Raw genomic sequence first — 128079 nt, 5'->3', positions numbered from 1 at the left:
ACATTATGTTTCATAATGCTACATTTCAATGAGTTTGCAACACTGATAATATTCTACCTATAATAAGGTGTGGCAGGGAGTTGCATTTTACACAGTTTGCATAATTTCATAAAAAAAAAAAAAATTATATATATATAGTTAAATATTATATATATAGGTCTAAATGCAGGTCTAGCTCTAAAATAATGTTACATTGCATACAAAAAACGGACACCACTAGACTGTCATGATTCTGAGTCATAAAACCATCAAAGGCCAAAATTCAAAAACAAGAACAAAACAAGCATCAAAAATGGACAAATGAGGCCATGAGTGCATGTTTGCCAGAATGACTTACTCTGAATCGGACATTTCCTTCTGGAGCTGGAAAAGAAATAAATTGAAAGAAGATGAACAAATACACTCTTTTGTTTAGAAAGCTCTTTTTGATGACCAAGTCTGGCTCCAAGAGTCCAAAATCAAATCCAAAACATCTTCCACCATAATCACATCTATAGCTATACGAGTCTTCTGAGTCTAAATTGAAACATTGCAATATGGCGTCATCAAAAAATCCAATGCATTTAAATTTGAATACCATATTTTCTACCATGATTGTACTGCTTTTGTTCAGGAAAGAATTGATAATTATCTCTGCAGCATCAGTGTAATTCTTCATGATTTCAAACACTGTTTTTATTCTTTGTGACGGAGACGGATCTGTTTTACTCTTGAGCTTCTCAGTGAAAGTCAGGATAGTTGGTTCGTCCGTACGATGGCCGTGTTTGGTTTGGACACTGCTGAATAGAATTGCATGATGCGTAGGAAATTAAAAATGCAGGGCTGTAATTTGCAGGAGAGTGAGATGGATTCAAAGGCTCGTTTTGCTGCTCCACTTCCAAACGTCCACATACTGTGTGTCACAGCTGATTGAGAACTGGGCTTTTTCTGGCCCTCTGTGCCAGCGCCGTGACCCGCAGAAACACTGTTTCTCATCCAAGTGTCTCAGAAGCCCTGCATCTGATTCTGCACGTGTACTCTTCAGTTACAGTGTGATGTGAGGGGCCGGGTCTCCAGATGGGAAAGACTCATCTGGAGCTGCTCAATTATTTCATTGCATCCTTCATGTTCAATATCCATACGACAAGATGATATGAAGTTAAATTATGGTAAAAAAACAAAAAAAACAATTATGAGATATTTTGAGATACAAATGTGTAATTATGAGATAAAAAGTCATAATTATTAGAAAAAGTCAAAAAAATAACAAAAATAAAAAACAAAAACTCTTAAAATATTTTATAACAAAATAACCTTTTTGTGTCATGTTTTAATTTTTATGTCAATTTACTGTCAATTTACTTCATAATTATGACTTTGCTGTCTCACAATTTCTACTTTATATGTCATAATTATGATTTTTCTTGGAGGAAATGTGATTTCATAAACTAACAAACAAATAATAACAATAACAATATGTATTATATTATGAATATTCTTTTGTATTATTATTTAATTTGATATTTAATAACAACTTTTATACAATTGTTTTTTAAAGAAAAAAATCATGTTTTGGTGAATTATAATTATGACATAAGTCAAATGTATGTAAAAAAAAATTACAAATTCTTGAAATGTTTTAAGGAGTAAAATATGAGATAGAAAAGTCAAAATTATGACAACAATTATGACAAAAAGTCAAGATCATGACAAAAAAATTATGAGATAATATGACATACTAACTAAAAGCAAAATGAGTACTACTACAAATAATAATACTAATAAATATGACATAAAAAGGAATAATTATGACAAAAGCATCATAATACTAATGACAAAAATTAAACCAAGTATGTGACAATTTTGACTTTATAATAAATACATAAAAAATTAAAAAACATAAAAAAAAACCAATAATCATCATGATTATTATTAAAATACAAAATCAATAGTATTGTTTATATGTTGTTTGTTATATTATTATCATATTACATAAAACAGTCATAATTATGTAAAGAGGTGAAATTATGACCAAAACAATTATGAGATACAAAGATGTAATTATGAGATTATCAGATAAACAGTCACAATGATTACAGAATGTCAGAATTATGAGATATAATGGGCAAAAAGTAATAATTATAACAAATTCAACTTTTTATGTAAATTTTGACTATATGTCATGATATGATTATAAAATGATTACATTTCATAATTATGACTTAGAAAATAGGCTTCCATAAAATAAACAAATTCATAATCTAAATGATAGAATAATATAATAATAATATACATGTATTGTCTCCTGCATATATTTAATTTTATTTCCAGATAAGAACTAGGGGATAACACTCATCATTTATGTCAAATATCTGGATTGTCAGCAGCAGGCCGTGTGTGTGTGTGTGTGTGTGTGTGTGTGTGTGTGTGTGTGTGTGTTTGGGTGCGTGTGTGTGCGTGTGTGTGCGTGTGTGTGTGTGTGTGTGTGGTGTGTGTGTCCTGAACACAGCCGCCGCACGAAGTCATCTAATCAACACTAGTCTGTGAAATGAACCTGACCTGTCTTTGGCCTGCTGGGACAGAGAGCTGGAGAGGGTCAGCGTCTCATGTGTGGTCTCTGTGGTCTGTTATCATCAGGAGAGACTCAAACCCATAATGAGTCAAAAGAGATTTTATTAAAACTAGATTTTTTTTTTTTTTTTTTTGCATTTTGCATTTTGCATAAGTAACATTTTTCTAAGTTTCAATACTTGGAAAAGTAATATTACACCTCCTAATGCTGGAGGAGTCATGCACAAACAGGAAAGCATAACAAACAAAAATGTATATATGTAATACCCCCAATTACTGCTGCTTTCCTCAGGACTCCAAAAGCAGCATAGAGTTTGCGCTCAGCAGAGTTGAGGAGTAGGTGGCGCTTCTTGTCCTTGTCACGGGCTTCTTGACGCTGTCCTTCAAGTGCATGTGGTAACTGGGTTCAGCCAAGCTCTTAACTTTATCTGTGTGTAAAATATCTCATGAAAATATTATTTCTCAGTGTCAGCGATGTATTATGTGAATTCTGAACAAAAGCAAACCGATGGGCAGCGCTTCAACAGGCTTGCAGCGTTTTACGAGTATTAATTAAACAACAAACAGACAGACAAAATCTGAATGTTTTCCAAGTCAACTGTAGGCCTACCACTGGGTTGATTTTGATCTCATAAACACAAATGAAAGTGTCTGCTCTACTAGACGGTTATCACTCAAGAGACCGCCGTCTTTCAGGTGACTTAAATGTCATTTAATAGCTTGAGCATAATTTATTGCTATAATTTAATGTTTAAAGTATATTTTGGAACCAAATACCATATTCCTTGAACAAGACTTTCATGATAAACGGGGATTCCTGTAAATTGTTTTATTTTACTTAAACAGGTAAAAATAAATCAATGAATGAGTAAATAAATAAATAATGTTCCTGATGTACATTAAAACAATACTTAAAATACTTAAACTTGTAATATTTTACACTTAAATCACTTTGGAGATGATACGAACATACATTAACTGAAATTTAGAAATTATATTTCATTTATGTGTATTATTATTATGTGTAATATTTATATACTATAAATTGACCAATTATTAATATAATTAATGATTAGATATAGAGAGATATTATTGTAATTTATAAATTTTCTTTATATTTTTTTTTTTAATTAATTGAATCATTTTATATAAATAATTATAAAATAAAAAAAAATATTAGATGCATACAAAATATAATTAATTTAATATTAATATTAATTTAATCGATACAATCAATTTTTTTATTATGTTTTTTTTTTTATTTGCATGTATGCATTTTTTTTTTCCTGTAATTTTTTCAAACTTTAATTAATACAAACAATGTTTAATTAAATTCAATTTTTTTATATGTTTTTTAGTCAATTTATTATTATTATTATTATTTTTATTTTATTATTTTTTTTTTTTTTTTCGGTCATTTATAAGACATATTCACTCCTGTGAAGCCAAATACAATTTTCAACATTGTGGACAACAGTTCCTAAATAAACACAACTAGGCACTACATGAATTTTGAAGGAATGCAAAGTCTTAAAGATCAGCACATGCAGAAACGCTGGACTGGTTAACTGACCCGGAGGACCACAAGAGCATACAAACAAGCAGTAATCAGCATTCTGATATAAGCAGCCGCAAGCCAGAACCGGCAGTGAAAGCACAGTCAAAGCCTCAACACAGCTGTAAAATAGACTCAGAAACTACTAATGGAAGTGTTAGCCTCAAAATGACATTCCATCATTTTGGGGAATAACATACTTGTGCTGTGGAAGGCCGTTGATCTGTGTGGTCTTAGCTTCCTGCACCCTTACAGGGCAAACATTTGGTTTAGTCGAGAGGGTCCGTGGCGAATGCTGGTGGTCACACACACACACACCACACACACCACACACCACCACACACATCACACACACCACACACACAAACACACCAGTGTTTTCCTTGAGCTGTGCTTCCCAGGAGCGGAAAGCGTCTGCATAGCGACGCATAGATTTGATGTCTGTCTGTACTGTGTCCTCCTCTGGCCAGCACTGGGCAGATTTACCAGGTTTAATGGTGTAAATCACCTCCATCACACTCCCCTGATTTGAATATCTGAAAAATAATGTCTGCGTTGTAATGGATCTTCAATATGTTCACACGATTTTATGGCCGCGTTTGGGAAGGCCCGTGCGTGTTTTCTGCGAGAAGTCTCTATATATAATATATATCAAAAAAATAAATACAACTCACTCAACGGACGTGTACACTCAGATATAAAAAAAACGACGCCTTCTAATGTAAACATGTGAAAACATATATTTGTTCTGATATGAAATAATATGCTGAGGTCTACATGGCTTGAACTCTCATTGTGGGTATTTAAAGAAAACAAAACAGCATCTGAAAATACTCTCTCTGTGTTTCATGCTGAAGTCATCAGCGCTGGGGAAAGCGACGAGTGTTTCTCTTGCCATTTATAATTACCAAGATGTAGATCTAATACAATTTATCTGCAATCACTGTAGAGGGCATTAAACAGGAAAAAATTGTCAAAAGTTAAAACGTGTCCCTGTTACTGAAAACCAGCTGGGCTTTTCACACTTGATATTATCAAACCAGGGTCATCGTTAAAGGCCTAATTAAATCAAAACCATTCCCGTCTATTAGCTTGAAGCTCTATATTCTAGCATAATCATAACAATTGACAAATTTCACTTTTTGGACTTAAAATTAGAAATTTATATTCTTTCTGATCCGAGAATACTGATTTAAGAATATATAAATACCAACAATATTAATTAGGTAATATTGATCTTGCAAGTCCCTTCAAACGTCCTGTTTCAATAGGAAATATATCAACACAGGAAAGAAAATGTTAAGTAATAATTAATATTTTATATAAATGTAACAGTTATTAATATCAACATTATTCGTGTAGATATAAATGTATTATTGTATTTATAATTTATTATAATTATTATATTTTATGTTGAATAAATAATTATTATATATTATTAAATATTAAAATAATAATTCATAATATTAGTGTATACATTTAAATATATTTGATAAAATAATAAATATATCAAATATATGTAATTGTATAATTTAATATTATAATTATTAATTTAATCTAATATATATATATATATATATGTATTTATAATGCTTAATAGTTTTATTATTATAATAAAAATATTGAATTTATTATTAATATATTTTGAATTTATTATTAATATATTTTATATATACTATTTTATATTTAAATTTATAATTAATAAAATATATAAAAAAAAATTTATATAAAAAAATAATTAAAAAATAAAAAAAAATTAATAAAATAATTTAACAGAAATAAAAAATTTATTTTTATTTTTATATATGCAAGATATAGTGTGTGTGTGTGTGTATAAATGTAAATTTTTTATTGATTTGTGTTTTTATATCAGTTAATATATTAATTTATATCCTATGTATTAACATATGCTCTCTCTCTCTCTCTCTCTCTCTCTCTCCCTCTCTCTATCATATGTTAATACATAGGATATAAATGAATATATTAATTGATATAAAAGCACAAATCAATAAGAATTGTGCAAACTGAATGAATATTAAATTTGCATTGCTTAATTAAATAATGGATAAAATGGATAAAATGGATAAAAACATTTAAAATGATTACAAATTGCTCTCGCTCTTATTCTTCTACATGAAATCATTCCTGAAGTGCATAAGCTCCAAACATGAGGTTTCCATCCGTCATATCACACAAACAAGAGTTCAAAACCAGCTATGGTACTAGCACAAAAACATGGACACACATCACTCTTTCATCCTCAGATAATCTCCTTAACTAATGCTGCAGAAGATGCTTTCCACATTTTATTGTTCCATCATGAGTAACAGTGTTGAATCATACCGTGTCATAAACAAGAGCTGTTCATCACATCCAGTGTTCAGAGGAGGTCAGTAAACCAGGAGAAAACTCCCGAATGATTCACGTCACTTACTCTGATTCATCTTACTGTTAACTTTATGTGCAGTTCACTTTACACATCTACAGCTGAGTAATTCCATTTTAATACCAATGTTTAATGAGGAACATTTCAGCATTATAATTAATGCAGTCTGTCGTTTGTTCCTTTGATGTTCAGAATAGAGGAACTCTCACACATGCTTCAGAAGAATCATATTAATGGACGCTCTTCTGTGAAAAAAAAAAAGAAAAAAAACCCTGAAGAATATGTTGTTTGGAGAGAAAAAAAACTTATTATCAATTTCAGATGTGGTAGGAATAAAATACAAATAAACATCCTCATAAACTGCCAAACATGTAACTACATAAACTGTTAAATTAACAAATTATGAAATATTAAATCACAATACACAAAATTGTAAAGTTGGAACATGTTAGTTCATCCACGACCTGATCTGTTTGTAGATAACAACAACAAAAACAAAAATAATAACTAAATATATATATAGCATATATAATATATGATATATATATTATATATATTATATATATATCTATATATATATATAATATTTTTTTTAAAACACTTATTTTAAAAAAAATAAACAAAAATAAAAATCATTTTTAGATACTTTATTTCATGTAACAATTAAATTATTTTAATTCTTTAATTTAATTTAAATATTTTATTTAAAACAAATCTACAATTTTTAATATATATTTTATTTAATTATTTAATATATTTATTTTAATTGTTTTAATTAAATTTATATATTTTATTTAATTATTATTTCATATATTTTACTTAATATTTATACTTTTTATATTATAATATTTAATATGTATACAGAAAATGTTCAAATAATAAATAAAAATAAAAATGATAATTTTATTTATATTAATATTTATTTTTATGATATTTTATATATTTTTAAATTTTACATACTCTATTTAATATCTATCTATCTATCTATCTATCTATCTATCTATCTATCTATCTATCTATCTATCTATACATATATATAAGAATAAATAAAAAAGTAAACATATTATATACATTAGATACATATAAAGCAAACACATGTAACAGCATTAGGTGTTTGCAAACAGCAAACCTGAGCACATTTACGCTCCTGGCAGACTAGTTAATCTACTGAGGCATTCCCCAACACCACCCCAAACAACCACCGGCCCCGGGATCACCTGTTTAAAGAAACAGAGGGTTGCTGAGGGTTTTTTTTAGGCTGTGGTCTGTTTCTTGTCAAGCATCGAGACACCCAGGTGCTCAGTGCTGTATTTGTGCTCTGGGCTCTTGGACGCGGATACGGTTCAGTTTGGCAAACGACCTCGCGGAGGTGTCAAATATCGAGAAGCAGTTTCAAATGCCAAGCTAAGCAAAAATCCTCCTTCTTTCTGAAGAAAAGGTATGCTGTTCCATCTTGGCTGTTATTTTCGTATAATTAGTCAGGCGTAGAGGCTACCTCAAAAAAACATACACTATCCCCAAAACGACACGCTATTATGATACGCGTCACTTCTTTGTTCATTTCGCAATTAGCCGTGTCCACATGTTCGCATATTTTTACAAACCACTGATCCCTCGAATGAACGTTCGTCCCACCATGGTTCGCATATTTTTACAAACCACTGATCCCTCGAATGAAATCAGTATTAAAGCCATTTCTTTGTTAGTTTCCAAAAGCGTCAGAAAGTACAGTTAAACACCAGGATAAGCTTCCTAGTTCTCCACTTTTAATACTATAATAAACACTTTCAAGCTACTTCAGAGTCACACAAAGCTGCAAAGATGCTAGCTTAACCTCTTAACCTTACGAAAATCAACCATGGTTTTATTGTAGTAAAAGTACAGTAACCATGTTTTTTGGCGTATTGGTTACCAATTTGTATAATCACAGTTTTACTACAAATACCACGGTTAAACTATGGTCAGTGTAGCAAAACCATGGTTCATTTGTATTTTCGAGCACTAGTTGATCTCTTACTACACAAAAAACAACAAAAAAAAAAAAAACACACACATTAAATAAAAATAAATTCCAACTTCGTGATAGTACATGTTATTGAAACATTATATATCAATGTGAAGACCTCCCGAGAATTCAATTATGTGGTAATGATAAGTTAGCCTAGATCAAATCGTACAGTAAGTTATATTTGGATACCAATGTGGACTCTGATTATACAACCAGAAATGTTACAATATCAAACGTCCCCTCATGGAAATCCAAAACAAAGCTCATCACAAAAACATCAGTCCTAGAGGTTTGCATTACAAAAATGGCCAATTAATAGGCTAGAAATATATTGGTCATACGAGATATTTGACGCCCATATGGACAAGCATACCCCAAGCAATGCAACGGGGCTCTACGCTCTGGTTCAGGAATGTATAGCAAGTGTGGTATTAGTCCGGACACAACAGTCCTGTCTGCTTCTGAGATAAGTATCAATCAGACGCTCAGTGCAAGACGGCTTATTCAATAACTTCTGTGTAAATCGCTGCACCTCAGAGGCACAAGATCAACTCCAAAACCCCACGAGAGGAGAAGGATATTGTGGGTGTTTTTATGTGTATGTTGTAGGAGTAGCAAACGTATTCATCTGTGAACCCCATTGAGGAGCGCTGGGACATGTTTATTAGACAGGTCACGTGAACCTCTGTCAAGCTGCGCTTGGCTCTTAAGTTGAAGAATCCTAAGAAAGGGTAGATTAGGGAATCTCTACGGGGAAGCTTAGACACGAAGAATGACATAATATTCAACGTTATGCAAGGACGGGAGAACGCTTTGCCGTAGATGGAAACGAGTGCACAGGGTGACACCCCCCCCCCCCGATGCAAACGGTGCTCGCCACAGCGGGAGCAGGAAGTGTTGGGTCAAGAGTACTACTTATTAATGCCCAACATACACAGGTGTAAATAAAGAACAACGTGCAGACTAAAGAAAAGCATTGCACAAATCAATCGTGTGTGTATGTAAAGCAGAGAACAGGTGTTTGCTTCACATCAGATGATGTTACAGTATGCATTTAATTTTAAGGATGTACCTCTACATTTTTTAAAAAGTTCTTCCAAGCTTAAAATTCTTAAATCAAGACAGATTTACTTAACAATCCTAAATCAATAAATACTTAAAAAAAGAAAAATAAATAAAAAAAAACCTCAAAAAGCTACAGACTGCTTCTAATTGCTTCAAAAAATGTGAAAATGTATAAAAATAAGCTTCAAAACTAGAAAAATACGGATCTGGCTCAGTGGTGTCAGAAAAATTAAAACTAATGGTCAAAAGGAAAACAAGATGTATTTTTCGACACCACTGGAAGATATTTGTATTGCTTAAGCTTAAGATTATATAATATATATGTACAATATACTCATACTATTATATGATATATATATATATAGATATATATATAGTATATACTATATATATATCATATTTATATTATTAGAAAAATGAGGGTAAATAAATATCTGAAGTCATTTTGCTTTTAAAGTTAATATAATCTTCATTTGAAGAATGTTTTAGATATTTACAAGAGTGGAAACAACAATAAAAAAAAATAAAAACAAAATAAAAATGAGAAGAGAAGGAAAATCACTTTGTGCCAGTTTTATTTTGACACCTAAAATGTAAAACAAAAACAGTGGGTTAAATGATGCTACAAAAGTCATGATAGACAGAACATTGTTATAAATGCTAAATTATGACACTAGATATTTTATTTGAGATATGCCCATTTTCATTTTATGGGAGCGATTGTGCCTTAACTGAATGTACTCATAAACAATAAATAACGAACCAAACAAATAAAAAAACAGGAAATCTCCAAATACAAATAAAAATTCAACGATACTGAACTAACCTAATAAACTAAGAAAAATACTGAAGCTCGGATTGTGAGAGGGCGCGCGTTACTGAAATGTACCTCTAGGTCATATTTTTTGCATTTTCACATTAATGCATTATGACCAGACACTTTTTGATCCAAAGAGGGGGTCCATAAGAAGAACATTGTGATCAGTTCTGCTTTCAATGGAAAATTCCTGGGAATCTCAATAGCGGCCGTCCTGCATGGGGGTACTGCGTTACTGATTCCCTGCTTACGATAACTCACCACCAACAATTCAAAACCCTCCCTACCAAAATCATCTAAAATCCCGCCCCTAAGAGTTCACCCGTCCTCCTCTGCCAAACGCTGCTGCGGTACGGGATCTGTAGAAAGCTGCTCGCGCAGTGAAGGAACAGGAGTACCGGTCAAACAAACTCTTCAAGTTCTTCTCTGGCACAATGCACCTCAATCATCCGGTTATTCTTTAGGAACAGACAAACACGACACTTACACAAGAGCTTTCCTGCGATGAATCCCGCAGATTGGGAACTCTGTTGGGACACGACACGCCGGACCTGTGAAACGATGAATCCCGCAGATTGGGAACTCTGTTGGGACACGACACGCCGGACCTGTGAACCGAGACCTGTGGAGAAAATCCACCCACCAACAAGACACACTGACGTCAGGAAGCCTCTCCTTCTGCCCCAGTCACACAAGCAAGTTGATTATAGCCAACCTGAGGGTAGCTTTTGGGGTTGGTGAAGCTCCAGTCGTCAGCTGCAGAATGCGACCCTGCCACGTTCCCTGTTACGGTAGAGCTCATACTTATGGAGAAACTTGCACCCACATGTTGGGGAAAAAAATGTCACCTCGCTGTCGATAGGCAGAATGAGAAAGGGAAAAGCCGCCCCTTTTCAAGAAGTTACACATTTTACGAGCCCATAATTAAAACCTTTGCAGCCTAGGGAAAAGCCGCCCCTTTTCAAGAAGTTACACATTTTACGAGCCCATAATTAAAACCTTTGCAGCCTTTCCCAAGCGGCTTTCTGCCCCCCTTCGAGACTCCACATTAGTCAATACCTTTCCTGATGATTTATGAGGCTGTTGCAACAATCTGCTTTGTGTTTCAGACATTTAAAGACACTAGTCATAATCATGACCTCAACAGCATCAACTGGGAATGTTCGAGAAATTACATTGCTCACTTCGCTTTGAGAAAGAGCACTAACGCTGGATCTAGACGGGCAGATAATTGCAATGAGCTTCATGGCATCAGCGTGACACTCCCGATTTTTTTTCAAGGGGCCAGACGCAACCGGAGCCGGCGCCGTCGTTATCATCATTTCTTCCCGCCGTGTGCAGTCGCGACACACAGTCTCCCTAGAAGTGCGTAGGATGAATTTAAGCAACCAGCAACAATTCGTAATCAGAAGCACATGGAGAAATACTGACCCTGACGCAAACCGGAAGCCTAGGCCTTATGCGGTTATTATCTGGCAGTAGCACTGCTGCAGGCGCATTCATGTAAGGTGTGGCCCAACGGGAAAATCACCAGCAGGGCGAAACGGAAGCGGGGCCACCGAGTCTGCTGAGCATGGAAACGGTTGAAGCTCATGGTGAGACTTGGTGCACTTGAGCGCAAGACCTAATAAAAAGTCTGGTGCAGGAAGTGCTGGTGTCACTCCTCAAAGCCTTTACTGGCTTGGCCCTGATGGAAGCGCATCATCCAGATCTGGGATTGGATTTCAGCTCGTTTCTCTGCAGGGAACCAACCTGAAAAAAAGGAGAAAAAAAAGGAGCTAAACGGACAACCCTGAAAAAGAACAGAAAAAATGAAACACACATCCATTAGGAGCTATTTTTTGGCGGAGATGTCTTTCTAAACCAAACACCATCACAGTACATGGCCCAAGTTAATTTCCCTTGGTTTTTGAAAAACAAAAACCTTCCCTAAAGTTTTCAAAATTTTCTCAATAAACAAAACTTCTTTACCTCAAACTATGACTCCATTTGAGGACTTCATTTGATGCCCGACAGAAAAATGTGTGTGTATATAATACAGTAGTCAAGATATGAAGTGGATCAAAACCTTTCATCAAAGTTGGTCTAAAACCAAAACAATACCTGTTCTTGTCTTAGGACAACTTCAGTTAACTTTTTTGATCCACTTCAAATGTGGACTACTGGAATATTTTTTTAAATTAAAGGGGTCATATGATGCTTTTTTAAAGATCATTATTTTGAGTATTTGGTGTAACAGAATATGTTGACATGCTTTAATGTACAAAACAACACATTATTTTTCAAATACTTTATATTATTGTAGGTCCTCTATGCCCCGCCTCTCTCAACCACATCCCTCCTTCTGACAAGCGCAGTCTGCTCTGATTGGCCAACTGATCCAGTGCATTGTGATTGGCTTGACACTCGCAAGCCCACTCATCGGAAATGTAACAACCCTCCTTTCCATAATCACGAGCTTCAGCTATTTCAAAATAAATGTAAAGACAGTTCTGATAATGTCCTTAGTTTTACATCAGTTCAAGCTGAAGGGGAACAGAGTCAGGTGACAGACACAGTGATGAAGCTCCTCATATGTGTTCCAGTACACAAATGCCACGGACGTAACGGTTAAGACAGCTGATCGTCCACGTGTGACCCTGGCTCTCTCTCTCTCTCTGTCTCTCTCTCTCTTCTCACACAACACACACACCACACAACACACACGACGCTCAAAACTCCGCATTTGAGACACAGTCAATAGGCAAATTATCTTAAATAACCAAAACATCACTTACAGTTAGCTGATTCAGAAGCGCCACGATTGTCGATAAGCAAAGTCAGAATTACCTCCTCCATCATTGGTTCATGAAACGGTCGTCCATAAAATACGTTGCATGTTCGTGTTGTAAGTAATCTTGAAGCTTCCAAATGCATCTACTTTTGGAAGAAGACCAAATAAACGTAGCTACCTTTGCTTATTCGTCTAGAAAAGAAAGAAACACAAACGCCATCTCCCTGACATGACTACGCTTCAACACTAACTGTGGTTACTGATGAAACCACACCTTCTTTCTTTGCATGTAGTGAACATTTGGGGACGGCAAATTACTCAAATATTTCCACACGAGTGTGTTGATGTAGAGATGTGGGGGCGTGTTTGAATGAGCCATTTTAGGGGGGCGTGGCAGAGTCTTAACTTTGATAAAGGATATCTCTTTGGATTTTTTTGGATTTGGATTTTGAACTTTAGAGATCTTCTTCATGCACCAAGAGCTTGTAACACTCCAAAGATAAAGGAAAAATTGAAATAGCATCATATGATGAATATATGTTTAAGACTTTTATATTTCAAATAAAAATGCTGTTCTTTTGAACTTGTGATAAATGATTTCTATTTCAAATAAAAATGCTGTTCTTTTGAACTTTGAAAACTTTCTATTTCTATTCTAATGGATTATATGAACGCCTTTATTGTCATTGGTATATTTCTTCTGCCTAACAATGAAAATTGGGGGGAACAACATGTTATGACTATTCGCGACAAAAAATAAACCGCAGCAAAACTGTTTTCAACATGATAAATAATCAGAAATGTTTGATCTCGAGCAGCAAATCAGCATATTAGAAATAGATTTACTGAAAGATCATGTGTACACTGAAGACTGCAGTATAGTGATGCTGAAAAAATTACAGCTGCGCAACACAGAAAGGAAAAAGAGAAAGACTGCGCATCACAGATAAAAAGAAAGAAAAATATTACATTCTAAAATATATTCAAACACAAACCAGTTATTTTAAATTGTAATAATATTTCACAAATTTTAGTGTTTTTACTGTATTTTTGATCAAATAAATGCAGCCTCGATGAGCAAAAAGCCAAAAAAATTGGGAGGGACATATGGAAAAAAATCTTACATCTATAGAAAATTCAAATAATCCTTCATTCTTAGTAATTGCAAACATCTGAAAACCATTACTTGGGTGGATTTTCCAGTTTTGGGAGGGACATATGGATGAAAATGTTACTAAAAATTAATAAAAGATGTAGCGAGCAGAAGAGAAATGCTTTCTGCATTCTTCCTCGTTTCAAAACAACAATTACACTGTCTCTAAAGTAGTCTTGTTCTTCCTCCACCACAACAATTATTATTATAAAAAAAACAGTCTGTTTGCTGCAGGACGCAGGAAACATTCTTCAAACTTATTCTTCATTTCACATAGAGTGTCCAATAAACCAAACGCCCAATCGCTTGCGATCCACGGACCTCTTCCTGGCTCAGGAATGCCATACACTGCGCTTTTGATGAGCGTCAGTCCTCCCAAAAAATTACTGTCTCCATTTTTATAGCCACTGCCGTCTGTATGACAACACGGTCCCCTGATCAGAGACACTGAACGCTTATGACAGACCCCCATTTGAATAGAGCAGATATTCATGGAACGAGGGGGGGAAAGGAAAAAGTCTATTAAAAATAGGCCCCGAATGTAATTAGGATACAGCAGCCAATCAGCTGTGTGTAATGTCTTGTATTCTGGCGACGACAGAATGCAAAGATCCTTCCAGATGAAATGAATCTGATCAGTAACTCAAGACTGCATTCAATTATCACAACATCATCCAGACCCAGGAATAAAACTCTGACGGGACCTTTAATACCGTGCAGAGGAAACTGCACATTATCTGATGCACTGTTGGGATGCTTTCAGACATGTGCTGGCATGTTGTGTGATCACTGTTTGTATTCAGTTACTGATAAACTAAGTAGAAAGATGGTCATTGGAAACATGCATTAGATAAAATCCATCATGCATTTTGATGATCTGAGATTAGATCTTCAATCTATACAAACAAATAAACACAGTTCGTTAAAGAAGATCAGTATATATGACAAGTGAAGGTAATTGAAAGCATTAGAGGAACAGTTTCAACCACAAATTCTGTCACATTTCTCACCAATCATGTCGTTTCTTAGTTTGTTTTCTACTCGTAGCGGCTTTCTATTTCTCTCTGTGAGAGCGATTTTAATTATTGATTTTTAAACTTAATAATTAAGACTCTACAGCACAATATAGTAAAACTCATTTCCAATAACACAAATAATTACCAGACTCATAACATAACATTTTAACCTGAATCACAAAATCAAACATTTCTATAATTATTGATTTTTAAACTTAATTTTTGATTAGTAATATGCATTGCTAAGAACTTCATTTGGACATCTTTAAAGGTGATTTTTGGATATTTTGATTTTTTTTGCACCCTTAGATTCCAGATTTTGTCTGATCCTAACAAACCATACATCAATGGAAAGATTATTTATTCAGCTTTCAGATGAGTTATAAATCTCAATTTCATAAAACTGACACTTAAGACTGGTTTTATGGTCCAGGGTCACATATGCTTTAAAATGCATGCAAATAAATGTGCAGTTTTTTGCACAATGTATAAAAATGAATGCATATTGAATGCAAAAACATATGCTTTTATGGATGCATATTAAAATGGGTTTACTGAGGAAAGGAGATTAATTTTGAGCAGTTTTTAATCTGTGAGGAACAAGAATACATTCTTTAAAGGAGGGGACTGTTCTAAATATAAAGACCTCAGTGTAATTGCAAATGACTAAAGTATAGTAATTTAAGGGGTGTTCGATGCGTTTTTTACTTTAACGCACATTAAGCATCTGGACACATTTTGAGTGTTGGAGAATATTTCAACACATTTAAAACATGCTTGCACAGCAAAAAATACAATACTCATTCTGCATTTTTGTCTTGTTTTCTACTACAAATATGTAAACATTCTTAAATCAAGACACATTTACTTGAGAAGCAGAATGACTTAAAATATTGAGTCTTGTTTTCTAAAAAAAAAAAAAAAAATGTTTAAAACAAGAAAATGAGGTCAGAAAAATAAGCTGTATTTTGATATTATTTAGTTTCATTCAGAAAATAAGACTTAATTTCTCAAGTCATTTTCTTTCTCAAGTTAATATGTAGTTGTTAGATATTTGTAATTTGTACTGAAAAACAAGACAAAAATTTTATATATACATATGTATGTGTGTGTGTGTGTGTGTGTGCAAAATTATCCATTTATTGCAAAAAGCTCCACATTTAGTCATTCATATCAAACAGATCCCCAGGTTTCAGTCTTTGGTCAGGAACATAATGGGATTAAAGGTGATTAAATGTACCTGAGTCAGGAAGCAGGCGCTCAGAGCTTGGGTTTCTCATGTGCAGCTGTTTATTTTCACAGCTCTGCTGTGACATTTTCTCTCTGTCACGTCTGTCAGCTCTCATTAGAGCGCGGCCGCTGCCACTGTGCTGGCGTCTGCGAGCGGCCCACTGTAAAGCGATCACGCTCACGGTCTGAAACGAACAAAGATCCAGTGATGCATGTCTTTTATCACTCTGGGCTGCTCAATGCTTCACTTATGTGAGCACATGCATGCAGCGAGACTCCGAGCACTCAGATTGCACAGTTTACACAACACTCATGTTCCCCTTCATACGGCACACAGCTCACACGGGACAAACTGCACAGCGTTAATCGATGATAACATACGTTCAGGTTAACACTTTCTAAGTGACCTGCAACTTTTCGTAAATAATTATATGCACACTCACAATACTCATGGGCTCCAACAAGAAATTAAAATACAAAACTCCTGTGCAGGAAAAACTTAAGAAACAACTTTTTGTGAATGCTTGAAGACGCCAAAGGAATAGTTCATCCAAAAATGAAAATTCACTCATCCTCAGGCCATTCAAGATGTAGATGAGTTTGTTTCTTCATCAGATTTGAAGAAATAGTGTTAAATAACTTGCTTGCCAATGTATCCTCTGCAGTGAATGGGCGCCGTTGCTTCTGGCCAAAAATGTGTCCATAATCCATAACAATGCTCCCTCCAGTAAAAAAGTCCATCCCCTGTTGTTCTCTCACATCAAAAATAGACAGGAGTGCTGTGGATTACTTGTGAATTACTGTGATGTTTTTATCAGCTGTCTGGACTCTCATTCTGACGGCACCCATTCACTGCAGAGCATCCATTGGTGAGCAAGTAATGCAAATGCTACATTTCTCCAAATCTGGTGAAGAAAAGCTCATCTGCATCTTGGATGGCCTGAGGATGAGTAAATTTTCAGGAAATGTTTAATTATTTATTTATTGGTAAACTATTCCTTTAAAAATCATAATGCATTGCGACAAGCTGTGTGTTAAGCATGTGTTTTAATGCATTATAATTATTTAAGGTATAACTATAACAAGACCCATGCATCATGATTTATTATAAATTAAGATTCATGTTCCAATTAAACGTGGCTGCTGTAATTTCATGTTTATTCTCACTTGGCAGTAAAAGCTCAAACTGTCGCTGAACTGTGGACACTAGAAAACAAGTCTGAATGTATGTTAATACAATACAGCTGATAGAAATGTATGAATAATGAACAGTTGTTCAAACACAATGTAGCAGAGCAGTGCTTTATTGAGCTTAAATAAGAGGTTTTGCTTTGTTTTACTTCTGGTTGATAACCATAAACGCTTCAGGTTTGGGATATTAAGGATCTGCTTTGCTTTTTGGTGCTCAAATGGTTGAAAGGTTTACAGAAGAAATGTAATTTGGGAACGGGGAACATGATGTAAAGCAGGTGCTTATGATTTCATATTCATAAACAAGCAGTATTTCTTCAGTCTAAATTCTCCAGTGGAGCTTCCTGAAAAGATTGCATTACTACACTAAACACAGATTTTTGCATTTTCTGAAAAAGTGTTGCTTGCACATACAAAACTCATGACCTACTGTAGTTCCTGGAGGGCCACAGCTCTGCAGACACCTGCTTGGAGTTTCTAGTGATCCTGAAGAGCTTGATCAGGTGTGTTTGATTAGGGCTGGAGCTGTGGCCCTCCAGGACCTAAGGTGTTTCATATTCCATTAATATTGCTGAATATATATTTCTCGTATTTATAAAGCCAATTCAAATACGCCTGAACTGCAAACCAAACATGCACACCAACATTATACTGAATATGTGCAAAGATCTCGAGCTCAACCGCGATCTGGAATGAGGATCAGACAGAGACGCATTGCTTTCACAGATACGCAGATTCTGGTGAGCGAGCTATAACTCAAAGCAGTGATGACCTGACAAGCCCCGTATCCTGCCTGTGAAAGCACACAGGCTGTGACAGGCTGCACCTGTGGGACCCCGCTCCCGGAAGAGGCTCGTAAAGGCCGGGTCGTGTGTGGTAGTGACGCCGGTGAACACACGCGCGAGTCTGTTTGGCTCGTCTGAACTGATGGAGACAGCCAAGAGTCCGGGGTCACCGCGAGCGCACAGACTGCTGGGAACAGGTTCTTTCATGCTTCAAACCGAGGACTGAACCAAAGGGAGATTTCACTGCCACTAGTCAAAAAGAAAATAACGCTTACAGCAGCTTTAATAAAGCATTCAGTTACGAGAAGCGTGTGATTTTACCAGGAGTAAAGAGGGAGTGCAACTAAACCAAAGTAACAGACTTCCTGTAATTATACAATGTGCTAAAAGACACAAATGTTCTATAAATATACCTTTTTAATATTAGGTGTATAATAATCAACAAGTCACAAGTAATTATTAGATTTATTATTATTATTACAATCTATTAAACGTTGGTGTCTTGCGGCACATTATTATTAATTATATATTATTTAATGTACCTATTGAATAACTATGTATTATTATTAATAACTGGAACATTGGTGTCTTTCAGTAGGCTATATTGTGGTTGTTGCTGCTGTATAAAATCAATAAGTCTTGGGTATTATTATTGTTGTTAATCATATAATAATAATAATAATAACACTATTATTATATTATTATATATTTATCTAACATTGGTGTCCTGCAGACTGTTGCGGTTGTTGTCAGCAATAAGTCTTGAATATTTTTTTTTCATTATTACTAACTTGAATTAATAATAATAATTATTATTATTAACTATTCAACATAACTGAAATATTATTATTATAAACTGCTGAAGTGCATTCACCCTATAGGCACAGCTGGAGTGTGTCAAATGTGTTCATCACTAGGCCTCAGCTCTAACTTATAGATAAATTTATATATATATATATATATGTATAGATTTAATAGTCAAAAACATTGACAGGCACACATTGTGTGAATAAAATCATGTTAAATATGCTGTAAAAGGAAAAGTGTGCTATCTTAAATCTTCAGTGCAGATCGGACAGCTCAGTCAGCAGACGTGAGCCTGTGTGTGAAGAAGAAAACCAAATAAAAAGCAGCCTGTCAGATCGCTTCAGCTCCATAAATCTCTGTCCATCTCCTGCGAGAAAAGCTCTGGGATTTCACGTGGGTGAATTTACGAGGATCTACACAGCAATACGTCGAGCTTACGCCGAACACCATGAAATATCATAGAGGACGTTACTGTGGGCCGTTTATAAGGTGATGACAGAAAAATGTGAACACATTAAAGGCATTCGGGACAGACATCAGTATTATCTGTTTAAATGCAACAGGTCAAGACATCTGAAGACATCAGACTGGATTAAACTCAAGCAGAGCCGATGAGCTGACGAGAGACGACTGAACAGACCCGAATGGAAAGAAAAGTTCTTCAAATAATGAGTCAGGACACAATCTGAGGATCGCAATGCCAGCATACTGCCTACTTAAAGATAATAATCATTGAAATTAAAATGAGATAAAATATAAATAAAAAATATATAGATAAATAAATGGATTCATAGTGAATAGATCCACTAACTCATTTCAGTTATTCAATTCATCACATCAAATCTACTAAAAAAAAAATAAATATAATAATAAAATATTTAAACATGCAAAATGCAAATAATGTAAGAAATATGGTAAGATAGCATTTTAAACTGAGTTTTGATTAATTACTTAAAAGTTTTGATTAATTACTTAAAAGTTACATACATAGTGTTATAGATATAGTGCATAGCACCCTTCCACAAAAAATAATATATATATATATATATGTGTGTGTGTGTGTGTGTGTGTGTGTGTGTGTATATATATATATATAAATATATATATATTAAGGGCTGTCAAATGATTAATCATGATTAATCACATCCAAAATAAAAGTTTTGTGTTACATAATATATGTGTGTATACTGTGTATATTTATTATGTATATATAAATACCACACACCATGCATGTATATATTTAAGAAGAATATGTTATGTGTATATATTAAATATATTTATATATAATATAAAATATAAGAATATAAATATATAAATGTATATACATGTAAATATTTTCTAAATATATAATTTATGTGTGTATTTATATATACATAATAAATATACCCTGTACACATACATATATTATGTAAACAAAACTTTTATTTTGGATGTGATTAATCGTGATTAATCATTTGACAGCCCTAATATATATATATATATATATTTATACCATACACACAAGCTATAATTGACACACAATAATTAAAAAGCCAAATATTAGATAATATACTTGCATTGCTAGGATTTTAGTAAAAAGACTTTAGGAAAGGAAAAAAATAATTTGATAATTTAAATATTAAAATATTTAAAAATGTGTTAACACAAACATACAAATGACTAATTATTGGCTTTAAATGCAACAATTCACACACAAAAATACTGTATATTTCTTAGCATTTTAAACCAATGACACACACACACACACAATAATTAGTCATAAATGTAAAAAATTATATAGTTGCATTGCTAGAACTTTAAACCAATACATCAAGTTATATCCATGATATGCAGTATGCCACAATAAATATCGGATATTAAACAGTACTATGATACACTGTTGTCACATCACATTGCATGTTTAAGGAAGCGAGAGACGTTCTCATCTTGGTTTGCACTAATTCTGGGTCATCTGTCTCATTGGAAATGGAAGGTCAAGTAGAGCATTGCATGACACGCAGCGCTGTGTGTTATTATTCAGCAAACCCCAGATGTTTTATTGATAATGCAGAATTTAGTGTATACTAGTTTCTTTTAAAAAACACTATGCATGCAATTGTGCACATAAAATCAGTCTGTGCACTGCAGCAGCATGAATCAAGGTTAAGAGAAGCTGACACTCTTCAGATAGGCGGAGCGTTTCCAATTAGGCGTGTGATTGGAGCGGTTTTCTCACATGTGAGTGGAACAGCTGTGATCCCCCAGAGGGCATTACCATCAAACACAACACAACACCCGCGCTGACCCTCAGGTCCCCTTAAACACCCGACAGTCAGCTGCAGTCCGCTCATTCATAACTGTCAGAGTGAACATGAGCTCACGTGTGTTTCATGTTTATGTGATACCTGTGCTTAGTAAAGCTCACAGTCAGTGCTGGAGAATGAGCTCATGTGCTTTATTTATGTAGAGGTCTTCAGAGAATCTAGAGCTCTGATCTGTTCGAGTCGATGATGCCCAACTGAAACTGTCATCTTTTTCACTAACAAAAAACTAAACTAAACTAAAAGTACTCTCATTTTACCATTTTTTGGACGAGTATAATGACAATACCATGCAGGGCTCCACACTGTATGATCTAATCATTTTCATTACCTTTCTGTGACTTTTACACACACACACACACACACACACACATATATATATACAGTAGCGTACCATGGGGTTTCAGTCAGGGCCTTCATTAAGCAACTGTAAACTACATACCCTTACACATCTATCTTACACATCTCTGTAACAGCTAACGCAGCCATATGCATATAATTCACATATTATGCCGCACACAGCCCCTCAACGACAATGACAGCTGATCAACAATTTCAACAGTAGACTAGATTGGGGTGGGTTAAATTCAGAGTAAATTTCCCTACATGGATCAGTAAAAGTAATCCACCAATACACGGGTCACTATGAACATTCACGATACTCTAAAATGATGACGCGCCCACAGCAGCAGAACTGTACAAATGCTGGACATCCACACACCACACCACGCCACAGTATTATCAACACACCACATACACCTCCATAACAATGTGCAAGAATCAATACTCGTCAAATAATAAAGCACTCACCTCTCACTTGTAAATAAAGTCCGTGTGTCTGTCATTCCATGTCCCTTTACTCGTATAAAAAAAAAAATAAACATGCTGGCCGCAGACTTTTTTTTTATGTAGAATATTCCAGTTCAACCTCAACTAAACTAATCATAGGCCATTTTGTGGACATTACACAAATGAAAATGATACCTAAATAATAAAAATATTTTTTACACAATTTTATTTTTTATAGGGCAAGCAGAGAAGGCCCTGCTGACTCTGACGGCCCACCACTGTGTGTGTGTATAATGTTAATTTTTTTGAAATATTAATACAACTATTATAAAATTTTTAAATGTTATATATATATTCACTCCAAGCTTATCAATATACAACCATAAGCTTATGGATAAAAAAAATTACAGAAAATAGTTAAGGGGTTTTACTTTCTTGTTCATTAAAAAAAAAAAAAAAAAAAAAAAAAAAAAAAAAAAAAAAATCACATTCAAAAGTAAATAAGTCGTGGTTTCACGTGTGTGTTTTTTAAATCATGGTAATACCATGATTTTTTTTTTATATTAAAAATCTTTAAAAAAACAATAATACATTTTTGAACACAGAACACATTTTTATTTCAAGATTTTTAATAAAAAAAAAGACAAGTAAATACTCTAAATCCAAACAAAAATGGTACAAAATTACAAAAGCAAGGTATTACAACAGAAAAGATAAAATATTACAGCATCAAAAAGAAGATTGGTTTTCATTATCCAACTTTCCAGATAAAGACAAGATAAAAAAAAAAATAGTAACACACATCATCATCAAAAAAGCTGAAATTGTTATGGAATATTGGTTGTTACCGACTAAAAATACAAAATTAAACCTGTTTAGAAAAGAGGAAACTCATATTACTAGAGTTTATATGAACACCAACTAAACAAAATGTGTCCAATCCAGATTTGTGGCAGCCCACAGCACTTCCTGTCCAAAGGAACCTGCAAAAACACAGAAAGACACACACAGACAGAGACGACTCCTCTCGTTCACCTCAGCAGGCCAGGAAAGTCATCCCGTTCCTGCGGTAGGCACTCTGTCGGGGAACACAAGAGAAAAGCAAATCATTAATTAATTATCCATCCACACACACACAGAAAGAAAGCCCTCTCTTTCCTTCCTCGTATCGTAGACGACACTGTCTGGAATGTGCTGTTTTTTTCTCTTTTAATGTTTAATCGAAGTATTTCTGGTTCTGCGGGTTACAAAAACCATCCTCATCTATTAGAAACACAGATACAAAACAAATGTGGTTAACAAGTGGTTTATGAATCTATTTGTGGAAAGGCATTCTGATTTGAAGGCTCGACTTTAAAAATGTCACAGGGGTGTAATTGTGAGGGTCCACACGACTGCAAAGTAGTTGTTATATGGTTCACATATTTTATTTCTGAACCGTATAACAACTAGGTTGCAAATATGTTTTATGATTCAAATATTTTTGCATGACTAATGTTTAAAAGACATAGAAAATACATATAATCATGCAGAAATCATAAACACTGCCATTCAGAAGTTTGGGATTTTTTAAAATCTCTTCTGCTCACTAAAGCTGTATTTTTTTAATCAGAAATACAGTACAGTGAATATATTTTAAATATAATTTATTTCTGTGATGCACAGCTGTATTTTCAGCATCATTACTCCAGTCTTCAGAGTCACATGATCCTTAAGAAATCATACTAAAAAAAAATAAAAAAAACAGCATTTATTTGAAATAGAAATCTTTTTTTTTTTATACATTATAAATGTCCTTACTGTCATTTTCAATTAGTTTAATGTGTCCTTGCTGAATAAAAGTATTTTTTTTTATTATTTTTTTTAATCTAACTGACATTTTTTTTCTGAAAATTGTTTGACAAAATCATATTCAAGTACTGTATGGTCAATGACATGCATGGCTTTCATTTCTTTTGTGTTTATTTATTCCATTATAACTATAAAATTATTCATTACATTAAATGTAATAAATGTTTACACAATAACTGTTTCAATTTTTGTATTAAAATTACATCACAGAAATGACACCTGATGCTCATTATTGCTTTTAATATTAGCTAATTTGAACTTTTTTGAAATAAAAAAAATAATATTTTTTTATATATTTTATATATATATTTCCTTTGAAAATAATGACTGAGATGTGCACACATACAATTGTCATTCAGAAATTGCTAGTAGATTTTAAAAATAATTAAAATAAAATGGCAGGTAACACACTGAACGTGAAAATTTGAGGCAGATAAAAAAATTTTGTAAAAAAAAATCAATAATTTTTTGCAGTATATTCAATGCGTGAATGAAGCATAAATTATACTTGGTTAACCATTCAATCAAAAATTCTGTTAAAAAACTGTATAAACCATTCATCAAAAATGCATGAAACCAACATGAATCCTCTTCATGATCACCGTTTGTCATCGACACACTCTGAATGTGATGTTCTCAGTCTGTTGCGTATCCTTCATACTTCATACTGTACTGTACGTTTAACATCATGTCATCTGAGCTCCCATAAGCACTTGGTTGGACAGTAATAAGTGGTCACACACAAACATCATTGTAATTACTTAAGGACACGACTCTGGATCATGCGTTTCTGCCAACAGAGATCTGTATTTCATGAAGGAAAACCATCAGGTCACCACAATCCCGGAGTGGAAGGCGGATCCAGTCACGGGCAACATATAAAAAATAACAAGTGTCTTTATGAACAGAACCCTGCAAACTCCACCGACAGCACCATTAATTATCATTATTCAACCACAGGGAGGAAAACAAGAGAAAGCACTGCAGCGACTGCAGCAAGACAATACGTACAGCTGCATTGTGGGTAAAAGAAAGGAGCCGACGAAATCCAAAGCCACTCAGGGTGGTAGATTGATATATATATCATTTGATTTCCTTTTTATAAAAGAAATGGAGAATTGAAAGCAGATGTGTGCCGCTTGGCCGCGTCCTCCATGCGATACAATTTGTTTTTTGATGCGTGTTTTTTCTTGCATTCGTATTATGGCGAACTCATTTCATTTGTCTGGCATTTAAACGGGACACAAAAGCGAAATGGAGACAGGTCCCAGACGGGACGGAGCTGGATTCAGGAAAACAGACGACTCAAACTAGATACAGGCCCAGAAACATGAACTGACTGGAAAAAAAACCCCACAGAATAAGGCAAGAAAGAAAGGATATTGTGAAAGCTCTGCCAAGCTGGAACTTATAAAGGCCAGATTCAAACCCGCGTATCAAAGCTCAAGGGTCGAGGCTTGATTTGCTGGCGACTTCTGTTTCTTTGGGTCATTATCTCCAAGTCCAATTTTAGGATCAGCACACTGGAGAGCAGATTTCTAATCAGGACCAACGAGGAACAGGAGAACATTTGATCCAGAAGCAGCTGTTTGCACCTGTATCTGTTACACTGGATGTGGAAAAACTAAACTTCTATTCATCATCTCTCACTGAATGCATGCAAATTTAGCTTAATTCATGCACAATTTAAATCCTCTAGATAACACATAGCAGTAACTCATAGCATCCTATCAACTAGAGGTCGAGCCGACCGATTTATAGGCACCAACAGTTGATTTCTGGAACAACCGATTATCGGTAAAAATTCATACTGATAGTTTTTCTGGGTTGCGTCCACAGATTCACTGATGCCTCCAGGGTTGCCAAGTCTATGGTTTTCCCCCGCTGAATTGGGCTACCAAAGGTTTTCAGTTATAAATAGTGGTCACCTGATATTGGTTTTTTGACAGCCGATGCCGATATCTTGGACAGCAGGGGGGCCAATAGTCGATATAAAGCCGATATAATTTTTTTTTTTTTTTTTTTTTTAATATTTAAGAAACATTTGACAATGGATTAAAAAAGTAAATGTGTAAAATAAGCATACTTATACTTTAGATGACAAAGTATTTTTCACAAATAAAAAAATATTTAATAAAAATATAATTAAATAGGAAGCAAATACTGTAACCAACAGGGCACTCAGTAATCTGGGAAGTTTGTGTGCATTGGGAATCATATTTTTCAAATAAAGCCAGAGTAACATTACTACAGTGTGTTAATAACTTTGTTCTATCGGATTATTAGACAGACTTCTATCCATATTAGACAGAACTGTTAGCAAAGACAGTAAACAAGTGGGAGAGTGTCAGCACTGTGTGCCAAGCAGAAAAACTTATCGGCAGATGCAGATATGTGAAAAATGGCAAATATCGGCTGATATATCGGCCTTGGCGATATATGGATCGACCACTAGTTATAAAGCTCTAAAAATTTTAATGACTGGTGTTAGCGCATTTCCTGCTAATATAGAAAAAATAAAAGGGTCTCAAGTAAATATGTGCATTGTCACATGGTTAGTGCAAATGACCAGAGCAGTTTACTTCCTGTTTGCACCACGAGAAGATGATGGCTGCATCAAAGCTCCAAAACAAAGTATGTTCACATGAAGACATGACAAAAAAATTGGTACACATTATCTTTAAGGTGTCTAGTATTAATATACATATTTACAAATATTAAATGGTCATAGAATGAGTAAACATGTTGATGGCAACAATAGTGAGCACTGGGATAAAAACTTTTCTGTCTTTTATCTAGTGCTGTCAAATGATTAATCACGATTAATCACATCCAAAATAAAAGTTTTGTTTACATAATATATGTATGTGTACAGGGTATATTTATTATGTATATATAAATACACACACATAAATTATATATTTAGAAAATATTTACATGTATATACATTTATATATTTATATTCTTTATTTATTTTATATATATATATATATATATATATATATATATATATATATTATATATATATATATATATATATATATATATTTTAATATATAAACTATAACATATTCTTCTTAAATATATACATGCATGTGTGTGTATTTATATATACATAATAAATATACACAGTATACACACATATATTATGTAAACAAAACTTTTATTTTGGATGTGATTAATCATGATTAATCATTTGACAGCCCTACTTTTATCTCATTATACCTATCAGTGTTGTATAAGGGTTTTTATGTATAATAGTAAAGCGTTTAAAATAGTGTTCTGATGACTGTAGAAATATTTTAATTCAGTATACACATTATCCCACCCGACAAAAAAATAACATACAATAAAATACTATACACACATTTACATAAAAATGTCCAAAAAAACATTTTCATAAAAATGTCAAAAAAACAAATTTTTACTAAATCAAACATCAACTAATGAGACATCATTTGGATATTATCATGTCTGGGAAAAATCTGGGATTAAATGGGTTGCCACAGGTTGATTTTTTCATAAATAATATTTAACTGAAATACTTGCACTAAAATATGTTAGATTCTACCAGTGATAAAACTGTGGTAGATGTTAAGTTTTGTGAAGGAGGGCCACTGGTAGGGTTTATGATCATATTGATATAGTGGTTTTCAATTTGCATAACAGTGACTGTAAAATATGTACTTTAGTTATGGAAATTGCATATTTTGAGTTTTGATGTTTGGGATATGGTCATTGGACTCCGTTTGGGCTATTTTTGATTGGCCATTGGGCTAGTTATGTTATGCAGACCTAGCAACCCTGGACACCTCGTGCTGTTTGTTTTGACACGTGATGAGAGTATACTACAGTACATGTTTTCATATCATTATAAAGTAATTCAATTGTTGACTTGATTCTGCATTAGTAAAGAAAAAACTACATTATTTTTGACATCATTGCTGAGAGGAATAATATTTTTTTTATTTTAAAGTAATTTCTGATAACATTAGTTAATGCACTATGATCAAAGGGTAATGAATATATTAATATTTACATATTTAATTTAAGAAGTACAGTACATTTCAGTAACATTTTTTCCCCTAATAAAGTTCAGTACTATTGTACGTAGTGTTATGTTTCTTTTTATTCAGGATACATTTTAAAAACTATCGGTTAGTTATCAGTATCGGTAAAATCCACTATTGGTTGACTTCTACTAGCAACAATGTAAATCTGCCTAGATAACATAGCAACCACTCAGAATACTCTAACTACTGTGAGAAAAAAAAAAAAAAAAAACATTCTATGCATCACATAACAACCATACAGAATACCCTAGCAACTGCATGACACAGCCTAAATAACACACAGCAACTACCCAGAATACCCTCGCAATGTGCTGAAAACCTTTAAAGATGTTTAAGCTTTCCGAAATGAATTACTAAAAAAGTTTGTTTAAAAAGAATGCAATATAAAAGCTTTGATTTGAAACATGCAAGGCTTTACTGAACTGATTGATTGTGTGAAGTCTGCTCTGATTGGGTTTCACTAAGTTTGACAGATTGAGCATGAATGGTGTTTTATTACATGGTGGATTTTTCCAGCACAGCAGATTCTCAGTTTCATTTGGCCTCACACAACATCACAGGCTTATTTTCCAACATATGAATACACATCCTGGAGGAAGCTGACCAAGAGGGATCCCTAAAGATCCTGAAAAATAAATCCAGCCTGATCTATGTATATAATGTGCATGTTCAACGGGAAGCAATGGAGATATATCTCAGGGAAGAGTTCCTTCCTGTATGGAATATATTTTCAATCATGAGAGCTGTCGCAGTGTCTCAAGCCTCGTCCTCCCCTCTGCTAATTATTTATACTTCGCAAATGGAAAAGAAGGGAAAACAGCACAGATTCTACTTCCCATACAGTCAGAAACCACATCAGAATTTTTTTTTTTTTTTTTTTTACCAAGCAATATTACAAAGTATTTTTTACATTATACGTCACATAATTTTTTTTTTATATTTTAACAAACAATTAAAAAATAAATTATATAATTATAATTGATAATAATGATATAAAATATAATAATTATGTAATTTCATTATATTTAATTATTCAAAGTATGGCTGTTAGAAGAAAAAGAAAGTTCTTATCAAAATATTAAATTATCTGCACATCTCTAAAAAAAATAGTATTATATTAAAAATAATAATTAAAAATGTATATAAATAAAATATATAAAATACAAAATCAAGTAAATTTCAAAAGGCATAATTATCAAAATTTGCCAGTTCCCATGTTTGATTAAATAGCTATATACCTTCTAAAATCACAGCAGCTTTTGATGTAATCAGCTTTAATAAAAAAAAAAAAAAAAAATTACATTTAACATTTCATGTCACATTCATTTGTCAAATATTTAAACTGAATTAAAACAAATAAAATGATCAAATTAATAATTATAATTGATAACTGATATTAACAATTATAATAGTTATATAAATTAATTATATTTTATTATTCAATTTAAAGTCTAAAGTCACAGTAGATTGAGTAATTTTTTTTTATAACAACATTTTATTTTCAGAGCTGATTTTAGGTTAAATTCTCAGAATTATATTAGGATTACTTAAAAACACAAACTGAAATGGCAAATACAAATATCAGACAGCTAATGGTCACTTTTGGTGACTTGGTGTGAAGATACATGACACTGTTTACCCTCTTAAAATGTCTCAAATCGAGGAGTGAATTCACTAAACAAGTTAATTTCAACACAAACACCTGCAACTTACTCAAGGGAATTATGCAAAGAGCAAGTTTAATGATTCTGAAAGTCTGAAATAAATAAAAACCACAGTCAAACGTAAAAGGACAGTGATGAAGAACACCTCTCTGATTCTAACAGCACCGTCAGAGAATATAAATTCAGGGAAAACTCGAATGCGGGTGAAGCATTCTGCCTTCTTGCTTTTGCAAACTGGGCTTTGCGACGCCTCCGCTCGTCCATTCATAAATCTCCATTTTTGCAGTTCAATAGTGCTAAGTAAGACCTCCACTCCCCCCTTATGGAAACACTCTGCGGAGGTCTCCAGGTTCAGATGCGGCTCATCCAGGCCGGCCTCTAGCCTTGGCCGTGGGTGGCGGGACGCACTTCTGCCGGGGCAAAACCCAGCCGACGGGGTCCAAGAAAAACTCCAGGAAAAAAATATCTGCAACATGGGCAGAGGAACCATCTGTGCAGAGAGAGAGAGAGAGAGAGAGGCTTTCTGATGAAATATCGCCTGCTGACAGTACAAGAAGGAAGAGGCCGTGTGGTTTCAGAGGCCGCGTACAGAAGCGCTGCTGTACAAACGCATTCCAGTAGCGCAGCAACTGACCCTCGCTGATTTTATTGCCCATATATATTACGGGCTGTGCTGAAATCCACAGCGTATGCATCAGAAATCTGGGATCGGTGGATACGGAAGGCTGCCAGGGGTCTGGAAGGCTTTATTGGACGAGCGCTCCTGTCCGTCACTCCTGTGAATGGTCACCATATGTTGGCGGTTATTTGTGCAAGCTGTTGAATTTGCATTGGTTGCATGATGTGAATTAATGATTTTCTCCAACTGAAAAAAAAAAAAAAAAAAAAACTTTGGATTTTATATTCATGTGGTAGATGATTTACTCTTGGACTGCAGTTTTTTACACAAAGGTCAAAAAGGTCACATGAACATTACACATTAATTGCTTGATTTATTTGCAGCGGATCATGGTCAGCTCAGTGTTGTGTGTCCAAAATAATGTTCACCCCACTAATTATAAATTATGTCATGATTTACTCGCTGCCATTAGTAAATCATACAGGTTTATCCATGACAAAATCTAATATCTAGACAGCAGGGTGATCATTTGTCATTCTGCTACTTTCTATTGTGGGGTCCCACAGGGATCTATTCTTGGTCCAACTTTGTTTTCTTTATATATGCTGCCCCTGGGGTAAATTGTTAGGAAGTAAAATATTAACTATCATCTGAATGCTGTTGATTTGCAAATTTATTTTCCTTTAGAGCTTGACAGTTGTTTTTCTTTAACAAACTTTTGCAAGTGCTTGGCAGATGTTAAGGCTTGATTTGCAAATAATTTTCTTCAGTTAAATGAAGATAAGACTGAGCTTATTATATTTGGTAACAAGCAGTTTCAGAATGATATGGTCGGAAGCCAGGGACTATTGTCCAATGATCTACGTGGTTATGTGAGGAACTTGGGAGTAATTATTGATTTCGAAATCCATCTTCACCGACAAGTAAACAGTGTTGTGAAAACATCATTTTTTTTCAGTTAAGGAAATTGTCCAAACTGAAAACAATTCTGTTATACATACTTTTATTTCAAAGAGGTTGGACTATTGTAATGCTTTATACTTAGGCATAAGTGAATCTCTGGTTAAGCGTCTTCAGTATGTTCAGAATGCTGCAGCAAGACTTTTAACTAACACTAGAAAACGGGATTATATAATACCTGTGTTGGTATCTTTGCATTGGCTTCCTGTAAAATATTGAATACAATACAAGTTGTTGATGTTTGTGTATAAAGCTCTGATTGGTCAGGCTCCTGAGTACATAAGGGATATGCTGGTCCTTTACCAATCGCATTGACTATTGCACTCCTCTCAGAGCTTTCTTTTGACTGTCCCACGGTCTTGTCTCAGGCGGAGTGGAGATCGCACTTTTTCTGTTGCGGCTCCAACACTTTGGAATGCTCTGCCATTATCTGTAAAATCCTCATCAAGCATGGACATTTTTAAAAAGGACTTAAAGACTTGTTTTATCAGGCTTTCAGCATTGGTCAGGACAATTGTGAATGACTTGTTTTTATTTTATGTTTTGTTCCTATGTTTTAAAGTTTTGTTTTTTATCTTTATTATATACTGGTTGTATACAGCACTTTGGTCAATTTTTATGGTTTTGAAAGTGCTTTATAAATAAAGGTTGAGTTGAGTTGAGAATAATAATAATAAAAAAACATCATATAGTTTAAGAATAAATAAATATACCAAAGTACTAAAAATATATATATATATAAAAAAAATATATAAATATTTATTTATGTTGAGTAATAGGTTAAAAAATGGTTTATGTCTGTGATATTTTGACATCTGTTCTTAATTATTTATTTATGTTGAGTAATAGGTTAAAAAATGGTTTATGTCTGTGATATTTTGACATCTGTTCTTAATGGTTCTGAAATTTAATATATCAAAGAATCCTGAAAAAAGTATCACAGTGCCCCCACCCCCCAATAAAAAAAAGCAGCACAACTGTTTCCAACACTGATAATAAATCAGCACATAAGATTGATTTCTGAAGGATCATGTGACACTGAAGACTGGAGTAATGATGCTGAAAATTCAGCTTTGCATCACAGGAATAAATTACATATTACAATATATTCACATACAAATCTGTTCTTTTAAATTATAATAATATTTCACAAAATATCAAATACAACCATACTTTTTAACAAAAACATGCATCCTTAAAAAAAAAAATTAAAAATCTGATCCATATTTGAAAGATAGTGTAATATATATCTCTCTCTCTCTCTCTCTCTCTATATATATATATATATATATATATATATATATATAGATATATAGATATATATAGATATAGATATAACCAAAAATATAATATAGAATTTCAGAATGAATTGCCTAGTATATATAAAAAACTATTAGGCAAACTAAGCAATTCATTCTGAAATTCTATATTATATTTTTGGTAATGAGAGATGAATTGCTCTAATATTAAACTCAGCATGATCTGAACATCATTACAAGGAGAGAGCAGCTCGACTCTCTAGTGCTCCGGATGCTTTGGCAGGCAAAAACCGAGCCAAACTGAAAGAAAAGCTTCTTTGGTCGTCTTGTTTGCGTGAGGAAGGAAACTGTTTGCACTTCTCTTTTCTAGCCTGTTAAGCTGCATCACTGCCAGGATCGCGAGGAAAAAAGATGGCCAACCCCTGGCGAGAGGAGGTTTATCTTTGATCAGCGCCGCTGTGTCCTCTCGCTGGCCGGCCGCGTAAATGTGAGAGACAAACTGTCTCCTCTCCGCCGAGAGATGACACTCCAATTATCAGTCCCGCACTGAGGGGAACACGCAGATGTAACTCATTAGCTACAATATCATTCTGTCTTCCTTTTATTTTTATGCCCAATAAGAAAATGGTGGCCATCAGGCATTGTTTAGAGCGTGTCATAAACAATATGCCATGGGTCTCATGCGTGACCATTCCCAGCAGTCATTGTTTTATGCTGCCCGGCTGGTTTGATGAACAGAAACATAGTTAGTTTCAATAAACAAAAGCGAGTTCTTCGCACGCTCCATAAAACTGAGTAGTGTGCTTATTTCAGCCCGAACACCTCCGAAAGTTCGCTCTTGTCATTTTAACACAAAGTCCGCAGGCCAAGATACACATTAGACAAAAGGGTCAGGAATACATTTAAACACTTCGGTACAAAAAGAACATAAATACCAGCGAAGAAAAACAAAGATCTGTCATTGACCGAGCCTGAGCAGGAACTTCACCCCAAAGACTGGATGAGAAAAAGAAAGAATGGATAGTTCACCCAAAAAATGATAGCTCTGTTTTCATTTACTCACACTCATGTCGTTCCAAACCATATGAGTTTCTTTCTTCTTTCACAAAAGGAGATGTTTAGCAGAATGTCCTGGACGCTCTTTACCATGCAATAAAAGTTGAGCTTCAAAAAGTCCAAAAGTATGATTAAAGTATACCGTAAAAATGATTACTGGAGTACATTTGACAAAAAATACCATTTCTGTCTTTCTAATTCAAAATGTCATGTTTAATTCAATGCGTTAACTGCCATTTCTTTGTAATTATTTGTGAAATTATTAATACATTTTATAATATATAACTATATATATATAACTAATATATATATATATATATATATATATATAATATATATATATATATAATTACATTTATAGATGAAGCTATAACTGAAAAAAAATTGAAATAAAAAACAAACTTATTTTATTTCAACATTTCTCATTTTCATTCAGTTTATGTACTAAAAAACTAATTAAAAGTAAAATTAATAAATTAAAAAAAAATTGTCATTAATAAAAACTATATCACATATAAAAAAAAAAACAAATAAAAAAAAAACAATGATATATACTAAAAATAATTTATAATTTACCAAAAATTTTATTGTGTCTATATATATAATGAGTGTTTCTGTAGCTCAAGTGGTAGAGCATTGCGTTAACAAGCACAAGGTTGGGGGTTCGATCCCCGGAAACACATGATAGGTAAAAATTGATAGCCTGAATGCACTGTAAGTCGCTTTGGATAAAAGCGTCTGCTAAATGCATAAATTGAATTGAATTGAAAATTGAAACCAAAACTAATTTAAAATATTAATATAACTTTCATTGTGTAAAAATGATACTAAAATAATACTGCCATACAACTTGCATGCTATATTTCACATCTTCTGAAGCTAGGAATGAGGAAAAGGCTAAATTTTCAGCCATTATTCGTTGAAAATCTTCCTCCACCTTAGCTCTTAAACCTCATTCACACTTCTGTCTTTTTTAAACTTGAGTGCAGATCAGATTTGAGAGCTGTGGCAAAAGGCATGATTTTCAGCAAATAATGACTTTTTAAATAAAGCTATTCTTGGCTCTGTCGTAACTTCAGATGTATAGCACACCTTGGAACAACATGAGGGCGAGTAAATGATGATAAATGATTTTTTGGGTGGACTAACCTTTAACACGTGAATGAAAGGTCTCGAGACAAGATAGCAGAAAGCTGCATGAGTGTGCATTTTGCTGACCGTAATGAGACGTTGCCATAAGTGTAACTCCTGCTCGTGCATATTCATGAGCAGCACAAGGCAGATGTGGGAATGTGTGTGCGCTGGCGCCCGGCGGGACGGGGATAGCGGAGAGATCCTGTCTGTGTGGAGCCGGCTGAATTGGATCAAGGCTGCGGCACATACGAGATGCCGTATGACCGGGACTTCCCCGCCGTCAGGCTGCCAGCGCTCGAGTCTGCCTGCGAGTTCAACTGTATCGATGTACAGTCGTCCCGGGTCAGAACCTCCTTCAAACGCCTTCGATCTGAAATCCAGAGGGCTTAGGAAAATAGACAAGGCTAAGTGTGGGTTTTAATGCAATAACGAATTTCAGACCGTCTTCTCGTTCTCTCTCGGGCGTATCTGTGTCTGTAAAATCATCGAGTGAGAGTTTCATGCAGAGGAAACGGATCACTAATACAGCTCTAAATAATCACTCATGTTAATATGTCTTATTGTTGTTCAGAACTTTTATATAATGTATGTATAATATACTGTATGTAAAGGTTTAAACTCACACACACACATATACATTTTATATATATATATATATATATATATATATATATATATATATATATATATATATATAAAATTTAGACAGATAGATAGACAGACAGATAGATAGAATTGAAACCTATATATATATATATATATATATATATATATATATATATATATATATATATATATATATATATATATAGTATATATATATATATACAGTACAGACCAAAAGTTTGGAAACATTACTATTTTTTAATGTTTTTGAAAGAAGTTTCTTCTGCTCATCAAGCCTGCATTTATTTGATCAAAAATACAGAAAAAAATTTAATATTATTATTACAATTTAAAATAATTGTTTTTAAATTTATTATACTTTAAATTATCATTTATTTCTGTGATGCAAAGCTGAATTTTTAGGATCATTATCACATGATCCTTTAGAAATCATTCTAATATGACATTATCAAAGTTGGAAACAGCTCTGCTGCTTAGTATTTTTTCAGAACATGTGATACTTTTTTAGGATACTTTGATGTATAAAAAGTAAAAAAATAAATAAATAAATAAATAAATAAAAAAAGCTATGTTTTTAAAATATAAAATATTTTGTAATAACAATATACACTACTGGTCAGTAATTTGGGGTCAGTCATTTTTTTTCTTTCTTTTTTTTTAAATAAAATCAATACTTTTATTCAGCAAGGATGTGTTAAATTGATAAAAAGTGATAGTAAATAAAATATATTATTAGAATATATATTATTAGAATTTTTATTTTTATTTTGAATAAATCCAGTTCTTTTTAAACTTTTATTCATCAAATATATTAGACAACAGAACTGTTTCCAAACACTCATAATAAATCAGAATATTAGAATGATTTCTAAATGATCATGTGATAGACTGGATGTTACATGTGACACTGAAGGCTGGAGTAATGATGCTGAAAATTCAGTTGCATCACAGGAATAAATTATTTTTTTAAAGTATATTCAAACAGAAAACTATTATTTTAAATTGTAATAATATTTCACAATATTACTGTTTTTTCTGTATTTTTGATCAAATAAATGCAGGCTTGATGAGCAGAAGAGACTTCTTTCAAAAACATTAAAAATAGTAATGTTTCCAAACTTTTGGTCTGTACTGTATATATATATACATACACACATATATATTATATATATGCATTGGATATTTAACAAACAAATATACACACATACATAAAAAGAAAATAATATTTATATTTAAATTGTAGGATTGCAAATAAACAAAAACCTTAAAAATAAAAATAAAGATAAAATAATTTACAATAATTTTTAAATGATTTGATAGATAGATAAATAAATAAAAAGATAATAAATAAATACATATACACACACACACACACACACATATATATATATATATATATATATAGAGAGAGAGAGAGAGAAAGAGAAAGAGAGAGATTAATATATGCAAAATTGTAGGATTTCAAATAGCTGAGACAGAATCAAGTTTAGATGAAAATCAAGGTCAATAATTAAGAATAATTAATAAACAAATTAATTAATACACACACATAAAGAAAGAAACAAATAAATAAACATACACACAAACAAACTCACAAACACCATACATATAAATATGCGCTATGAGACTGAACCTAGTTCACAAACACTTTTCATTTAAAGTCAAGGTCTCTCTTGGTTAAGCTTAGTTTGGGAATCCCTGATCCAAGTCATGCCACAGTCAGTAAACGAGAGGCAAGGCTTCATAAACCCAACTGATCTTGATATTGTTTATTTTCTCTGGAAATGCCCAATGAGGGGTTTGCTGTAAACAGCACTATTATAATCAGAATCTGAGCTCTGTCCTCAAGCCTGAACTGAAGAAAATGCTAAAAGCGGCGTGATTTAGAGTAAAGCAGCACCTTCGAGAGTTCTGGCTAAAGGATTAGATTTGTTATTGTGCTGCAGAGCCCCGTTATTTGGGGAGTCGAAACACAGCCAGATCCAGCGCACTCCAGCGGGGAAGTGCATCCCCAGAACTTCGACTTAATGGGCCGTACTGTACACCACCTCGCTGTGAAGTGGGATTTGGGGGTCAGCATGTGGAAAAACCCACCGTAAATCAATAGCATCTGAAACAGCCAGGAGGGATCGCAGGCAGCGCTCGGCGCTCTCGAAGCCTGAAGATGAGACTTTATTCAAAAATAATAGCCAGTCTGTTTACTGCGCCACGAGATGGATTACATGGCACTGAAATAAATACTTCCAGATGCGGCTCGACAGAAATTATACTGAAGAAGAGGGGGGAGAAAAAAACGACTCCATAAATCTAGAGAGAGAAACGGCTAAGCGTTTTCTGGCACCGAACGCTCGTGCTTCTAATGGCATAGTATTTTCATATCAATGCTTCAACAAACAAGAAAAGATAGGCTGCCATTGCCAACACTTTGGCGTAAAATAAAAACAAACCCAGCTCTTTGTGCTCAAAATCCAGGAAGTTGCTGTTCTTTCTCCGATAAACTTATTTCAAAGACAAATATTACGCTTTACTTCAAATGGCGCCAGTACTCGGCCTGTATTTCTGCACTGGGAGGTTTCAATATCATTTTGATAAAATATTGCCTCTTTGGAAGACTACCGTATGTCGTTTTCCCGTTCCAGCTGACCCACTTCTGTACGGCGCTGCCAGTCCGACCGTTCGCTTGACATCCAAGAAGCAATTTCATGGAGTAATAACAAGCTATTTAAACCACGGGGAAGAATGTCTCTACTTGTAAATGTGTAATTGTTAAGGAAGGTTTCGCAGGAACTGCCGTCCGATGCCAACACGAGGGATGCGACTGGAATTCAGGGATATAAAACCTGCTGCAATGGGCTGTTTATAGTGCGGTGTTTATGAGGCATTGAAAAGGACACAGAAACAGAGAGTCCTGTGGATGTCAGCAGCCTGGGACAAGACGTCCTTCCTTAGATACGGAGACGATGGAGCAATAAACGAGAGAGAGGAGACACATCACTCCCTCATTTGTTGTCTTTAGCCCAAAGTCTTACGTAAAGTGAGAGCGGGGGAAACCGCAAGTAAGGTACAAAATATTGCTGTCACAGCAACTTCTAAACATGCGTAAGGGCCAGTGAAATTTAAACAGGTCTAGTAAAGATGAAAGTATCTCTAGATCTTTAAGACACACTTTTGTGCTTATCTGAGGTGTTAGTGTAGGCAAGATTGACTATTTATATCGCTAACAGCTTAGTATAGCAACATATTAAACCACTTAGTAACCATCTACCAATCGAAATACCTTAGCAATGTCATAGCAACAGCCTTACAACCAGTCAGTACTCCCTAGAAATCACATAGCAATGCACTAAAAACTAGGGGTGCGATGATAAATCGATTTGTGGATGCATTCTAAGTTATTAACAATGCTAAAGAGTTTGATTCTCATGCTAAACATGGCCAAAGTAAAAAAAAAAAAAAAAAAAAAGAGTTGGACGTATGACGGAGTATTTCTGCGCCAAAGACACTCCTTCAGGGTTTGTATTTTTTTGAGTATGGCTCTGTATGACATCATAATGGGCGGAATTCCTTTTAAGGGCACCCCTCTCGGAAGAGTGTGCACACATCAACACGAGCGAGAGCAAGAGCAGTCCATCAACGTGCTGCTTCATTTGTGTTACAGACGTCGTCGGGATCTGATTCTGGATCGAATATATAAGTCTGGATCTCAGCCATAGTTCATTTAAGTCAATTAAGTTTTGTCCTGGTTTTATTTATGTCGATGTCACAGCTTGCAGACGATCGCTACACAAAAGCTTCACATGCTCTTGACTCTTTAGCTCCACCCACAGCATGCCTCCAGGAGCTCAACTGTTTTCGGAGCGCAACCAGTACAGCTGTATCTGCCTTTTATAAATCTGATAAAATGAAAGACTCTTCGAAGATATGAAGGATTCAATACTACTCTACAGGTACTCAAGATTAACATGAGATTGGCATAAACTGTGTTGTGTCCCCTTTAAATCACCATAGCAATGGCATAGCAACTCTAGCATCATGGCATGAGTTTCACATGGTTTCTCACAGTGCTTACCATCTTACCATCACACTGTATACGTTTCATTTCAAAATCTCAACATCTGTAGTCAGGTGAATTTTAGATGTGCACCAAAAATAAATCAGGATATTACATTTAAACTCAGTGCTGGGAAGGTTACTTTGGAAAATGTAATAGTTTACAGATTACAAGTTACCCTATTTAAAATGTAATAAGTAATGTATCTATTTCAATTACTTTATTAAAGTAATGCAGCCGATTACATATGACTACGTTTCTAAATTCTAACAAATGTTAATAATTATTATTTTCATTTCAACCTGACAGTAGTACTCAACACTGATTACTCTCAGACTTTCCAAATCCTTCATCACTTGAAAATTAAGATTCTAATAATTTAATTTTAAAGCACAGCACTGAAACATTCTTTTAAAGCACTGAGAACCAATCAAAAGCATCAAAACAGCATCTCTTTACTAAACCGCCTTTAAATGGTAGGAAGCACCATGCACATCAAAAACAGGCAAGGCAACAAATTTATATTATTCAACATATCCTAGCTTTTTTTTTTTTTTTAAATCTAAAAATCTGTAACAGATTACAATTACATTTATTTTGTAATTAAATTACGTAATTCCGTTACATGTAACCAACACTGTTTAGACTGCAAGTATTCACAACACTAGAAAGCACCAGAAAGTTCTCCTCACATTAGCAGGTCAAATTAAGCACCAGAGAAGGATGTTTTCGCCAGGCATCTACAAAACTGGCAGAAACAAACACAAAAAGAAAAACAATTCCATCTGATGAGCCGCTTTTCCACAACAGCAGACTCTGGAATCAAATAAAAGTATACTTCTTCTTGGCCCGGTGACTTGCTGTCCTTGCGGCGGGGGAGGTAATTGCGTTGCCCTGTGCGTGAGTGTAATCTAATGGTCTCCGAATGATTTGTAGGTCTTGCGTTACCCTCTTAATTCAATTTCAAAGTTAATAATCTCACAATGACTTGATTTTGGTAATTTGAGGCCGATAAAGCCTCCAACAACAGTCACTGGGGCAGACATTTAAATTACATAATGCTATACATCCACAACGGTGAAACTTGAGTGAAAGCGAACCGTTTCCAGATTGGCTATTTCTCTTCGTTTCAATCTGGGGGCGTGTTGAGAATCTCACATGCATTTGAAGTTAATATGTCGACTTAACTGCTGGCTCAAATGTACAACGTGACCACGTCATTGAACACAGCAACAGATAACTGTCCACGTTCATGAGAAAATGCCTCGCGTCTGTCAGCGACTCCACATACGCTAGACCTTCCAAACAATGGCTTAATTCTACCTTTAGGGTTTTTTTTAAAGACCAGAATGAAAAGTGCTTATTGGTGCAATTAATCATGGGTTTAAACTGGCTCCAGTCGCAATAAAACCCAGCCAATTACATGATAACTCGGTTCTGACGGCACTCACTCAGTCACTCGCATCCCCCCCCATCTAATTATTCTTGTGCCATTCCCAGTAAGGAGCCGAGATTTACTCATCAAAGGCGAACACAAGTGGCACTAGAGAACATCTGGAAGTCTTCACTCAGCATCATACCCTGGAAAACCATGTAACACCTGTTTTATATATTAAACAATACACCACGTCCCTGCGCAACTCCCAGTTTCCTACATGCTGGGCTCATGTTTATGCCATGGAAAACCAGTCACATTTGTCCTGGGTTGCTTGGCGACAATGAAATTGTAGGACTTTTAAGTTCATTTAGAGATGTAATAAGAACGTTTTCCATCATGCTTTGGTTTGCAAAGACAAAGCAGTTCGTACTGAATATCTGGAACCAACAACATGCAAAAGATGGGACTGAAATATCTCAGGATGCCGTGCATTTCCAGGGAGATCCTTTTGTAAAAGAAGATAAATCTGGTGTAAAATGAATTCAAACTGTGATTTAGTGCTTTGCTAGCTGATAATTGAATGATGTCACAGTGAAAAGTAAAATATCAGTTTTTAAAACAAAAACAGCCATGCAAAACAATTATTTAACAACCAGTTAGAACACCCTAGCATAGCAACATAATAAAAAACACCAATAGCACCTAAGCAACCACCTAGCGACCACCCAGAACCCCTTAGGAACTGAATAGCAATGCCTTAGAAACTACATAGAACCTCTATAGGCGGTTGCACCCCGGACGAGAAGTGCAGCGAAGAAGCAACTGCATAAAAAACATGCAAAACACCTTAGCAACCGCACAGCAACACCCTAGCAGCGACACAGTAACGTGCCAAAAACTACTCAAAACACCTTAGCAACAGCATAGCAACACCTCTGCATCATGGCAATGAGTTTCACACTGATTTCTCAATTTCTTAAGAAAATGCTTATGCTTACCATGTTTTATATTTCACCAGACTATATAAGAAGTATTTCTGTGAGTCTAGAAGTGATCTAGTGCCTTGTTAGTTGATAACTGAATTACATCACAATGAAAAGTAACACATATCAGTATTTAAAACAAAAACAGCCATGCAAAACCAACATTGCCAGATTTTCTGGCAGCCGTTGGCTTGGGAGCCATCAAGTAGGCCATCATTGGTAAATTGCTCATTACCTGTGAATTGCAGATTGACCACAATAGCAAAAGCCTCAAAACTGGCTGTGAGAAAGCCTCCAAAAGCCATTTCTCAAACGCAGGCTAGCACTTAAGACACCCACACTTCTGCGCCTGATGGAAAATTATAACTTGCAGTCGGCGAGCTGCAAAGTCGCATACGTAAGCGTGCGAAATAAGCAGCTGTAAACAGAACTTACGGAAAACAAAACAAAATTAAATCTCCTTTGTATTTCCAAAAAGGATCGAAATTCCGCTTATTTAATTCTCCAGTAGAGTTATGTGACTTTTATGAGGAAAATTACACTAACCACAAATTGCGCTAAACAATTCCAATACTTCAGGGCTTGACCACTTTAAAATGGGGCTGCGCTGCGATTATAAATATAACTCTTTTACGGCTCTGTTATTACGTACTGAGAAGGGGGAGAGCGGGCCGATCTTGTGGCTGTAGCGCCTGATGGCTTCTCCTGATGTGGGCTGGTTGGATGGCACTGCTCTGAGCCTCCGCGCCACAGGCCGCCGCGCTCTGCAACAGAGAAGACAGAGAAAATACAGCTCACATTATTGGTAATGCAAAAACACGGTGGGAGTCCTGCAGTGTAGCGCACAAACACAGCCCGGCGAGGACACGGTGCACACAAACACACACTTTTGGGAATCAAAATCGGCCGGCGCATCACCTCAGGAGAGATATAAATGCTATGTGTCATCTGATGCTTTATGAACTCGCAGCGCAGGCTGATTCTGATATACAGAGGCCTGACAGTAAACGTTAGTGCTGCGTGTGATTGGCTGTAATTGCAGTGTCTCTGAAGTCATTGGAGGGAAGGGAACAATTTCAACTCTGTATCTCTTAGCAGACAAGGGAAAAACAACTTCCCTATTTGGATGTTTGCAATAAAGATCAGAGACACTGGAGTCGAGTGGGAAAATACTGAGTCTTATTTCTTGCTAATGTTTCCACTGCATATGAAGAAGCTGGAATCTATGATAAAACCTAAGTAAAATAAACAGAATTAGGTTGTTTATTTGGTTTCCTGAGTGGCCCATTGGTGTGAGTTTAGGGCGGGATTATCTGTCTGTTTGACCAATGGCAGACGGGAGATATTTGGAGTAATAGATTGAACCGCCTTCAAATATAACATAAGAGTTAAGAATCTAGTGTAGAAATTGTCACCACTAGTCATTTGTTCACACTGAACTTGGACTTGTACAATAAAATGTATGATTTTCTTAAAGGTTTTGTAAATTATGTAAAATTATATATTTTAAAAGTATATTTTAGCTGAGAATTATATATAATAATAATAATAATAATAATAATAATAATAATAATGATATTATTATTATTATCAAAAAATAATTTCATTATTTGTTAAAACTTATTATTAATAGTACATTGTTTGAGAATGTTATCATCATATACAGTGCATACATTCATGCTTACATCCTATAATAATAATTTTTATTATTATTAATCAACATTTATGCATTCAGCAGATGCTTTTATCCAAAGTGACAAAAGCTATTTGTCAGAGCCAACAATATTTGTAATATACAATGCCATAATATTTATAATATAAATAATTTATTTTAGAAATAATAACATGTATTATTATGATTATTTCTACTAATATTATTATTGTCTTATGATGATTAAATTCTCAAGCAATGTATTATTAATAATACATTTCAATAAAATTAATTAAAAATGACTATTTATTTATTAAAATTATGATTTAATATAATAATAATGAATAATAATACTACTAATAAAATTATTATTCTATATAATATATATTCTCAGCTAAAAAAAAAAACATTAAAAATATATCACTTTATATAATTTACAAAGCCTTTAAGGAAATCATAAAATGTGAACAAATGATTAGTAGTGCCAAAACGACACACTTCACCTTATGATATATAACATAAATATTCCTGGTTCACCATTACTTAAAGGTAAAGCATGTTATTTCCTGGAGAAACAGGTAGCTCCGCCCACAACTCACCCCATTGGTTAAGCCTGTTGTTATGTCAGGCCCAGTCGGGTTTCTCAAATAAACAGACTGCAATTCCATTAAACAAACACTACTGGTGCAGTGATCACACTCATCTTTAATGTACTGGAAGCTAGCTCTCAACATAGTATTGATGATCAGTCAATATTTGTGTACCTTCTTCCTCTTCCTCTGTTTGATCTTACTGCTGCCATCTTGGTTGGGCCCACCGTTGCCCTGGGCCATGGAGTGCATCTTTCCCTGGTGTCCCGTCAGAGGGCCGCTGGGAGTGGACGGCGGTGTGTTTTCCGGAGAGTCCGTCTCCTTTTTGGTGCTTACAGCCTAACGATACGACAGAAAAATCACACGCGCGAGCACAAATTCATTATTATTTTTCCAAGATTGACGAATGCTACACATACAAAATCACAATGTACCTGCCCTTCTCATACACAACACTCGCTTTAAGGCAACTCATGACGTAAAAAGGTCACAGCTACACAACACGACCCTAAAAAAACACCAGCTGCAGTCTTACGACACGTCTCGGTCCTATCACTCAAACCACAGGGTCATTCTGTCACTCTCGCCACATGGGAACGCGACCGACCCCCAAGGTTTAGGAGAAAAACAATACTGGAATTCAGGCTAAAAAATACCATGTGCTCTTCCAGACCCGGAGTGGCCTTGGCCGAGTCCGAAAAAGGGGAGAGAGAGAGAGACAGAAGAGGTTTTTGTGGTTTCAGTGACACAGAAGTCCATCCATGGAACGGATCCTGCAGCTCAAAACCACCTTGGACAAACTTGGCGGTCTTACTTGGCGAGGGGTCAAACCCGCGGAGCAGGACGCTCTTGTTTGGTTTTCTTGCTCGGAGAAGGCTGCTGACATGACCGTTATCACCAGTAAAGTCATTTGAACTATTCTATAGCATCACCAAACAGCAACTAACATGATAAATCATATTTTAATAGTGGATTAGAACATAAGAACGCATAATGTAGATGCTTCTCTGTGAAGAATGTGATGGACCTTAACGCAGCTTAAACCAAACAAACAACACATTAGTGGCCAAATAACTTCTTTCTTCTTAGAATTAGAAGACAAGGATTGACTTATAAATAATTCATCTAAAAAAAAAAACAATTCACAATTCATATTCATTATATTCTGCTTCTGAGGGAACTATGCATCTGACAAGTTTATATTTTCCAAATAAAAAGTAAACAGTGCTTAGTTAATGAAAATGATTTCTCATAGTTTTTTAATAGTCATTTAGTTAACAACAACAACACTGATTAGCAACAAGTAAACTAAAAAGTGTTTTGTTTACCTCAGCCGAGGAGTTGCAGTACTGGATGAAAGTTGCTGATATGGCGTGTTGAAACGGATCGCCTGTTTTGGGAGTCATATCTTGTTTAACCAATAGGGCAAGGTCAACCACCTAAAATATAAAACCATATCAGCTTATGAGTAATGGCACTTGATATGAAGAACAAGATGACAATATTTTTCCCAGGAAACATCATATTGAACGCTCAAAGCACTGGAACGCTTCAGGGGTCTGATTTCAGGGTTTATTGCACTGAGAAAGGGACTGAGCGAAAGTAAAGTGGCACTTTAGCAAAAGTCAGAGTGATTTCCTGAAATGAGACAGTGTGTCGTTTTAGTTCATCTGAAGCACACTGTGATTTCATGCTCCTCGTTTGGCTGGGTCTGACAGCAGCTCACCTGGGCCACCGTCTCGTAGGCCAGATAGGACAGGATCTCCATGGACATGGCATTGGGTTTCACATCCAGACTGCTGCAGTCCAGCCACTCACGGAATTTTGAGGCCTTCTTAGCTAAACAGAGCAGACAGTTTGAGTGAGAACATGATGTGCTGATGCACACTATAAAAATGATTGTAATTTTCACGATAAAAGACTCTAAAGGTGTTAAAGGATTCGTTCACTTCCTGATAATTTACTCTCCCCCGTGTCATCCAAGATGTTTGTCTTTCTTTCTTCAGTCGAAAATAAATTAAGGTTTTTGAAGAAAACATTTCAGGATTTTTCTCCATATAATGGACTTCAATGGGGATCAACGGACTTAAGGTCCAAAATGCAGTTTCAGTGCAGCTTTAAAGGGCTCTACACGATCCCAGCTAAGGAATAAGGCTCTTATCTAGTGAAACAATGTCATTTTCTAAAAAAGAAATAAAAATGCATTTACTTTTAACCACTAATGCTCGTCTTGCATTGACTCTGCGATGCACATCTAAGACTTCACGCATGACATAATCATGTTGGAAAGATCACACGCGGTCAGCTCTTCGTCTGTGTAATCCGGTTCAGAAAGGTAGGGTAGGGTGAAAAACTCCATCTCATTTTCTCCTCCAACTTCAAAATCGTCCGACATTTACCTTTTATTGTAAAGGGCTTTTGACTTTCTTTGCATGTTCTCTTTGTAAACGCTGGGTCGGTGCTTCCTCCTACGTCATGCATGACCTTTTAAACGTGACTACGTAATGCTTGAAGTCCAGCTAGTCCAAGACAAGCATTTGTGGTTAAAAAGTATTTATTTATTTATTTTTTTTTTAAGAAAATGATGATGGTTTCTCTAGATAAGACCCTTATTTCTCGGGTGGGATCGTGCAGAGCCCTTTGAAGCTGCACTGAAACTGTAATTTGGACCTTCAGTCCATTGGTTCCCATTGAAGTCCATTATATGGAGAAAAATACTGGAATGCTTTCCTCAAAAACCTTAATTTCTTTGCAACTGAAGAAAGAAAGACATGAACATCTTGGATGACACGGGGGAGAGTAAATTATCAGGAAATACAGGTCTTCCAAGATGTAGATGTGTTTGTTCCATCATCATAGCAGATTTGGAGAAATGTAGCATTACATCAGCTGCTCAACAAAGGATCCTCTACAGTGAATGGGTGCCGTCAGAATGAGAGTCCAAACAGCTGATAAAACATCACAATAATCCAAACCACTCCAGTCCATCAATTAATGTATTGTGCAGTGAAAAGCTGCATGTTTGTAAGAAACAAATCCATCATTAAAGTGTTTTTAACTACAAACCGTCACATCTGGTCAAAATATGAGTCCATAATCCATAATAACGCTTCTTTCAGTGAAAAAGTCCATCCCCTATTTACCTCTCACATCAAAATCCACCCACATATTTGTTTAGAACCAGTTTTAGACTTTTTTTTTTTTTTTTTTACTCAGATGAGTATGAGACGACTTTTTCATAGGAGAAAGCAATATTAGAGGATTTAAAGTTTACAATGATTTAAAATTTAAAAACATCTTGATGGATTTGTTTCTTACAAACATGCAGCTTTTGGCTTCTCAAGACATTAACTTTGATGGACTGGAGTGGTGTGGATTACTTGTGGATTATTGTGATGTTTTTATCAGCTGTTTGGACTCTCATTCTGACGGCACCCATTCACTACAGAGGATCCACTGGTGAGTAAGTGATGCAATGCATTTCTCCAAATCTGTTCTGATAAAGAAACAAATGCATCTTCAGCACTTCATACCTTTTCTGCATACTATTAAAAAATATCAGGCAAAACACAATGCACACTGTACAATTTACATAAGTACAATAAGTTATTTAATGTCAGAAATACCCTATTTAACCACAAATGGTTTGTTTCCGCCCCGTGACGTGTTTTCGGTCAGATTTTGTGTTTACTCAGCATTAGTGTTGTGTAACAGGGTTATTGAGGCACATTTACTGTGCTGTTGTCCCGACCTGCAGCTCAATGCCAGTAAGACATCACAGTTACTGGAGTGGCACTAAGCCAGTGAACATGTTATTAGTGCTGAAATGTGGCCTTCAAAAGCCAGCAGTGGTGTGTTCACAATCCCTCAGATGCGTTCTTACAAGCCCTCGGGTGCAGAACTGCCAACCGAACAACTCATCAGAGACGATATCTGATGCACTGCAACTGACACGAGGAGAGCTGCGCTCTACACTGATACTACAAACCATACCGGACATGTTCATGTAGCAACAAAACAGTCGCATTTATCAATGCATATGCACTGAATCCTAGAAAAAAGCATTCCTGAACGCTGGCAACACCAAGGGTTTGATTCCCAAGGAATGTATAAAGTGATAAAATGCACACCTTTAATGCAATGTAAGTCACTTTGAATAAAAATGGATACATGAAACAAAATGATTCATGCATGAGTGCAAATACTCACAGAAACTCAGCTGTCGACTTTCACAGAAATCACTGTACTGACTAGAATCCATGTTTCTGGTCATCTTCTCAATTCTCTGTATAAAAAATGAAAAGCTGAATATTATTATCCTCAATATCATGTGTCAACATCATAAAACACATCTCAAGAAAATATGAGCAATGCAGGTCCACTATTGTTTTTGAAAGGTCTCTTCCGCTCAGCAAGACTGCATTTATATATCAAAAAATCAAAAAAACTGTAATATTGTGAAATATTATTACAATTTAAAATAATTGTTTTCTATTTAAATATATTTTAAAAAGTCATTTATTTTTGTGATGTAAAGCTGAATTTCCAGCATCATTACTCCAGTCTTCAGTGTCACATGATCCTTCAGAAGTCATTCTAATATGCTGATTTGCTAATCATGAAACAATTCTGATTATTATCAATGTTGAAAACAGTTGTGCTGCTTCATATTTTTATGGTAACCGTGATAATATACCTTACTAAATTTGGTAATAGTCATGTCATTTTTTGGACCCCATAATACTCTCTTCAATAAATATATTGCTGCATCTTCGGAGCTCCTGTGTGACAAAATGGTTTAAACCACAGTTTTATCAGCTACTCTAAGGATTCATGAAGACAGTCATCATTATTTCCTTGTTTTACGCCATGTGATAAAATGGCATAACATAACATAAGAGAAGGACTGTCTGTGTAAACTTTAAGAGAGCCGTGCGCAGTAATGAACCCTCTTAATAGCAACCCAACAGGTCCGACTCGGATTTACAGCCGAGCGTGTTAAGTTGCAGGTCAGAACCTATAATTAGACATTTCCTCATCCTGGACCAATTTCATACCTTCACATAACAGCCAATTTGAGCTCTCCACCAGGCTGTGTGTCATAAAACATAAAGGTTCAAGGTTTACGACTTCTTTTTTTTCCTCCTCGTGCCGCACAGGGTCTACAGAGAGCCGAGTCTCCGAGTAGCGCCGGGTTCGAGGCTGAGCACAGTCTGACATGACACTTGGGGCTCCGGGCCCGACGCGAGGCAGCCTGGATCGCTTTCAGGCCACCCAAAACAACCGGAGTCTTTTTATTTAGTTAGCTGGCAGTCATTGGAAATTCCATCTTTGAAAATACATATTAATGATGCCGAGCGCCTGCTCGTTACCAGCGCTGGAACTGCGATTTCTATTAGCGTCGTTAAGAGCTGAACGGAGGTCTCGTTTTGCACTTGGAGGGGGAATTCACAGCAGTCTCGGTGTCTGGGTCCCGCTCCAAATTGGGCCGCGAGCGATACGAGACTGGAGCCGCTGCACTTTTAAATAACTCTTGTCAAGCGGCTGGCCTGAGACAGGAGAAATGTTTTGACTGTGGCTTATTGACTGAAAAGAGCAGCGGGGGGATTCGATGTTTCAATACTATGTTTAGCCGCTGATTAAATCAAAACGTTGACCCACCTGCTAATAGCCAAATTATACCCACAACTGACGCGGCCGCTGTATAGGAGGACGTTGGCAAATATTTGATTTGGCCGCTGGTGACTTTCATTTCGTGCCAGTGTGGTCTGGATAAAGGGAATCTCAATTTGTACCACTGCTAGCGATGAGATTTCCATAGGCTGAGGCCCAAGATATATTTTGGATATCTAGTGTAGTACTGTATATTTCACTGAGCATCACTCTGTGATTAACAGCCCGAGGCAGGCTAGAATTAAATTTGTGGGGGATTTCATTCAGACGCACGGCTAAGTGTAGACGATCAAACGCGGATGAATTTAAAGCGCCTCTGTTTTTTTTGCGTGAAAGAGAGTCAGTGTTGTAGATACGAGGCCTTGGAAGAGATGTAAATGAGCCGTAACATCCCTCTCATGTTGAAGAGACTCAATGAGACAGCTGATGACACTCACACCTTGAACTTCAGTTATTATTGAAAGAGCTAACGAGAAAACAAATCCACCTCCTGAACCTATTAAAGGTCAAAATCACTATGATAAAACGTGTAGTTCATGTCCTGCAATGAGTTCTTCGAATGCAAAACACAAACTTTAGTGGAGTTCATTTTGTAATTCATGGCATACTTTTGGCTTAAATGTGAATGCTCTGAACTTGAAGGATTTCAGCTCAGGCATTGTGAACGCAAAATGCTTCACTTTCATTTCAAATGCATGTAATTCCCAAATTTTTTTACCATTACATGCAACCATGCATAAATGATGATGGTAACATGCAACGATACAGAGTTATTTCTATGGGGGGAAAAACATCATGTATACACAAAGAAACTCAATGTTTTTTAACCAGACCAAAGTGGAAATATTACAAATGAAATAGGTTAGGAATTATATTACCATTACAATAGTATAGTATAGTATTACAACAGCATTGTATATGGTTAAAATAATATTGTAAAAGAGGTCTTGGATAATAAAATAAATAAGAAAGAAAGAGATCCACTTTCAAATGCAAGAACATTAATAATAAAAAAAAAAAAAATAAAAAAATAAAACTCAAATAAAAATGACTTATTATTTATTATAAAGCATTAACTCAAATAAAAATGAAAAATAAAATAATAAAAATAATAATAATAAAAATAATTTGTCATTCAGACTCAAAAAACTTCCAGTATATTAAGTTCACATGACTGTTCTTTCAAAGAAAAATATGAAAGTGAAAAAAAAACAAAAAAAAACAAGAACTACCCAAAGTCATGTGAAAACCCAAGCAAGTGCAAGAGTTTACATGGCCGTTTTCAGCATTTACGATTTCCTTGGGAATTTGCAAAGTACAGATCACCAGTGTCCCAGAATAGCATCCCGCTGTCATCATGGCATTAAGGCAAAACAATGTGGATCCCACACATCATGACAAAAACACTTTTAAACATTGCCATCTGAACGCGGCCGGGAAAATAACAGATTGTCAAAAGATCTTAAAGGGTCCTTGGGAAGATGGATGATCTGCCGGAGGAAATACAATCCACACACCGCTGACACAAGAGAGGCCATCGCTGGCTGATCAAGTGTAGCAGTGCGCGGGTGAATTATACCCTCATCCGAGGCGATCGCAGCTGCCCTGGACTGGACATCTGACAGATGCTTGACCCGCGAGCTGCGGCTTTGGAAATCCTATGAAATAATGGCCTGAGTATTTACACAAGTGCTGTAGTTTATTCAGAGCAGTGAGAAAATCTGGAGAGTAAATGGGCGATGCAAATGAGGGCTTTGAAAAGGTCTCGGTAATAAAAGTGCTAAGATTAGTAATACACTCATGTACTGACTAAACCAATGAATCAGAACATATTTGGCTTTTTTTTGGCAAATGGACTTCTGTAAACATCTCATGGTTTTCAAACACAATTTGATTAGTGACCAAAAAAATGCAGAATCTTAAAAATGTCTTCATCATTTGTAAAATATGTAAATATAAAATAATAAACAATTTAATAATACATAATTTATATAATACATATAATTATATGAAGACATACATGTAGAAAATCATTTATATATTACAGAAAATTATATAAATTATGTATTTAAATGTTTATTTTGTGTTTTATATATATATATATTTGTGTTTTATATATATATATATATATATATATATATATATATATATATAAATATATATTATATTATATTCTAGTTTTTGTTAATATTTGGAATTAGATTTTATTTATTTGGTTTTCATTTTAATTTTAGTTAAAGTTTTAGTATTTGTGTTGTGTTTTTGTCATTTGTATTATTTTATGTCTACTGTACATAAATTAATTATACAAATAAATAAATTCAAATAAAAAACAATACAAATTATATAGAGAGGGAGAGAGAGAGGAAATTATATATATATTCCAAATGTTTATTATTTTGTAATTTTTATTTTATACACACGTAACAAAATAATTACAAAATAAAACATTTAAATACAATTTAATATTTAAAAATTAATTTTACACATATGCAAGATCATAAAGAATATATTATATAATTAAATGATAAATAAATGTTAAATAATATTTTATTTAATAAAACTATATAAATGATTATTAAATTATATGTGTGTTTATATATAATATATACACAATACATTTACATAATAATACAAATATAATTTTAGATAATATATAATTTATATAATTATATATAAATCTGAAAATTTTAAACTGAATAATTATAAACATTTAAAAATGAAAAAATGATAACCAAAACCAAGAACAAGAAAAAAGAACAGATGCTTCTGCACTGGCTATTGAAAAACCCCATATTAGTCAGCCAATAAATATATAAATATATATATAAATATATATATATATATATATATAACTAACTATATATATATATATATATATATATATATATATATATTTAGGTTTACTTATTCTGAAATCTGACAACTACATGATCATCACACATAACGTGTAAGCAGCAGTAAGGTGAGCAGATGAAAGAGCGCAGGAAAACCAGACATGTGCTGCTAGTCACCAGAAGAGCTGGTTAAGGAAGACAAGGGGGCAGCGGGTGAACGGGGCTCTAGATAAAGCAGCACAGTGCCGTGTGGTTAAACCATAAAGCTCCTCTCTCCAGGACTTCAGGAGTGTGGCAATGTGGGAGGCCCAGAAGGATATGGTTCCTTATTCTCAAAAGGTTGTCCTGATAGCTAAAACATACCCATTAAAACCCTCAGTAGGAACAAAGTTTTGGGGGAAACCGCAGATCCAGAACTGACTGGGGCTCAGTTTTAATTGAGACGGGACGTATAAAGTCTCATGGTAATACCCCCTTGTCCACGGTTCTTGCTTCAGACCTTTAATTACATCTTTCAGATGTGACCATTTATTTCACTTGGCACAGCGAGAACAAAAGGATAGAGTTCATGTTCATATCGCAGGGATTCAGTGCGTTTAATCATGTATCAGTGTCCAATTTGGACAGATAAAGTATCGCATCACCACAACTTTCCTAGATTGGACCGAAAACGCTCCTGTTGGCGTTTCACTCATTTGCATGTCTGTCTGTTGTGCACAGAGGAAAATATCACAATGGAAACTCAGATGAGATGTTAAGACTATTAGTGGAGGACGATGAAACCCTACTGACAGCAGTCGGAGCCTTGCTTTCTTGTCTTTTATGGAGCACGAGTATCAAAACCACATGTTTCAGTGTCGTCTCAATATCAGGTGCTTCTGTGGTTCGTGACTGTGTGTTTAAACACCTTGTTTGGGGCAAATTTCTTTTCCACAATGCTTACAGGAATAAAGTGCACTTGTTCACGGTGTCATTTAAGGGCACACGCTGTCTGAGCTTGTTTGAGCACTTGATTCACTAAAGAAATTATATTGGAAATCACTGATGATTAGTATTTGCACAGATAACTGCAATCTAGACAGAATAATTTGGCAAACAATGTTAAAAAAAAAAAAAAAAATCAACAAAATGTTTTACTAGCCTTCAGTCACTGCTGCCACAAGCACAAAAATTAATAAATACATAATAAGGTGAAGAAGCTGAATTACATAATTAGTACAAAAAAAAAAAATACACATAATATGGTAAAAGTATTATAGCATGGTACATGTATAAAAAAAAAAATTATAAAAAAAAAAAAAATATATATATATATATATATATATATATATATATATATATATATATATATATATATATATATATATATATATATATATATATATTATTTTTTTTTTTTTTTATAATATGTTAAAAGTGCCCCATTGGTTTAAATAAATAATATATATATATAAAAAATAAAATAAAAAAATGGCAGTGTGAATGGAAACTGGATAAAATGAACTAAAATGGACTAAAAAGAGACAAGTCTACTTCTAATTCAAATCCAGGGGCATTGTGAATTAATGTAAAACAAACAAACATAAAAATCATTTTAAATTACATTTCACTCAATTACAAAAAAAATATATATTTTTTCAATACCTTTTATAATTAAATACCTATTATAATTAAATATGTTATGGTATATTGTAAAACTAAAATGTTATGAAATATAATTTGGAAAAATTGCCTTGGTTAGATAAATAAAAAATAATTCAAAAATTAAGTTAAATTTCACATTGTGATTTCTCACATTTCCAGTTTATGGACTGCATGTAAAATTAAATATGGATTTGTATAATAAACTGATTTTTGATAGATAATGTATTTTTATGCCTGTAAAAACACTTCAAATCTTAATTTAAATGTGCATGACATAGTGGTTCATGAATAAGACGCAGGGTTTTAGTGAATTTGGCCAATCTTTATCTCCTTCTCTTTTCTGTGACCGCAGGACAATCCCCTCAGATTTCTCCCACAATCCTAGTCTCTGCAGTCCACCCTCGCTGCATGGCATACCGGCTGAAGCACGCACATTTCTGCTCTCGCCTCCTACTCACCTCCAGCCGCTCCTGCTTGACTTCATCCACCTCCTCTTCCTCCACCAGCGTCAGGAATTCCCCCGTCTGGTCGATGGAGCTCATGAAGTCCTGCAGCAGACGCTGTCTCTTGTTGACGCTGCTGCTGCTGCTGCTGCTGCTGTATTTCTCTGTGAGAGGACAGAAACCGTCAGAGCACATCTGCAGGCCAGCTGAGATCCAGCGGCCACTCGACTCCGTCACCTGAGTCATGAAGACCCAGAGCTCAGACAACACACACTTATATCTGTCATAAAACCATGCCACAGAACAAAAGTATTCACATAATAAAAGAGGGACCTATGGGATGCTGTTTAGTCTCTGAAGGTGAAATCAATGGATCTGAATAATCTATAAAGTGTTTTATGAGAGATGGAAAATGTTCTTCAAGAGAACTTCAATGGTTTAATCTTTGCCATAATCACAGTGACAAATGAGCTAAATCTTAAAACTAGTAACAATATTATTCAATACTGACTGATAAATAACCACTATCAAAATATGATGTATATTGTGCATCCTCAGTTAAATGCCTGAAATTAGTTTTGTATACAAATATAAATTATGCATTTATATAAAAGTATTTTTTTTCAAAACTATTTTATGATGCTTTTCCTTCACTACAAAAATATTAATAATAATAATAATAATAATAATAATAATAATAATAATATATAACAGTATATACATGTATTAATTTTTAATGTGTTAAAAATATATAAATATTAATAATGTTCACTTAACAAAATTACTAGACTAAAATTACTAATATTTACCAATAATATTACATGATAACATTACTGGAGTGGAAAAGCCTCATCAAATAATCATTATTATTAACATATTTAATATACTATATAATATATGATATAATTCATTTATTATTTTAATGCATGTTTAAAATAGAAAAAGGTAATAATGTGTGTGTGTGTGTATGTGTGTGTGTGTGTGTGTGTGTATATATATATATATATATATATATATATATATATATATATAATATATATATATATATATATATATATATATATATATATATGAATTAAAAAATATATAATTGCAATATATTTTTAATGTACATGAGATAACCTTACATTAACATCATAAATTAATAATCAATAAATAAATACAATCTTATTGTTAAAGAATAATAATATATAAATCAAAAAGTAAAAACAAAAAATATCCATCAAACACTATCCTTCTTAAAAACATGGTTAATGAATGTCCAGAGTGAGCAGAGCTGGAATCCAGACTAATAAGAAGCTCAATTATGAGAGATTTTATATCTGTGTCAAGTTTTGTTCACTATGTACATAATTCCCACAGCAGGATAAAACCACGCTCTACCACAGCAACTGATTTTCAATTTTTCCAGCATGTTCATGCATTTGAGCGTCAGCGGGCATTACGGGTCTAAAGCTCCAGGGTGGGAAAATGAAAAAAATAAGAAAAATGTTAATTAAATGAAAGGAAATACACTGATTAAACACACTTCTGTGAAGTAATGTCTATGTGTATGACAGAAATAGCCCCAGAAAATGTTTAATCAAGGTTACTGAATTTATGACACCTAAATAACACCTCAATTTATGGGCTTCAGGTTCGTTGGGACTGGCACAGCACAGCCTTGAACAGACTGTAATTGTGGACTTCCTCTGTAAACGGTGCAATTCAATCAAACGGTAAAAACGTCAGTTTGCATAAACTCACTTTTAAATGATACAAATACGTTGATGTACATAATTAGTAGTGTATTTCTGGCTTTAAAGAATCCTTAATTTGACATCTGATACAATATTTGGATGAATAAAAGGCCTTGGAAAATCCTGGTTTGGATGAAGAGTTAATAATAACGATGAAATGGTGCTTTAAAATATAACTATATAAATGCTAGTAAAAGATCTTTGATCTGATGAATTCATTCTTTAAAATCAAGAAGTACAAGTAAAACATAGCATTTTAAATGTGCCTGTAACAGAAGTGCTTTGAACACAGCACATTAAAACACATTTATATCACACATATTTTTTTCTAGACTTACTGTACCTGTCTTAATTTAACTGAGCGTATGTTTACAGAACAATATGTCTAAATGTATAAACACGAACAACCAAGAGTGCTTGCAACCCAATTTATGTCCGTTACTACTTGTATTTCCAAGAGAAACATGTGAGATCTGATTTTATACATTTAGAATTGAACACATGGTGAAAAGTGTACATGTGAAAACTGGACGAATACTTAATCTAATAAAGAAATGTTACATTAAAACCTAACTAAATAAACACTAGTAAAAACATCTTTGACCTAGTGAATTCATGCTTCAGAATTAAGAACTACAAGTAAAAAAAAAAAAAAAAAAAAAAAAAAAAATCTAATTTTAAATGTGTCTAAGCTACATGTAACAGGATGTTTAGAAGTGCTTTGAACAGCAAATAAAAACATAAAACTGCATAAAAAATAAACTAAAAACCAATGAACTCATCCAACAACTACAAAAAAAAAATTAAAAAATCTCCAATTACACGCTTTAAAAATTTTAACCTAACAATATTAAACACAGCAGATCAAAACAGAATGTGCATAAAAATACGTAAATGTTTATATATCATGCATTTTTTCCCTAGACTTACCTACCATAATTTAACAGAGCGTATGTTTACCTAACAATATCAATCGTTCAACACAATTTACTTCTGTAACTACTTGTATTTCCACATGAAACCGGATATTCAACATGAAAAAAAAAAAAAAAAAAAAAAAAAAACTGGGGAAATCCAAAATGAAAATAAATTGTCTTTATGCCATATAGTCGCATATAATCGAACTGGCATGAAGATATTAAGATACTATTAACATTATGATTTCATGTAAATTTGACATGACTAAACGGGATTGATGATGTCACACTAAAAGGAACATTCTTTCAGAAGCGAAGTGAGTTTGATGAATCACTCAGAATACGAGCATGTAGGAACACATAGTTAGAAAATAAACAGCACTTAACAATTACAATCTCCTGCTCTACTACATCTGACACCAAATCTGCTGAGCAACCTAAAAAAAAGGCAATGGCGGTTGAACAGAAGTTCCTCATTTGCAGTTTAGTTTTGTTTTAGGGGTCACTGCACGAACACTGCATGGAAAGAAATCAGAACCCATGTTCTCGCTCTATGTTACCCTCTTTTGCAACCTTTCCGAATGCACCACACCAGAGAAAAACCACCTCCTAACATGGGCCGGCTCCCACCACAAGCCTCCGAGGACAGAAAGAGGCTGCTCTGTCCTCACACTGAAACAATTCCGTCTTAGATTTTATATAACAATAATCTCCCGGTTTCAAGCGCTTCTTTGGGGTCAGGAAACTTTCAGAAGAGCAACACATTACAGACAGCAAGCCATGGAAAAGCTTCTGCGTTCAGACATGGAGACTCCGCATTTCAATGTTCTTCCATCTCTCAAGTTACACTCTAGATGAGGAGCAAGAGTCCTAATGACACTCCGAATGACATTCCGCTGCTTCTGCGGATGGTTTTCCTCGCTCACGCTCATTTCTCGGTGATATTGATGAGGGAGGGCTGCTCAAAGCAGATTCGTGCCAAAGCTTCTGTCTGCATTTTGGAGAATGGCTCTCGCTGATTGACTGTGGCGTACAAAATTACCCCTCGACTCCGCTCATTATGCGCCGCTTCGTCATTTAAGAAAACAGCTAAATGGTAAAATGCTGTTGATGGGGGAAAATGTTTTGAATATCTTATGAACAAAATCATTCATGTGGAAAACATGCCAAGCGGCAAATATTTGAAAGTACAATACATTAACTAGGGTTGGGAATCAAGAGCAGGCTCTCTTTCAGAGGTTCCATTTTTTAAATCATTTTCATGATGTTCCGATCCATTAACGGTTCTAAAAGATTCAAATTTTTGAATTTGAATTCTAAAAAAAATATAGTTTGTTGTCATGGCGATCAACATGCATCTTATTTTCTGTCAGCAATGCATGTATTCAACAATAAACGAGCACTTGATTCATGTATTCTCGACTCTGAATCAGTGGCAGACCATAAAACGGATGAATTTGTGGGAATATACTACACATATCGTACCTGAATCCAGCACATCTTCATCTTCGATGGTTTTGAGGACTCTGGATTTGTAGTCTCTGAACTGCATGTACCTGATGAGTCGCCGTAATTTTTTCTGACAGGACAAAATAACAAGTTTAGCATTCAAACTAAAACAATCTCCATCCATCTATCCATCCCACAAAATTATCTTTTAGTTTCAGACAGTTTAGTTCTTTCTAGAGCTGGCGGTGTGTTCATAATACTGAACTAACATTGTAAATAATGAAATATTGCACAAATCAATATTGTCCCTAACTAAACAGGCTCGGTCTCCGTCCATCTTTGCATCTCACAAAATTATCTTTTATTTTGAGTCTCTCCACAACATTAAACAAAATGATATCCTTTCTAAAGCTGGCTGATGCATTCAGAATAATTTTGCTGCGACACTGAATTAAGCAGCATTATGAATATTGCAAAAAATGAATACTGTCTCTTTTTTAAACGTTAGGAGAAAAAAAATAGACCTTAAAAGGGATAATTCACCCAGAAATGAAACTCATCCTCAAGCCATCGTAGGTGTGTATGACGTCTTCTTTCAGACAAATACAATCAGAGTTACATTAAAAAACGTCCTGGCTCTTCCAAGCTTTATAATGGCAGTGAATGGGGGTCAAGATTTTGAAACCCAAAAAAGTGCATTCATCCATCATAAAAAGTGCTCCACATAACACATACATTTAAATAAATACCCACATAGGCTAAGCCATGCGTCATCTGCCTATGTCCTATGGCAGATGACTTAGGACATAGGCATTGCAAAAATAATTTCAGTGAACCGATTCAAAACTCTTGACCAGTCTGTTTGCATCATCACTCAACGTGTCATCTCCAAGAACTAAAATGTTTTTGTAAACAATATTTAGAGAAGATGTGTGGAAGACCTTTATTTTATTCATTAACTATATTTCCAAAGGTTTATTGTGTTTTAGTCCTTGCGTTAATCTACTTACCCATCTTAAAGTAATCACATAAATATCTCATTTAACATCTCCATCCATCTTTGTATCCTACAAAATGATCTTTTATTTCTTCAATCTACAAAAAAAAAAAAAAAAATGACACTGAAGATAAAGAATCAATAAGAATAATGAAAAATTCAAAAATATAAAAAACTATAAAAAAAATAGAGAGAATATATAAGAGAGAGAGAGAGAGAGAGAGAGAGAGAGAGAGAGAGAGAGAGGGAGAGAGAGAGAGAGAATGTGTTAAAGGTAGTAAGTTTGATTAACTGATTCAAAAAAATTCTAGAAAATGTGTGGAAAACTTTTTTATTGAATGATTATTTTTATAGACGTTTATTGTGTTTCAGTTCTTGCATTAAACATATTTCATCTACTTTACCCTCTTCAGTGAAATCACATAAGTATCATTAAAAAAAAATCATCAAAAAGAACTAAATAATGTTTTATTGTATCACCCAGCCCTGATTCTTGCTTGTAACCAGTGAGCGAAAAGCAACAGACTACGAAAGCAATAAAACTACTCAATAACCAAAGCGGTAGTCCATAAATACGAAGGCTAATGATTTATGTTGCGGTAATGTCTCATATTGGTGTGCTTTTACCTTGTCTTTCCTCATTAGAAAGATGATATCCTCTGGTGAAATGGCCCTGGCCCCTCTCAGGAGGGCCACCTCAGCGGCCTGATGGAGCTGCAGGAGCAAAGGAAGAAAGGCAATTCAATCAGCACAGAAAGCAGGAGTATGTAACAATCAGCGCTTGGTAACATCAACCCAAAGATGTTTTTAAAATCAGCACTTTGTGAGTAACTGACGCACTGCATCTACAGCATGAAGACCTTGAGGAAACCGATAAGGGTTTTATTCTGAGAGCAGGACTTGAGTCACTTTTGGCGGGACGTGAGTTTCAAGTCTTGTGCAAGAACGTCTGACTTTTCTATTTCTGCTCAAACAGGTCAGAAAATGTCCTTGAGTGCACGGCAAACAGAGAGAAATGCATCAAAACAACAGATAAAGATGAACCAGGCACAGCAAAATACCACGTGGTGCTTGTCTGGATATGAAAACAAGATAAGCAGTCTAGAAATAGGATTAAATGTGTTTTATGTGTCCTGGTTTAATGTAAAGACATAATTGACCTTTCTATCAGCCAGTGCATGAGAGGTTTACACAGGAATGTCTAAATCATATGCAACTAAATCTTTAAGCTCGAGAAGGACAAAAAACCTGCAATGAAATATGTCTGGTGAAGTGCTATAATTTCACTTTGTTGCCAAAAGAGGAAAAACAGCTCATCCATCATGGTGGAAATGATAGCTGTTCTTATGTAAATCAACATATCCCATGAACGCTCTAGAATTATGGCAAATCTCATGGAAGGACTGTAGTGTTAACTTACTGATATTTTTAAACCAGTCCTTACAAAAGGATAAAAAAGGAGGATCGAGTTCAACAAAACTATTCTTTGTAAAACTGCTTTGGACGCAAATGTGAAAGGTGCTATATAAATACACTGAACTGAACTGAAGCAAACCACAACTAATGATCTGTGACGTATATAATAACAAACACACAAAAAGAGCAAGATCTGATTACTTGTGGAGCTGGTATTTCTTAGTTAAAAAGATGATTTCATGTTGAGGATGCACTTGTATATGAGAACCAAATACAATCTGAAAAATTAAACAAAATTAAAAAAAACAAAATAAAAGACGACATTAGGAATATAAAAATGTCTGAAAAACAGAAGCGTATTTAAAAGATCATTAAGAGTTTTTGCATTTAAAAAGATCAAATAATTGTTGATCATTTATATGATTTTATAAGCTTTATAATTTATATGATTCACTTTTAACTAGTATATAATAAAATTTATATTAATGTAAATCACAAATATATATATAAAACATTAAAATAAAAATGTAAAATGTAAGTAATTTTAACAATAATAACTCATTTAAAAATTCTTAATAAAGTCCTAAAAAAACTTTAATTTGAAAAATATTTAATTGTTTTAGGTGCTAAGTTTGATAATAACCTGGTAAAAAGTCTTAATCAGTTCAGAAAAAGCACAGATAAAATTTATTTTGTTTCAAGTAATGACTTTTTTAAATGGTTTTAGTTTTAGTTAACAATAATAACCCTGGTAAATAGCCAATAATTTTTTTTTTTAAATAAATAAACAAAAATAAGCAGTCATAAAAAAGGCACAAGTTAACAATAAAAAAGCCCTGGTTTTAGCCAATAAAAAGGCACATTTTAATTTACTCAAAATATAGTTTATTTCTTTTTTTCTTGGGATCTTGGGGTTTTTTTTTTTTTGTATTTAAATGAATCGATTCAAAACTCTGATTGAATCATAATTTAAGCAGGTTCAACGTGTGCCATTTTTCAAGTACTAAATGTTTTTGTAAAAAATATTTAGGAAATGTGTGTAAAACCTATCTGTCTTACTTCATAAGAAAAATGAGGAAAAACACCTAAAAAAAAAAAAAAATATATATATATAAAGGCATTGGGGTATTGATAATTGTGCTTAATTGTCATTACAATATATTAAGAATGAAAAAAAATTAATTGTCCTAAAAATAAGGTGGAAATTTTGTGATTGACTCGTATGGACCTAACTTTTTAATTTTTTTTTTAATGTTTGCATTTTCATTTTGCACTGGAAAAAAATAGAAACCTTTCAGCATGCGATCCTCGATAAAGAGCTCTTGTTGGTAAAACCACTGAAGGGCCCTTGAAATATCCTCGACTCTGGAGTGCAACTCGTCCAAAAAAGAAAAGATGATATTCTTCATGAAGAGGCACAAACTTAATCCACCTTGAGTCCTGGAATACACACAAGCAGTTCTCAGCGTCTGTAAACATTTGCTGATCATAAATATATTTGCTCAGGAACGTACATGTGAGTGTGCGAGCCGGACGGACCCCACACATGCACACACAGGGGGAGCATTTACCACCGCGCCACAAGACTTTAATATAGATCTCTCTGGCCTGGCATCACACCAAGGTCGACATACCGACTGCCATGTCTGTCCCACCGTTTCACAGAGGAATGGTTTTTAATAGACAAAAATGGCTGTAAGTATGCAGAATCTCATCCCTCACTCTCCACACGCACCCCAGCCAAAATTCCCATCATCCTCGGAAACCAGAACCACTTTCCTGAGGAATTATATTTATAAAGGATAGTATTCTGATGTACAATGATACATTAAGAATGTTATGACCCATTCAACTAGATCTGAACTAGAAAACTAAGAGTAATAATATAATTAATAATCATTTATTCTCTTAACCCTTGCTTATAAATCTGTCGTTATGCCATATCATCACCAAATCTTGGATTCTATCTTTTTGTTAATTTGTTTTATTTTAATTAGCACAGGTTTTGTATTTATTTTTGGGACTGATTGGAATAAAATAAAACAATAAAATAAAAAAATAAAATAAAATAATAAAATAAAATAAAATAAAATAAAATAAAATAAAATAAAATAAAATAAATAAAATAAAATAAAGTGAAATAAAATAAAATAATACAAAAGTAAAATAAAATAAAATAAAGTAAAATAAAATAAAATAAATAAAATAAAAAGTTAAACTGAAAACAGAAAACAGAAAAATAAAAATAAAAACTAAAATAAAACCAAGGATAGTATATTAGTAATATACTATGAAATGTATATAAACAAAATATATATCAAAAAATATGTGTGGATAATTTTGGCAATGTCCATTTAAAAACTGATAGGACCAATATAATGTAACGTAATGTAATACAATACTACAACATAATGTAATATAATAGGAAATAATATATTATATAATGTAATTAAAGTGAAAACAGAAAATCTAAAAATAAAATCTAAAATAAAACCTAGGATAGTATATCAATTATCAATGAAATATATCAAAAAAGCATGATTTGTGAATAATTTTGGCAATGCTCAGATCAATGAGGCCTATATATAACATTATGTAATGTAATATAATTAATATAATATCTTTTTGAACTATATTATATTATATTATATAAAATTAAATAAATTTTTAACAAATTAAAAAAAAAAAATGAAAAAGAGAAAAACAAAACTACTAAAACTTACTTTTTTAATTAAACTATATCTTTTTTTTCTCCAAGTTGCAACAGCCTGTGTGAGGTAAGTCAGTAAGTTTTAGTGCAATGCGATAACAGTAACTAGCATTTTCGGGAAAAAGAAAATCCTCTCACAACATCAGGGTTAAATGCATATAAACCCATTTAAAGGAAAACATTTGATTGAATTTGGCCCAAAAGGGGGGAAAAAACATGACCCTTTAAAGTCTCACAGTACGGCTCTTTTCAGGCTTAAGGAAGGTTTTTCCGTACCATTTGCAATCCCTGGCTCGCAAAACTGTCTTCTGCAAAATATCAGATTAATTTTAGTAATTGCTCTAATTTTACAGGTTGATCAAAGCTAAATGAAGTCGGGCCGTTATTCCATTCACTCATGAACACTGGGATCTCTGTGGTCTTTTTCCAGCGAGGCTGTTGACAGTTTATTCGAGAGGCGAAGGACTGTTTTACCATTTCTGAGATGCCTGAGTTATCATACTACAGTGGTATTCATAAGATTGAGGGTGTTTTTACCCATCTACATATTATCGTTTTTGGTTTGACTGAAGAAAAAAAAAAAAAAAAAAAAAAAAGAAAGAAAAAAAAAAGAAAGAAAACAGGAGACTAAATCCGAAACGTAAACACAGACGTGGAGGGAGGGGCTGATGATAGTTTGATTGACAGCTGGCCTCAGGAAAAACTGGCCTCCTTGTTTTCTTTTAAAGAAACACTGAAAAAGACTAAGAAAAATCAAATCCTTGTGAGCAAAATCGTATGTTCTGGCATTATTACCTCACCCTCATGTCTGTACGACCGGAAGCAAAATATAAGTTGTTATTGTATTACAGTAATCAAAATAACAAATGAGAATCAAAAGTTGCAAAAAAAAAAAAAAAACAAACAAAAAAAAAAAAGCATCCAGAATGGATTGCAGTAATGAGAATCTGAGGGGAAACGTGCTTAAAAGTCAAGAAAATGTCACAATGCAGATATAAATATAATATAATATTTTAATAAAGTTATAATAAAGTTAGTATTACATAATTATCAAATCAGTACATAGCAGTGTTATTTTAGTATCATCATTTTGATATAATATTCTAGTTTTTGTTAATATTTGGAATTAGATTTTATTTTTATATTTTACATTTTAATTTTAGTTAAAGTTTTAGCAACTGTATTGTTTTTGTCATTTGTATTAGTTTATGTCTACATAAATTAATTATAAAAATAAATAAATAAAAAACACCTATACAAAAAAACATATATATTTTATTTAAAATGTTTATATATATATATATATATATATATATACCATAATATAATAATTATTATGTATAATATATTATTAAACTAATAAATAGTCTAAAAAACAGATGTATTTTATTTAAAATGTTTATTTCTTTTAATTTGGGGTGAAATGTGATCTGGATATGTTTTTTTGTGATTTATCCAATTATCAAAACAACCCTTTAATGTTGGTCTACAAAAAATAAAATAACTTAATTTTTATTTATGAGTTTTAGTTTATTTAAACTATTATTTCAACTAAAGTTAAACTACATGAAAATTAGAAATTTAGCCTCACCAACTCGCTAACTTTTATAAAAATGTTAACATTTATTTTGTTTCAAGTAATGAAAATATATATTTTTATGGTTTAGCTTTAGTTAACAATAGTTGAACAAACAACTCCAAGTAAATGTTCTCACTGGACATCTTGAGATCTTAAATTTTATCATGAGCACAATAGACGTTCAGATGTTCTGCTAAACATCTTTTGCATTTGGAACGGCATGAAGGTGAGCAAATGAAGACCAGTCCAGAAATATGATGCATCACGACGATGCTGTACAAAAACATGTTTGCATATGAGAGACTGAAAGAGGTCAACACGACTTCAGAGACAGATTCCTGGCCTGAGGAAAGCACACAGGTCTTGTTCCTTAATTAGACAAATCAATTTTAATTACAACACATTTTCAAGCGACACTGGCCTCTGCTTCATGTCACGTTACAGTGCTGGAGCTTTCATGCAACAGAACGGCAGAAGTCAAATAAACAAGCCTGCTGAAGATCATTTCCTCTCCTCTGCTACTGCAGCGCTCTGAAACCAAATCCATTATTTGATTACACTAGAAAAGGTAACAGGAAGAGCCGGGAGAATTCCACTCACAGCGTCCTTGTAAAGATCAATTACACCATTTCCTCTGAAAGACGACAAAATAAAACAAGCGGCGATATTTTCAGAACTCACCAGAACTAGCAGACAGACAGATTTCACGTTACTTAAGCGAGATCACATCACCTGAAAATCTAATGTGAAGGCTGAAAAACTTCATTAGACTTTCAACACAAGCCTGAGGGCCACTGGTTACGGCGCAGAGCTTGGAAGGAGTTTGGCAATGTTTGAAAAAGTAAGGGACGTGGATAAATCGCACAAAACACCCATCAAAAAACTCAATTAAACAAAAAATAAAATGTGATATTTAATTCTATATTAAATAAGTATTTAAATAATATGAAACATGTCATGACGAAAAAGATAAGACAAATGAGCACATTTCACCTAAATTCATTAAAAAATGTAATTCAAGACAAAATAAAATGTGAAAGAAAATAATTATTTAATTTTGATTTAAATAATATGAAACATGTCGATAGATAGATAGATAGATAGATAGATAGATAGATAGATAGATAGATAGATAGATAGATAGATAGATAGATAGATAGATATTTAATGCTATATAGATTATTATTTAATGCTGATTTAAATTATGAAAAAAGAATGTGTATTTATACGTGTGTGTATCACATTTGTCAATGTCAATGCAAACAAATACTGCATTATATATTAGTAAACAGCAATGTTATATTAGTATCATAGATGTTTTTGTTACTTTAAATTATATATCACTTTAATATTTTCTGTTTTCATATTACTTTTAAGTTTTAGTAATTTTATTGTGTTAAGGGATTTTTATTAGTTTTTCATGTTTTACATAGATTTATTAATTTTTATCTATTAGTTTTAGCTTATTTAGTTTTAATTATTTTAGTAATTGTAGTTAAACTAAACAAAAATGCCTTGTCAAGCAGAAATAAAATGAGTTTTTATATTTTATTTTATTTCAGTTTATTAAAAAATGTGTTTTGTTTCAAGTAATGAAGATATTTTTTAATGGCTTTAGTTTTAGCTTTAGTTATCACCCTGTTAAATGGCCCGCAAAATAATCCTTAAAAGTCGTAATTTATTTACTCAAAATATAATGTGACCTGGACATGTTTTTGTGTGATTTATCCAATCATGAGAACAACCCTATAACACTGGTCTCCAAGACGCCGTCTGACCTGCTTCAGAACAACGAGAAATCTGAGGGAAAACATTAGTCAAAAACAATTAGTGAAAAACACTAACTCGCCAGAGCACAAACTCGTACGGCTCGACATGACAGAATGTTTTGCTTGTGTTCTGCGGTTTAATGGTGATGTTTGGCAGGGAACTTTATCAATGTTTGCCGAAACTCCGAGTCCCTGTGAGACGGGCAGTTCGATAAGTGTTTCCCATTTACATCAAAAACAGTTTCTGGTCTTTAGATACGGCTCGGGTCCTTCAGTGTAGGTCTGTGGGATTTTACTGAACACAAAAGAAGATATTTTGAAGAATGTTAGTAGCCAAACAGTTGCCGGTAGCCATTGACTTCCATACTATGGAAAAGAATACTATGGAAGTCAATGGCTACCGTCAACTGTTGGGATCCCAGCATTCTTTGAAATATCTTCTTTTGTGTCCAGCATACAGGTTTGGAACAACTTTAATGTGAGTAAAGGATGACAAAAGTTTCATTTAAAGGTGAACTACCCCCTTTAAGAATCAGGGTTTGCGCTCTGGTCCCGAATGACATTAAGCAAGCTTCATCATGCAGAACGTGAACTTACTGTATACAAACCACATCACGACGGACTGAAACTCAATAAATATACCACATTACACAATCCTGCCGCAGCCGGGAGGTCTCAGCTTTTGCTTGGTTTTGCGATGGTGTGAATAAGTAAACGTGTTGTCAACGGACGATGCTGCAACGACTTATTTCTAAGAACGATGAGACCACACATTCCTACAAGCCTCGCTCCCCCTGGAAAAACTGCACCAAGGCCATTTGTTTAAACAAAACACTTTGCCAATTTGTCCTCCTGCTCTACACCAGAGAAGCTAATTGATTCGGACACCGAACGCTTCTGACATATGTCAGCGTGAGCACCTGGACTGGAGATGGCAGCCGTACTTCCACATCCCAACCCATTTCAACCCCAAACATCCGGCCGGCGTTCCCTCACCGAGCTGCAGGCGTCTGGGCTTCGCGACGGGGTTGAGTCTGGCTCTGGCAGACGTCTTTTAACCAGTCTGTGTGCCGATGAATGGACGTCTCTTACATTAAAACCAGCCCGAGCGTTGGAACTGATTCTTGAATGGCTAAATATAAATATATCTGACTCATTATTAACATAGACCACCTATCACAGAGGCAGACGGCACAGTCCGCAAAGCAAACAGTGTCAACAAAATGCAATAAAAATGGTAACTAGGCAAACAGAAGTAGGAAAATAAAAACAGCTCTGGGTAGTTTAGCTCACTCAGGGTTTTCTGGCAGAACACACTGATCTAGTAAGATCCGCTTCTGGACCTCCCATGTCCGCTTCTTACCTGAAAACAAACACAGTTTCACTGAAGTAGATGCTGATGGACTGTAGACAGCAGTGCCTCTTGATGAAAGAAAATTCATTTTACTTTTAAGAGAGCAAACGGACTGGTAGGCTTTCAGTCTTTATTTAAAGCCCTCCTGAACAGACGGGAGAATCTCACCTGCCATATTTCACCCAAAAATCACAAGAAAGACATAATTATATTTTGTCTAATATGCAGACAACTAAGTACCCCCCCCCAATTCATGCTACAATTATCTCATTAATATTTGACTACAATTAATATAAAAAACAACTGTAGTATACTCAATATTTAGATATAATTCATATAAAAGATTATTTTTGTTATTATTAAATGAAAAAAATTTGTGAATTTAAAAAATATATATATTATATATATTATTAACCATATTATTATTATTTAATAATATAGATTATTGTTATTAAATAAAAATAATTTGTTAATTTAATTAATTTTAATTTTAATTAAAATGTATAATTAATAAAATTAAAACTAATTAAATAATTAATTAAAAACTATTTTATAATAAACAGAATCCAATCAGAATCAGTCTTGAAAGTATTCAGAAATTACATATATGTAAAAAGTAATTCATATTATAATTGACAAAAAAAAAAAAAAAAAAGCACATGCATAAAACACAGATACGATTTCTCCATGCAAAATAATATATTTTTGGGGTGAAATATGACCTGGACGTGGAGTCACACAGATACGTTGAAAAGGTATGAAATGAGGTGTTACCCACATGAATGTCAAAACGCCTTCTAAAGTACCTACAGGAACATCAGGAGAAAAATATTTCCCTCGTCTGAGAGACCTGAATAAATCTCTGAACTTGACTTCACCAGCTGGCTACCGGTCATTAAACTGATTTGTACACTGGACTCATAAATATATTCATTAGAAGCACAGACTTGGGCAATTTTCAAATTTACAACGGTGGTCCGCACTGAAAGGGTCGTACGGCAAAACTGCTGTCGTTGCGAAAAAACTACCCTGGAGACTGATAGAAAGACTGGAATCAGAGAAACTCCTGGGGAATAAAGGCCTACGAAAGCAGAGCCTGCCAACATCTGCACCTGGTGCTACAGGACAACGCCGAGTGAACTCTGGTTCACATGTCAGGAGAAACGTCAAGGCTTTTCACAGGCATGCTCGCTTATTCTGCAACTAGTTATTCCAGTTAGAGGAAGCTTAACGATTAACGATTTCTCATGCAGATTACAGAACCTTAACTAATAAAACCACATCAGCAGTCTTTACCAAAGAGTCTTTCAATGAGAGTCAATTCAACGGAACTAAACACAAGAAAAGTTTAAAGCACCCTAATCATCTTTTTATCACTTTAAATAATCATATTATAGTTAATAAAGCGTGTGAGTTTAACCAGAACACATTTATTAAAGTCTCTTCTTAGAAATGTGTCTATATAAAGGGATAGTTCACCCAAAAATGAACATTTTGTCATTATTACTCACCCTCAAGCTGTTTCAAATAAGTTTTTTTTTTTTTTGAAGAAGAATTTTGGTAGCCAAACAGGTGCCGGTAGCCATTGACTTCTATATTATGGAGAAAACACCATGTAAGTCAATGGCTGCCAGCAACTGTTCGGCAACTATCGCTTTAAATTACGACACAGTCAATTCATATTTTAAAAACAACTGCAGAACATGAATGATGCAGCTGTTCTAGAGGTAAAACAACAGTATCTTACAGCATGATGGCGAGCACTAGAGGTCACTGTAAGGATCTCATAAACTTCTGCTTGTATGGCACACAATGGAGAGATGCTCGTCATCATTCCTGTCCGTCTGTCAGTGTACAATCACTCAAAGTCCTGAACGATCTGCTTTCACTTAACTACTGCATCTCAGTCTGAATGCAGATCATTTCTGGCTTTCTCTTCACACATGGAGAGACTGTGACTCAACAACAAGCCAATGGATTCTGCTGAGTCACAGACACTCAGACCACGTCCTGCGGCAACTCAAGCTGCTGGAGATCTTGGTTTTGATCAGCATCTGGTTTTGCTCCAACACACAGGTTTTAGATTAGACCAAAACTGTTAAGAAATACCTAAACTGTTTTTATGCAAAACTGCATTTTGATGGTTTTAAGTTCTCAACAGCCAATATTGATTGCAAAAAGCAAACTGTGTTTGAGAGTTTGATCACACAGCCTTTAACATCATCAGAAGATACAAGAAGAGTTTCCTCTTTGCTTATAAACGTAGATTACATTAAGCATGCATTTGATTCTTTTCATTTAGCATTGCTTTTTCATACTACCAGGATCTTCTGCAAAACACAAAAGAACATTGGGTTCCCAAACAACACTGGGCCCCCCTGAATTTAAGTGAACAGAGAAAAGAAAGTCACAAGTTTGAAATTAGAGTTTTCTTCTCTTTTCTAAAAGCATATATATATATATAAAGCTATATTGTTAGTTGAACTGAACTATTTTAATTTAGCATTGCTTTTTCATACCACCAGGACAAACCTACAGCAAACCAGTTGAAAACCACAGATTTAGAGGATAATGCATTGCACATAAGGTGATGATTTATGTGTGATTTCATGCAAAATTATTGTACTTAATAAAAAATTAATAAAAAAAATTCTGTCATCATTTCCTCACCCTCATGTCATTCCAAACCTGTATGATATTCTTTCTTCTGCAGAATGCATGAGAAGTAATTTGGAAGAATGTTGGGTTCCCAAACAACATTGGATCCCTTTTTTCATTATACACACAAAAAACAAAGGCATTTTTCAAAAGATCTTTCAGAAGTTTGTCAGAAGAAAGAATTCATACAGGTTTGGAAGCAAATGAGGTAAATGATGACCTAATAATAACTTTTAACTATCCTTTTGAGTTGTTGTCAGGCAATAATTCATTGAGTTTGAATCGGACAGATGACCTTCGACATCATCAGCAAAAGATAAGAGAAGGGTTTTATCCTCCCGTCTAAAAGCAGACATTTATATAATTATATACAGTAATTAAATGTCTATATAAATGACATTTACACATGATTACAGTTAATTGCATTTGATTGTTTTCAATTAGCATTGCTTTTTGATGCTACCAGAACAAACCAACAGCAAACCAGTTAAGAACCACAGATTCAGAATATAATTTTTCTTTTTCCCGCTAGAATGCAATGCACAGATAATGATTTATGCATGATTTAATGCATAAATACTTTAATGCAAAATCACTTTAATTATATTTACATAATTACTAATTTGTCAGATACTTTTATCCATAGCAATATGCATGCATTCCAAGTATACACACACACACACACACACACATATATATACACACAAAAAAATGCATGCACATTCACCTCTAAACAATACAGTTTCTAACCGTTTTCAGGCGGCAAACTGAACATAGACACCATAAGTCATGAGGCACTAAGTGACAGACACCCAAGAGAGTATGTGAGGTGTAAAAATGTAACTTCATCCATGTCTTCTGTCACACACACCACACACACACACACTGAAAGCGCAGTGTGAAATGTTTTGCAGGCCATCTGGGAAGGATTTATTGTGCAATTTGGTTTATTACCGCTGTGGTCTTCGGCTAAGTAGCTCGCTCACAATTACAGTCCGAGCAGCGCTACACCTGGCCTCTCGAACAATAACAAATCCACGAGGGAGGAAACCCAAAATTAATGAAAGGTTATCGCCATCAAGCCCTGTTTAGTGCTCACTGCTGAGACGAGCATAAGAGTTATTTATAGCCCTGCGAAAATAAACACGAAAATATCACCGTAATGCCAGACAGACGGTGTCATTCTGGAATCACCAAATGAAGAAAAACACAAGGAGATCGGCCACTTCGAGGAATTTACAAGGTGCTGAAAGACAGGTATGCATGGAGACGTCCTTCAAAGCTCAACAGCTGGCCATCTGAAATCTCATGCAATGCTTTTTTGAGTTCATTACACTGAAAATGTGCTGTATATTACATGTTGTTATATATCCATATCAGTTATTTTACAGAGTTTTATAGATCTGATTGGAAACACGCTTCTATAAATCTACCTGGAGCCGGTGTCAGAAAATAAAGACGTGCTTTAGAAATCAATATTTACCTTCTTTTCAGAAGTACTAGAGACACCAGTCGAACCCTCACCTGGCAATATTTGGAGTGTTGTGATATGATTTCAGTTTAAATAGCAGTGCTAAAAAGTTTAATAGCATTTGCCAGCCTTATAGTAAGCAGAATTGTACTAATCAAATGAAAAAATTTAATAAAAAAACAAAAATATTATATTAAACACCACTTAAATTGAATAACACACGTCCTAAAAAACCATAAGAAAATAGTAAATAACGTCTTAATAAACTTTTGTTTTTACCATCTGATAATACTCATTATATACTATATGCATTACTATTATTATTTAAATTATATAAAAATAGAAAGGTGAGCCAATTGTATATAATGAACCATATTTTTCTCCATATTTTGCATTATTATTTTTGTATTATTTATTCATGTATAATATAATAATTGTGAAAGATTTATTATTTTATATCTATATACATAGACAGACAGACAAATAAACATGAGCTAAATATATAGAATGGACCATCTTTTAATACAAAAATATATCATTATAAATTAATATTATAATATAATAATAATAAGTATAATATTTTTAATTCATACAGATATATGATCCAAATGTATATAATGTACTCTCTTTTTATTAATATTTTACACTTAAACAATTTTTTATTTTTTATTATTTATATAAATAATTATAATTTTTCAATAAATATAATATTTAAAAAAAAGAAAAAAAAAAATAAAATCAATATCAATATATCTATACACATACGTATGTATATTATTTTTTATTGTATAACATATATATGTATGTATATATTATATGTACTATATATATATATATATATATAGGATAATATATATATATAATATATATATATATATATATATATATATATATATATACTATATATATAACAACATATATACAGGTCCCTTCTCCAAAAATTAGACATATTGTGATAAAAGTTCATTATTTTCCATAATGTAAATGAAAAAAATTAAACTTTCATATATTTTAGATTCATTGCACACCAAACTGAAATATTTCAGGTCTTTTATTGTTTTAATACTGATGATTTGGCATACAGCTCATGAAAAAAACCCAAAATTCCTATCTCAAAAAAATTAGCATATTTCATCCGACCAATAAAAGAAAAAGTGTTTTTTAATACAAAAAAAAAGTCAACCTTCAAATAATTATGTTCAGTTATGCACTCAATACTTGGTCGGGAATCCTTTTGCAGAAAATGACTGCTTCAATGCGGCGTGGCATGGAGGCAATCAGCCTGTGGCACTGCTGAGGTGTTATGGAGGCCCAGGATGCTTCGATAGCGGCCTTAAGCTCATCCAGAGTTGTTGGGTCTTGCGTCTCTCAACTTTCTCTTCACAATATCCCAACAGATTCTCTATGGGGTTCAGGTCAGGAGAGTTGGCAGGCCAATTGAGCACAGTACTACCATGGTCAGTAAACCCTTTACCAGTGGTTTTGGCACTGTGAGCAGGTGCCAGGTCGTGCTGAAAAACGAAATCTTCATCTCCATAAAGCTTTTCAGCAGATGGAAGCATGAAGTGCTCCAAAATCTCCTGATAGCTAGCTGCATTGACCCTGCCCTTGAATAAAACACCAGTGGACCAACACCAGCAGCTGACATGGCACCCCAGACCATCACTGACTGTGGGTACTTGACACTGGACTTCAGGCATTTTGGCATTTCCTTCTCCCCAGTCTTTCCTCCAGACTCTGGCACCTTGATTTTCCCGAATGACATGCAAAATTTGCTTTCACTCCGAAAAAAGTACTTTGGACCACTGAGCAACAGTCCAGTGCTGCTTCTCTGTAGCCCAGGTCAGGCGCTTCTGCCGCTGTTTCTGGTTCAAAAGCACACACGCCTGTGCACGGTGGCTCTGGATGTTTCTACTCCAGACTCAGTCCACTGCTTCCGCAAGTCCCCCAAGGTCTGGAATCGGTCCTTCTCCACAATCTTCCTCAGGGTCCCGGTGTCCACCTCTTCTCGTTGTGCAGCGTTTTTTTTGCCACACTTTTTCCTTCCCACAGACTTCCCACTGAGGTGGCCTTGATACAGCACTCTGGGAACACCTATTCGTTCAGAAATTTCTTTCTGTGTCTTTCCCTCTCGCTTGAGGGTGTCAGGTTTGGCAGTCTTACCCATGATTGCGGTTTTGCGTAATGAACCCAGGCTGGGAGTTTTTAAAAAGCCTCAGGAATCTTTTGCAGGTGTTTAGAGTTAATTAGTTGATTTAGATGATTAGGTTTAATAGCTCGTTTAGAGAACCTTTTCATGATATGCTAATTTTTTGAGATAGGAATTTTGGGTTTTTCATGAGCTGTATGCCAAAATCATCAGTATTAAAACAATAAAAGACCTGAAATCATTTCAGTTGGTGTGCAATGAATCTAAAATATATGAAAGTTAAATTTTTATCATTACATTATGGAAAATAAACTAACTCACAAAAAACAAACTAATTTAATAAAGAACTACCATAATATAAAAAAATTTATGTATATATATATTTTACATAAATAAAAAAAATAATTAATTATATTAGTGCTGTCAAATTGTTTAATCGCATCCAAAATAAAAGTTTGTTTTCCCATAATATGTGTATGTACTGTATATATTTATATGTATATATAAACACACACACATAAATGTATATATTTAAGAAATATATTTTATATTTATATATATTTGTAGGTGTTAAATTAAATTAAGGATGTGCAAATGACACTCAACATAAATGCATAAAGCGAGAGCCTGATCATCTGGTGGTGGGACGCTTCCTCTGGGCGCAGCTGCTTTCCTCCGCGGGTCGGGGAACAGATGAGGGGTGTCAAAACTTTAAACAGACTTCATTGATCTTCTCAATAAAACGTGGCTCTGCAAACTGCAAGACCCCAGAGCCACGTCAAAGAAAAGCGAGGAGATTTTGACATCCTGGTAATAATAGGGTCTGAAATCTTTTGTTGCCAAGAGTGAGCCAGCGCTACACAAATATTTAGTTTGATTGGGCTTGTGTTCGCATACATATTCTGCTTCTATATGACAGATTCAGCCACCGTGAGGGTTTGGCTCTGAGAGGAGAAACAAAAAAATACCAAACTGAATCTGAGTGTGTAAAATAAATGCAGACTGTTGGCTCGCCTGATATAAGAGCGCTCAGATTCGACAGGCTAAAGGTTAAAACAATGAATGTTAAGAGCTGCTTTACTCCTTTTTGCAGCGATGGGGTGAAAGGTTAAATCCACCGTGACGTGTCAGAGTTTGCTACGTGACCTCTGAGAGATAATTCTCCCAGCCAGCTTCCAAACTCCAGGCGCCCTCTGAGCAAAACCAATTATATCTGCAGTCAGCGTGCCAGTAAAGCGCAGGCCGCTTCCCGGTGATATTTGCTGGGCTCCGTTCAGGGGAAATTTCTGCCCGTTACACTCAGTGTTTTGCTGCCTGTGTAACAGCATGACAAAGGTTGTAAGCCGGGGGGAAGGAAAAAAACTTGTTTATCCCCAGCAGTGTAAAGCAAACTGCGTTCAGTAAGCGCAGTAAGTTTCAGAAGGCTGGAAAAGCAGAGTAATTATCACATTGCAGCGGTCATCCGTTTCAGAAGGCTGGAAAAGCAGAGGAAGCATTTGAAGTAGGTGGTGTTCCCATTTGGGCCGCCTCTGATGATGCTATTTATACTTAATTACAGATTGCTGAGAGATACCCTAAACTTTCCAGATGCAAATGTCTCGAGCTGAACATGTGCACCAGGGTGTCATGATAGATACCCTAAACTCTTATCAAGCGGGCCTACACTTGAACCCAAAAATGACCTCTGAATCATTTATTATTGCCATATGTCACTTTAGTGGTCTTATCCTTCAAAAAAACATAAAATAAAAACTCAATATATAAATGTAACAATTAGAAAACTAAATACAAACACATTTTTAACATAACATCAGTGGAGCCCATTCACCAATTTATCCTTTCAAAAAAAACAAAAAAAATTATACTAGATATATATATATTTTTTTCATAAATTAACATAAAAAAAAAAAAAAACTACTCTGACAAAACAACCAAATCCAAGCAACAGAAAATATTAATATTTTACAGTAATATTAAAGGTCACTTTAATGGTCTTATTGTGTACATTTTTCCACTTTAAAATAACATACACTACATTCAAAAATAAAAATTTATTTTCATAAATTAATCAAAATTAAAAAAAAAATCTATACAAAATGAAACATAATTTTAACACAAAATAAAAAAAACAAAAACAAACAACAAAATAAAAAACGTTTTCTGTCTCTTAATTAAACTTTTTTTTGCTGACTCAAACCAAGTGCCCATGCAAGCAGGAAAAAAAATAATATTAGAGACAGCATTATTAAAAGTCACTTAATGGTCTTTACATACCACTAGAATAATTTTAATTAATTTAATTTAATTTAAATTTTAAAAACCTTAATTTCATTTAATTTAATTTACTTAATAATTACATAAAGACAACCACCACAAAATTAACCATAAAAAAAAACAAAAATACAACGAAAAAAAAAACAAAATAAAATTTTACAAAAAAAAAAAAAACTAAAAAAAAAATATAAGAACAAAAAAAAAAAAAAAAAAAAAAAAAAAAAGCTAATAAAAACAAAAAAAAAAAAAACAACAAAGAAACAAAGAAAAATAACAAAAGTAAAAATAAAAAAAAAACAAAATAAAATAACAAAAAAAAATAAATACCAATTACAAAACTAAATAAACTCAAAACATAAAAAAAATAAAAACAAAGCAACTGAAGGGAACAAATCTCTTGACATAATGTATAAAAGTGCAGGGTATTTTTCATTGACTCACGAGGTTGATGAGGACTGGGTGTGCATCACTACTGTCCTCTCCACCGGGCTCGGGCGGTCTCGTGCAGCGGTCTGCGAGCGTCACCAAGAGCAAACCTGCAAGACAAATACACAAGCTTTAAAAAAGCACTAAGCAGTATGTTTAAGCTCCTGACCAACATGTTTCACGATCACCATGTTGAACCCACAACCCATATTTCAGTTGAGATAAATAATCTAAAATGGATTCTCTATTAATGCCATAACTGTGAGCAAATGTTCATAAAATGGCAATTAACACACATTTAGTGGCTGTGTTTGGTTGAAATGCCCTCGGTTGGGTAATAAAAAGGCATCAGCCATTCATAGCAATAGCTGACATTCATTATAGATGGCTTGAGTATCAACGCAAAGGATCTATTTACAAAATCATGAAGTTTCTTTTATTCACAGTTTTGTTTTTTTCCCACACTCCAGCCTGCCAAAGCTTCCCACATCGCAGTGTGCTAATATCGACACAGCGGTTGTCATCCAATAGTAGCACAAAACCACCGGACGGCCACAGACTGCTCGCCTTTTAAAAAAAAAAAAACAGGAGGGAAGATGGGATACTTCCATGAGGAGCTCAACGAATATGACTCAACAAGCAACCATCAATCAATAAAAACTTGCAATAACAACAAGAATACCACCAAAAACGAATTACAAATTAATTCACACATATAAAAAAAAAGCCAAAAAAGAATCAATAAGTGACATAATTCTGGTCTTACTAAAAACACAAAAATTATTAACAAGCAAAGTCTAACAGATTTTTCAATTAAGAGAATATATCATAATCATATACTTTTATATTATTGGCATACCTATCCCCAAACTAAAAAAACAAAAAGCTAATTACTATCCATTAAGTATGAGTATATTAACCCCCCCCCCCCCCCCCACCCACTTTTATTTACTTCATACTTCACAAAGACAAAAAAGAAAAGAAAATACTAAAACTAGTGCCTAATTGCACTTTTATTTACTTCATATGGTTCAAAGACACATAAAGCGCTTATGGAAATCACCCCCCTGTGCTCAAAAAATAAAAAACTTCATTTGAATCCAAACACTTACCAACTATAGCCTCAACAATTAGCACTCATCAATTAACTTCCATTTTTTTCCTACTTCTTTCACTTAAATCCATTTGAATCCAAACACGTCCTAATAAAACCCCACGTCCCAGATGGGAAAAGGAAAAAAAATCATAAAATTTAACTCCAGTTTTGTAACTTATTCCCACTTTGTTTTAGTTACCAAAAAAGCATTCATCTCAGATACAAGGAATAAATTAAAATTAAATAAAAAACATAACTAACAAAATTAAATAAAATTAAAATAGTTTTCCTTATATCCACTTTTTTGCCATTCTCAGCTCATAACCAGGAGTAGGCAGATGGAACAATCAGAAGCCTTAAAAAAAAAAACAAAAATAATCATTAAATACAATAACTACAAATAAATAACATAAATAATAAAATAAATACAGAAATAATTAAAAAATCCACAGATTGTTTTGGCATCTCTGGCGCAGACCGGACAAATAGTCGGACAACACCAGAGCTGTAATAATAATAAAACAAATATCAAATAACGAACAAAAAAAAAAATATATAATAAATAACAACATAAACCAAACAAAACAAAAGCGTCGCTGCTTTGCGGGACTGAACTGCATCAGTAGTAGAGGACCATTTCTGGCCATCCCTAGGTCTTCGTGCACTGGACATAGTCGGGACCGCAATTATGGCTTTTTGGACCTCACATGACGTATCTTTAGTCACTGGCACTCTCTGGGGAAATCATTCGCTTGATTTCATTATTCTGCTTTTATTCAACAATTTTTATTTTTTTAATTTTCTGTTTCCGATGGGATACGGGACTAATCGGTTGGGTTCCCTGGGCTGCCTGTCGGTTGACTTTCACAATAATGAAAACCTGTAACATTACTTATTAAAACAATTTGCTTTATAATCTGTCTTCACCAGTATGATGATATTTTATTAGAATTTGCTAAACATCACTCAATAGCTCCTAAATAAGGTCCACAATCATGATGCTGGATTTGAATGATCTCCTCCCCTCTTCAAAAACGACTTTGACAGCTAAAGCGGAGCTCAGCGGTTCATGATTAGGCATTGCATATTTTCTCTTTCTAGGCATCTAATCGGGCAGCGGGTGACAGCATCATCAGTTTGCAAAAAATCAGCTGAATGTTTGTAATAGAGATGTTGGGTTGTGAGCACTCGCGGTGTGCGTCGGCCCTCCTCGCCTCTTTCCATCTTCGCCTAGCTGCCCATATTTGCTTAGAAAAACAGAGCAGATCAATGTGACTGATGTAAACACATTGATTTGACAGTCCTGATTTCGAGAAAACCCTCAGTGTTTAACTTACAAGTGCAGAGATCAGAGATGCTTTACAGTAAACATCTCATCCACAGGGACCCCCCCGGGCCAGACGACCATCAGACCCCATACCCGTACAGCTTTCAGAGACTGAGAGACTTAGCTAGAAGGAGTTTAAAAGAAAAAAATAATTTAAAATGAACATGAACCAGTTTTACATTTCATTACACAACTCTGGTCTTAAATGTAAACGATTCTTTCTTCATACGCACGATATTCTACAGAAAAAAAAAAAAATAAAGTCTTCATAAATCTTTCATCAAAGTGCATTATTAAGTGGCTGCTCCTCTGAATAACGAACGTTTGCTTGCAGCTTGAGGTAAAACTAGGACACACCACCTACTGATTAAAGGTTTTTTCTTTTTTGGCAATGCCACAAAGAGGATTCCTTTAGACGCATATTTAAACTATTTCATTTAGTAAAAATTAATGCTGCAAGTACTGGTTAACTAGGATTTCTATATTTTTTTTATTGTTTTTTGACTTTCGCCGCAAATAAAATATAAAATGAACAATAAACTAAACAAGAAAAATCTAAACTTATAAATAATCTTTATATAACAAATATATTATTATAAAATCAACGCTGTATATATCTTATTTTTTTTTTACAAAAAAAGTTCTCGTAATATATAATATATTAAGTATATATATAATATATATATATATATATATTATATATATATATATATATATATATAGATATTATAAATTAAAAAGTTTATCTCTTACATAAATGTATTATTTCATGCACACTACAAAAAAAATTATTATAATACATTTATGTAATAGTTATATTATTATTATTTTCTTCAGTGGGTCTGGACCTCTACATATCACTAAAAGCTTGTTACAAAAAAGTATAAATAAATGACAGTGATGCTTGGTATTGGTTTTTACTCACTTCATGTGGCATCAGGTTTACCTGTAATGATTCTAAATTTTAAACATCACCCAAAATTCCATCAAGTTATGTTACCATGGTTCACGACGCAATTATGATTGTGAATTAATTCAGCAGACGGCTGGTGAAATCTAATTAGGGTTGTAACCCAAAGTACAAGTGTGGTTTTATATGAAAACATTTTGTGCTTTCTTTGTTGCATGTAATCAGCCCTCGGGCCGCACACCCCACCACTGCCTTCACTACTGTGGGCAGGGGTTTAAGGATACTATTTTCCATTTCACAATGCTAGCTGTATGTCTTGCTTAGGTAGATAAACAGAGAGCCGCTTTATCCGCCGTTCAATCAGAAAGCAACTTACTGCTTATCCGAACCGAACCACTGACTCAAGTCAATGAGGGGCAGTTTTAGCCCCAAGATAATACACCTGCAGAACAGCAAATGCTGTTTTATATTTCAGGACGCTCTCGGTGGGGTCCGACGAGAGTCAAATGCGTAAGATCCACCACAGAGAGAGGAAGGGGAGGAGAGAAACTGAGGATGGGAGGAAGTTTCTATTAGACTGTAACGTGGCCGTCCTTAAACACCGTCATGCAGTCTGACCGACCTCACCTGGGATCATGACATCACAAACACTGAGAGGAAAACATCCGCGTATCCTGGAAACCAACTACAGAACTAAAAATAATACACCTTTATAGATGTCCAGACCATTGACTTCAAGCTAACCAAAATCTTATGACTCAGAACACTTCAAAAAATAACTTAATAAATCAAATAATACCACTAAATAAATAAATAATAGAGGCAGTTATTCAAATATAGTTATAAAATAATAAAATAACTATGAGACAATGAAACAAACTATAAGAATAACCAAATTATTACTCTGAAGAACACTAAAAAAAAAAAAAAAGTACACATTTTAACAAATAGTAATAAATAATAATAATCAAATAAATAAAATAAACACGTATTAATACTATAATTACAAATAAAAATAATAGGTACAATTAAAATTTAATGATGATAAGAATAATAATATCATTATTATATAATTAAAAAGAAAAAAACAATAATAATAATAAATATTATTATTATTTTAATTAGTCATCAGGAGTAAACTAATTTTACTTTAAACTTATTTAAATAATTTTGTTGCGTTCTTTCTTTTCTGTCTGTACTTTTGCTATGGTGTTATTATTTTGTTGCATTACTGTAATAAGAATTTGCCAAAAAAGACGAATTAATTCAGTATTCGTGTAACACAAAATATAATTTCATGGGTTTTTTGAATTAATAAGAACCTTTTTTATAATGAAAATGTCACATTGCAAAAAATCTGCTAAAAATAATTTCTCGGGGGTGTTTTTGTTTGTTTTTGTTTTTTTTCTCCCAAGGGTAACAAGTGACCTAGACATGTACTGAGATCTCCTCATAAGAAATCTGTTTAAATTCATCTAGATTTTGACTACCAACCAATAAAAGCCCTGACAGTCTGAGCAGGATCTGTGATTTTCATCAATGACTTCAGCACTGGGTGGCTTTCGCCTGAGATCACAGCACAAGGAAAGCATCTAAATATTGTGGGCATTTAAAGACAGCAGAATGAGAAAAAAAAGCCAGTTTAAGCTCAGTATAAACCGGAAATTCTGAATATTTCCTGTGTATATAATTCGGAAACCTTTTAGCCTTCCCGGACCGTTACTTAACACTTTATCCAGGATTTTCCACATTGAGCTGTATTTAAGCGTGCGTGGGCGTGTGTGTGGGTGTGTGTTGGTAGTTTTCCAGGCTCAGCGGCGTTTATAGTGATAGGGTGGGGTTGAGCTGGGACTGGGCTATTTCAGACAGAGGGGAGATGGCGAAACAGACGTGAAGTTGATACGAGGGGACAGACATTAGTGAATATTCAGAGCTTGAAGTACTTCAATGCGAAAGTCCAGAAGAGATTCTACAACACACTCGTCCAAGATTCGGCTAAGAAATTGTAAGGAGATCGTCACACTTTTAAGATACAACGACTAGTCGATAGGACAAAATCAAATGAATCTGATCTTACTTGTAACTACGATCCATCAGTGCACGCCTATTAATAATTTTCTTCAATTCTACTGAGGATTGAATTTAGTAGTGTCGTGCCTTCGCTTTGTTCCATAATGAACATTCAGTGTGGAAAATCTCATCCAAGTAAGATACGAATAAAATGAGCTCTCCTCACAAAGAGTCATTTACTCAAAAACATGGCAAACGAGTCATTTGGGAATATGTAAGGCAAGTAGGTGAAAAGGATATGATGTCCATGCTCCTAGGGCTTCTGTTTTGTTAAATAAACACAAAGCAAATAATCTAAAATATGGACACCAAAAATCTGCTGTAGCATTTGTTATGCTTATGCTCTGCTATGAAGGATGTGGAAGTCACAGAAAACGAGTGTTAACCACATAGATGTGTGAAACGTTTCCTCCTGTCTTGTTCTTAAAGTGACACACACGCTATAACCTCACTGACGGCTTATTTGTATGATGCACGGCGCACCCAAACACAGCACCTACACAGCACACCCACACCCCCCAACACACACACACACCCACACCACACACCAACAACAGTGCTCTGTGTTCCACCCGGTTTCAAACCGACACAAAAAGCTCCTGGAAGTGTTGTTTGTAAAACATCTTGTAAAGTTACTGGCAGACCACTGTCTGGTAAATAAAACAGTTGTGGCAGCTCCAGCCGTAAGTGAAAGCTCAGTTTGTTTATTTTGTTTCAATGCGATTGGCAAGCGTTATCGAGGGACCTTCAACACCTTATTACCCACATTCGCTTATTTGACTTCGTCCAACCAAACACAGCCATTTCACACGTACGATTGAGGAGCACGTTTCTGAAAATATTCACAGTGGACATGTTTCAACACAGCTCAAGGACAGACAAGAATAGGATTAAATATTCTCTCAAGACGCTAATTTAGATTATTTATGAGCTCATCAAACAAGCTTAATAACAGAGAAAACCGAATACATCAGGAGGTCAAAGTTCATTAAGATGCTTTTGAAGAATCAATCAAGATTTTTTAGTGTTTTTGACATGAAGACTCTTCTGTTCACCAAGGCTGTGTATTTTTTGATTCAGATCAGGGAAAACGGTAATATTGAGAAATATAATTGTGATTAAAATACACTGCTTTTCCATTTGACTATATTTTAATTGAATGTAATATATATACGCAAGCTACCTTTTCAACTGTTTTCAGCACTGCTTATTTATAATTAATTACAGATTCAAATGATCTATTACTCTTAGGAGTACAATAAAAAAAGTTATTTTCGCCTCTAACCAGGAATCAGTTCGCCAACAATTAATTAATTTTACAATATATTGGACAATATATTCATGCAGAAAACAGTATTTTAAATTTTAATAATATTTCACAATATTGTATTTTTTGATCAAATAAATACAGCCTTTGTGAGCAGAAAAGACTTTTTAAAAAACTTTAAAAAAAAAACTCAAATATTTATTATTCCGAAATAGAATTGTTTTGTTAGAAAAACAGAATGAAAGCCTCACAAAGTTTGAGCACGAAAATAAATCTGTTTCTTTTAACTAAATCATTTTTAATAATGTAGAAGCTGATGGATAATACATTTGGTCCAGACTACTACAAAAAAATTAAATGCCCTTTTGTACACTGGATATTGATATCATTTAGTATATTTTGTATTGTTTGATTCAAGTCTGCAGACTCAGTTTGATTCAACATGCTCTAGAAAATACTTTCAAACAGCTCAAATGGCACAATCTGTGACTCCTGCACTGAGGTCTGAGTGAACAAGAACACAGATCATTCATTCTAATAAACCCAAGGCCAAAGAAACTGGCAGAGACACTTTCCATGGAGGTAAAAGTTTGCTTGAAAGCACCTGGGTCACTGAGTGCGGGACACCATGTGAACCCCGCTGCAACCGCCGGCCCAAAAGCCCCGGAGACTTCCCAAATCACAAAACAACACCATGCAACCAGACAAATCACAGCTTTCTGCTGCCGAGCGCCTAATGAAGAGAAAGTGAGTGATTTACTGACGTGCTCCTCATCACATCCAAACCTCACATGTCTGAGTGGAGAAGGATAAGGGTAGCAGCCCACAGTCTGAGCAGCTGAAACGGGTTTGTGCTAAAACACTGAGAGAGTGTTCCCGTAGAATCGGTTACTCTAGAGAGATGCTCAGTGTAACGGGCTCATTTGATGAATAACTAAAAAACCTATTTTCTAAATAAATTCATTTAAAAAAATAATGAATTAATAATTAAATAAAATAAACACATTAAAAATTAATGAATGAGAAAAAGTAGTAAAAAAACGAATGAAAAAAAAGAGCATATACTAAAAAATTAATGAATGATTGAAAGTGAACAAAACGGATAAATATAAATAAGTAAGTGAATAAATAGAAAAATGACTGAATGAATGAATTAAATCAATAAAAAGAAAAAAAAGTGAAATAAATAACGAACACTATCACATGAATGAACGAAGATATAAATTAATCAAACAAATAAAAATATAACTGAATACATATATTATATTTAAAATAATAAAAGGAAACAAACTAACAATGAATGAATTAATGAAATAAACAACTTGAATGATTTACAGTAAATTCAATACATTAAAAATGAACGATCTAGATGAATAAATGACGGGTATAAAACTACATAATAAGCGATATAAATTAAGTATACTAAAAAGTAATAATGATTGAGAGACTAGATAAATAAACTAATAAATAACCCGAATAAAAATGAAAAACTGAGAAATTGATGAATGAATGATGAACAAACATATTAACAACCTCTGCATGAATGAAAAGAAAAATAACTTAATAAATAAACGCAAAGCATTTACTCAAACATTGCATTCAATCCAAAACATCCAGAAGTTGCGAGTGATCAGCATGGTAAACTTTTTTAGATTTCCCTATCAAGAAACCCGGTATGTCACTGGCAACGCCAAGGTCAGGGGTTCACAGTTCAGTGAATGCGATAAAATCGATGAAATGTAGAGCAGCCGATGCCCATTACACCCTAAATGGGAAGCCTTGAGTTGATTACATCATGTGCCGTGAATCATGGGCTGAGTAGTTTATTCCCTTTTAAAACAATTTCAGTACAAAATCCTTTACTTTTGTTCCCCCGCACCCTTAATTTTCAAAGTTTAACACGTTCATTGTACAGATAGCCAACCGGACAAGATAGATCTATGCGGTTCCATGGGCTGGGAAGTTATTGTAGGCTCCTAAAACTTGATGTGTGTTGTTGTTCGACAATGTACAAAAAGCTAACATTCACTTGTATGCAATGCCCATAATTAAACTCACCAGGATGTCTATCTAGCATGTGGAAGCAGTCGGAGTCGTTGGATTAGTGAAGGTGTTTGCCTTACATTTCTGGGGCATAGTGATGTCAACACCGGCACTGGAAACCAAATATTCTGCAATATTAATTCCAGGATGCGACTCCTGGTCCCTGACACTACTGTAAATAAGCTGCGCGGAGGAACGGAAAACAATCACTCACGTTAACTGCCGATGATGACGGAGGTGTCTGGAGCTAAGACCCAAAAACTCAACAGGCAGACAGAACAGAAAGGACAGACAGAAGGAGATCATGCCGACGGCCCCACATGACAGAAGACAAAAGGAGTGAGAAACCAAGACGAGTTTAACAAAGGCACACCAATGAGAAATAACACTATAGACAGCCCTAAAATCCGCTGAGGGAGAGTACAAAGTTCTAAACATTGCCTTAATATGAGTTACTCTGGCTCAAAATGTAATGGAAAATACTTTATAAATTAAAGTGGGAAGTAGTACTGTGACACCAAGAATGAAAAACGTAATGACCTTTTTAAACTGGTTTCCCAAACACTGCCATTGGTCAGGCCACAACAGAAAGACCCACCCGCAAAACGCACACCATGGTTCAGTCCTATTCAGTATCAAATTATTCGAACACCTGAGATCCCTTTTTTGCTGATGTTCTTTGTCTTTAATTTGTTACCTTTGGCTTGATGTTATTTATTTATTTATTTTTTTTTATTTTTTTATTTTTTGCTATTAACATTGTAGCTGCTTAGTTCCTTATTCCTTTGCTTTGATATTATGTTAAAACGCTGAACCCAAATATTTCAAAAAAACCGCACCAAAAATTGGACACAATCACTGAATGTTTCATAAAAAAAAAAAAAAAAATAATCCTTCTGATAGCTTGTGTGTTAAATGCTATAAAATATAAAACCTATAATAATATATAACAATATTATACAGTACACCACAACACACATCTATCATTGATTTTAGGATGTTTTTTTTATTATATAATCTAAATCAAAACGTATAACAAAAAAAATGTGTATATTTACTCAAATACGTTTGAATAATGTAACACACAATGTACACACACACAACACACACACCACACACACACACACACACACCACCACACATGATTATATCTTATATTATATATCTATATATATATATATATATTATATATATATAATATATATATATATATATATATATATTATATATATATCACACACACACAGTTAAAAAAAAAAAAAAAGTGCCACAAATTTAAAAATAGTAATAAAAGGTGTGTTTTCTTTTGGCCATTATAGTGGAATGTCCAAAGTGAGGCAGAGCTGAAAAATCTAAGAAAGTCCATCAATCTGTGAATCAAACGAAGGCCCGGGACAGAGTCAAACAAGCCAGGCTTTTCAGCTGCATTCTATTTTGCTCTTGGCACGCACGACGTCTTGGCTCTGTTCCGGAATGGTCAGACTGCTGGTTGTGAATCAACATTTACATTAGAGCATCTGGGCATAGCTGTCTCAGATGTGATGTGCATTTTGTGTGTGGAAAACGTCCAAGAACTGCAAGACGGGCCTGCAGGGTGCTGCGCTATTAAAAAAGAAAAAACACATTGAATCCAAACCATTATTTATGCAAAATTACACCAACAAAAGACCGCAGCAAATGGTAAAATTAGGGTTCGGGCCACACCCACTCAACCGCAAATGTCAAAAAATACAATCCCACTAATAGGGTGACACAGTGGTGTGTTGTGTTTCGAACGCGTCCAGTCATGCTTGAAATGACAGAGGAAAAATCTGTGTGTTACTCATATCAGTCACAATGTAAACAAGATACCAGTGCTTCAATAACAGGATAATGGTTAGTATTGGATAATTTAGAAATTACAGAAAAACAAACACTTAAAAATCCACCCAGCTTTTTGTTTTCGAGGGCTCGTTTCAAACCGCCCACCTCGTGGGGAAATTCGCTGCTTGTTTAACTATATTTTCCTGTTATGAAGCTTGGGTTGCTTAAAATTTACTCTTGTAAATCTCAAGAATGTGCTTAGGGTAAATGAATGGATCTAGTAAATGCGCAAAAAGGCCATATAAAACAATTTCACATGAAAATGTCCCCAGCTACAGCGACACTGCAAGTGCGTCTGCGTTCACCACGGTCATTAGAGCTTAACAAGTGAATTAAAAACACACGGTAACACACAACCACAACCCTGGCAAAAAGCCAAACATACTGCAAACATCGGTTGGACACAGCAATCTGTGTGCGAATCTAGGAGAAAACTAAAAGAATAATCATTTGGTGAGAGAATTTGGTAAAGTGAATACCAATGCCAATTCAATTTCCAGCCCTACAAAACTGACATACAACACCAGTTTACCCAATTTAAAAACAACATCAGTTGAATTTGATAAGAAAACTGAGCATTTTCAAAAAACACCAATGTGTCAATGTTGAACTAAGCTTATACACTGAAATTGAAAATTTGTATAGGATTTATTCAACAATTTTCACACAGAATTTGCTATTAAATTTCATCACTAATAATTACAAAGAAACAGCAAGTAACTCAATGAATTAAACAACATTTTGAAGTAGCATAACATTTATTTTATAAAAAAATAAAATAATAAATAATAATAAGGATAAGCCTAATAGCCCAAAAGACTTTTTAAGGGTTAGTTCACCGAAAAATTAAAATTATGTCATTAATAACTCACCCTCATGTCGTTCCAAACCCGTAAGACCTCCGTTCATCTTCGGAAAAAGATATTTTAGATTCAGTCCGAGAGCTTTCTGTCCCTCCATTGAAAATGTATGTACGGTATACTTGTCACGTCCGACAAGCGGTAATAAAAACATCATCAAAGTAGTCCATGTGTCGACATCAGAGGGTCCGTTAGAATTTATTGAAGCATCGAAATACAATTTGCTCCAAAACATAACAAAAAGTTACGACTTATTCTAGCATTGTCTTCTCTTCACGGGTTTGTTGTGAGCGTGTTCACGACTCTGAAGATAACACGTCAGCAGCGTCGTTACGACTCAACCAGTCCAAGCATGTCGCACACTCACACACAGACCCGGGAAGAGAAGAGGCAAGAACATCTGAATAAACGAGTAGTCATTTTTCTGTTGAATTTTCATGTCATTAATGACATTTACTTGATGTTTCATTTTTCGGTGAACTAACCCTGTTAAGCCTTGCTAATTTTTTAAAAAATTCAGGTGATTTTAAAGCTTCAAGCCAGGACGCGTAAGCACACTGTTTACAGCACACTCGCAAGAGAGACGTGTCTTTGACAACGCGCACGAGCCCCGAGTTGAGTTTTTTCTCGCATCTTTTGTTGAGATTTAAACGGACAAGTACATGCAAAAAAGTATGTCGAGAATTACCCATCTAAGCGCCACCCTGCTGGTGAGAGTGAATTTGCATCTCATTCAGCCGTCTGCTGTTTCTGTTTCGTGCAGCAGATTTTCTATGTAGCATTTCTCAAAGCTCACCGAACCATGCTGTTTTTGCTTCAGATTTTGAAATTATACAATCTAATTCTAAAAATCTAAAAACAGCAATAATACATGTGTGCTCTTTTATTTATTTATTTTTATATTTTGGATGTTAATTCGTGATTGCCCCTCGTAATTTCATATGGCTAAAGAATTGTTTGGCTTGTAATTGAGCTAATAAATATTATCACGCAATCGGAATTGGTAATGAGAAAAATCAAGATTGTTGCAGCTGATATGAGTGAAGTAGTGGTATATGCAGTGTTGATAATTGATTTTACATTGTGTATCTATGTTATCTGTTTTAGTTGTAGCTTTATGCTATAGTGCTTGGGGTTTTGTGTTTGGTAATTTTGTTGTTAAGTTTGTTCTTATTTACTGAGGTGTTCACGTTGTCTTTTGAATAATGATGAAACCTTATTTATTTGTTAATTTGTTCACGTTGTTTGTATTTTGAGTGAGCTTGTTAAATGATGAACATGTTTCAAACCTTCAATTAAATCTAAAATTTAATTTTGGGTACCTAAATGGTATTTTCAAAATTTAATTTATTGATTATTATTATTATTATTATTTCACGTAATGTAGAAAGACTGTCTTTACAAAAGCTAATGACAATGCATTGGTTAAAAATACTTAAATGTAATAAAAAATAAATGGTCACAAACCCAAAACCATTTTAACACTGGCTAGAATTAGGTGTTTCTTTTTTTTTCAATACATTTTTTATTCATTTAATAGTAAGAAGCATTGTGCTTCACAGTGAGTTCTAAGCCCCCTAATTATGAAAAATCACTATAATGTATCGCCTGACCGGGATCTTGTCAATTTCATTATTCCATTACTTGGAAACAAAGGTTTATGATTGTCCAGTATTCCATCAAACCAGTGAGATCAATTTATGATACGCAGTCTAATAATAAGAATATAAGAACATATGAATGTGAATCACTGTGACAATGACATGGGAAAAAACTTACAACAATGTACATGAGACAAAGTGACTTACAGAGCTATTGATGAGAGGAACACTGTTCCCAAAAGTCAAACAGCAACAACACAATACGAGGCTTCCTGTGCCATAGGCCACCCTGTCTCTCTTGTTTAGAACAATCGCTTCGGCAAAAGCCACATCCTAAGCCACAAGATACCCAAAGCACCTGCTGCTGCGTCCGCTCACAGAAGAGACCATAGGGTCGCATGCCATTTTTTCATTTGAGTACTGGATTTTCACTAACAAACATGGGGTCAGATAGGAAAACAAACAGCACGCGATAGTCCCAATACAACCAGAGCTTGCGCTTTCAAAACGCAGGACTCCACCTCAGTAAGCATCTTAAATATTTTGGTGTGCTATATTTCCAGATATTCCAGATTTTTGAATGAATCAACTCACAAAGTTCACAAAATCGTATTCATTCATTGATGCCAGCTCACTGATTCAATCATCTGGAATGGTTAACTGACCAGCAATTAACAATGATAGCGAGTACAATTTCAATCTGTTCCTCACTCAAAGGTATCATAGACTGACTTGGATATAGAACAGTTGCATAGACTATTTTTATATTTATGATTGGTTTTGTGTGTTTTTTGAGGCTTGAACATACTATTCACTGTAATTACAAAGAGCAACCATGACATTATTCAAACTCAAACTCCTTGTGTGCTTCATCATTAAGAAAGTCAGTATATGGTTTATAAAGACACGAGTGCCAACTACGATGATGACAGTATGTTTACTTTCAGGTCAAATATCACAAAATACAGTGATCAACATTTTTTTTTTATAATTTATATACAATTAAACTATATATATATTAGTATTATAGCACTGTAAATAAAAGAATACACTTACGGTTGTTAAGTGTTTTTCAATTTGGAAACACGCTTCTAAAATTAATTTGTGTTTTGCATGTTTATTTCTTCAGCAGAAAATAAAATCTGACACAAATGAGTCAATTGTTGAGCTATAAAATCGGAATAAGCAGCTCGATCATTAAGTTTTTTCTCTGAAAGTCATTTCTTTTGCCTTTGTCTTTAATCTTTATGGTTTCTATGAGAAATACCTGAAAAGTTGAAAAAAAGCAATCAATTATTCAGGTAAATCTATGAGAATTACTTTTAAATAATACCATTTTATATACACATTGCGTATGCGTAATTTGCTTAGCCTTAATGCTGACGTCAAAACGAGAAAGTATTATAATGTTTTGCCTTTCTATTTACTTATAATATAAAAGCAATCGTTATACTTTTTTGTATACATTAATCCTTTGTTTAGCAGTCTCTAAAACTCAGATTATTAGACAGACTTCTATCCATATTAGACAGAACTGTTAACAACGACAGTAAACAAGAGGGAGAATGTGAGCACTGTGTGCTCAGGTGCTGCCGCTCTCAGCGACATCAAAATAAAAGTCCCACCTCGAACACATCGGCCAAGCAGAAAAACTTATCGGCCGATGCCGATATTTAAAAAATGCCAAAATAACGACGGGGGCCGATATATCGGTTTTTTTTGTGCGATATTATCGGGTCGACTACTACATTTTTTATTTTTTATAGCACACTTTATATCCCTCTGTCTGTGGAAATGCCTGACCACAGCAGAAAGCCGAAAACCATCTCTATCTACGATCTCTAATACATTCTTAGTTCTGTTCATAGAAGCTTCTGTCTAAGACTGTGCTGGTCTTGAGTGTTTGAGTCCTCAGAGTGTTTTTTCAATTATGTGTGATGCCCACATGATTTACCTCCAATCACATTCCCACCAAAGTGGCTTCTGTTCCCCCGCTCTAACGACTCAAACATATTCACATGTCTTGTACATTACACAGCGCTCACAGTCAACTCCAAACTGCTACGGGACAGGCGTCTCTTCTGGCCGGGACACACATTAATTCCCAGTTTGTGAGGATGAGGCAGTAGAGAATTCTTTAAAGGAGTAGTTCACCCAAAACTGAAAATGTATTTACCCGGCAGGTCATCCAAGATATAGATGAGTTTTGTTTCTTCATCAGATTTGGAGAAATGTATCTTTCCATCACTTGCTTGGCTTACCAATGGAGTCCAAACAGCTATAAAAACATCAAAAATAATGTGTGTATTACTTGTGATGTTTTAGCTGTTTGGACGGCATTCTGACGCCACCCATTCACTGACTGCAGAAGATCCATTGGTGAGCAAGTGATGGAATGATACATTTCACCACCAAATCTGATGAAGACACAAACTCATCTATATCTTGGAAGACCTGAGGATGAGTACATTTCCAGCAAATATTCCTTTAAGCGTGAAAAGGTTTTTCTGTTGAGAGCCGAGTGTGTGCATTCATGCTCTGTTTGATCATTGCATTTTTTAGCATGAGGCATCTGGTATATAATTTCATTATTTGCCCTTATAGAGTCTTTCAGATTAGCTCCAAAAAGAAACCTGTAATTATGTCGAAACAGGAACTTCAGGGTACTGTGTGAAAATGCAGAGCCCGACATCTTCACAAAACCTCCAAAAAAAAAAGTCCCTCAGTGCCCTAAAAGCATATCTAAAAATACTAGGGCACAGCTGGTTGAAATTTAATTTCTGGGCCATAGCAACAATGTTTGGGTGTGTTCCAATTTCTAAAAACCGCAGATAGTAAAAACGCACGGCGAATAAGGCAGATGTAAATAGCACATGCATGCTTCAGCACTTTTAAGGGGCCGTGTGTGGGGGCAGAAAGCGAAATGGTTTGTCAAAAGGTAAATTCACGAGGCCGTCTCACAATCATAATATAGTAAAAACAGCCAGGGAAGTTTCCAATCATGAGGAATGGAGAACCCTAGGAACTGTAAGGGGAATCAATCTGATGAGTCAAAACCATGCTACTGATATTCTGCACTTCTGTTGGTCATGAAATGTAAACTGCTATTATAATGAAAGAAATCTGGACTAATTTGTGGGAGTGAAAGTTTTATACTTCAGGTTATGGCTTTGTTTAAATCACTAACTCTATGAGCAATAGTAATAGTAATGCTTGACTTGGCAACAGCACTAAAATATGTCTGTCTCAGGTGACTGTTTTAATATACCAGCATTCATTTCACAACAACACATCATAGTTAATCTCAACGTAAGAATGTTTGGGGACAGAAGCTGACATAGTGACTACTAGTTAAGATTTCGAAGCAGCTTTAACATACAGTTCTCAGTCACAATGAAAATTGAGTCTGCTAATATTTAAACAAACGATAAGGCCAGAAAGATTGCTAAAGGCTTAATCAGTGTAAAAGTATTCGGTTGCACAAACAAATATGAGAACTTTTAATTTACATCACATTCTAATAAAGCGGCAACATGATTTAATTTAAGATTTTTGGGGTTGGTAAGGTTTTTAATGTTTTAATGTTTGTTAGAAGTCTCTCTTCTGCTCACCAATGCAGGTTTTTACAATTTAAAACATTTTTTTTTTCCTATGCGAAATACTATTGAAAAATGTAATTTTATTTGTTCTGTGATGTGCAGATGAATTTTCAGCATCATTACTCCAGTCTTCAGTGTCGCAAGGATCCTTCAGAAATCATTCTAATATGCTGATTTACTGTTCAGCACACTGAATCATTTTCTCTGATTATACAGATACTGAAAACAGTTGTGCCACTTCATGTTTTTTATGGAAAAATTATACATTTTTTAACATACTTTTTTTTTTCTTCATTTGTTGTATAAAATTAATTTAATGGACTGTTTGCATGTCTTTACTCACATACAGAAAACACAACCCAAATCCAGCAAACTAAACGCTGATTAAATCTTAGGTTGTTGGATATTAAAGTGCAAGTTTTCATCTGGTGGATCTTACCAATAAATACAGGAGCTTAACTTCATTATTTGGTAAATCCAGTCCATATGAACATTGTCTGGCATGAATCCACTATGGGATTTTCAATGCCCATTCCCTAAATAATTAGTAATTCATATGAAATTATTTCTGGATGAGCCAATGCTTCTGTTACGAGGTCGCATGCACATGTGTTTCAGCATTGTTGTTTCAGGGCTGGGCTGCAGAGAAGCACAGCTCAAGTCCACCGCTGATGAAAAGAACCAATCGAGTCCCTCGTGCCCCTAAAGACATTGGCTAATTGCACTTATACTGCAGAAGCAGAGCTTTAGGAAATGAAGATGCCGTCTTGCGTGCTGCTGAAAGCCGGCACGCTTCTCTGGCCAGTTCTGTGGGCTTGTGGTTTTCTCTGATCTTCTTGATTAAATCTCCCCCCCCGTTAACCCCACAACGGTCACAGAACTGTCGGATTATCTCCTGAAGCACGCTTCTGCCATCAGGTTCTGTGGTTTTTTTTGGCCTCTCTGGAGCTGCAAATGATTATAAAAGTGTTGATATTAAATGAAAATTAATCTCTCTGATGTCCAATTTTTTTTTTTTCAGAACCATGGGGGGGGTTTCCTGGTAGAAAACCTTAAAAACGACAGCACATTTTCTAATTTAAAACACAACCAACTGTTATAAGCTACTTACCTGCAGCCTGCTTGTTTGTCTTTTTAAAGACAACATTAAATCAAAACTGACCTTAGTTTAATGTATCAATAAAAAAAGTAAATATATAGTAACTAAAAAGCATATATATAATATGCAACATTACACTTTATTTGGGGTGGTAATCTTTGGTAGACAGCAAAACTGATTTGATTTAACAGGTAAACAGATTACATAGGCTTGTAATTTGATTTCAGTAGTGGTGGTTTTGTAAAAATTCAGAACATTAGGATGTTTAATGTTTTAAAGACTAGCATGACATTGCAAAATATATATATTAAAATATATATATATATATATATTATATATTATATATATATATTTTTTTTTTTTTTTTTTTTTTTTTTTAATCAATTTACAGAAAACATTACATTTAAAATTAAAATAACCTTGAATATTTTTAATATATATATTATATATATATTATATTTGATAATATATTAATATTAGGGATGCACGATAAATATCAATGATTAATGCGCATCTCAGTAAAGCCGGGTTCTTGTAATCAGTGGTAAATCATCTCTACACTTGCGTGCTTTCACGTGGAGCAGCATTTACTACACAGAGCCCGTTGTTTCACACTGACAAGCTGCGCCAAACCACGATTATATTTTTCGCAGCTTTGTCAGTGAACAAACAGCTCTGTGTAGTAAATGCTGCTCCATGTGAAAGCACGCAAGTTGTAGAGATTTACCACTGATTACAGTGAACCGGCTTTTACTAACAAGATGCGCATTAAATGCCGATATTTATCGTGCATTCCCTAATTAATATAGTAATATATTACTTGATGTTCCTTCCTTATTGTGCATGATTAAGTTAAATAATTAAATTATTAAATAATAACACACATATCAAATTCACACACACACACACACAAATAAAAATATAAAAAATTATTTATATAATTTATAAAAAAAAATACATTAAAGTAATAATAATAATTATAATAAAAATAACACAAAAAAAAGTTTGATGATCCTGATGATCCATTTGTGCTTTTTGTACAATAAAAAAAAAATCCCCAAAACATTGATGAAGTTTATAAGTGAGTTTTATAAGTGAGTGCGGATCCAGCTTTTTTTTTTTTTTTTCTTCATTTGAAATACAAATAACACAGAAATAACCTAGAAAACCCCTAGCAATCGCCATTCCAACGCCCTGAAAACCACTCAGAACACTCTAGAAAATCACAGGTAACTTTTGCATGGTCAAACACCAGTCACACTTTCCTCAAAAACAAAAAATATATAGTTCATATTGACAGTTTCATCAGAATAATGTGCAAATGTCTTCATTACATCAACAGAAACTCAGTGCTCCATATTAGATATTGCAGCTCACACTCCACTGAGACACGATAACAACTCCATCGCTCACACACACCCAAAGAACCCCCCAAGTGCGCGTCTGATTAATCTGATAAAACTGGATATTACTGGACACAAACTGTCTTTTTGAGCAGGCAAGAGGGCCCGTGTTCTTGTACAAGCAGCCAAACAGTAGACTGAATATACTCATAAAAACAGTGATTAGAGATCTAACGCTCAGAAAACAGGAACACCTCGCTGGACACACAGAGGTGATATCAAAACTAAATAGCAAATGTTTTTCCATAAAACAATCAGAGAGCATTAAGTCACTGAACTCAAACAAGAGACCAGTCCAGATATAACACTGATGGTAAAAAACATCGAGCCATCAGATACGCAGCAGAAGGAGTCCCATCGCATGCACCGTGTTTTTTTTTAGTGCTTCACAACACGCTCCCAGAGTACGAAATTATCTCTCTTCAATCAGACACATTCTCCAACGTCCGTCCTTTCCGGAACATGAGTGATCCTGGAAAACATATGCATGATGGCGAGGGCTTTCATCTGATTCATTTTACACTGCTGGAAATCAGCAAAGAGACCAAAATCCATTAGCGTCTGCCAGCAGCTCCCAAACATTCAGCACTGGCCTGCTCTCATTATTCCAAATCAGATACAGTCCCCGTTTTGTCTTTTGACATTTGATACATGTTTAAGTAACTGTACAGTCATATTTATTATGGTTTACTGAGAGCTTTAAATCGTAACATCAATATGTTTCATAAGTATGTTTGGAAACATCAAAGACAATAACCTTCATTGTGCATTTAGCTTCAACCCAAATCAATCAGTTGTGAAGATCATTTATCTTGTCACTGTTCAGTCTTAACAGCATCGTTGTGTTTCAGCCCATTTGAATGCTGGTCTGAAGTACAATTCATACTGAATTTTGGCCCGAGCGATGACCAGTTGCACCACTGATTTGAATTCTGTTAACCACTCGCAATATGCAAATATGACTAGCGAGGAAACTCATTAACTTACAAACCCATCCTTACCATATGGTCAATAACTGATATTATGATTGATACTGTCAATCTGCAATGCATCTGTAAGTACGGATACACTGATGTGGAAGTTTTGTCCGATACAATATGGTCAATAACCGATATTATAGCTGATAGTGTAAATCTATATTGCATGTTTTTTGTTGTTGATTTGAATTCATATTCAAAGTTTGAAACTAGAATCTTATCTATTAAAAGAAAAATCTGACAGAAATAAGATGAAAATATTTATGATTTTTAAATTAACATTAAATTAATTATTAATAATTTAAAAAAATGGGAAAACACAAAACTTGATATTATCTGCTTGCCGACATCGACCTAACCAAAAGGATAAGATCTATTTTCAAATAGAATCCTTTGCAACAATATACACTACAGTTCAAAAGTTATATTTTTTTTCTTTTGGAAGACATTAATACATTTAATTCAGCAAGGATGACTAAATTTATAAAAAACCTGATAGTGAAGACTTAAATTGCTTGAAAAGACTTATATTTTGGAAAAAATGCTTTCTTTTCAACTTTTTATTATCAAAGAATCCTAAAAAAAACTATCACAGGTTACAAAAAATATTAAGCAGTGCAAACTTTTTCCACCACTGATACTAAATCAAACTGATAATAAAGCATATCAGAATGATTTCTAGATGAGTTCTGAAAGATCAAAAATGACACTAAAAACTGGAGTAATGATGCTGAAAAATTTCAGCTTTGCGTCAAAGGAATAAATTATATTTTAAAGTACATTAAAAAAAGAAAACACTTACTTTAAATTGTAATAATATTTCACAATATTACTGTTTTTTTTTCTGTATTTTTGATCAAATGGAAAGAAGAGACTTATTTCAAAAAACATCAAAATTGAGGTGTGTTTGTATATGTTGATATATATATATATTCCAAGTCATAAGTAAATAAAAATATATAAGGGGAAAAACAGATCAGCATTTAATTATTTTTGCTTTAAAAAAAAAAAAAAAAAAAGAATAAAAAAATATATAAAAAGCTTTTAGGTCACTGAACGATTTCCTAATTTATAGAAATATAATCATAATTTTTTGAATTGCTGTAAAAAGCAGGACATAAGCAAGGCTAAAGTGGAAATATAAAAATGTATTTTTAACTTCCAATACAAAAGTAAACCTAGCCTTAATACAAAACCTCCAAAAAGAGCCCCCACAGTGACTCCATATGAGTGGCAGTACCTGACTGTCCAGTGTTTAGCCACTATCTGGCAAAGGCCACTATCCACTCTCATTTAGAAATGAATTGTTTTTTGGCATCACACACATGAGGAAGAGCTGCCAGAAACACGGTCTCTGAAAATGATGAGAGACCAGCCAGAAACCTTGAAGTGCTCCCAGACCCCGCTGTAAGAGGAAGGGAGAGCTGAATTACACTGAAGTGTGGTCCCTCTGAACGCTACCACATGTTAACACAAGCCTCTGTATCATGTATTAGCTCAAACCGCTGCTACAGAAGACACAGCAAATAGAGCAGATCTACTGTACTCCAGAGCGCAGCGGCACATGGGCTCGCTAAATAATCATCTTACTGGATTCGCCTAAAGCAGTGGCATGAACTCTTTGGCATGAGTATAAGACAAAAAAAAAAGATCATTATAAGGACAGAATTTTATTGCAATTCATTATAAAGAAGAAAGTACATCTAGGTCTATATACAGTACTATGTCTACAGTCCTGATGGCAATATCTGTTCAAATTCAACATTAAACCAAAATTAACCACATTTAGTTTATTAATACATAATTTTGCTCTTACTGTGGATGACTCAGTGCATGTTATAGTTCAATAAACTAAAAGAAAAGAAAAAGCAAAAAATGTACATTTTTTATTTCACAATACATAATCTTACTGTACTGTGTAAACCTCATATTGTGAATGATTAATCAGTGTTAATAAAATACCAAATAATAACATCCTGACTTTAAAAGAACATTTCAAATGAAAAAGTTTGACCTCTTTTTTTCTTTTTCTTTTTCCCATTGAATATCACATTTACTTTTTTCATTTACCCTGGAGCACAAAAACAGTCTTAAGTGCAAATTTTTCCGAAATTGAGATTTATACAACATCTGAAGCTGAATAAATAAGCTTTCCATTGAATGGTTTTATTAGGATCAGACAATATTTGTCCTATTGAGATACAACTATTTGAAAATCTGGAATCTGAGGATGCAAAAAAATCAAAATACCTGAGAAAATCGCCTTTAAAGTTGTCCAAATGAATTCTTCTTAGCAATGCTATTACTAATCAAAAATTAAGTTTTGATATATTTTACAGTAGGAAATTTACAAAATATCTTCATGGAACATGATCTTTACTTAATATCCTAATGATTTTTGGCATAAATTTAATTTTGATAATTTGACCCATACAATGTATTTTTGGTAATTGCTACACATATACCCCAGCGACTTAAGACTGCTTTTGTGCTCCAGGGTCACATATTTAATAAAACCCTGACTTTAAAAGATCTTAAAAAGACTTTCCAAATGAAAAAACATCGTTTTATATTTTTCTTCACTGAATGTCCTGTTACTTTTGGTAATAGCCACATCACAAAAGTAAAATGGGTTACAAACAGCGCTTCGTGTTGACCTCAAACTTCCAGTCACTTCTAGCATGAAAGTACAATCTGAACGTCAAACTGAAGTACAGTCTAACTAGTAGACAGAAACAGAATGTCGTGCACTACAGTCTAATCCAGTGAGCTTCTCTCTGTCAAGTCTGATTTGCAAAAACGCTTGAGTTGAAACATTTCTCTCAGAGGAATAACTCTTCTACCATGACCAGTCTTTATTTGCGGTTGCGTTTCATGACCTTACAGGAGCGCACGGGGAAAACACTGCAATAATGTCATCACACTTCACAAAGACACAACACACCAGCCGGCCACCAGCTTCAAGAACGCAAACAGCAGCAGAGGTGTCAAAATAACACTAAACCTAAAAATAACCCAGACTCCCAGACTGATATTAGACTACACAAACGGTTTCATAAGGAAATCAAAATGATGAAGAAACAAAAGCAAACCTGAAAGACTTTTTTCTTTATGTGAGAAATCAACCATTCAATTCGTTCAACTATTCAGGAAATCTTCATGCAATTAAAATGATTCACAAGCTCAGGATATTGCACAACAAAGCAATGCTTGACGAAGTTTGTGAAGAAATGTTGTTTATCAAAACTAAAATCAGCGCTAAAACAGACACACTGCACCAGACAGCAACAGCAAACCCAGGGATCGAATTCAGATATAAACAGCCTGAAGACTGTAATGCTTTCTTAAAATATTTTTGGAGGCTGATGTGATTGGCACCATTTCCTTACATCCTTTTTAAGCTCATTACCCACAACTGAGCACAGGAAACATTTGGAAGCTCATTAGACATCAAAAACACTGTTTTATTTGTGTTAAACATGCATTTGTCTCAAAGATCATTTCTAAATGCGCAATGAAGGAAAAAGTGGTTTTATACTTAAGAGAGACATTAATGATAAGTACTTTAAGATCAAAAAAATCATAATAAAAAAAATAAATCATTCATAAAAAAAACAACAAAAAAATCATCTTAAGAAGCAAAAAAAAAAAAACAATACAAAAAAAAAAAAAAAAAAACAATGCATGCCTAAGCTCTAAGATGTAATCTTTGACTAACTTCTTTTCACATTTTCTAGAATTTTTTCATCTCTGTATTTTAAAATCCAATTTATCAAAATGCATCTGCAGCTTTTTGAGTATTTTATGGGTTTTCCTGTCTGAAAACAGACAATAGCAGCACAAAACCACATTAATAAAGTTTTGTCTATGAGCCACGTGTGTCTATACACAGAAAATTTAGTTAATGTATAGCAAAAGCTCAAAAACTAAATGTAAAAATAAAGCCCACATATGCTCCTGTCTCAATGTTAAATATTGCATATATTTATATATATAATATATATAAATAATATTGTATATATGAAATATATTAATCTAACAGCAGCAAAAATAAATCAATAAATAAAAAGATAGATTTCTGTTATTTGTGGTGGATTGTGTGTCTAAATTGTGTGAATAAAATGACTAGTTGTCAAATGAAGGCTGAAATGACAGTGTGACGTGTTCTGCCACATGTGACGTCATGTTAGACAGCATGCATGTGTGACAGTGATGAGTCACGGCCTCTTCAAACGTCACTCAGCGCTCAAAGTGCCAATTCACCAGGCAAGCAGACTTGTGATAATTGTCAGAAATAACAGGTTCTTCTCCTTTAATTGCCATTCTCACGATGTGCCCATGCCGCAAGCGAAAGCCACTGGGGTTGGCGAGACCTGCCAAGTGTGATCTTGTCGTATCCCAGAGTTCTGCGATGTGATGAACGTGTAAGCAGCAGTTCAGATCACAGCTGCGGTAACTCATCCTGACCTTTGGCAACATGAATCCACAGTGTTTCACATCACCAGATCAATTCAGCCGTCAACACTCACAAAAACATCCTAGGAACCGTAAATTATGGAATTATATTTTGTGAGAATGCAAAAGATGTCTGTGCACTAAAAAAACAAACTGCTTGGGTTGCAAAAAAAGATTAAAAATCAAAGACATCATGCATCATGAGCACTATTTACCATTTGATTGAATACTCCTCATCTTATTCTGCAAAATTAATAATAAAAAAAAAAAATAGACAACTGAGATTTGCATAAAGCAACAAATAAATGAATGAAAGAAAGAATAAATAAATAAATAATTTATTAAATACTATTAAATCATTACAGTTATTTTCAAGCCAATTTGGGGTAAATTGCGATTTTTAGCTTTATAATAAATAAATTAAATAAATGAATTAATTAAATAAATAAAACAAAAATATTTCTCTCCCTGAAATGACTTTTCTGCTGATGTAACCAAGACAAAACAGGAAAGGAAAAAAAGCAACCGATAATATCATAAAAACAGATTATATCATAACCTCACAATCGAATTGCAATGGATCCAATGAAGTCATTTTTCCATATCTGATTACAAACTGTCAAAAAATACAATTTGCATTCATAAAATAAATTACTACTATTTAAATGCTTAAATAAAATATATACTTTAATGGCAAATAAAACACAGAAATAAAATAAAGCTTCTTAAAAATCTATTTTAAATTTAAGTTTGACATCTAGATTCTGTTTTAACCTGTTTGGCTTAAAAAAAAAATAAAAAAAAATTATATATTAAACATTTTGGAGATTCAATTCCTTGTGACAGAAATAAACAGGATGAAAAGTTTGGGGGGAAAAGAGGTTATTGCAAAAAACACATTGTATTGTACAATGTGTTCACTTGTGATGAGGGAGAACAACCTGTAGGACAGTGTCCGATTGACAATTTTAACCCAACTGACGCCACTGATTGAATTTAAACTAACAAATGTAACCTCTACACATCATTTAATAGTTCTGTCTATAGAGCATGGCTTTCAACGGTCAAATACTCATACCGCTCTAATTTATGAATGTGTGAAAATGGTGCAGGGGTGTAAATCGTCTCCTGGAAGCATTAGTGCGCACTTCCCCATCCGGGCAGCCAGGAATAATGTTTCTAGCATCTAATGCCCTGTTTATGCCTGTGTGGTCCGAACTGAAGTGGGCCAAGCTAAAGCCGGGCCTAAGAAGGGCACACACACACACACACAAGGACCACAGTGAAGCCATGCTTGCAGAAGACCACCAGCGCTCGGCCGACAAAGAGCAGATATTCGCAGCGACGCTGACGTGTTCAGAGACAGCAGCAACTCAGCGGCATGAATGAAAATACATCTGTCTCGTGAGTGGGTTATAATTAGCAGAATGTGCAGTCAGGAGTTTCTCGTTTGACCCTTCCAGTGTGAAAAATCTAACTAAACTAAATTCTGAGGTGGAAAATGAGAAATGGCAATACATTGATGATTGCATTTATTTGCACATGCTGTCTGTGTTGTCTCAGCATCTGAATTACTAAAGGAACTACACAGATCACGTTAACTTTCTTAATTCAATTCATCAGTGCATGGTAGTAAAGTAAAGAAATATAAATCCTGCCTTTAAAACAAGTTGTGCAAATTAAATTTTTTTGACATTTTTCGCTTCACCGAATACCCTCTGTACTTTCTTATCACATAAAATAAACTAAAATAAAAGTTTGAAATTTTTTTCTTACTGAATATCCCGTTTCTTTTGGTAATAGCATATTACAGAGATAAAACGTGTTACAAAATCATGCACACTTATTCAATGTGAACAATTAATTGGTGCATGGTACTTCAATAAAATATAAATATAATCAGCCTATAAAAGCAAAAAATATCAAATTAAATTACTGAAAATCCTATTCATCCTATCCTTGTTTAAAAAACATTTTTGCTCATACTGCAAAAGATTAATCATGTATGGTTTTCATATAAAATTAAATTAAAATAAACAAAAAATTAAATTAAATTAATAAAACAAAATTAAAAATAATAAATTAAAACATCTTTTCAAATGAAAATCCAATGGAGTCACAAGTAACATTTTTTCTGTGTCTAATTACAAACGGCCAAAAAAGAAAATTGTGGCATGAATAAAATATATATTACTATCAAATCAATCATTAAGAGTTGTGAATGTTCATTATCATTAAGAAAAAAATACACACACTACATTAAAAAAACCCCAGATTTATGTGGGTGGGTAATAGCACAATGTAAATGTTTAATGGACTCATTAATGCACAAAAGAATGACAATGAATCAATTAAAATTTTAAATATGAATGACGCAATGCTATAACCAGCACCAGGCTCACCCTTATGTTATTCCAAACCTGTACGAGTTTCTTTCTTCTGTGACTGAACGGTAGCCATTGACTTCTATAGTATTTTTTGTCCTTTTACTATGGACGTTACCAACATTCCTCAAGTATCTCCCGCCTCCTTTCATGATTAACAGAAGAAAGAAACTACAGTTTGAGGCGGAGTAAATGATGACAGAATTGTCATCTCTTTAAATTAATGCAGTACGTCTGTTGATATGAAAATTGTATGGCTATACATGTTTCTGCTGGGGTTAACTTACTAGGTGCAATAAAGCGCATGGTCTGATCCCAACGTTCTCTGGAACGTTTAGGGAATGAACGTCTGCTCTCTGCTGTGGGGCAAAACATTTCCTCTGTCAAGACCACAACAAACATCCTCTTGAGCTGAGATTTTCATTTATTTTCATACGCACCACCCCACCATCCCATAAATATAAGCAGTCTAGGAAACATCAGGAGATCTTTACCGTTCCTGAATAACAGGACAATTGGCCAACTTCCCAACATGAATACTAAGCTGTTTATTAAATGGATGCTAGGGTATTGTTGGTGTTTGCTAGGGCTGTTCTAAGCATTTGTTATGGTTTTCTAAGTTGGTTTCATCAATGAGGCTGATCTTAATTTTTTTTAGACTGAGGGTCCCTAAACTTATTGGTCGATATGGCTGTTCATGAGTGGAATTCCATTGAGTTGTGGGGTGGCATGCTAGGTTGTTCTGAGTGGTTGCAGGGGTGTTCTATAGTGGTTTTTTTTTTTCCGCTGATCTACATGTTAAGCTAGGTTTGTTTCGCGTCAGTGTATAGGTTGTGTTGATAAATGGGTTTGCTCACGGCTGTTTCTATAAACTGGGTTTGCCATGGTGTTCTAGATTGGTTGTTGGGGTTTCTGTATTGTCTTTGACTGCTATTTTCGATTGATGTGTCTAGGCTGTTCTGAATACGGGTTGCTAGGTCCTGGTTGGATGGTTGCCTCAGGCTGTTTGAGGTGATTGTTTTAGGGACTCGTTTTTAAGTGGTGTAGGGTTTGTTTGAGTGGCTACTATAAATTTTCTGAATAGTTGCTCTGTTTGGTCTAAAAAGGGTTTTGGACTGTTCACTGAGTGGCTTGCTAGCGGTGTTCTGCGTGGGTTCCTAGACATCCCTGAGTGGTTGAATGAAGCTGCTTTAATATAAGTTGCTCAAGAGCTGTTCTAGCCATCTAATGTTGCCAGGCTGACTGTTCTGAGAAGTGTCTTTAGCGGCTGTTGTAAGTTGCGTTCTAATGTTGCCAGTAGCTGGTTTTTTCTGAGTGGTCTTGCTAGTGCGGTATGGTAGAAAGTTTTGTTTCGTTCTATTATGTTTGCCACGGTTGTCATGTTTCTTGAGTGGTTGCTAGGCATGTTCAGAGTTGCAGGTTCTAACTAGTTGCTTAGGCTGTTCTACAGGTTGCCAGGCCCTATTGTACGTGTCCGCGTGGTTGCTAGGCTGTTTGTGAGTGTTTTCGTTCTAGTTGGATGTTGCCGAGGTGTCTGTTTTGAGTGGTTGCTGATGCTGTTTCGACAGGATCTTCCGTTCTGCTGAGAAGCCTGTTTTCTAGATGTTTGCCTACTTGACTGGTCCACATCAAAAGTCGATCACTCTCAAGTGAATTTTTCTGGTCTTTGGCGTTACAAGCCCCTAATTCCTGTAACTTAAGTGGTGTCTGAATACTAGGACTTGTATGTTTTGATTTTAAAAGTCACATGACCACACACAAACCTCAGGAGTAGCTACCTAACATGACACTGAAACCAGAGAGATAGAGAGAGAGAGAGAGAGAGAGAGAGAGAGAGGACGCGAGAGAGCGAAGAGAGAGGAGAGAGAGAGCTGCAGAAGCACATGTTTTTCCTCTGCGCTTACAAAAACACCTGAAGTGACCACGTGCCAAAATCCAAACCTGTGAGTCCGCGCAAAAAACACGAATGAATCACAGCCGCTAATGCGCTTGTTAACGTGCCATGGGGGGCGTCACAGAGCCAGGATGTGATCCAAGAGCCAACGCAGCGACTGTCCATTTTCTCAAAGAGCAGATTATGCAACTTACGCTGAGTACACACCCCATGGAGTCTAAACATCAAGCCCAGCGTGGGACGAAACGCACCGCAGAAGATGTAAACAAACACAGGATGAATGAGGGTACCGGGGATGTGGAGAGGTTGAGACAGACAGAAAACGGAGTTGCCTGAAAATCCCAGCCCCTTCCTTTCGGACTGACAGGGAGCTGAGAGTTGCATCCCCGCTGGATGTGAGTAGAAAACGCAGGACCACTGACAAGAGGGCTGAACCCTCTCCACTGCTCTGATGTCAGCAAACCCATGTCACCCAGCCTCTCCAGTTAATATCCCCATCAGGAGGGGAATAAAAAGTGTGTGTGTTTTAAGCTTACACTTTGTTTTTGGATTGGCTAGACGATTGTCTCATGCCCCTCACAAACAACAATCATCACAGAATCTACAGTGCGGTGGCAAGCTAGCATTTCCCCAGGGTACTACAGGAGTTGTTATTTGCCACTGTGGCGTAATGGTCGACTCAGAGTGGGGGTTTCTCTCACCCCAGTGCACAGAGACCCAACATGTTCAGTGAGTAACGCGTCTAGGACCTCACTCGTATAGGCCGTTTGAACATCTGGTTCGGCCTAGAAAACCGTTTTGGGAACACAGGGCATCCCGCGCAGTACCGTGCTGCGCCTCTCGTGCTGCTTTTGTTGTTTGCCGCCCGCCTGCGTTATGATGCCGTGATTATGATTGTGTTACTTCCCGTAGTGTTGTGAGGGACATTCAAGGGTCTTCACCTAGCGGGACGCTCAGGTAGCTGAGGAGAGAGCGTCGATGGAGATCTACGTGTGGCTAGTTGCTCTCTAACATTCTTTTTTGCAGGCTCGGTGAACTCCGTGTCAGCAGACACTTTTTCTGGGGGTGCTGTGCTGTGAACAAATTATGTTCATTTCACTGTGGGCTGGTTCAGCGGAGGGTCACATGCGGAAGTCGATGAGCGTGTTGATCGTGAACGCGATGGCGTCCCACGAGTGGTCGTGCTCACTTTGTGCCTTCTTTTTAGGAAACTGACAAGCAGCGTCGTGTTGGGGATCTGCTGTTCATTTGCGATAGTCTGCTGACTTGTTTTGTTTCGTACAGACCAATATGTGGACCGACGCGGCCAAGGACAGAGGGAAAACTCCTTCTGGATGGTATAACATTCACCGCTTGTATTCGTGCGTCACACTTCTTTATCATTTATGAGATGCTACATTGGAACAAGAGGGGTAAATCTTGCAATTAATGGCAGGGTTTGCGCATGGGTTAAGTGCTACTCTGTTCAGGATCTGGTCTGGAACTTGGTGATACTTATACATTTCTTTTTTATGAATGAAAGGCACTTTATAACAAACCTACCAATGTCTTTTTAAATGATGTTCAGCCTAGTGATCTTTTCAAGCATGCAAAAGGAACTAAAAGTGGAGCTTGTTAGTCTAACAAAGTTTGACATGGAGCAAATACTGGGAGTGTAAATTGTAGTCCAGCGTTATACCAGCACACAAACAAACCACACTGCTAATGTAAATCACAATCGTATATGCAGAACTCTATTTGAGATGAGTGACTTCAGCTAAGCGATTCAAAATTATTCTGACACACCAGGAAAACAGCCAAACAAATCGTGATCTTCATCACAAGCCTGGACCAGATCTGGAGCATGTCACTTATGGAAATAAAAAATACAAAACGCTGTTGACAGACGCAGCAATCAGAGCTTCGTACTTCCAGTACTTCAATTGCTTTTTCCTCCACTCAAGTATCTCATGCTCGACGGTATGATATATCTGTCTGTGGTATGCCCTTCGAGACAAACATATGGAGGCAGGGATATTGAGTCGGTACCAGACAGCCGTGCACGCTACAGTGGTTTTACTTGTCATCCCCACTGTCGAGGCACATCAGGCGTTCGAGGTGGTATCTCTAAAACAAGGGCTGCCGGGGCGCATTATACCTCACCACTACCCAAAAGCATTAGCATATACTGCTTGGTTATTATTGCAATACTAACCTTATTCAGGAAAACACACACAGTGTGCTTACATAGACTTCAAAATAAGGAAGCAATACCATCTCCAAAATGTCTTGCTTTGATTTAAGCACCAAACTGGCACTATGACATCAAAATGGAAAAAACAAGAGCCAAACAACAAACATTTAACTTTCTTTGATATCCCTATAAGGTAAAAGGAACTGTGAAACCAAACATTCATAACCCGTTAATTTTCCCTTTTTATTTGTGTTTCAGCTTAGGTCTAGGCTTTTTCAAACCAATGCAAAAGGAAATAAAATGCCAAATCTCCGAGGAGATTTTATTTTCAAAATGCACTGGCAGAAAGGGGACTATTTTTTTTTAAAGTTTGTTGGAGTTCCTGTTAGTTCCAGCAATTAAAAACAAAAAAATCCATTTATTGATTTTCCAATCAATTAAAAAGCAGTTCACATAGCATGCCAAACACTTAACATGTCTTTGTTATTTGTGTTTCACAGCTTAGTTTTCGGCCTTTTTGAAAGATGCAAAAAAAAAAAAAAAAACCAAAAAAAAAAAAAAAAAAAAATTAAACAGAGATTTTTAACCAAAACAGCAAGTGGAGGGGGCTTCAACAAGTTTTTGGCACATCCAAATAACATACAACTGTTGTTTTTATCATCAAAATCTAGCAAAAACCATTTAATTTCTTTATTCATATAAGTTAAAAAGCAATTAAAAAAAACATGCATAATTGAAAGATAGTTTTACTATTTATTTGTTTTCATCATTCAATGGCTTTTTTCAAACCATCGCAACAAGGAAATTAAAAAAATAAAATGCAAATATTAAGTTTAATTCAATTCAATTAATTCAATAGAGAGTTTTAACCAAAACCCCTGCATAAGGGGTCTATTAAGGGTTTTGAGGTCTGGAACATAACATACTTATTATTTTAGTATCAAAATAGAAAATAACGTTATTAATTCTCTATAAAGCTAAAAAGCATTTAAATATGCAAACCTTTTTGATTTTCCTCCTCGATTTGCGTTGCATCCTAGGTTTAGTTTTTTTTTTCAAACACCAAAAAAAAGATAAAAATTGCAATTGACTGGGACGCTTGTTTTTTTTACTGTCAGAAATGGTTGTTTTCTAAACAGTTTTTGGAGGTCAAACATAACCTATTGGTGTTCAAGAATCAAAATAAAAAAACAAATAGTTTCAAGAACATGATCTCGCTAAATGCGAAAGGCAATCTTATTTCTACAGAGATTTTAAATGTCATGTCATCATGGGGAAACATGGACCCGGATGTTGTTGTGGGTGGATTTGGTGGGGTTTTGGGATACGTTAGCCAGCAATATTAGCAAAATTTAAAAGACTAGATTTTAATTATTTGATAGTTAACATTCATAAATTGCATATTACATTCGGGCTTTTAGGGACCAGGGTTATAGTGTTTTAAACCAGGATTTCATAATTAACTAGTTTTAGACAATTGAGAAAAAATATCACTGTTTAAGAATGAGAATAAACCCTTAAAATTAAAAGCAGGGATACGGACGAATATATCGCCATGCGTTGTGCACTAAACTAGTGGTGGTTCTAGCGAAGAGACTTAAAAATGCTGAACATTGAAATACGTCCTACTCCTTTATATTTAGATTCACATTACCAAGTCAAATTCAAACACAGCACCCAAAACATGAAATAGGAGCAGCGTATGCTTTGAGCGTGTTACTGCAGCAAGACAGCACAACATCTTGTCACACAATCACAAATCACGTAGTTACCCGTTTAACCTCATTATCAAACCATTATTAATGATTGCTCAAACTTCGTCAGGGTAGACGAACGAAACGGCACGTCACATGCAACACGTAACAGATGTTAAACAAGCTCCTTGGCAAATTTATTTCTAGTTAGTGCGTTTTTTTAGAGGTATTTTTTAGTTTAGTTTTTTAGAGCGTATTTTTTTTTTTAGAGCGTCTTAGGTAGAGTTGCTGTAGCTTTAGGGGGTTTTTTTAGAGGTGTTGAGCGTTAGGATTTTTAGTTTTTTTTTTTGCTTTTTAGATGCGGTCAACACTGGGTTTTTAGTTTTAGAGCGTTTTAGGTAGAGCCTAGTTTTAGATTTTAGTTCCTTATTTTTTCTATGTGGGGCGTTTTAGGTAGAGCTTAGGCGCATTTTCAGAGCTCTAGAATTTACTAGGTAGGTTTTTTTTTTTTTTTTAGATTTTTTTAGCGCCGTCACAGTTATAGATACTCTTAGGATTTTTACATTTTTAGGAGCGTATTTTTTAGTTTATAGAGCCGTTTTTAGGCTTTTTTTAGATTTACATTTTTTTTTAGTTTATTTTTTAGACGTTTTTTAGTTAGACTTTAGAAGCGTCAAGCTAATCATAGGCAGCATCTGCATGGGCCTCAGACCGAGGGTGACATTTGGCTTCGTCATTAGACGCCAGTGCTGAGTGCTGTGAGTTGCGATTTTTGCAGATATCTGGCCTGCAATTTGAGCGGCTCATTCAGATAATGATAATGACAATTTCTCGTTTACGCTAGAAAAAATCGACTTTTATAGAAAAAAACACCATTAATGGAAACGCACCGACGAAGAAACGCGACTGGGGCAAAACAAAACCTCACAGTGAGCAAAGCGTCAGAGCCGTCGCTTAGTTAAAAGAAAGTTTAAAGAATAATAAACACAATATCTTAGAGGTGGTGGGCGTGCTGTTTTTTTTTTAAATGGGGAAATTTAAATCCTCTAATTTTATAGTATCAAAATAGTTCTAAAATTGCAAGATAATCAGTCGTCTAATTAATATAGCATTGAAGGGGACAAATGAAATTTTTTAGAGCTTTATGCTCTTTCTTGCTTTCTATTCCCTGGAACTTTGTTTTATATATCAAGAGACGTAAATCATTTGTGAGGAAAAAAAAAAAGTTAGCATTTACCCTTGCTTGGCTTCAATAATCAAGGAAATCTAGTGGGCATTTTATTAGCGCCGTATTGGCTGCAGTATGCAGAGTTCTTGCAGTAGAGGCTTTTTGAATACTTTGAAATCCATTTACGCCCATGGTGTTGACCTCCGTTAGAAACCAAATTCACTGGCACTTACTCTCAGATTTACCTATGTTGCATTTCCTTAACGACGAGTTTGTCACTCAACGTAATCGCGTGCGATCAGATAACTGTCATCAAAATCTATAATTAACACGTAATCCCGTTCACGCTATCCGGAGGGGGGTACGGCTTCAAGAGACAAACATCAATGATAACGGACAGTGTTTCAGAAAACAAAAAAAAAAAAAAAAAAGACATGAACAAGAAAAGGAAACATAATTAGACAGAATTACAGACTGAACCTGTTAAAGAAAAAAAAGTTTAGCTTTGATTCCTCAGAGGACGAGGCTGTAATGTGATATGAGACACACACGATGCAGAAGTTCATTTCTCAGCTGGAGCTGCTCAAAGCAAACGAGAGAAACCAAGAGGAGAACAAATCATAGCGGGTGTTTCGCTTTTTTTCCTCAAAAGTCTCAGACCACAATCTTGAGATTTTTGAACATTTCAAAAAACGGAATAATGTACAATATGAAAAATCTGCACTATTTCTAGGTGGGACAAATTTGACTAAATCGGATTATGTGATTCTACTGAATGCTTAGGGTGCACTTTAAAAGTCATCTGACATTCAAGCTGGGAGAACATGATCACCAGGTTGTGTACCATTCAAATCTAAATTGTGCATTTTTATAAATACGAGTTTAAAAATTAAAATATATATATATACACACAGACACACAGTACAGGTCAAAAGTTTTGGTAAAACATTACTATTTTTAATGTTTTTTTGAAAGAAGTTTCTTCTGCACTCATTCTCAAGCCTGGGCATTTATTTGTAATCAAAAATACAGAAATCTGGAAAATGTAATATTGTAGATATATAATATTATTATCAATTTAAAATAATTGTTTTTTAAATTTATTATACTTTAAATTATCATTTATTTTCTGTGATGCAAAGCTGAATTTTAGGATCATATATCACATGATCCTTTAGAAATCATTCAAATATATGATTCATATCAAAGTTGTAAACAGTTCTGGCTGCTTAATATTTTTCGCGAGAAACATGTGATACTTTTTTTAGGATACTTTGATGAATAAAAAGTAAAAAAAAAAAAAAAAAAAAAAAAAAGAAGCTATGTTTTTAAACATACATAATATTTTGTAATAACAATATACACTACTGGTCAGTAATTTGGGGTCAGTATTTTTTTTTTTTCATTCTTTTTTTAAATAAAAATCAATAATTTTATTCAGCAAGGATTGTGTTAAATTGAAGAAAAAGTGATAGTAAAGAGAAATATATTATTAGAATAGCTATATCTATTAGATTTTTTTTTTGTTTTTTTTGAATAAAATGCAGTTCTTTTGTAACCTTTTATTCATCAAATATATTAGACAGCAGAACTGTTTCCAACACTCATAATACCAACACAGAATATTAGAATGATTTCTAATGATCATGTGAGATAGACTGGATGTTAGCATGTGACACATGAAGGCTGGGGTAAATGATGCTGAAAAAATTCAGCTTTGCATCACAGGAATAAATTATTTTTGTTGAAAGTATATTCAATAAATAGAAAACTATTATTTGTAAGTTGTAATATATTTTCACCCATATTACTGTTTTTTCTGTATTTCTCTGTATTTTGATCAAATAAAATGCAGGCTTGATGAGCAGAAGAGACTTCTTTCAAAAACATTAAAAATAGTAATGTTTCCAAACTTTTGGTCTGTACTGTATATGTACATTGCATTGACTGCATTGACTAACTTGTTTAAAAGAAATGCATAATCTTAATACTACAAAAATGCATTTACTGTACTTTAAATTAACTAATTAAATTTGACATCGGTTCGATGCCATCCTAAATGCCATAATGCTGCTAGGACAGGACACCAAGGATGACATTTACATTCATACCAAACAGAAGAGCCACTCGCTCATGGAGATCCTGCGCGCCACACACCGTGTATAATCGCTAATGTGCTTCAAAGAGGGGCATTATGTCTTCATACAAACTTTGGAGGGAGCTTCATCTAAGAAAATAATCAAACACTTAACCATGGAGTCTCACACACAGCGCAAACAAAACATTCAAAAGTGGTGGAAACAATAAATAGTCCCCATAACACGAAGAGAGACCCGACTTCTGTAACGTGGAAACCCAGTCAACAAACCAAGTCAGAGGGGCCGACAACCAATCTTTTGACAGTCATGACGTCCATGTGCTTCGAACCGTCAGCGGTTCCGCTCTGAGGATATATCACCCGTTTTGAAGCAGCCACTGTCTGTGGAAATGGTACATAATACACGGAATTCGGGAAATAGGCAAGTGGATTGGGGTTAGGCGCAGGACCGGAGCCAATGGTTTGGATGTCAGTGTAATTTACAGAGGAGTGATGATTATCAGATGGTCTTATGTGTCTCATTGCGAGCATATGTCGCAAGTTATCCAATCATCAGAGCCTCTGATAATGAATGGCCTCCCCATCATGAACCACGAGCTTTGAGACTACAGGTGCTTATCCAGAACATTTCTCAGTGGGTCAATGAAAAGGGAGAACCACACTATTGGAGACTAGTGATGGCTCTGATTGTAAGGAGAACAGTACTATTTACACCATCATCATATATTAAATTTGGTCACGATAATAAGGGGATCAGTGTGTGTAATTATAGCACTTGGATTAAATGCTGGTCCGATTTTGGGCATCTTTCTGAGGCTTAACAATGTACGTTCTCTTTACGTAACAGAGTTTCTTCTTTAGGGTTTTAAGTAATTTAAGTAAACGTGGTGAATTCATTTTGAGTAATAGCATCAATATGGGTGCGTCTAATGTAAACTGGTTTTTTGTTAATTTCCAGCAAATGGCTCTAATCAAGTTTTAAGCAGATGCTGGGATTACAAAATCATAGAACATGTATCAGCAAAAAAATCGTTACTTAATATTCAAAGGAATACACGAAGTCTTCAATTACATTCTCGATTGACAAGATTTTTTGCTTCTGATTTTAAAGCACTAAAGCTTCACTTAAGGTTTATTGCAACTTTCTCAACCAAAACCAATGACATCAATATTCTTTTTCCCCTTCAATTTGTATCTGCAAGTAAATGTATCTGTGATTATAATAAGGATGTTCTTAGATTTGTGGTACTTGGAATCACAAAACAACAGAATACTGAGACGAAGAGGTTCCTTTTGTAAGTAGGTCTGCACTTTATCAGTGACTGTTATGAATATAAGTTTTCTTTCGGTGCTTTCGCGTTGATTTAAAGTGTGGCCAGCCTATATTTATGAAGCCGCCTTGGTATTTGTGGGAGTTGGATGATATAATATCTTATTAGAACAGGAATCGCTTGCTAATGATTGTATATACAGTTAATATGTTTGCACTGCCAATTTACTAAGGAAACATGAGGCTGTGCGGTAATGTGGTACAAGAAACTCACCAAGCCATCTCAATTGAGATACCCTTTTGTGCAGTAAAAATAAAAAAAAATCTAATTTAGCATTACATTTGATGAATCACCTATGAGAAGAGCCACTGAATCTAAGATAAATACATTGCTTATTTAACACGTGTCTTGAAAATTCCATTTCTTTAACAAAAAAAAAAAAGATAGGGGTTTCAGTCGCACTATATATTAGTTCTATTTTAGGCTACATTTGCTGAATTATGCTTGCTTGTCTTAGATCCTTTGGGCAGGCAAAAATTTGTGGTGGCTGATTCAGCCACGTCTGGTCATTCATTCATGCACATTCATTCATTGCATGTCAATCATGTAGAAATTCAAGATTTAGCAGGACAACAAACAAAAACAACCCCGCACATCCTAAGGTACATGATTCTGATGCATCAGCAAAAGATCAATGTAATAAGCACCAAAGTTTACTATTGCAACTACAACGTTTTGCATCAGTTAAACACTCATCTCACACGCTTGGCAGACACTGCGGGACATTTTTGAAAGTTTCGCCTTTCCTCATCTTTCTTCTTTGGTAGGTCAATGGGCTAAATATAGAAATCAGTACTGTCTAGCAGAAAAATAGGAGTAGCACTGTACACACTCAAACCCATCCGTGCTAATCGGCCAACGGCAAGCCTCTTTCAGTGGACAAAAATAAATCCTGCTCTAGATATTGGTCTATTTAGCGGCAGGCGATTGCATGCTAGCTGCATGCGACCCGCTTGTCTTTCTGCGCGGTCGAAGCCTGTAGGGGTTTCATTCAAGTTCTCTATAATTATGAAATGTTGCAGGATTAGTTTTTTATTGTGGTCCGTACTGATAAGTGGATTTCCAGCGACTGGGCATTATAACAAGGCCTCCTAAGGCTGCTTCGCAGGTTCTCACAGCCGATTGTGGCATTGATGTAACCCAATCGTAGATACAGGCATGGGGCAGACTTCTCTCAAGGGCCAGAACGATTACCTATTTAAAAATATTTAGAATCATAGGTATGCCACGAAGAGCTATTAAGGAGGGAAACAATATGTATCTAAATTGACATCCGCCGGAGAACCTGAGATTACGTTGTGCAGGAAACTAGGATTCCCGCGCTGCATATGGTGCGTTCTACGGGGCTGGGGCGCTGGCGAGGGGGAGGTGGGCGGCAGTTGGTCTGGTCCCTTGTGGTTCCGACGTGGTTTCGCATGGGGTGGGGGTCTGGGGGGAGTTGGGGCCGTGCGGTTGCATACACGAGGCAGGGAAATTGGAGGGTGGTTCAAGATAGGCGACCCTTTGTAAGGTAGCGTGTGTGCTAGTGTTGTCCGCCCAAAAATTGTACGCCGTGGGTGGTGTGTATGATAGGGAAAAGCATGAGTTGGAAGTATCGCACTGGGTTAAGACTTAATCTCTTGTCATGTGCGCCGTGAAAATGCTCAGACAAAACAGCACATGACGAGTTCAGAAGGTGAGGGGTGATTGCGAGGATGGTAACCATTCAAATTCGAGTTATACTGCGTGTCAAACAAGTCCACAAAAGGGCGTCAGTAGACAGTGGATGTTTTCACAACAACTTAGACCACAAGGAGACGAGTGATGGCGAATAAACCAAAGCCGGGATTAAATGACGTCATGCTCACTGCCAATAATTTGCACGCACGATGGACTGGATTCGACTAGGCCCGCAAGTGAGTGTGGCTCATCGCTTTGAAGGTGGAAAGTTACGCACACGGGTGTCCGAATTTGGGTAATAATGACGAAAGCCGGGCGACGCGCAATGGTGTAAGAGGAGCACAGTGTGGAGTAAGTGCTGTCACAGAGTGCTGAACCGCTATGTACAAGAGCCGCCAACGCTGATGCCGCAGCAGACGCACGCCCGCAACGCAAGGGCGGTGAACCGGCAAACTGCAGTCGCTGAAATCTAAACAGTTAGCCTTTAAGCGGACAAAATAGCCATCGTCTACACTGGCCACGCGTAATCTGACACAACAGCAATTCACGCTTTCCGCTACAGGAACCCATACTAGTGACACACTGCGACATATTCATCATGATTCTTCACGTATCTCTCGTGCTGAGGATGCCACAGCGGCGTCTCTTTGCTACATGAAGCTTTACATGATTCTTTAGGTACTCTATAGTATGTCCGAGTTCTCGTCTTCTATCACGCAGTATACCGGTGTTGTTGTGAATCACAAACAAATAGAAAGATATTAACCATCTTTGCTAATGACAAAGGAGGTTTAAAGGTCCTTAATAGGCCCTATGTCCAATGCACTTGTACAGATCATTAAGACAGGGGTTCAGCTGAGAGGGTTTATGAAGGAATCTAAAAACTCTAAGAAATCACTTTAAGATCCTATTTATGAAACCATAATAAAGGAAAGAAACACTAAATGTTCTCTTAAATGTTAAATGTTTGGTTCTTTATTACTCCAAACCAAAAATACAGAGAGATCTGATAACACGATTGCAAAAAAAAAAAGTGTGAAGTGATGTTCCTCCTCAGGACATTTTTGTACTTGATTTTCCAAAAAGAAAAGAAGAAATGTTTAAGAGATCTTAAAATCATTTAGAGCACACTTTACTTGTCGAAGGCAATATGAATTAACGATCTGAGAGTCTTGTTTTCTGTGATAAACTGCATCAAAATGGAAGTGAGAGTTTTAGTTCATTAAAAACACAATGACAATATCTACCAAGTGGCAATAGAAAAATCAACTAGGAATTTCCAAAGGAAAACTATTAGTTTTCGTACCCCAATGAGATCGGTTGTGTGTTTGAATCATCGCTCACACTCGTTTGTTCAATTTTTCAAGAATTTCAGATTTTGACATATTCATAGTAAATGGTGTTTTGAATTGTAACACAATGACTGTAACATTGTTTTAAGCATGTGGGGAAGAGCAAAAATCAGACTGAAAATAGATCCAATGTTTTGCAGTGCCATTGCACAAAAAGTTAATGCCCAAACCCTTTGTGAATTCAAGACCTTTCCTGCTCTCTGATTTTAAGATTTTTTTTAAATAGTGGGTATGGGTGACACGATGTGTGTTGATAACGATATTAAGAATGGTTAAGGACCTGCAGAAAGAGAAAAACGGGCTGGCATGTGTGGAACATCTTGTAGACTGTTTGGAATTAACAGGAATTGGGGCGAAATTCAACTAATAGATTTTCAGAGAACACATTCGTAAAGCACAGAATTCACTTAGGTGAATCCATATGACAATCTTGGCATTTTGACAAGAATAAAACAGTGCAACTATTGGAATCTGGACCCACCCTACCAAATATAAAAGAGTGTTAACTTATTTTCTCAACAGTATTGATATTTACGTATAATCTGGACAAGACATTAAGTAGACAACACTGATCAGAAACGGAATCAGCCATGTGCCATTAGAGACTAATGATCAATAATTAAGTGGCGTCCCCAACTGGTTTTGCTTCAGCAATCCCAGATTTTACATTGTTGGACATCAAAGTCGTCGCTCATCACAAATGTTTATCATGCAAAAGTAACAAAAAATCTCAAAAAGTGTCTATAAATATCTAAAATGGACACGCACTATGCCTTTAATATGAAGAGAGATTTACATGCTTGACCCAATATAAAACCAAACACGGGAATATATGTTGTATTAGTATACAAATCAAATTTGCACCCCCCACCCTCCCCCCCAAAAATGTAGAGCAAGCATCAAAATAAGGCCTATTTTATTTTTCTATCCTAATTATGCAATTAATTTTATGGTTAGTTGCATTGGATTATTTGCAATTGGCAGCAATCCATATAAAAGATACAAAGCAGACCGTGAGGATCCACCACAGTTAAATGGACTTCATTTCACGTAGTCTTTTATGCGTGAAATTACATTAGAGCGTATTATCAAGTGCCGCGATAAGACTAACGTCTGTTTTTTGAAGGAAACTGAGACTTCCAAATAGAAGTGTATAGTATAAAGCTCCACAGGAGAAAAACAGTCATTAAGAATTAAACCCCCACATTCGAGTTGCGTTGTCAACAACCTGAGTTTTCCTGAATTGAGATAGTCTGTTTGACCTCATTCCTCTGACGTGGCAAGTCGGCAGGATGCTATAAGTTCGTCAACTAGGAACATCACGCTCCTGTTTGCAGTGTCTTCGTGGTTCCTGCGAGCATAAAACTACTTGTAAAGGTGGTTCGGTAATCACTGGAACTCCTTTGGGGAAATAACAGCCAATCCAGTGGAGTATAAAGGCCAGGCCTTATGTAAAATTAATCAGAAGGGACTCCCTCACTGAGGTTGACACTGTCTATTAAAATCTTCCTCCTCACTGTTAAATATGCATTAGACGTCCAAAGGCAAAAACTCCATTGTAGTTGTTTTCCCCTGAAAAAAGAGGTTTTGAAAGCAACTGAGCTTTCCGTGGACTTCAGAGTGCATTTTCGCTGACAAAGACAACAATAGACATTCTGACGACGTCTAAATATTAACAAGGCTTCTTATTAATAAACATGATCGCAATGAGGGTAAATGGCGCTGCGGATTAATGTGAGTGAGGAAACGTCTAAATGCCGAACAATTCTCGGCTAAGGTAATTTGAAGATGCTTAATATATTGATGGCCCCCCCAGGGGTCGAGTGAAGAGTTTCTCCGTTTATATCAAAACAAGGTTGGAGTCTCGTCCCTAGTTTGAATGCATCGTCAATCAATTCAAAAGTTCTTTCTATAGAAAGCATCATGCAGATCCTCAATGTATGCTTTTAATAAGAAGGTTGCAAACACATTCTACTTGGATTTTTTTTGTTCTTTGCGCATCAAGCAAGCCATCCATCGAAATCATTACCCGCTCGAGCAGTCTGGCATTCATAAAACCTCAGAAAGCAAGAAGAACACAGAATCTATAGCACCTACTGAATTCTCTGTTTCGACTTTTTCATGTTTCATGTGTGCAGGAATCTCTCTATTGTGTCTGAGCTTCGCCTTTTCCCAGAAGTATTGCCGACATGCATGGTCGAGACTGCAGTTGGCTTACTGGCATTGTTTTTGTAGGAGTTCATTATAAGTAACAATGACAAGGCTTCCAGAGCACTTATGTATTGTTCTTTAATTTACGTCTGTCAGCTGCTACAAAAGATGTTAAAATATGCCCCTCCCCATCAGATACCCTAGAAGTCCCAAATATCAAATTACAAAGTTCTTGTTTGTTGATATTAACCCATGTGTCAATTTGGGTATTTACACTACTATTTTAAAGGGCAACTGAAGAATCAGATAACAAATTCACAGGCTTATCACTGTTCCAAACAAAGTGAGTTGCCCTACACAGGTCAGCATTTTATAAAGACATCCTATGAAAGGAAGCATAGTTATTAGAATAATCGGTGAGTGTTATTCTTGTTCTCTGTGAAAGAAAAATGCAATGTTGCCTTAATTTGGCTGAAAAAAAAAAAGTTATGTTAATTAATCAGATTTAAAAAATAGAATAATATATATTTAAAATAAAATGTAACAATAAAAAATAATATATATATATATATATATATATATATATATATATATATATATATATATTTTACACACACTACAATAAAAACTTTTAATGTTTTTTAAAGAAGTCTCTTATGCTCACGCAAGACTTTATTTGATTAAAAAAAAATACAGTAATATTGTGAAGTATTTTGCAATTTAAAATAATAAAATTAATAAAATGTATTTCTGTGATGTTTGATTAAAAGTTTAAAAAAATATATATAAAACCCTTTGTAACTATAAACATTTACCACCTACTTAAATACATCCTTGGTAATTAAAAATAATCATTTGATTTTTAAAAAAATCTTACTAACCTCAGACGCTATTTAGAAAGAATGCTTGGAATTCATTTCAGAACAAAAAGGGTTGATAAACTGTCAAACTGAATGAAAAAAAATATATAAATTTTGCACACTATTTGGAGTGTGCCACGTTTTTAACATAAGAAGTAGTATCATTCGTTTAGGCAACATTTAATGCCAAACTTGAGTCTCTAGGGTGCTCTGTACAAAGAGGTTGCTCCCTACAGTATGGGAGAATGTTCTAAATCGATCACTTAAAATATTCCGTTTCGGTTAGAATGCTGCCTTTAAATGTAGGCTATGCAGACAAGAGGGCTCACTATATTTTAGAACAGAGCCTACATATTTAATGTAAAGAATGACAGAAAAGCCATCTATATATGACTATATGGTCATTCCACGTCCAGTACAATCAGATCAGAACAGCAACAGTTAAAGCATTTTCAGACGCGAGGCCTCAGTAGAAACACGAAGCAAACCGGTAAAAGCCAAATACCAATAGCATTATAGAGGCCCTTTCTGTCCCCAAATCAAGCAGTCTGGCTAACCAGAGAGTATGTGTGCTGGCTCATTACTGATGTTTGCTTCCCAATGCTACCGTTGTCTCCATCCAGTTTCTCATTTAAAACATCTGGTGGGCCTTTGAAAGCAAAGAGGGTTTTATACAGGCTGTAGCCCAGGAGACAGAAGCCCGAATTAGACACAATGCCTACAGGTTGGCTAGTCAACGGCTCTTGGTTTCACCCAGGTCCTGTAGTGGATTCTCTGTAAATGCGGTTAGACGGCTGAAAGCAATGCTGCAAGAGGACAGTGGGCCGTCCCGCCTGGGAATGCCACTCGACGCTTCCCCCGACAACTCTGAATCTTAATGCCGCATTTAATTACAGTAAGTGGCTGACGTTCACCTAACTGTTGGGAGTAAATTAAAGTGCTACATTCACTCAGTCTCATTACGTTCCCACAAAAGACACATAAATGGCTTTTCCATCAGCAACTTTTTCCTGAATATAAAATATGATTGTGTTTTGCTCCCAGATATTATATGACCCTTTCAATGAAGATTTATTTCATAATGGTCGTTACATAAATGAAAGAACATTGTGGGAAAAAATCCTGCTGCAAACTCACAAAAATAAAAAGAGAGAATGTCAGCCGTGTTAATATCAGCTCATGTCATGGTACAAATGGTAATACCATGGTGCTTTATAAGTATTTCAGAGTATAAAGTATTCAATATACTCCAAAAACTTCCAAGAATACCATAGTGCTAGCATTGCCTATGTCCAAAAAATATGGAAAAACAGTCTTTGATACACACCATTCAAATGTTTGGGGTCAGTAAATTTTTTAATTCTCTTACATTTTTATTATTATTTGATTTTTTATTTTTATAAGATATAAAATGCTCACAAAGGCTGCATTTATTTGATCAAAAATACAGTATAATCAATAATATTGTGAAATATTATTAACATTTTTATATAGCAATATTTCTTCAAATTAAATTTATTCATGTGATGCCAAACTGAATTTTCAGCATCATTACGCCAGTCTTCAGTGTCATGTGATAATAAAGAAATTCCTCTAATATGCAGATTTTATGCTCAAAAAAATCTGTAATTATTATCAATGCTGAAAACAGTTTTATACATTTTTCCATATTTTTTGTGGAAACCATGCATTGCTTTTTTTTTTAGGATTCTTTTATGAATATGAAGTTCAAAAAAACAGCATTTATTTGAATTAGAATCTTTTTGTAACATTTTAAATGTCTTTACTGTCACTTTCGAACAATTGAATGCATCCTCACTAAATAAATGTATTAATTTCAAACTTTGTTTTGCTGTTGTCAAGAGTACTGACTTCTGAAACACAATATTAACTTGCTAACCATCAAGTAAACAAGAAAAAACATGTCAGAAATAACAACAGTTTACAGCAACAGCTTGTGCATGTATGTGAGTTTGTACCAATAGCAACAAAAGCAATTACACAGTGTGTCATAATAAAGGGACCTGACATTACAAACAGCTCACGGCTGTACCGGTTCTCTGCTCACTGGCCACTAATTACAGATAGTAAGGCAAAACAACAAAATCACAAATACGTCCAGTACTTAATTAACAATACGTCTCTCAAAAAACAGCGCATAGATATGCAACGGTTTCAGAGGTAATATAAGTCTCACTTAATGCATTTAAGATCATTAATTTATATTAAAAAATTATTTTCAAATAGTATAGAAACAGCAGTCAGGAAATTTCACGCAGCCCAGCTTAAATATAAAAGCTTAAATGCCTCATTATTTCCATATTTCCAGCAATGCATTTAAATCTGGAAGCGCCTATACTGCAGCGCTCTTGAAACTGCAGTATCAGAAAGAAAAAAACTGAGCAGGACTTGCGTGCCACAAAAATGCTGATGTATGGGTGTCTGAGTAAAAGTAGTACTTTCATCAATCGCCGCAAAATAAATGTGGCAAATAAAAATATGCGCCAAAATTCATAATACAAAATGGACTGAAACTGAATGATGACTTCAGGTATTTTTTAAACCCTCCTTGCCAACACATGGTAATGATGGATCTGAAACCGAATGATGCAGCGAAAATGTGATTTCAAATCACTTCAATAGAAATATGTAATGCAGTTGGCGGTGATGAACCCTGGAGTTCACAGAGGACTGGCTTTAAAAACCCACTTTGATCAGGTTACAACCACGAATGCATGATACACTTTCTAGTGAGCGGCAGTTAAAGGGAAGCCAGTGGGAGAGCATCGCCTTGCACCGCATAAAACCCACAGTGAATATGAGCTCAGACCGAAGCTTTTTTGGCATCGCAGTGGAGATGAATAAATCTGTCCCGAATGGGATCCCACCAGAAAAAAAGGATTTGAAGCTTAGCTTGTTTGTTTAATTTCCCATTCATGTACATTTGTTTTGATTGAAGCTGGGGATAGTGAATTAGAATTTGATGGCGACTGTACTGTACAAAGTAAACGCGGCAATAAATAAAGCTATTTTTCTAAATATTCAGTGGAAATAATGAAGGTGGACATTATCCACTGGAATTCATTGTTTAATATTATTTTCCCCACCCACACTTAATAATAAACGTGACAATGACGCTTTTAGTCTACTTTTCAGATTCTAGACGTGGTGAAGCTCAGCCTGCGTTCGGTGTCTGATCCTTTCTCGTTTCTGGCTATTATATCCTCATTTGAACACTGCTTTCCTTTTTGCGTAAAAAATGTGTTTTTTGGGGGGTTTTTGCCTCTATATATACTATATGGTCTTCCCACTCCAGTACAAATCAATAAAAACGCAACATTAAAAGCATTTTCAAAAGGGGCTCTGTGCAGAAACACAAAAGGTTAAACTGTGGTAAACAAATACTAATATGATAAAGGGTTCTTTTCAGTCCCCAAAAATTCAGTCTGTTTAACCAAGAGTTGTTGCCACCTTACTGTGTTTTTCCAATGGACTCGTCTCCACCCAATTTACGAAACTTTCGGGGGCCTTAAAAGCAAAGGGGTTTTTTACGGCGGAGCCCAGGAACAGAACCCCCGAATTGAAAAATCCCTACATTTGCAGAAACGGCTCTTGGTTTACCCAGGTCCGGGTTGGACTCGTAAATTCGGTTAGACGGTGAAAGCAATGCTGCAAGAGGACAGTGGGCCGTCCCGCCTGGGAATCCCCTGACGTTTCCGACAACTCTGAATCTTAATCCCGTTTTAATTCGAAAGTGGCTGCTTACCTAACTTTTGGGAGAAAATTAAAAAGGGCACATTCACCAGTCTCTACTTTCCCCACAAGACCATAATGGTTTTCCTCAGAAAATTTTTCCTGAATATAAATATATTGTTTTGCTCCCAATTTATATCCCTTTCAATGAAGATTTTTTCACAGGTCGTCTAAATAAAAGAACATTGTGGGAAAAATCCCTGCTGAAAAACTCAAAAATAAAGAGGAAGTCGCCGTGTTATATCGCCATGTCATGGTAAAAAGGGTAATTACCTGGGCTTATAAGTATTTCAGAGTTAAAGTTTTCCATTACTCCAAAACTTCCAAAAATCCCATAGTGCTAGCATTGCCTAGTCCAAAAATATGGAAAAAAAGTTTTTGATCCCAACACCATTCAATGTTTGGGGTCAAAATTTTTTTTAATTCTTTTTACATTTTTTTATTTTTTGATTTTTTTTTTTATAAGAATAAAAGCCACAAGGCTGCTTTATTTGATAAAAAATACGTTAATCAATATATTGGAATTTTTTAAAACCTTTTTATATAAAATTTTCTCAAATAAATTTTTCATGTGTGCCAAACGTTTTTCGCATTTACCCAGTCCAGTGTATGTGAAATAAAGAAATATTCAAATATGCAATTTTTATCTCAAAAAAATCTGTAATTTTTATAAATGCGAAAAATTTTTATACATTTTTCCATTTTTTGTGGAAACCAGCTTGTTTTTTTTTTTGGTTCTTTTTGAATTAATTCAAAACGCTTTATTTGAATTAGAATCTTTGTAACTTTTAAAGTCTTTCTGTACTTTTTGAAAATGCATCCTCACTAAAGTTTAATTTCAAAACTTTTTTTTGTGTTGCAAAGTCTGCCCTTTTGAAAAAACAATATAACTTTCAACCATCAAATAAACAAAAAAAAATTCAGAAAACAACATTACAGCAACAGCTTGGCATGTGTGAGTTTGGACATACACAAAAGCAAATTTCACAGTGGTCATAAAAGGGTGAATCAAACAGCTCACGGGGGTACGGTTCTTGTCATGGCCCCTAATACAGATGAAGGAAAAAACAAAAATCACACTTAATTTAAAAATCCGGGGCCTCAAAAACGGTTAAAAACATGCAAACGGGGTTTCGAGGCATTTTAATTTTTCCTACCCTTTCATCTTAAAAACTATATGTAAAAAAAATTTTTTCAAAGGGGGGTTTTAAAACAGCCGTGGAAATTTCCCCCAAAGCAGCCCCAAACAATAAAAAAACCACCGTTCGCCTTTCCTATTTCAGCAATGTTCAAAAATTGGGGCTTTCTAGCCAACTGCGCTTCTTGAAAAAATGCAGTAGGGAAAAAAAAAAAAAGGCAGGGCTTGCAAGCCACAAAAATGTGGTGTTGGGTGTCTAGTAAAGTATACTACACCGTGCCCCAAATAATTTGGGAAATAAAAAGGGGCTAAATTCTAAGCAAAATGGGGGCTGAAACTGAAAGATGATTTGGGATTTTAAACCCTTTGCCCAAAATTAATTGGGCAAACTGAATGGCCCCAAAAAATTTATTTCAAATCACTTCAATAAAAAAGTAATGCAGTTGGGGTGTGAACCCTGGGTTTTACAAGGCTGGCTTTAAAAAACCCCCTTTGACTTTCAACCACACCATGATACCTTTTAATCGCAGAGTTAAGGGAAGCAGTCGGGGAGCTCGCCTTTCACGTGATAAAAACCCCCCGTGAATATACTCAAATGAAGCATCGCAGTGGGGATAGACAAATCTTCCCGAATGGACCCACCGTACATTATTTTGTTTTTTGGTTTTTGTTTAATTTCCCCTTCAGTTTATTTGTTTGTTGAAGCTGGGGAAATTTGAATTTGGGCGGGGCTGCATTGCCAAAGTAAAGTGCAATAAAAAAAGCTATTTTTAAATATTTATGGGAAAAAATGAAGGGGGGACATTATCCCCGGGGAATTCGTTTTTTTTAATATTATTTTTCCCCCCCCCACTTATAAAAATAATATGACGTTTTTGTCTACTTTTTAATTTTGACGGGTGAAGTCGCTCTGGGGTTCGGGGTTTTACCTTTCTCGTTTTCGGCAAAAATCATCCACATTAAGACACTGCTTTCCTAGTGCGTAAATAATGGTTTTAATTTGGGCCGGGGGCTTTTAAGAGGGGGGTGAAGGCTGGACAATCCCAGAGGGCGAATGCAGGGCGTGGCCCTATTAACCGTCTGTATTTTCTTTTCCCTTTTCATTTAATGGAAACCAAAACAAAACTCTTTCAAACCAACGAAAGATTGGAAGCTATTAAAAAAAAAATTTCATAAAAATTTTAACCTGCCGAAGTCATTATGCCCTCTTTGCTGTCAAACAGCAAATTAGAACATGTCAGGCAAAAAACACCTCTGCGGTCACCACTGTTTTTGAACAAAGCTTTCACAAAAACAAACCCCCGGGAAAGGTGTAATTTTTGCGGCCTGCGTAGAAACCTTTATGAACCCCCATAATCATGGTCATGTTTTCATTTAAAAAAAAGCTCATAATGACAGAGGATAAAAAACAGTTAAATGGTTTATAAGACAGCAGGAAAAGTAAGGCAAATCTTTTTAAAAGAAAATTTTTAATTTGGGCCCAAAACTTTCGCCCATTAATGATTTACAAGGAAATTTCCAATTTAAAAATTTTTTTTACACCAAATGTTTTCAGTAAGTGAAACTGTCAAGAATTTTTGGAAAGCAATTATCTTATGAAAAAAAAAAAAAAAAGTTCGGCCAGTGGTTATGGATTAAGGTATTAAACAAAACTTTGCAAAATGATGTGGAGTTTTTTTCCCTTTTTTTTTTCCTTTTAAATTTTCAATTTTTTAAAATTGCAAAACCCCACATTTCTCTGAATTACATAAGAGAAGGGTTTTTTGCATTATGTGTAAAAAAAATTTTAGAATGAAAAAATGTGCTTAATTTTCATAAAATGAAGACTGTCAAGACTGTAAGGGTAATTAAACACAATATATCTTATGAGTTAATACAAATTAATTACCCAAGTGGGCATAGCCACCTGGCCAATTAAGTGATATTTTGCTATTTTAACACTTACAAAATAGAAATCAAATCAAACTCTGATAATGCACTTTTTCTCCCTTAAATGTGCAACCCCAAATTGGTCTGCCACTATTAAAA

General features: G+C 34.8%; 1 protein-coding gene across 2 annotated transcripts; it reads right to left on the bottom strand.

The window, feature by feature from the left end:
• Nucleotides 1-16457: 16457 nt before the first annotated feature.
• LOC109052243 (transcription initiation protein SPT3 homolog) lies at nt 16458-77860 on the bottom strand. Of its 2 annotated transcripts, XM_042755578.1 has the most exons (10): nt 77842-77860; nt 60648-60734; nt 59060-59153; nt 54934-55082; nt 48531-48606; nt 46048-46160; nt 45650-45760; nt 44496-44660; nt 42733-42844; nt 16458-16738 (listed from the first exon to the last, which is right to left on the bottom strand). In XM_042755578.1, exons 2-10 carry the CDS (start codon nt 60660-60662, stop codon nt 16659-16661), a joined length of 915 nt encoding a protein of 304 aa, XP_042611512.1. In that variant the 5' UTR covers nt 60663-60734; nt 77842-77860; the 3' UTR covers nt 16458-16658. The 2 variants fall into 2 exon arrangements, with proteins under 2 accessions (XP_042611512.1, XP_042611513.1); XM_042755579.1 differs by lacking the exons at nt 16458-16738; nt 77842-77860 and adding an exon at nt 23091-23503.
• Nucleotides 77861-128079: the final 50219 nt, after the last annotated feature.

The sequence above is a fragment of the Cyprinus carpio genome, unplaced genomic scaffold (assembly GCF_018340385.1).
Source record: "Cyprinus carpio isolate SPL01 unplaced genomic scaffold, ASM1834038v1 S000006726, whole genome shotgun sequence".
NCBI classification, from domain to species: domain Eukaryota; kingdom Metazoa; phylum Chordata; class Actinopteri; order Cypriniformes; family Cyprinidae; genus Cyprinus; species Cyprinus carpio.
This window is presented reverse-complemented; position numbering and strand designations above follow the sequence as displayed.

What these genes read in the sequence shown, in the direction of transcription:
- LOC109052243 (XM_042755578.1), bottom strand. An exon ending in AAGTCGACAGCTGAGTTTCT is followed by an intron (nt 46,161 to 48,530) that starts GTGAGTATTTGC and finishes TGCTCTGTTTAG; the next exon opens with CTAAGAAGGCCTCAAAATTC. An exon ending in GCCCGCTCTCCCCCTTCTCA is followed by an intron (nt 16,739 to 42,732) that starts GTACGTAATAAC and finishes TGTTCGTTTCAG; the next exon opens with ACCGTGAGCGTGATCGCTTT.